Genomic DNA, 144,179 nt, shown 5'->3' on the forward strand with positions numbered 1-144,179 from the left:
AACCTTAAGTTCATCAGCCATACATATTGCTTTAATGAATTTTAGTATATATCTAACCAAATTCTAAGAAACGATAGAACAAATATATACTGCATATATTTTGTACTGCAATTTAAATGATAATTTTATGCATAATTTTATATTTGGTTTTATTTCAATAATGTGTATGTCATAAATTTAATGAGATTTTTTAATATATTATGGGCAGGCATAGTATATAATATTTATTTAAATATCACTAACCCGTATTTTCTATTTTCCGTGTAAATAATTATTAGTTATTATATGTTGTATCTATTTTATTAGAGCTCTTATAATTAATTTAATTATTGAAAAATTGTCTTATAATTAATTTGTATATACGTCGAATAGTTGTTATAGGTATTAATTACTAATTAGTATACTTCTTGAAAATGTCTTTGATTATTTTTCTGTTAAAAATATATGTACATAAATATACATTCCTCACTCCCGTCAAGATTCTAAAACAACATTATTTTACTGAAATGTTTTTATTTTATCAAGACCGGAACTCAAAGAGAAAATATTTATAACCACTGATTTTAACAGATTGATATATTTTTAATACAATGCTTTCATGTGCTAAAAATGTTGCTAATTAATATTTTCTTAGATGTCTTCTTTACAAGTACAAACACAAATTAAAAAAAAGTTTTTGCACATTATGTTTTTGCAATTATTTATTTTTAAACCTCATCTTTAAGAATTTCCATTCTAAATAGTTTCTCTGTTATATAATAGAATAATAATAATTATTATAATATAAGTATTAAACAAATTTAAATTATAATACTTGCGGAATTTTAAATAACATTTAATAATAAAATACTGTCATATTTAGTTTTTCTAATCAATAGTTTGCATTTAAAAAAGTAAATATTTATTATACAGATACCTGAATCCATAAAATGCTTAAACCAATTTTTGGCTTTTTTTCTTGTGTATATTTTATCAATAATTGAATCTCATACTTTTTTACACGATCATTTGCGTAAATAAAACTATGTGGGTAAATATTCACAGGAAATTCCAATTCAAAACGACAAAAACAAAATTATTTTGTTTGTATGATATTTCATCGTTTAAAATTAATTTCTATTTTTCACGCAACGAATGTTTAATACTACTGTAGGTACCTAGTATATATTATTTATATTTAAGTATTGAAATCAATAGACCAAATCATGATCAGCTATCAATGTAAGTGTGCATAAAAATTGAATTTATTAGGCATGTAAAAATAAATAATAATGTTACAATTTATTTATTCTGAACATTATAATATGAATAAAGAAAAATAAGGTTCAATTTATCAATTTAGGTAAATATAGTAATAAAAAATATATTTATATATCTCAATTATATTTTTGCATTAAAAGAGAATCCGGATGATATTATTTGTAACTTAAAAATGTGTACATACAGCCATAGATAATTAATTGGAATTAATATAAGTACAAAGCACTAAAGTTCATGAATAAATTTGCCAGATATTTATGGTTGTTAAGTTTTACTAAATACTCATCTGAAAATAGACTGTTTATAGTATATAAATCGTTTATTTATTTTAAATTATTTAATAAGCTTATATTTTATATAATATGATAAAACTAGTTTGCAATTATTAATTTATCATTCGTCAATATCATTAAATGTATTCAAAAATTGATATTATTTAGAACACTTAAATATTTATAAGTTATAACTCATTTTTTTTAGGCTTGTTTTTATCTTCATCTTCACTCAATTTCAAAAATATTTGTATGCAAAAATGAAACTTAAAAGACGAATTCTGGTCTCAAAAAGTTCTTAAATGTTTAAAATTATATGAAGTATTTTGTTATTGTATTTATTTTCAATTAAATACTTAATGAAAAATATAACATATAAACATGTTATTTTATCAATTTATATGAAACACATTTCAATTTTTTTTTAATAAAGATACCTATGCAAATGAAGTATTTAACATATTATGCACAGTGTATGCACATACCTAATATTCTTACCATTATTGTTTATAATTATTATTTTTGATACAAAATACGTATTTTTAATATTATTATTATTTAAATTATATCTTCTTAAATAAATATACTTTAAAAACTGAAATAACATATCTGAATATTAATATAATGTTTATTTGCAAACATATTTTTTTTATTTTTTTTTGCTCACTCGGCTGCTGTCGTCTATCAACATAATAATATATAGATTGATATTAAACGAATGATACAATAAATAATATGCACATCGATTTGCAATGTGTGGTGGGCGTGTACGTTCTGTGCGCTTTGCCTGCATAATATCTTTTGAACAAACTTAATATGGCCTTGAGACTTCTTTAAACTTTCATATTTGAGACCACCACAATCACTTGTACTTTATACCTGCTCCTACAGTTAGGTTAAGGAAATTATTTTTTTATTTGTGTGGTCAATATTTCAGTTAAAAGAGTTAAGTTAATTAGTTATTTTAGATAAAGGATTCGGGTATCTATTGTCCTACCTTATTAATAAGAGAGACATATTTATACCATATAAATATTTTTCTTCCTCTTTAATAAAATTACTGCGATGTCGTTACATAATAAATTAAGTATAATATATAAGAAAATTCTTTCAAAGGAAACATTAATTTTCACGAAAAATAGTAACGTTTTTACTTTTTTAGAAATATTTTAATATTTAAGTCATTAAAACACAATATTTTAGAAAAAAAACACATTACTAAAGTTTTTTACATTTTAATCTAAATTGTGCATTTTAATGATAAAATTCAATATATAAAAATTTTATTTAGAACGAGTATAGTCAATTCGTTATAACTTTATGAAAATTTAAAGTTTTCATATGCAGAATAGGTGTGAACCAATAATTTTCGAAGTATCCATGCAGTGGAGATCATATATTCGAGATTATTGATGATTATTGATAACGCGTGTGCATCAAGGCGTGAACCTATACGTCTTTTTTTCGATTACAGTTTTCAATCGATGGTATTGGTGTAATGTGTATACTTTATATTATATATCGAGGAGTCTCCAAACTTTAGAAAGTTTAAGTTCCCCTTCAAAAATATTAACTCATGATCCCCGATATATTTAGTGCATTAATTATTATTATTATAGGTCTGAACTGTATGTACCCATTTAGTTGATACGTTGATTGCATATAGCCGGTTAATTTTATTAAACCAACGTGTATAATACAATTTAAAATAATTTCTGATTGTGGACAAAAACTGCGGCATAACACTATACTTCCTGCCTGTGCATACGTATATATTAAATCACCGTATAAATCCAAACTCAAAATGTAAATAACATTTATGCAAAAAAAAAACATTATACTACGCCCCGTTCTCGGTATTGATATTTTATATATATTCTTTACAAACGTTATCGTATAAAAAATCAACCCTATGATGTGCTATATAACTCATAAACAAATATGGCGAAATCGTATATTTAATTATGGCATTGTTCACGTTGGATTAATTTGGTGATTAACTCGTCGCTACTACAAACTAATGCTAATACGTCATCGATGGTCGTCGAGTCCCATACATTTACTACGATATTATACTGGATATATGTTTGTATATTGTATATTATTATTATTATATATTTATATATATATTACATGTGTTTCAATAATCGCCGTATGCTGATTTGCATGCTTTACATATAGAGTGATCCGTTTAACTGGCTACATTCATTTTCCGAGTTAATGTTTTCAAGTGTTTATATTACAACAAATATCCGTAATTAATACATCACAGTTTATAGGACTCCCGGTTTAAATCAAAAAATAAATATTTTTTTTTTTTAAATAGTTACATTAAATTCTATTACGCGTATTTTATTTGAGTATTTATTTTTACGGACGTTCTAAATCATTTTTCACTCACGGTTGTAATAGTCTGAAAACGAGAATTTATATCCAACGTGAAATGCCGAAATCGCTTAAAATCCTGCAATACATGGTTTAGATCCTCTGGAGACCTAAATACTACGCGCTGTAGTTGTTTTTTGATTAAAAATTATTATTAATATATATATATTTTTTTTTATAAATAATTTTCTCGTGAACGGCAGCTACAAAATGTTTGTAAGAAACAAACGTATATTATATATGTATATAATAATATGTATCGTATATATGAAAGTAAGTCACTTGCCGATTTGGGTATTGTTATATAATATTATGTGTTACGACGGTTGTCGGTGTAATAATAATGTATACATCTTAATTATTATGTACGTACATCTGATACAATATTATTAATAAAGCTATAAATATGCAGTACTTTTTTCAGTTGATTTTTAAAGAAGCTCGAAACGTTTTTCTCGCGCGAGAAAAAGATCACTCGACGATTACCAAAACTATCGGCGAGACGACCCGTATATTACCCGCACGAACTCTCCAGTCCATACAGTTTAAAAGTCATATACATTAGGGTTTGATGATATGCAACGATAAAAAGTCATTCTGATCGTCCGGCGCGCACGACAATACCTATCGTTATTGTACTCGCGACACCGTTTTGTAAACGAGTTGTTTTCAACACACCACACAAACGTATACAATATAATATATTCTCTATTGTCACGCCTCCTATATATATACGTATATAATATTTATATACCGAATCGCTATTATAGCTGTATCGTATAGTATAATATGATTTTCCCGACAAAACCGTTTAATATGTCAAACAGGCAAAACGTACAGAACAAGCGCAGGTAGGCAGACGTATACCGTTTTGATTATACCTATACATAACAAGCTACACAGTTAATGTTAAATGTTGTGTGACACTTATATTTATCGACGATGAGAGTAAAAGTTTTGCGTACAAATAATATCATCACGTCGATTCGTGTACATATACATATTATGATGTGCCTATCGCTGACCCGCAACCTTATAACGATCGCGTTGGAGTGGTAAATAATGTACATAATATATTGGTAATGTCGAAAATAAAAATAAGTAAGTAGTCTAAATATATATAATATTTAGATTTTCATCTTTTTTTCGTCACATGTGATATTTAAATTATTATGTTTTAAAAACACAATCACAGCACTACAACCTCGAGTACCGTAACCGTGTTCGCGCGTGGCATCAAGGACTCGACATATATATATATATATATATTATATGCGCGTGTATAATAATGCGCTCCTCACCGCGGTCAACATTATAATCGTTATCGTGCGGTAAGTGCCCCGGTCTGCTGCGACGGAGCAACAACAACAACAACAACAACGACGACGACTACGACATAGGCGAGTATATATTATATATAGAGACCGGTGGACGTGTATCGCGGAATAAAACTCAATTATATAACATCGGCAGGGTCACGGAGACTGTTACGCGGGTCGCGGACTCCGCAGTAGTCTGGCGAAACGACCGTCGTCCCGGCTTGGTACCAATGGACGTTTCGTGTACGGTGCCCGCTGCCCCGGCGGACGTCCCGTCGCGATCGCCGCCACACGTATACACGACGGCCCGCTGTAGGACTTAACCGGGAGACCGTTTGGCCAGCTCGTAATGACACTGCAGCACCGCCAGTATATAATAATAGTAATGACAATATTTGGACGTGTCGTTGCAGGTCGCACAGCCCGACGCCGCCGTGTCATATACCACATAATATGTGTTGTTCTATAAGTATCAGCTGCAACTGTGGCTTCCCGTTGACATTCCTACTTTGGCTAATCGTTTTCGCTCTATTACTGCTGCGGTGGCCGCGGCAAAACGCGATTCCGCCCACAAACCTTTCCGTACGAGTCGTCGCGGCACTGCGAGGTGATAAATACGCCCGTGAATATAATGGTATGAGATATTGAATTCCAGACAAAGTCCGACATGACGTGAGCTCGACAAACATAGGTGTTTAAATTTGTGAAGAGGCGAGGCGGCTTGAATAAATTCGCACCCCGATATACGTCATATATCGTTGTTATTAGAGAACGGATTTGAATACAAATTCTATTTTTAGTGCATTTTTATGTTTTTATTTATATTTATTCGATAAAAATGTAATCAACATTCGTTCTAAAAGAATAAAATAAAATATTATTTATCTTATAATATGCCGTACATCTATTTTTGTTATATGTTATATGTTTTTACCGATCACATAAATGTGACACCAGACGAAATTATTATTGACATGTGTGTACATACATATATTATACACTTCATACATGCGAATAATACGAAATATTATAAATGAATAATTAATACCTATGAATAAGAATTTAAATAATCAAACAAATTATTTCAATGTTAAAAATAATTTTAAGAGCATTCTTTTAGTGCATTTTTAAAAAAAATCTGTTATGAGTGCATTAAATCGTATTTTTAAAGGCATTTTTCTTGGTTTTTAGAGCATTTAAATCCGTTTTCTAATTATTATATATGTATAGACGTAACGAGGATTTAAAAAAAAAATTACCTCGCACAGAACGGGTTAAGATCATTATAATTATTAATCACACTGTCTTTGATAAAATTAATTAAATATAACTTATATTATACGACTATAATATGTATATTGTATGACAAAAAATATAAAAAAAACACAATAATGTAAACAATGAGCTTTATAATAATACATCAATAAACTAACTCATCAATAGCAAAAACTCGTAAATGATTAAGATAGAAGAGAAAACGAGATAGATTGTAGAATTAGTATACTTATGCAGTTTAAATGTTTAAATTTTTATAATTTTTGTATTAATAATATAATCAATTTGTTTAGAATACAATTATAAAATGTATATATAACAATTAATAAGAACATTGATTTAACATTTCATTGACTCAATATGCAAAACATCAGTTTCCCGTTCATTTTCCTCTAATGGTTTGAAAAATTGAATAAAAAGAACACCGACAAAATAAAAAAGTTAAATATTCTCAATTATACTCAATTGAATGGTATTATAAAATTACTTCAGTATGAAACAAATCTGTACGTGTTAAAAAATATGTTAGCCAATAATTTTGTACAAAAAAAAATTAAACAAAAATATTATTTATTATTAGAGTAAGTTTTACTTACCAAATAAATCTATATACTTTTGTACATACATCAATTATGTTTGTGAGTAATTAAAAAAAATATAGTTAACTAAATAAATTTACAAAAACTAAAATACAATTTGAAGTTTTTTAAATAGTTAAATAAATTACTATGTTTTATAAGATAATATTTGTTTATTGTAAAATACATTATTTAATGTGATTCGACATTTTAAAGAATTGCATTAGCTATATTTTAATTATAAATAAAGACTATTTTTTATACACATATTATCATAGTATTTATTACATATTATACGAGTCACTTGAGATTAACTTTGTTCTTATTCATTAATTCAGTATAATATATAATTTCAGTCTTTTATTACTTAATATACAAATTTAATTTTAAATATTAATTAAATAAGATCTATCTTTAATGTTTTACTTTAATTTTATATGTTGGAATTAAAATAATTATCACAACGTATAATCAACTCTAAATTAAAACGTAAAACCCTATGCCGATTTTAATAACAAAAGATCCCCTTAAAAAAAGCATTTATTACAATTATTTTTTTTATGCATAAAAAAAATTTAAAGAACGTTTTGATCATTGATGGTAATAAATAAATGATCATCTCGGTCTGTTATAACATCCAAAATATACTTTTATGGAACTATAAAATGTTCTAATACACACAAAATTATTTCGTTTAAAATCTTCATATTAGTGAAAAGAATAAAATAATCATGGTAATTATTTTTTTCTTAAAGTATGAATTTAATGTGTGTGCAGAATTCAATACTTAGTTATTTCACTTAATAAAAAAATCTGTAGTAAAATCCAAGATCATAAAAAAAAATGTCAAGTATTGAGGTTCGGGGGCATGGAATCCCTTAATCCGGGCTTGTATATAATAATTAATTAATGATAAATTATTTGTTATGATTAATAGGCAAAATTTAACAAACAATTTTTCCAGCCAATTTCACACAACTCATTGTTAACACTTCCAGTTTGGTAGAATACTATATAATGATCTATTATGACAATGAATGAATTACACCTATAAGTATAGTGGTACATTATTTGAGTATTAAGACTGTTGGGTTTTGTGCAACATTGCTGAGTGGTGCGTAACAAACAGGGTGTTATTGTGCGGGTTTTCATTTCAATTCAAAACGGTTTTTCAATACAAATATACGGTATTTAGTATACGTATATATACTGTGTTATAAGCTGGCTATCAACTGGATAATCTGTAAGATTAAAATCGAGTTTGCTCTCAACAAACCTAATATTAATCCAGTAGGTATTAAACGCGTATACTGTATGTATAAATATATATTTATTCTATATACATACATACGGTTTACACGTGATGGTTGTATGTACACACAAAGCCGACAATATACCAAGCCAGCCATACACCGACTCTTTTGACCCGCGGTTTTGCCCTATCCATTTTAATCCCGCGTAACCCTAAACGCTACGCAAGGCGAACGTACGTATATATAAAATTTGTATTGCGTAATATGCGCGTAGAAAAATTGCTGACAAATTAATCGTATTTAAAAACAAAAAATAAATAATCAAAAAACATTTATCCATTGCTTTAAACACACGGCCACGCATATATATATTAAACATTATTTATAAATAACTATCATTGTAAATCGCTGTGGGTTCGTCGTTAATCCGTTGTGCCTACCTACGTATGCACGTCATGTTGTCATATTAATAATACTGTATATAATATTGTATATACTATAATATAATAAGTATTTAATATAAATATAGTAGGTGAATGTTAATTGGTAACTCATCAAGCACGCTCCTCTTCATCATTTTTTCTTTAATTGTGTATGTATTCGGATTCCAATTTATAGAATTTTTAGGTATACCTATAAAAAAAAAAAACAATATTTTCAAATACTTAGGTTTTCTTACAGAATATAATAACTAGTCTATATTTAAAGGTTGTATTAAATTTGTTTATAAAAGTGAGAACCTTCCTTTTTTACAATGAATTGTTAATCAAATGATTTTATTTAAAAATGTTAATATTAAAATTAAAATAAACCATTACGTTTCCGAGTTATTATGTAAAATAAACTTTATATACTAAAAACAATTGTGTATGAAGTATATATTCCTATACTATCATAAAGAATCAGATAAGAGCTTGTCGATTATTAAAAAAAAATATAACATAAATAATATTATAATATTGTACTGATTAACATAAATATAAACTTTTATATTTAACAGTAATTGTAATAATAAATAATTATAATAATTCAAAAACTACTTATATAAAAAATATGAAATAAGATAATAAAAAAAAAATCATCTGCTAAATAATTCAAAGTGAAATAGGGAAATTCCGATCCGAAAAACAAATGAAGTTTTTATCACCATAGGAATAAATAATTTTATACCATAATAAATCTAAGTTTACGATAATATATGGTACCTACCTATCTGACACGTAGGTACTAATAAAGAAATTTTAAATTCGAAGTTTGAATTATTGCATGATTTATGCATAATGATTAATATGACGAGCAGACGCGCCCAACGAATCATACTGTATATTTACTACAAAGTCGTTTTTTTATTTATTTATGTATAATAAACGGGTATTAACCCTTTAGCAATTAGAATAATTATAAGTACAGTTCAGCTTATCTTATAACAGAATTTGGATACAATAAAGAAGTAAAAATTATTATGGTAATATTTAACAGCTAAACAAAGAATAAATATATAGTACAGTAATACTCATTAATTAACAATAAATGGTTACACAAAAAGAAAAAATAAGAATAAAATAATAATAATAATATTTAAACAAGAGAATTTAAATTTAAAGCCAAATAAACATTTTGTCTGAATACAAAACGCGACATAGCAAAAAAATCAACATGATCCATTATACTGTTAGCCAAAGATAGAGCTCTGGGGAAAAACGAGGTGGAAGTATAATAATTTTTGGAAAGAGAAACATGAAAAAAATTAGATTTTCTTAATACGTGAGTTTATACATTAAAACCAATGTGAGATAATAATTCAGGAGAATAAATAAGACCATTTAATATGTCATATAAGAACATAATAACCGCAACATTTCTCCTCAAATCACAAGACGTGATCCCCATTCCCCAATTGGGAAATCTGCAATTTATATGATTCTCTTGTGATGGGTATATTTAATTTAAAGCATAATAGTTTTAGAAACTTATACTGAACATTTTCAATTAGACTGGTATATGAAAAATAGTGAAGTGACCAGACAATTGATCCAAACTCAAGATGAGACCTAACCAGGGAAAAATATAAAGTTTTTAAGGCATTGGTATTTTTAAAATTTATCGTGCTTCTATTAATAAAACCAAGCATCTTAAAAGCTTTTTTAATAAAGATGTTAATATGGATTGAAAAATCCATATTAAAATTAAAGATAATCCCTAAGTCTCTGATGGAAGAAACTCTTGTAACTATATAACTATCAATCAAATAATTATAGGTGATTATATTATTTATTCAAGAAAACGTTATCGCGCTACATTTATTTATATTTAATGGAAGGTGATTAACACGACTCCATTCAACAAATGTATCTATATTTGACTGCAATTTAATGCATCATTTGGTGATTTAATAACTGAAAATAGTTTAGCATCATCAGCGAATAAAAGAATATTAACTGAGCTATCAAAAATAGATGGTAATTCATTAATGAATAATATAAATAAGGAGGTCCTAAGTGCGACCCTTGTGGTACACCAGAGCTAACCAAAAAATCATTAGAAACGTAACTATTAATTTTCACCACCTGGGTACGAGAACACAGATAAGATTTTAACCAATTAAAAACTTGGATGAGTTGGATGTAGAGTTAGAAACGAGTTTTGGATGTAATGCGACGAGATTAGTTCTAACCAAAACATTTCCAGGACGTATTATATAAAATAGGTACCTCTATTTGTGTATAGCAAAAAAAAAGAGTGAGAAGATTCCGATGAAATCATCCTCGTTTCCCGTGTAATAATATGATGTGTCACACATAACGCTATTACTAAACCCCCACGTACGTCACGTGGGAAATGCGTGTTTTGACCGCACAATTTTCCCGTCATCGCCGGGACCTGAAGCAGATCCACAGCCACCCCACGGCATTATTACATGCACGTCGCCGATTGTTTGGAGACGTCAGAAACTCGACGCCTGTCTTCGGCTACGGCGCGCTGTGTACATATCACACGCCATCGAAGAAAATCTCCGGTAATGACGTGTCAAAAGGTACTGTTGTTGCTGTTGTTTTCCTTTCGGTTTTGACGGGTTTGTGACCGGAATAAAACGACCGCAGACCAGAGGATAGCGCCATGTCAATATTTCCAACAAGCCATACTTCCTCCCCCACCCCCTTCCACGAAATTATACGACGGGCGTTCCGGTTGAATAGCTAAACACCACGTCTGTTCGCCCCGCTGATTTTGGTCACACCGCACATAATAATTAATAATAACCCGCATGTAAAGCAGTAATCACGAATAGAGAGGAGATGAATAGAGGAGATGATCACATCCGTCGTGTTTCGCTCTATACATACTAATATTATAATAACATTATTGGCATGATATCGCAGTCGGCTAAATATTATTTCATGGATTTTTTGTTTGTATTTTTTTTTTAATTAATAATTGTAAATAATCATAATAATAATAGTATAAATTAATAACGTCAATACTATAGTAGTATAAAATCTATTATCATGTTAAATTATTTAATATTTTTACCTGATAAATTTAATTCCATTATAATATTTTGGTTTCACCGCACACGAGCCCCTAAATTGCCTATATAAAGCGCCGTCTTTAAAAATACCAAGCGTATAATGTTAAACATTTTTAATGAAAATTATTTTTGCTGTGAAACATACGTAATATTATTAGTTTAAACCTTAATTATAATATCGGTATTATACATTTCTTTAAAATAACGTGTAGTTTTGATCAATGCACAAGACGAAATCGTGAAATATTAATAATATAATGCACATTTTTTTAATTAAGAATCGACTTTTTAAAAATAATTTGAGAACGGTCGTTTGCAAATTTTACTCAGCTATTTGTAAAAATACGAAGCATAAATTCAACCCAATTTTATAAATAATAAATTTTATTGCTGTTATCTTAAATTAATATATTTTATTGTGTATACAATTTGATTTATATTCTAAAATAGTAGTTATATAACTATAATATTATTTATTTTTCAATAGTAATCCATTTCTTATGTACAATAGTGTTTCGCAAGATGTTAATAATTTATAAAAATTATAAATATGTCAAATATATCAAATTAAAAATTAGTAGATAAGTACAAAATAATATTATTATTATTTTATTAATTTATTTACTTTTTTTTTTTTTAAATGCCCTGAGGCTTTATTATTTAAACGACCCAAAGGTCTTTATAAATATGTTTAACAGTTATACATATTTTACATACTAGATATAAATAGATTAATTTATTTAAATATCATTATTTTTAGGATACAAATATTACATACCTAATGGTTATTAATACGTTAAGTTGGTTTAAATGTTATTTTTAATAGAAATCGATAATAATTCTGATGATATAATAATAATAATTTCAAGTAATTAATATTAATTAATATTATATTAATATAATATAATTAATCAATATTAAAAATTTAATAATAATATTAATAAATATTCGCTTAACAAAAATAGATACCAACTGTATATTTTAGGTTATATTTATTCAATTTATAATTTTCTACTACATAATATTTATCGCTTATACCTTATATTCGTGTATATATGTATATATATATTTATGAATATATTATGTACTTTGCACTAGTCTTTAATTTCCTTAAGACCTTGTAAATATAACCAGTGACATATTATCATGTAAACTTTAAAAAACTATTAGAACTCTCTCTCAATTCAAACTTTGGTAAACATTCTGTTATAATATTTTATAAGTCTCTCGTAGACTCTTACAAAACTAAAACTTGAAAAGTTTCTTAGTTAGAATAATGCTATAAGCCAACAGTTGAGTATAACTCATAATATTCTGGGCCCACAGCTACGGCTGTTTTTGTTCATATGTTGGAATTTTTGTTAAGTCGTTTGATGGACTTCATAAACAAAATGCATTTATACTTTAAACGCATATGGCTTGTATTATAGACAAGATTATTAGTGGATGAACAGGTCCTTTCAGAGAAGTCGTATTACCGTATCTAAGTATAGACTATATTTACCAACATATTACAGTGTATTTTCGTATTTACTTAATTTCACTTTTGAAATATATTTTATAATAATAATTTGAACATTCACGTAAAACGTGGGTCACTGATATTCACCAATATCGAAAGTATCTCGGCGTACTTATTGCTGCCACCATTTACTGTTTTCTTAATAAATATTTTTTCTTGTACGATTGTGAAAAATTACTCTACTATCATTTTCATTTTATTTCTAGTATGTTTTAGTTAAAGACTCAAAATAATAAAACAATTTAAATATCTGTTTCTTTAAAAATCATAAATAGCAAATGTATGTAAATATTTTATAGGTAATAGTTGAATTGTTAATTTCCATAACATATTAAAATAGTGGTGTATAATTTTCTGCGCATAAACTTGATTCGGATAGAAGAGTATTCGTATATTATTATAAATTATAATATAGTGGACAAGTGCGTACAAGTTCAAATTCTGAGATACCCTATACAGGATATACACATAATATAATGATATTAATAATTCCCGAGGGTTATACCGCAGATATTTAGCGCAAACCAGTAATATAGTAATGTCATATAGTTCCTAATTTTAAGATTTCACATATTCCTAATTTATTAACAACGTTACAGCGCATATAATACATAATATAGAGAAATGTAACGACGATATAGTCGTATAATTATATTTTCTTTTATAATAGTACATGCGTTACTGGTAAATTTCGCCCAATTCCGGAAAAACATTACAGCACTTAGTCCGGGCAATGAATAAACGACTGTGTATTACAGTTTTTGTTCTTTTAATCTAGATGATTTGAAATAAAGCAATATTTAGACATTATTTTTTACTACTATACGTTTATAATGTGGTCTGGTCGTATTAATGTGGTCCATTAATATATATAAATAAAAATTTATGTTATTATCCGCAATGGTGCACACCACGCCACGGGATATACAGCGGTGTCAACCACTAACCATCAGCGTATTATATTACTTTAACTCCATACACGGCTTTTTAAAACTGTGTCTTTAGAAACGAATTATTTATTCGGTATTTTAGAGATGAAGTCATTAAAATAATATTATGTTATATAAATTTGTATATGATATATCGTTTTTAATTTCTTTAATGTTTATTTTTAATATCAATTACTTTCTAAGTATAACAGTATCAAGCTATATACCTATAGATGTATTTGAGAAATACTATGGAGTGAATTCGTCATCATTATTTTATAGTCTGTGGTTTTAATATTCAAATTTTATTTTTACTTAGTTGTTTGACTAATTTTAATCGTAAATGGCATTTTTACTTGCAAAATAGCAATTATAATTGCAAATTTATAATATATACTTATATTTAAGTTTCATCTGAATTTTAATGTGATTGTACTATTTTTGTTTGCAGCAAAACCTTTAAAAAAAACTATCCGATAATGTACTTCAATCTGTATTGAATGATTTTTGTAATATTTTACCTACATGAATACATGTCATCCTACTATGAAAACTATAAGTACAAATTTATATGTACACGCTGCAATTATTAAGAAAATCTGAAGACCCAGGCCTATTCCTATGGCCTATATTATCTTGATGGTAAGTATATAAAAAGTTTGTGTTTATTATGGTTTATATTTTAATTATTGATAAAAACCTACATTATGTTCTAAGCTTAAGAATAATACTCGTATTTTTTATTTAATAAAATTATTATAATTTTATTTTTCGATTATTAGGTATTCAGAAAATATATATTTTAATAATGCTGATTCTATTTAATTCTATACTTATATATTAACTACAAAGAGATATTTCTAATACAATAATTGCTGATGAAATATTGAAATCATTTGAAATAAGTTTGAATTAACAAATAACAGATAAATTAATTCTCTATAAGACGTATGAATATTATCATTGATAAAATAATACAAATAACAAATACATGATAATACATTAAGTATTTAATTAATGGTATTTTTATTAATTATTATTATATTAATTAATATGATATATATTAATTAATTTAATATTTATATATATATCGATTTGGTTACAAAAAAAGAAGTATCTCCATATTATGTTCCACAAAAATATGCATTAAGTTCTAGGCTTCTAAGACTCCAATATATTTTACCCTAGCAGCGACCATACATAATAATATTGAAATATAATTTATATTTTCTAATATTTATGTATACGATAGCGTAATTGTTATAATTTATAATTCAGTTTAATAGATTATAGTACCTTTACTTACCTGTTATTTGTACCCATCGTGTATAGTAAAGCCACGCCATGGCTAAATGATTTTAAAAAACATTGCAAAATTTCTATCGATTCTTTATGGAAAATATAGGTACTTCCACTATGTCTATATTATATATTCACTCTTTATCTCGCTGTTTCCACCTATAATATCATAAACAAAAACATACATAATTTATAATATACGTGTTCTACGTGAATAAATAAATTGTTCTCGTCCATTCATGTATTTTCGCGTTGTTACCTATCATATAAACGTAAATATTTTTCTCTTATAATAATAATATACATATTGTATACAAGTACCCACCTAGATATAGTTAGGTAACAAACGAATAGTTAATCACCATATTAGAATTATTTATTAGTATTGTTTTTTCGCTAAACATTTTGATTATTTTAGGTATGCGAGAAATGAGAATAGAAATTAATATCAACAATTTGAGAAATAATTTTACTGGACTTTAATATAATATGCTATTGATACCCGTAAATTATGAAATTTCTGATTAATGATACGATCCTTATTAACTATAGTCATCGTCATATTAAATAAATTATACAAGATGGAAAAATATGATAGACTTTCAAATTATTATCTATTCAGTAATAATAATAATAATAATAACAATTTTTATTTACGGAATAAAATTACAATTACAATTTTAACAAAAACAGTGTATAGCACAATGTATATGTATAATATTTAATACAGATTTATATTTATAATAAGTAATTTCAAATTAAAACATAATAATATTTTAATATTAGCATATTATAAAACATATAATAATAGATAATGACAAACAATGAGTAAATTATAAGAATAAATAATAGTTAATACTAAAATAGTTTCAAACAGTTAAAATTAATTGTAAAGAAAATTCGTTGAGAGATACCTAAATTGAAAAAATCGAGATTTTTTTCTTCTATTACCTGAGAGATATTAATACATTGCATGACATTTATGATTTACCTCAATTCGTTTTTTTTATATATATATATGATATAATTTTGCACGAAACACGATACAACATATAACTTATTTATAGATAAAAATAACTAAAATAAGTGCGTGTATACTCATAATACGGATGTACAATATATCTATTTATGATTGTTATTATTATATTATTCTCGTGATATCATTATGACGGTGGATGACGTATAAAAGAAGCTGATGGATTAGAGAGTGACAGATAATCAAGGTTACACTGCATTTCGATAATAAATACGAATTTCTACCACCTCAAAGTCGGATGCAAAATTATAATATTAATTTGTTATAAAATATCAATTTAGCACGCCATGATGGTTAATATGGTGCTAAATTTGTAAAAAAAAAAAAACGTTATGACACATAATTGAAGGAGTCTGGGGTAGAGCTTTGGGATAAATCACTTAGGTGTATTATATGAAACCGCAATTTAGTATACTATACTGCTTAAGATTATATATCAGACACAGAAATAACAAAAATCACTCATCGTTGTAAAACTAGTAGGTAGGTAATTAAATTTATAACTAAGCTAAGAAACTAAAATACAAAATATCCTTAGAAATATTTCTATATAAGCTGACGAACCTCTCTTCTCGAAATCGTGTTTTGTATACAAATATATATAAATATACAATGGTTTATCGGACGTTGGTAAAAAAGTCCCAAATAAAATTATCGTTTTTAAAAATTGAGAAATTGAATTAGCCCCTCATCATGGCTTCGAATAAAAATAAACATAGTAAATTAATTAATTAATTCACACTTGAATTATGATAAGTGAAGTTCCAAATACTTTTTAAACGATGATATACTCTTTTTACAAGAAAAATAAAATTACTAGACTTGACTTTATTAAGCTTATATCATTTAAATAATTAATCATTTATAATATTACCTAATATTCCGTACAGTATTATTTATGTATATTATATACCTACTTGAGAACTTTGTTTGTAACACCAATAACTCCGCTTATATAGCTATGTACATAGAAAAAAAATATATCATTAAAAAGATATTGTAGAGTAGAAATAGTAGAATTAGTATAACCTAATAAAAAAAAAAGTTTACACACGTTAAAGTAAGTGAAATACGAAAATAGAAATATACCAATGGCACTATCTGTCCAATAAAATAAAACTAAAAGAATTTTACCAGCAAAGTCGTATAATATGAAACAGTCAGTGGCGCCAAACACTATGTTAATGTAGGACAAATGTCCTACATATAAAATTGTTGATGGGTGAGTGGTGGGTCCCCGTCACCACGAAGTCTAATGCAAATATTGATATATAAAATATATAATTTTATTGTATTAAAGAAATATTTATCAAACTTCAAATGTAAACTAATTATGTAGTGGTGGGTATTTGTTTTAAATGCATGTCTAACATATTTTTTTTTACTTCGGCGGCTCGGCGCCACTGGAAATAGTTATAACTAATTAATATAGCAAAAGAAAATAATAGTTAGTTATTGACTTATTGTTTATTATTCATATTTATATCAAAGACCATGAACAGATATTTGTAGCATATAATCACAAAAACTAAAATACAAAATACCTGTGTTTACCATAAAAATAAACCTTCATATGAATTAAAAAAGAAAAACACAAGAGCCAGTACATCAAACTAACTTGTGAGTGTGCTATGTACCCTATCAATTTAGCGATATGAAATGAAATATTTTAGAGCGTGTTAATTTTACAGTAAAAATTAGGTATGTTTATGGTCAAATTTCAATCATGGATAACACTAATTATTATTATTAATGTTTTACAAAATTATTTTTAATGTTAACAACATCATTCATTATAATTATTCATTTAGTTGTTATTTATATTATTCAGATTTACCTCATTAAATATTTTCGACGGCATTCAATTTACCACTTTATTTTTTTTAAGGGAGCGGGGTAACTTCGTTTACCTAAAAATAATAAAATCGATTTCAATTTGTCAAATCCAGATTTTCAATGAATTCAAATTATTAATTAACAGTTAAGTTTTTAACATATATCCATTACAGTGACCATAAACTACTCAATAATCAGGTAACCAAGCTGTACGTATACTCATAACTGAGCTATAAGCTAATATACAATCTAATATTTTGTTCAAATTTAAAATAGATTAAAACATTTGTATTGAAAATCCATTTCAAATATAGTAATATAGTAAAGTAGTATATCAGGTAATTATATATTAATATTAGTAAACATATTTTAACATTTTACAGAACATAATATAATATTTAATATTGTTCACCCTCGACTAATTCATGTATAAATAATGCATATTAATTAGCTACTACATCTTATTATTAATTATTATATTTTAATTTGAAATGGATTTTTAATACAAATATTATAATCTATTCCAAGTTTCAACTAAATACTATAGGTTGTTTTAGAATCTTCTAAGGATTTAATGATACGGATGGATGGTAGTGGTGGAAACACGCAATGTAGATAATATCTATAATATTATTTAAATATTTAATAATTATTATATAGTAGTAGTAATGCCAGTAATGGTCATTTTGAGTTTGTGGTTAATGGTTATCATCACAATCACTTAATTAAGCGTAGTACACTAGTACAACTAGTACAACTATTCAAGTTACAACTTACAATTGTTGTTTTGAATAGGTAGTAGCATTTATTAAATATTTAATCAATGGTAGTAGTCAGTGGGTAAGATAAGGTGCACTCAGCGCTTTTGAACTATGACTATCGTCTATCCATATCATAAATATCTTTGCACAAAACTACATGAGTACCTACACTATGAAATATTACAAAATTATAACAAAAAAAAGGCTCTGGTGGAGACGGATATATCTTTATTATCAAAATATTTATATTAAAAATAGGTTTGTTCCATAGGCGTGTTTACGCGTCTTGCCTGTCCTGCACAGGCATGACCTGCGAAATTTGATCTAGCTTACATTATAAATTGTGGTACATAATATACCTAACCTTATTTTTTTCTCAGTTTCTGATTTCATATAATATTTTTTTAATTTTCATCGTGTGGACTTGTAACGTTTATATTTATAAGACTATAAAAGTTGATAATTCTAGTGCAGTAACCCCATCCTCCTGGATATGCCACTGTTGTGCACGACCTGCGAATGAAGCCTAGACACGCCTATGGTTTGTTCTATAACACTTATAACACAATCATTTCATTATTATTATAACGTTAAAAAAACATTTTATCGTAAAGTAGTCAATGACAAGGTCAAAATTAAAATGGCATTCACGTTAACACATTGCTGACAAAGGTCTAAGAAACCAAGGTAGGTACCTAGTTTAGTATTAGCCATTAAAAACAGGAACTTGAAATAATTCAGGGATTTATCAATGAAATGTATTTGAAAAATAATTTAAGATTCTAGATTAAACTAAAAATTATATTTAGAGGTGAACTGCTCTAACCCCGGGCTTGCTCGAAATAGGGCCGCTGAACACGTCAATACGTTTAGTTATATTATTATTTTCTAGGTACAAACCGTTATATTCTCAAAATATTTGGGCTAATTTTAAGTAGCTTATTATAACATTAATCTATTCACACCGCTATATCACGATTTTGATTAAATATAAATATATATAATATTACATTATTACCTATATGGCTACATCGTGAACTATCTACTGAACTACGGCAAAAAACTGAAATGAAATCTATTCGTGAGCACCACTATTGATGAACACTGAAAACGTCTTATCAATGCTGTCGATATCATTTTGAAATGTTATCTTATTTTTGTTTCTGTGATAATATCACGGAATAGATGAAATTTAATATTATATGAATTGTCGTATACATTTTATACAAATAATGTTACATTACTCTAATTCTTAAATCATAAGAAACTGCAGCGACTATAGTGAGTACTGGTGATTGACTGCTAGCTTGACTGCGAGTACTAGCCAATACTTGAGTTTTACAACTCACTGACTAGAATAAGTCTTACTTTTAAAAAAAGACAAACTAATTGAACTGATTAATATAAAATTAAATCATGTCATCTCAAGATGAAAAAACAAAGAAACCATTCGATAAGAAAAAATGGAGAACAAAAAAATACAGCAATAAACAAAAGTGTAAGTATAATATCCAAACTATTAATTATTCAATAATATGTAGAATCATTTTTTTAAATTATATGCATGATACAAACAGAAGTTAGAAAATAAAATTATATATATAATATGTAATTTATTTATAATTAAATACAAAGACTAGAAAAAACAATTATTTTCAAAGTGTTGATCCACTAGATATTCTTATTTCTTATCTTCATGCCCAATTTTAACTTTTTGCACATAATTTGCTATTCTTTTAAAACTTTTATAAATAAATATTGGACATAATAAATTATGTCCAATGAATAACAAAAATTTAAATTTCTTTACTAGTGTTAAAAAAAATATTAAAATTTAGTTGTTTATTATCTAGGAAATTGTTGAAATAAGACAAAAACATCTATAAAAAGACCTATTAAATTATTCCTAAGTCTTCTCTGTATTTTGTTTATATTAATGTCATATATTTTTTATTTTTGTTCAGTTCAAGAATGGAATGAGCGTCGTAAAAAGGCTGTAATTCGTGATTACTACAAAGAATTAAACAAATCTGGTATTGAGAAACCTTTAAACACATCAAATGGAGAAGATATCAATCTTACTAATCAGCAAAAGAGGTAAAAACAAAAACTCAAATATTAAATTGTTAAAAATAAACTTACTTACCAGCCTTTCTTTTTAACTTTAGTATCTTAAGTCCCTTGATGATATGAAAGGTTTATTATTATTATTATTCTTTTTTGTTAGGATCCTGATTTGTATTTAATTGTTTACTATTTATGGACATTGTGTGCGATACATCTCTACATTTAATTGAATATAAATCTCAAGATTTAACTACTTATACTGGCTTCCAAAATATTATTTAATGTGTATAATGTTAAAATATTTATAAATGTGATATTTTGTTCTCAGGCCAAATCCATATAAAGAAGCACAAGAACGTTACAATCAAATCCAAGAGGAAAAGAAAGCAAGGCGTTTTGAAGCATCGAAAAAAAAAGAAGAAATTCGGCAAGCACTAGAAGAATATAAACAAAAGAAGAAGTTTAAAAATAAAAAACTTGGAAAAAAAACAAAAAAAGGTCAACCAGTTATGAAAGAAAGATTGGAACTATTATTAGAAAAAATACAAGCTAGCGTTAATACATAATTATTGTTTTCACTTTTAATTAATTATAATTTTAAATAAAAAATACTTTTATATTGTGAAATACTGTATTTTGTCAACTTTGAAATTGTTTAAACCAAATAAACTTTTAACATTTATGATTATTATACAATTTTAAAAATGAATTAATTCTATTTAAAATAAAGTACAAAAAGATAAATGATTTTTAACAATACAAATTCATCCATCAGGTTTTTAGATAAAATTATTCTTAATCTGTTCGGTGTTCAACTGTTATTATCATTTTGTTAAATGTTCATAAACATATGAATAATTTCCAATTTAACATTATATTAAAATACAAATACAAACAATAGTTTAAGATTTAAAAATATGCTCGAAAGTCGAGTTGTAAAAACTGGAAGCCCTTAAACAAGTTTAATATTTTCAGAATAGTCTGTCATAATCAAAAATCATAGAATTTTCTTACTTGTAAAATTGTGTTAAAATATTCATTAACTTTTAAAAAATACATTTTATTTTATAATTTTTGTATTTTTTAATATTATGGGGAATGCAACTATAATACAGTTGCGTTTCTGAGAAGGGCATGGGTGTATGGCCTCTCCTTGGGCTTTTTTATTGGTGATATTTTAATAACGATTATAGCCTAATTCCTCACAATATTTTGTGGTGTATAACAATCTTTAAGTAAACCTCCCTCGATATAAGCTCCAGCTACACTACTGCTATTAATATTGAATAATATTTTTTTAAAAAACAGTTCATACGTCAAGATTTAAGTCATCACTTTTCAAAACAATGATAAAAAAATAGGCATAGTATTTATTTTACCACTAATTCTGAAAACAAATTAATCCGCTCATTTTTAAATTACTTTCAAATTTTGTAAATTGGTTTGCGGAAACAGAATAATTAATTATATTATATTGTGATACATACTTAACATTCATTGATAGTTATATTTACACAATTGAAATATTACAAATATTAATTGTTACCTAAATTCCATGTTAAAAAGTAACCTCTGAAACTACCTAGTTTTAGTTAGTTAACAGCCAAATAACACACATCAGTTATCCTTACCAAGTCAACCATTTGTATGCCTGCAGTGTAGTAAAGCCCTTATGTACAAGTTTTAAATGTTAATGGAGTATGTAATTGTATTTTAATTGACATGTTTGTTGCTTTGTAATTTTTTAATGAGAATAAATCTTAATGCTAATCATCAAATTTCATATATTAAAAATAATATTTATAAATACAAAAAATGTATAAAATCCAATCATATCCAAGGATGTAAAATTTAGAAAATGTTTATTTTGAACACATTAAGTTAATTAATTTATACTAAGCTGTTAAATTGTTTACTTAATATAACAAAATTAAATAAGATAAAAACAAAGGTTAACCATACATTAACCATAACTTTATCTAAGAAAATATAACAAAATACAATGTCGAGACGAATCACCCAACGATAGGTATTCGGTATGCATGGGAGTGCAGACATTGGGAATATAATTCTGAAACAATTTATTTATCTGTACAATTAGATTGGTTAAAATTATTAGTATTAAATAACTGTATTTATGAAGACTACTACAACAATTAATATTATAGCAGACATATTAAAGTAATGAACAAAAATAATATTAACAAAAACACATTATAGACCCAAAAACAAGTTAAACTTTCCTTATCCTGACATTGATAATCAGTCTTTTTTGAATATATTATTAAAGCCCATTGTTCTTTCATCAAGATTGATAATTATGCTAATAATTAATAAAATTGAATCCTTGAAACAAAACAAAAAAAATTCCAACATTAATAAATTTTAACTTAACCATAAAATATTGTATATTAAATCAAATCATGTTCATAAATTGTCACTTATTTTTTTATTATTATTATTATTATATTTTCTGATCAATATAAACTTTAATAGATTTTAAAACATTTTATACAAACTGTTTACACATAAATTTATCAGAAGTTAATTCAAGCATGAAAAATATAAATTAATGTTATTGCTAACACAATAAACACCTTAGTTGTAAGGCAAAATTATTTCTAAACAATAAAATGAACTAATATGAATTTTAAACATCAAGTAAATACAAAAATAACAGTAGGTAATTTTATTTTATACAGTCTTTATTATGATAAATAAAATTATTTAACGTAAAGACGAATTATAATCAAAATATCATAAAAACAGTGTGGATTGTGATATCCCTAAAAAAAAAATACAGTATATGAAAAAATTAGCCTACAATAATTATGCGGTTTTTACTATGTGTAATGAGTTAACCTTCTGGTACATGGTGACATAACTCAAAGGTTTTACCGATTTGTATAAAATGTAGGTATTCTTTTTAAAATATAAAATACTTGCAATACACAAATTCTAACGCCTCTTAGGATAATGAAGGTTATCTCTTCTCCTACGGTCAGTCTTTTGAGACCGTTCCATCTCTGCAAGATGTTTACGCCGTTGGTCTTCTTTCTCTGCAATCTGTTCCATAGAAAGAGGAGACCAATAAAGAGTTGGAGTAGTTTTGGTCTTCCGAAAAAGTTCGTCTAAACTTTTTGTAGGAATACGTTCTGGTGTTTTGGATTTTGACTTCTTACGTTTATCATGTAGATCTTTTTCATCTTTCTTTAATTTTTTATCCTTTGTAGCATGAAGATCATCAGATATTTTTCTTTTAATAGGTTTATCATCTTTTTCACCATTCATATCTTCCAACTTACCTCTATCCCATTCGCGTAAAATAAAATGATTATCTACCTGTGTTCTAAGTTTTTCTACTTTTGACTCTTTTTGTTTATCTAATCGTTCTGGATGAGTTCCATTTAATGCTTTATTTAATTCTTCTTTATTGGTAAAAACGACTCTTAAAAATTTGGGATTTGTTGAAGGCCATTGGGAATCATTGAGTGCATATACAGTTTCAATGGCTTGATCTTCATTTTCATACTCAACAATACATTGAGATTTAATTGTATCTATCCAAAATCCATTAGAAACAATTTTTCCAGTTCTTTGTAACAAATCTCTTAGTTGACCAACTGTGAATGGCCTTACAAGGTTTGTAATACGAATTACGCTAGTAGTCGTTATACGTTTAACAGATGATTTTTTTTTCGGCTCTTCTTCGTATTTTTCTTCTGCTAATGACTTATCAGATTTATTATCATCATTATCAATAAAAGATTTTTCTTCTTCTTCTGGTGCTTCATAATCAACCGCTTCATGATCAATTAACATAGTATCATTGATTTCCATAGCTTCTTCAACTTCTTGTTCTTCGTCTGAATCTGTCCTTTGTATTTCTCCTTCCTCTGATCGATACTCACCATTATCAGCAATAGAATCCCCATTAGATTCTATTATAATACCCAAAGTAAATGGACTTATCGTTATAGGTGTTCTTGTTTTACAAGACCCCCATTTACGTTTAGGGTGAGAAGACAATGGTTTTGGCATTTCATTTAATTCTTTTTCAACATCAACCTGTTTTAAATTGGGTATATCTGATGATAGAACGTTATAAGATTCTTCATTTGGTTTGGTTTCTTCTTTATCTACTAGTTTAGATTTATTTTCATTAACTGGTATAGGTTCTATTTCATTGACTGATTCAGTTTCATTTACTTTGACTGAATTGAATTCTTCTTCATAGACTGGTTTAGATTCTTCATCAATTGGTTTAGGATCTTCATCGTCAACTAAATCTTGTGATTCAACAGTTAATTGTACAACATCTTCCATTTGTTCTGAATCATTAATATAATCAGATTTATTAATCTCTTCTTCTATTGTGTTATTAGCTATTTTATTTATCTCAACATTTGATACTGTTTCTAAGACTTCAGATGTATTTGGTTCATCCACAACACTTTCAATAGATTCTGGTTCAATATCCTGAATCTTTTCACTTAAAGCTATTGGAACATCAACAACTTCTGAAATATTTACAGAATTTTCTTCTAAAATAGGTTCTGAAATATTACATTCATCAATAGATGGACGGACTGTAGAGTCTGGAAAATCTTTAGATGAATTCGTAGGACTAATAGACTCTACCATAATGGCAGCTGGTTCTAAAACTTCTTCATGAATTTTGTTTTCTTCAACTATAGTTTCATTAGCTGCATCAATGAATTCTTCATTAGTAGATATATTTTCTACAATAGGTTCTTCATTGGGTGTAAACTCAGATGATACTTCAACACTGTCTATTTGGTCATTATCTATATTTTCTTGATTGCATGGCTCATTGGGAGGGATAACAACTTGCTCTGAAAATTAAAATAAAACGGTTTAGAATTACTATCTTTTTAAAAACTAGAAAATCTAAATTTAATGAAGTTGTTAGTTTATTAGTGGATAAATCTGTAAACATCAAGAACATCTTTAGCATTAATATAATATGGATAATATTTATGGATTAATTTAAAATTAATATTTCAAAGCAATTTCTTGAATTAACATTACTGTTAAATTGATAAAATATTAGGTACTTAAATTATATTAAATATAAAAAAAAGAACAATTAAAAATTAAATACTAGCATTAATTTTTGATGCAATATTAGTAAATACAATTTACACATAATTTAAGTATAAATTAATGATTTACTAGTATGACAAAAATTCTAAGTTTTTACTATTTATATCTATTGTTAACTATAGAACAAATTCAGATTCTTATAATAAAAATTAAAACACTACAAATATTTGTTCTATGCTGTTTTTATTGTACAGTAGATAAATTAAAAGTAAAAATGTTTATAACACCGTCACAATGTATTTAATAAATTTTCAATAATAAGTATTTATATTATTGAATATTGAATATACCTAAATACATTATTATATTTATCGAGATATTTATTTATACCTCCATTAATTAAAAAATTATGTAATTAAATATTAAATGGCATATTTAATATAAATAAACTCATAATTTAGTTTTATTATTTCAATATTATTAATATTAAACACCTAGGTATTATTCAATACATAAAATTATACTAACAAACACTGTAAAATATGAAAGCAGTATAATAAGATTTGTTAGTGCAATAAAAAACTAATGCACAAACTTAATTTTTCTAATATTATTTATCAATACTTGGTTAAACACATTAATTAACTTCTAAACAGTTTAAATTGTTGGTAATCATTACAATTGATGTTATATTAAATATTTAATTGTGATATGAAAAAACATTTATAGTTGACTAATCTACAAGAAAAATATAAACATTATTGTCTAATTAAAAAAAATAGCAGAATGATGTTATTTTAAATTATTAATTACAAACTACCTAGGTCTAAAACATACCTAATAATAAAAATTCCTAAATTAGGTTATTATAGTAAGTGTTAATGTAAATATCTTTAAACATTACCTTGTTCACTAGAATCAACTATGTTTTGTTCACTTTCTTCAACAGCCACAGTACTACCAAACTGTTCTAAATAATTTGTAACGCTACCATCCAATATAGACGGATTTGTTGAACTGCCGGCAGCTTCTTCTTTTTCTCTTCTTTCAGCTGAACATTTAGCTTCAGCAGCCTGTTCTCTTAATAAATCCTTAGGCGAACGCCTCAAACTTATCTTTAACTTCTGAATATCGCCATCTGATCCATTGGAACACTCAACTTTCCACATACCAGTGGTGTTCTCTTCATTGCAATCATTACTTTCTGGCTTTGGCAATTTTATAGTTAATGCAACCTTCCTTTCACCCTCATCAACTCTGCTAGTAGCTCGGGTTTTGCCAACTTTGGGGGGTGGCACATCTTCTGAAGATGTTTCAGACGTAGAAGAATGACGCCTAGTACGTCGCCTTGACGTACGTTCACGTTTCGGCTTGCGACCGGTTCTTTTGCTCATTTTACGATTTTATGACAATATTTTTTGAATGGTTCACTATCATATACCCACGAGCACAAGGGACATTATAAACATTCACAACATATATTTTCAAATAAAAAAAAAATCACTGACAGTACTTACTACAGCATAACGGTAATTTTATGTCCTTTATTTTATAGTGCAAAACTTACAAAAAGGTTTTTCCACACGTCGATCCATTTAAACGAAGACTTAACGTAATTTATGTTTTGGAAATTAAAAAACGAATCAATAAGCACCAAATTTTTGTTGTACTCGAAATGAAACGGCGGCCATTTTAATCGTTTATCAACACAAACACATTTCATCGACATCAACTTTCTCCATTTTTTTTTTTTTTTTTTTTTTTTTTTTAATTTGTACTTTAACTAAAAAAATGTTGTCAAAAATAATTAATCAAATAGAACATACTGATTTTATAAAAATCAAAATAAATCAAATACATCAAAATTAGAATTTATTTTATTTTTTTGGTAATAATTGAAAAAATATATCACAATAATTTGATGGTGTAAGCAGTTGGCAAACATGTCAAAATAACATTTGATAACTGTAATCTACTATTGTCTATTAATTCCATTGGTCAATTTATAACACGACTTGATTTTTTACTGTAAGGCATAAATCATAATACCGACAATACCGTAACCGTACCTATCAGAATACAGAATCATTCAATCGTCTCAATCAGATGTCTTGATTGTTTTTGGAATAAGGATAAAAAATAATCTATAAATTTATACTTAAATTAATTTCATTAATTCAGTGCTTCATAATATGCTTCAAGCCTTCAATATACAATAGTAACATGTTCATAATTAGTACTTGTAATACTAATTTCTATACAGTTTAAAAGTTAAAAATTTGAATTTGTAAATCGCCGTTCCTTTTAATTTATATTAAATTAAATTAGGTAACAATTTTTTTATTTTAAACAAGTATGTAAGCTAATAATTTATAAATAGGTTTTAAGCAAGACATATTTATATTTTTTTTAATCAATCATATGTACTTAAATTATCTTAATACATATGTTAATTGTTACACCCATGATAAAACAAATCTTTATAAAAATTAAAAAATAAACTGGGTACTTCACTAGTGTTCAAAGTTTTTAATATTATTATCATTTAATTAGTCTTATTCATCAAATCTTTTGTGACAGTATTTACTTCTGGAAATAAGGTTTATTTTTTAATTCTTTAATCCCTTATTTATAATATTATTAAATAGATTTTAGAACAGAAAAAATATATTTTAATTGAATAAATTATTATTTAGTAACCAATATATTTAAATAAATCTAATTGCATGCTACAAATTATACAATAATAACATAATAGCAAGAGTAAAAAACTACCTGTTATAAAATGTGAAATTAACAACAATTTAAGTATTCACTTATTTTTAATAGGTACTGTTTTATTTAGCTTAATGTATGCATGTTTTTATAATGAAAACAATTTCCTTCTATTATATTTATATAGTTCAATGTTTTCCACTTAATATGAATTATAAGTAATGTAATGTTCATTATAATTTACAATTAAGATTGACTTTCAATTTTTTGAATTATGTTTTATGTAAGGTTTTACATATTATAATTAGTAGTGTAAAATTTAAATAAGAGTTTATTTTCAATCTCTGAGAATCAATTTCCTTATTTTTAGAAGTATGCTGGTCCAACAAAATCTATCAGTGGGTATCAAATAAATTGTGACTTATTGAAATATTGCTAAAACCATGAAATTTGGAAAGCAAGTAGAAACGGTTTTACAAATGTTAAAGGAAAAAGCACAAAACAAAATTTCGAAATCAAATAGTTCACGAACTGAATTATATAACCGACTTGCAGTTTATCGTCCAGAATATGATAAAGTTGTTTCATGGTATGAACGGGTCACTGGTTTAAGTGAAGTTCGAGTAGCCCAAGATAGAGTGTTGGAGTCTCAAAAACAATTTATGAAAGCTCAAGATAGAAGAAGAGATGTATCAGTAGAACTAAGAACAATTCAAAACAAACTAAAAGACATACGGAATGAACTTATAAATACTTCTAGATCAGAAGATAGATACATTGAATTAGTAACACAGGAGCATGCATTATTAAAACAAGAAAATTCGATCATCGATCGGGTTAATTATTGTGAAAAAGATGAAAGAGATAGCTTCATATTGCTATCTACCACCTTGAAAGACAGTCATGACCGAGAAAGAATACAAGCAGAGAGAACTAAATATGTATCTATTGTTGGCTCAATTCTTGGTACTATTATTGGTATAATTGGAAGTACTGTAATCAATGCATGGAAAATGAATGAATTTAAAAGAATGGTGTTAGATGCCAAGTTGGATTCATCAAATTCCAATAAAAGTGATCAAATAAAACATTTATTATTACAAGTTCAAAAACAAAATAAAATGTTGAAAAAAGCACAGTTAAACTCAAATAAACTAATAAGTACCGTAGAGCCAGACTGGAAATATACTGACCGTGATGTTATTATTCTAACAACTATTAATTGTACTATAGTTGCTCTATCAGCATATTTAGTATCAAAATTGTTTTAATCCATAATATTTAAGTTTTGGTTTTTATTATTGTTATTAGTTTTTATTTTCTAATAAATAATGTCTCCGTTAAGTATTGAGTTTATTAAGTGTTACTTGAAGTATATTTCAAAATCAATGGTGTTACCAAATTTTTACTTGTAAATATTATTTATATGTGATAATAAAATAATCTGATAAGCATAAAAATTTTCAAAATGATTGAACATATGATTTAAATTTTGATTGTAGCATAGATTAAAATATATTTTAATAAGGATATTACTGTGTTATTTAATCTATAATTATAGATATTAGCACAAATAAGAGCTTGGTGGAACTTGATCACCCAAATTTTCTGCAAATTCTCCTCAATTATAAAGTTAGTAACTACCAACTTAGCATATTATATCATTTTTGGAAAATATGATTTATGTAGGTCTATTTGTGGTTAAGATTATGTTAGAACAGTGGTTGGCAACCCGCAACAGCTATAGTGTACGGGCCGCTTTAAATTCTAAAACAACATTTTTTTTATACATTCTGTTATTTTAAAATTTTAGTTTTAATATTTTTTTCATATTAAATAATCTAAGAATATAAAATTTTTATTTTGTCCAGCCCGTGAATGTGGCCCGAAAATCCAAAAAGGTTGCCAACCACTGTGTTAAAACAATATCTTCAAGAAACTATACTTACCTACAATACACTATTATTTTATTTTACAATTTAAATATAAAAAATTTAGGATACAAACAATAATCCAGATGAAAGAACTATATTATAACATTAAACCTGCAATAAGTTGCACATCATTTGCAAGTTTATAATAATGTAAGTCCTTTAATCCAGAAAAATGTGTTAGTTACAATTCTATATACATATAGATAAAATGTGTATATCTATAATAAAAACTAAACATTTTAATTTAATTTGTTACAAAAAATACTTTTTTACACTGTATTTAAACATAGTGCATTACCACCTGTTATATCAATAACAAATATTTTTTTTACGAAGAAATAAAAAAAATTATTCCAGATGTTAATATTGTATTATAATTGTATCATATTATCGTTTATCAGTTCCAAATCCCAATTAATCTAATGAGTAATGACTGTCTCCAAACATATTGAACATACTGTATATAATGAAAAAGAACATATTGTATATGATGAAAAAAAAAAGAATTAATTGAAAATGCTTTGTGTAATAAATTAAAAATAAAGAAAACCTTAAGTTAAAATCAGCTATTAATATTCACGAATCACGAGTCAATGCCATTTATAAAATTATGAAATACCTAATATTCATGTTTATAGATTAGATATTAAACTATTTATAGTTTTTGATAGCACAACTATTATAGTGGTACATATTACGTAATAAAAATCATAATATTGTTATTCTTTAAATCTAATTAAAAAAAAATAAATATTTTTTCAAGACAATTCAGAGTAGAAAGTAATACAAGAATGTTTTATAAAAAAAAAGTGCCTAACGTTACCTCTTCACCCAATAAAAGCTTATATCCCTCAAAGAAGTGATTTATCTCCTTTACACGACTCTTAAACGTCTACATCTCGGACATTCCATCAACCAACAACACTATTCTTACAACTTACGCCGATGATACGACAATCCTAGCTTCGAACTCTGATGCTAATATAGCCACTGATTATTTGTAATCACACATCGACATCACACTTAGATAAATATTATAATTACCTTCTATCTGGGCTAACAACTGAAGGATACAAATTAATGAGGCAAAATCGGTATCTACAAGTAAATTTCACATTAACTACGACGTAACGAACTAACGAATGTCCTCTTCTTATACTAAACGGCACACCTGCGCATAACTTTAACATGACATGGTCACACCAGTACCCCACATAAAATTAAAACGCAAACAAGTAAACATTCGGCTGCATTTACTTCGCCCCATCCTGAAGTCAAAAATCAGTCTAGCAACTAAAAAGTGTAATCAAACATTCAGACCAGTTTGGTTGTACGGGATACAAATATGGGGACCCGCCAAACTATCTAATATTAGACCATTATAGTCATTCCAATCAATAGCTCTAAGAATTATCACAAATGCTCCCTGGTACACAACAAATCAAGATCTTGAGTAAATCTTCATAAAGATCTCCAACTACCAACTGTGAGAAAACTTGCAATAAATCATTAAAACAATTTCATAGCAAACTAAAAAACCACCCTTATCCATTAATTCATAAAATGTCTTGAGTCCTCTACAACTATCTTAACAACATCACCCGTCGTCTAAACAAGGATTCTGGATTGGCCACATGACCTATTAGATCTAAATAACATAATAAATATTAAATAATATTGTAGGTGTGGCCAGTGGGTCTCTTCCTATTCAAACTTTCATGTCATTATTATTCTTTTTATTTATCAAAATTTGTAAAATGCCACCACAGATTGTAACTTTCTTTAAATCAATAAAAAAAAACGTAACCTAATGTTGTACCACCAACATAATTATGTATCTTTGCAGTATCCTGAATTCCTGAAAAGTCGCCCCCACACAAAATTTCACGATTTCTTGGAAAATGTATTCTACTTCAAATTCTTATTACACTTCAATAAAAAAAATTGTCATCATTATGCAAATTCTTAGTACATATCCAGTATCTATCGGCTCCTATTCTTAATTTTTTAGATTCCGTTCGCGATGCATGCATTAAAATTACAAAGATGTGTAACCACTCTTATTCGTATCTGTGTATATAATAACTGATAAGTATAGTCCATAAAATTCTTAGATTTAAAAATGTAAAGGTGGTTTAGGATAGAAAATTAAATCTAATTGTACTTTGTAGATGTCAAAATTAAATTTTAGATATTTTGAATATTTGTATCATGTGTATAGAAAATAATAATATAAAATATTGATGAAAAATTTTATGCCCTATGGACTATGAATGTGATTTTTTGTTTTGAACTTTTGGAGTTAAAAAAAAAATCAATTTATTTTGTTAGATACTAGTTTTACGTAAAAATTGCGTAGACGTATTACGTATAACATAATATTACATAAGATTTTTCTATGAAAAATTAGTATATACTTTAAATTTCCACTAAATTTCTATATTATCATTTTCTAGATATGGTATAATATTCAAATATTTTGACTTTTTTTTTAGTTATTTATAGACATTTTAAATTTATTAACATAGAAATCAATTAAATAATATTTAATATTATACAATAATCAAACAAACTCATTCAATTCGTCGAAATATAATATGATTTATTTACAGATACAACCAAACATACACGCACTAATATAGGAAATGGTATCTGTGATGAGCTGTCATTTTGACTTTTGCAAAAAACGCTTGCTGATACCGCCGATTGAAGTAATAGTGAAATAAGTTTACTAATACAAAGTAGTATTAAGTATTATGTACGAAGAATTTACGATTTGTTGTTTCATGTTTGTGTTATTTGTTATTAGGTGCGACTCGATAAATGATATGATGACGACAATATCGTAAATAAACTAATACATATTATATAAAATATAAATATGCAATATATTCGCCATTCCCGATTTAATTATACAGAGTAAATACATTTTCAGACTTATGAGGCGTGCAAATAGGAAGCAGGGTGTTACCTAGGTATAGTAATAAAAAATTAAAACATAAAATATACCTACATAATTATACTTTTTTAACTTGTGAAATTTAATTTTAAGATAAATAAAACATACACGACATATTAACAATATGTATTTATTTAATTAATTTTTTTTATTTTTACAGTAGGTATATTATACGATATTTTCCACTATAATACTATATAGACTTAATTAAATAATACTTAAAGTTTGAATATAATAATCTAAACTTTAATCTACAATATACGAGTATTTAACTTCTTTCGTTGAATACGGTAATACATGCGGATATGTACATTTTTGCACTTTGAAATAGAATAGGCAATAGCTGTTACAGAAAAGTTGGATTTTTTCCCATAAAAAACATTATTAAGAACAATTCATTTAAAGAATTTAGTTGTATAATATAAATACTGCATCATTCGGCGTTTTGTTAAATTTATTAAAGTTTCTTATTAGATTTAATGGTAAAAAGTTTCTTGGTCCAATTTATTTATTTTTTTTTTAGAAGGTTGATAAATACAAAATTATGATTCATTTTTTTATTTTGCATAATCGCTATAATCAGAAAAATCAAGCCCATTAATTAATTAATTTATTTTTTTAAATTTTATTTTAAAGAGAATTTATAATCTTTTACTATCAGCAAATTTGATATTTACAAAAATAAGATTAAAAACATGGGTAAGTATAAATGAAGAAACCCATTAGTAACATCACTTTTACCAATTTAATAAGTCTCTATAATCTACCATTTATGGATTTATGATTTAATCTGCGTAGTGGTTTTTTTAAGTTATTTTATTATAAATATTATCTACTACATAAAAATTACTAATGTATTCAACAATTTAAAAAATAATCTTGCGAGTAATATACGTAACTGTAAGAAGTTTCAAATCCCTACGATTATTTTTTTTTTTTTTAATTACTCTAAATAATAAATTAATAAGTAAATATAATTCGTTAAAGGAAATATAACGTTATTTTTCGTTTATAGGTAACTATCCAATTTTGTCAAAATTAAAACTTTGCACTTGAACATTACTAACTTATTAAAAATCCATGCTGATATTATAACTTTTAATACGTTTAAGTTTACCAATGGCATATTTGAGTTGTGATCTTTTGGGGGGGTGAAATTAATTTTTCTTCTATACAAACTAAAAATAATTTAAATTTGATTAACTAAATAGGCATACAGTTCTTATTATGTTAAGTATGATTCATTACGATTTACGATCTTTATCAAACGGAAAATTTTTTAAATAAACTATTAATTAATGTATTATATAGGAAAAATACGAACGATGGGGGAAATGCCCCCTTCGCCTCCCCCCTTAAATACGCCCTTGACTTGAACTAGAAAAAAATAAAATTATTGTTTGCGGTGGTTTCTTAGAGACATCAGACATCCAATTTGTATAGAATTAGTACACACCATGTACATGTAGGACAAGGTTATAGGTTTATCGTTTATGTATACTTATTCAAATATTTTGTTTATCGTTTAAGAGTGAAATGTATGCATAAAAAAGTATACCTAAATTGAAAGGCTGAGTGCAACAAACAATTGTTGGTAATTAATAATCATAGGTACCTACCTAGCCTATTAGAAATTTTAGTTGGTTGCGCGGTATGTCTAAGAAAACAAATACATTCAGCATTATTATTTGATTTTGTGTTTTACGACATTCTTAAAAAAAACAAAATTGTTTTTGCTGAAAGCATAGTGATAGAATGTGTGGTAATGGCAATTTAGTTACCGCGGTATAGAAACATCTGCAAAAGCAGCGCTGCTGCACAACCCTGTAGAAGAAAATCAATAAATTAGACAGCCCTACTCGAAATTCGCATATCGCCGCCGTCTCTTCTATACTTACTATTTAGTTTTATTCTGCATTAGTACGTCAACGCTATACCACTATTATTATACCTACCCACGTTAATTCAGCGACAGTTCGTATTTTTACTATTTATTTAAATAATATAGGTAATTTATTAAATATCTTATATTTTCTTTTAAACCGATCTAGGTTTAATGTTTTTAAATATTTAGTTGATTTATTTATTTTTATTGAATATCCATACTTATTTGAAATTTATCATATTTTATAGATTTTTCATAAAACCATCCGAAATGGAATTTAAATTTGATATAAAAGATTTAGCTGAAGGAGGAATTGTGAAAATTGATCATTCTTTAACACCATTTGGCTTCGAAGACGATGAAAAGTATGATTAAAAATCATGCATTTAAAACTATGTTACCAGCATATTTGCATATTATACTACTATATTTTATCTCTAAATTATTTGAATAAATAATAATTATAATTTTTACAGCTTACAAAAAAAAGTTGCAATGATTATTGACGAAATGGGTAAGGCATCTGCCAGAGCACAGGATTTAAAAATGCCTATAACAACAGCAGAAAAATTATCAAAATCTGATCATATAATTTATTTATTGTCAGAACAAACGAATGAAGAGTATGTATTTTATTCTTATAATAGGTATCTATAGTATCTTGTACTTATAATATTATATACTTAGATGTAAGAAAATATTTATTGCCTAACACTACTATATTACCTACAATATACACTAATCAGTAATCATTAATATAACATTTATAGAACATTTGTTATTGTTGGAATTTTGAAAATGGGATGGAAAAAATTATATCTTTTTGACAAAAAAGGTTCTCGCTCTGAAGCCATGGTGTATTGTTTACTTGACTTTTACATTCATGAAACTAGACAACGTCAAGGATTTGGAAATAAGCTATTTGAACACATGTTAAAGGTAATACGATTTAAATATTTTCTTTACTCATTTAAACATAATATTGTAACAGCTCTTATATTTTAGGATAACGAGTTAGAAGCAAAACAATTAGCTATAGATAAACCTTCGAAAAAAATGTTGCAATTCATGCAAAAACATTATTCACTTAAAAAGTTAGTAGATCAAGGAAATAATTTCGTAATATTTGAAGAATTTTTTGATACTCCAGGTACTGTATAGTTGATAATATCATGGCTATCCATATCAAATGTTTTTAACTATTTTTCTATTATTATTTTAGGATTAACACAACTAAAAGATAAATATGATAGGTAAGGAATTTTTTATTAAAAAAAAAAAAAAAATAGATACCTATTTATGATATCATTACCTATTCTATTATTATAGTTATTAGATAATGATTTAATTATAAAGTGTATTTATTATTATAATTTAAAGTACCTAATATAAAAATTAACAATTATTGTGTTTGATTTTTTATGTTACAGTACAAATGGATATAGAAACAAACCTACATATGGACGGCATGCTGCAAATAAACACAATGACTCCATGTCTGATGTATGGATAATTATTTATTTAAATACTTTATATTACTATAAATTAATAACAATATTACAAATTTGAATAGGGTTCTAAATATAAAATAAATGCATACTAAATTTAAATATATATTGAAAAAATATGTTTAATTATAATTTTATGAAGACTATTAAAAAAGAGGATGAATGATATATTATTTTTAGCAGAACCAGAGACATGTACAATAAAAAAAATTGAATGAAATTTTTGAAAATTATAATTTTAAATATTATAACAATCCACCAATTATTTAAAATAATTTAAAAATTCAGTGAATGTTTGGACGAGATCTGTAATATAAAAAAACATTCCCTAGTAAACGCCAACAAGCAGATTGGATAATTCATTTGATTACTAGGTTTTTAAGGTACCTATTCAGTAGTTGTGCAACTGTTTAGGTTATGATAAAATGAGAAGGAGTTTTAAAATTAATTTTGAAATTAAACTATTCAAACAAAAGTGTATTTAAGTATATTAAATATTAAGCATGGGCGCTGCAAGGGGGGTGCACTTTAAAAAAAAAATAATAAAAAAAATTGAATGGTATTGAAAATATTTAATTTTGCATAATTATCTATATTATGACTATTATAATACTTATTTTTCATATTTTTTTAATCGTAGCCTCTAGCCTGTATTACTTTGTAGCTGTTGAAAAAAATAAAATATCTTTTTATCATCATATAATTTGAAAAAATATTTATACATATTTAACTTAATTAATTTAAGCATTATTTATAAAGCAGCGTATACTATGCACAATGCACCCCTCTGACAAAATTACTGGCGGCGCCTATGATATTAAGTATAGTTTATTATTTATATTAGTATGGTTTTAACTAAAAAAATGTTAATATTTATTTAATGTTAGATATTACATGGGGCTGGTAGTGCAACTAGATTGAATGACAAATACGTTGCTAATGCTGATATGTAAGTAGCTAATATAAGTACCTGGTTTTTATTTATATCCAATTCATCTAATTTTTCATTTACAATTACATTTTGATAATTATTTAATTGTTACACTTTTTTACATATTAAACAGCATCAATAATAAATTCAAGGATAACAAACCAAATCTTGTCACAGTTCTTCCTTCAGAAAAAGATGTAAACGACACAATTAATGGGAAAAAAGGTGCTCCGCCAAAATTGGATCTCAAATTTTATCATTCACATTTGTGGTAAAAAGCTTTTATAAATATCAGATATTATATCAATAATTGCATTTTTAACAGTCTTATTAGACTTATTATCTTTAAAATAAGGAGCTTTTTAAACTTTTTATACAATTACTTATTTCATTTAAATGTAAATTAATTAATAAAAAAAAAATACAATATATAATAGGTACACATCATACTCTAATTAACAGTATTGATAGATAATTAAAATGTAGGTATCACATCTACATGCAAGTACCTACCCAATTAACTTACCATTTTCATTTTATGTTATGTATATTTCTACAATTAGTTTAATGTCTTAATTATACAATTATAATTTTTAGTTTTTTCCTTAAAAATATTATATAGTTCTCTATTAACTAAGATGATTTAGTTTTATTATATAGATGTTAGATATATATATATCTGTGATTTAATTTTCATTAATTTGTTTTCATGTTACCTATTGTTGTCCGAGATATGTTAAATTATATTTATTTTAATTTTAACACTTGTAAAGTAGGATGCCTCATATACTTATGTTTTATGTAATATATTGTATCTTATAATATTGATGATGAAATATTTAATTATTAATTAGTTATATTAATAATAATTATATATATTCAAATATATAGTTTATACCTACCAGGTGGCTAGATGTCTCATGGTTTTTAATTTAAAAATTATAAATTTTTTGTATGAATATCAAAAATCAAAGTTATATCGAGTTTGTTAGGTACCCATCAAGTAACTTTCATGTAACCCATCATGTAAGATGTAACCTATCAAGTTACAGTATTATAATATAAGAGTTATACATTTTTGTAAGTATTATGTTTTATAAAATATATAAAAATAGATTAGTAGCCAGTAGGTATATAATAATTCATAATTTCTTCCTAATTTTCAAACTTTAAATAAAAACAATTTTGCAATACCTATTTAAAAATTATAAACAATATTTATTTTTATTTAATTTGTAATTTATTAATAAAATTGAATTTGTTTTAATAATTACATATTTTTAAACAATCAAAATAATTATATATATATGTATGATTGGTGGTTATTATTATTAAGCCAACCCACCTGGATACATGTACTAAATAGGTATTTAAAATTTATTTTATAAATTATCATAGGCTATAATCAAACGTGTATAAATAAAGATAGGTAAGCAAGATTGTAAGACAATTAGTTATATATATATATATTAGCAGCTTATTAAATCATTGGTCACTGGTCGCTATAATAGTCAGTCTATTAAATAAAAGTTAATTTTAATTTTATAGCTAAAATTACAAAAATAATTTACATATCTAAAATAAAAATAAATTATTTATATATCTTAAAGTATACCTTTCTTTTATTTATAAATTTTATAGAATGAAGGTATAACCATACAGACACTTATTAAAATCACAAATATGTGAAATATGACCAAAAATATACAATATATATGTATAGCTATGCAGCAGATTTTAGATTTAAAAATTATTATAAATTTACCTATACACAGAATGATTTACATACCATCATTATCTTTTCTATTAAAAATGCATTTTTTAAATTTTTTGTCTTATTATTGTAAAAAATACTATAAAACCATATTTTTAAATATTTAGATTTTTGCGATTTAAAAAGTTCTATGTAAGTGCTTTTTCTACCTTAAATTTTTAAACTGTTAATTTTTTGAATAATGATGATGTAGGTATCTACTATCTAGATAAAAATCCAAATTATGAATGTCCGTGTTATTATTAATCTTTATAAGTTGGTGCTAAGGATAATAGTCTTCAATAATGGTTTCACTTAAGATATGTGTAATATTTATAATTTATGGTAAACAAGTATGAACATTTAATATTATGGTTCATTCTTGTAGGTTTGTTTCAAAATTAAAACAAAATAGTATTTGAATAAATTTATGTTAATAGGTAAAAATAAGATAAAGCATGCTCTCTCGACTCTCAGTGAATCACCCTGTACGTTAAATAATATTATATATAATATTATAATGATTAAATATTTAAATTATGTTAGTTCCGACTATTTTAAGCAATATAAATAGGAACTAAAAATATATCATTACTGTTTAGACAAATTTGAAAATAATACGTGTATAAAAACAAGCATTAACCTATTTATATTAGGTATTTTACCTAATGATAACTTGAATTATAGTTTTCGTGCCTTTTTTTTTGATATAGAATAACAAAATAAAAGAAACAATATCGATTTAACGTCATGACTAATAATTTGTATAATAAATAAGTGTCTTACTCCCTGGTACCGTGTAAGTGAGGTGCTGGGCGTGCCCCACAGGTCCTACGGAATATTTTATATAGAATGCCTATTCAACAAATTATTTCCGTAGCTTATATCTATATAATGAATGAAATTAATGTATTATAAATAGTAATAATGTTTATTTAAGTTTTTTCAACATGTACCAATAAATCAATAAAAAAAATAAATATATATTACATAATCGAATATTTCGAATAATATTGTACCTTTAAACCAATTCAGTACCTAACTCCTTAAAAATGATTTAACCTATCTTATTTATTTTGTTGACATCGTAATGTTGCAGTCGAATTTTATTATTTTATTTTATACTTGCCTCTCGGCTGTCATCGCACTTTACGGTCAGCAACCTGCACCTGAACTGTTAATTGACTATCAACTATCGTACATCAACAAAGGTATACATATTTTAACTTAAGTGATAATTTAAGTAGTTTTAATTTGTTTAATATAATACATAGCCACATAGGAAATAAACAAATATAACATGTACTCATGACTGATGAGTATGAATTTTAAAATATTAGATTCTGATGAGCGTTGGTTTTAAAAACCAAATTGTAGTGTTATTGTAAATATTACATTATATTAAACTTTCGGGTTTTTCTCATAAGCTTGAGATTTTGAACTATTGGATAAAAAAAATATATTATGTGCTCTGTGTTAATATATTGATATGCACATACTTGTAAGTATATTTTTGGATTTAAAAATGGTTCAAATTATTGTAAGTATTTAAAAGGAAAATAATTTTTGAAACAATTCTAGTTTCTATAACTCGACCAGTTCATAATACTCGGTAATCGTTAATATTTGAAAAAAAAATGGTCCGAAATCTATATTATATTGAACTAAATATCATAACCCCACGAACTAATATAGAAAGAAGGATTATATTTTTTTTTCAATGTAATAACGTTTTTAGGCTACTGTATTTTTTTTTAAAGTTACACAGTGCCAAAATTACATGACTAGGTTATGCTAAGCAATATGCTTGTTATTAGGAGAAAAAGACTTTCACGTTTAAAATAAGGAGGGAATAAAAAAAATTTAATAAGGGTCCCCAATTTGAGTTTTTATATGGTCCTAAAAATTCTAGCGCCGGTCTTTCTTACTCTACTCTTACACAATTATACTTATTTTATAGTTAATAAAACAACTGAATGACATCAACCCTGCAGTGCAACATATATTAAATTCATGTGTGCTAAATCTGTAAGTACAGTCTTACTAACATATTTTAGGTTACTGGATAGTACGAGTACCTAACCTTTCATCTAAATTATACGAAATTAAATTATCCAACTTTTACTATAAAATTACATCCATAGTAATTGTATTAAATATTTAAATTTAATAAAATGAATTATTTGTCGTTAAAATTGGCGTACAATGGTCAGACTACTGGAGTTAAAAATAATCACAAGGAGTTTTACTTAGGCAACTAAATATACATTACAATATTTACAGTGATTTTGTAAGATCCATTTTGTTATGATTTATTAAATGGTTTTGATGTGGGCTCTAAATTATTGATGCATATTCTAAAAAACATCGGATAAGGAAGAAATATAAGATAGGAAAGTATATGGAATTTTAAAATTCCGAAAAATATCTTGAGTTAATCAAAGATGCCTAAATACGTTTTAAATGCCCGATAAGCATAAAATAATTTTATAAGTAATATACATTTACTTCTTAAATAATAAAAGTTTAGCATAGGTACCTACAACTTTTGATTTCCTATTATTAGTTATAACCTAATTAAAGGCTTGATGTACTTTTTTTGTTTAACGCAATTAATTTCTCACACAGTTGTAATTTGAAACTTAATTTGACATGACATTGTGTATACTTATATTGCTTTGTAGTTTGTGTCGATAAAATAACTATAAAACTTAGTATAATAATTATTTATACGATTTTGCAATGGCTATTTTAGTATTTTTGTTAAATACAGACTAGATAAATCGATAGTTGCTATAGCATATTGTTCATTATTATGAAGTTTATATACTCAGTAGTTTAGAGTTGAACAACCAATTTAATAGCTTTATAACGATCCGTTTTTTTATTTTTTTGTAACTAAAGACACTATTTCTATAAGAAAATTAAAGATTTATCATACGTTTTTATTGCTAAAACTATAAAATAATGTCGACTGTAATTCTACAAATATTTTTTAAGAGCAAATGAAGCTTAAAATGTAAAAAAAATTGGATTTTTATACCATACGTAAAATAACAGTTTTCTTATTTTATTATATTTTCAAAACGAATAACAATAGACAGAACCAGAATAAAGGGCTATAGCCACCCCGGATAAAATCGTACTGTACACTCCTTATAAATAAGGATCTATTAAGACAACATGAATTTCATGTATAAAAATCATACTATTTAATTATATGAAAGATGCCGCCCTAGAGCAAAAGTTATTTTTACATCTATGTCAATCCGGCCCTGACCGTAATCTTCTACTATCTTACATTCTTACCCTAACCCCTTTTCCAATTTTATTTTAGTTTCTAAAGTAATTATAATTCTTAAATAAACATGTTGTTACTTTTTATATGATTGAGAAATTTTCGAAATCAAAATTCCGTACGAGAATAATTACCGAGTTATTAATTATTATAAATAATATTATGTACTAATTTATTTTTTAAACAATGGTGGTAAAAATGATTACAGTGTTGACAACGAAAACTTAAAATTGGCGATACCGTCACGAGCTGCCGTTTATCGTGTTTAAATTATTCTTTATCACGTAAGCATGTATAACGGTAAACCGTAAAGGGAACGCTCGATACTCTGTAGAATTGTAGACCTGTACTGACTATAATATACTCTCTTTAGTGTGGTTTTACTGTATCGTCCGTGAAATCCACAGGTAACGGTTCCACTTCCTCTTTTTGTTTGTTCACCTCTCGCTGGTAACGCATTTTATTTCCGTCCATTATAAAACGTTTGCGACTCAACAGTCAACAATAATTCATCTCATTATATAATCCACTTACGTAGTACGTACACGGGAAATTCGATTCTATTTTATACTTGCTCTAAACTATCGTAAGCGACGTTCGTCAATCCAATTATTTTATTTCAACAGTATATTATCTAAAGACTAAAAAAATCAACGTCATGGAATTTCAATTCGATTTGAGCAATATCGCCCGGGATCAGATCATCAAAATCGACAATACACTATTGCCAGTCGGCTACCAAAAAGAGGACCCAGAGTTAGTATATCAATGTATTATAGTACAATATCAATTATTATTATAATATCTACTACGCGTGTTACGCGTTGTATTCAACATAACATAATCTTATTATCCTAGTTAAAGATCACATACTGATTTTGTCAATATTCCTTAAGACATTGTATCAGAGTATTAACAACTGTTAGTCCTCTGACTACTCTGGTTCGAGTGATCTTAATTATTGTAATATTTTACATACAAATTGATAATTCTTATGTGTAATAACACTCCCAAATCGACCAATAGCCTTTATTGAAATATAAAGCATGCCACTAGATACTTGGATTTTTGCATGCATAGTTTCAATAATATTCCTTTGTCATATTATATTTATTGATGTGTCTTTCTAATTGGATCTTAAATAATATTATTTTAACAGTCATGATAATGTTTTTCATTATTATACTTAAACAGGATTTTCTTTGATACCCACCATTACTTGTACTTATTGTAAATCTATCAGGCTTAAAATGTTGTTTTACTATATATAGTCAATCACATATGAAGCTTTCTAAATATATTTTTATTTATAATTTTTCTTATAGTATAATCTTTAATAATTGTTTTTATGAAATATAATTAATCAATTCATTGTATATATTATATGTTTACCTATTATATATTTTAATAAACTATAAAAATAAGGAAACAATTATTATTAAATATATGTAGGTATACATGAAAAATAATATTTTTGAACTATTGATTATGATTAGTAACTATTAGATAATCAATTAATATTAAATGCATAGTAATGCACATAAGTAACTATTTGTCATGTCAAAATAAATATGTATGATTTATTTTGTAATGCTCAATGCTCAGTATGTATTATTATTATCAATTATCATTAAAATTTATCAGATAAATTAAATATGAATAAAATAATAATGATAGTATATTAATAGTCCTTATTAAATTTAAGGGTTATTCCAATTTTGATTGCAACTTGATAATATGGTGATTAGCTATTTATTATTTATAAATACTCTAAGAAATGAAGTTGAATTTAATAATATATTAAATAAAATATAAATCATTTTTATAGATTGCAAATGATTATTTCTAATGTTTTGGATAAAATGGGGCAAGCTTCAGGAATTGCTCAAGAGTTAAAATCTCCAATTACTTCAGCTGAAAAACTCATGCGTTCAGATCATATTCTATATTTAATGACAGAACAAACTTCACCAGGGTAATTAACTAATATCAATGAAAATTAATAACTATTGGACTTTTTAATATATTTGAATTAATTTTATTACAGACATTTTGTTGTCGTTGGTTTGTTGAAAATGGGATGGAAAAAGTTGTATTTGTTTAATAAAAAAGGTTCAAGGACTGAAGCAATGGTCTACTGTTTACTTGATTTTTATATTCATGAAACCAGACAACGTCATGGATATGGAATAAAACTTATGGATTACATGTTAAAAGTATTAAAAATTCAAAAATATTTTCCATTTATTCCGATTTACTTATGTTTTTATACTGCATTAGGATAATCAAATTCAAGCAAGCCAATTAGCTGTTGATCAACCTACAAATAAACTTTTACAATTCTTATGGAAATATTTTAACTTATCTAAATTAGTTAATCAAGGAAACAATTTTGTAATTTTTGAAGAATTCTTCGAAAATAATGGTACTTATAATATTTTTATATTTCTATAAGTGAATTAATTTTTATTTGTTTTTATTTATTTAGACTCGGCTGATAAGGAGACTGGTAGTGATCGGTAAGTTTATAGTTTTTTTTATTACAAATGTATGTATTATGTATACATTAATATTTTTGTTATAGATCAAGTGGATATAAAAGTCAACCAACATTTGGACGTCATGGTGCAGCTAGGCAACAAGATTGCATGGCAAATGTATAAAACTTAATTCTTAATTTATTAAACTTCTTTTTCATTTGTTAATTATTATACTATATTATAGATTCTATATGGAGCAAAACCAACAGAAACTCAAAATGGAAATTCAAATGAAAATGCTAATAGGTAGAAAAATATAAAAATAATTAACTATTATAAATATTGTATAAATTAATATTGTTTTTATTATATCTAGAGTGGAATATCAACAGCGAGAAAATAAACAGCATAAAGAAGAACATCATATTGAAGTGCAACATCAGGTTGTAGATGAAGGTGATGGACATACATCAAACCACACTCATCCAAAATTAGATCTCAAGAATTTTCATACTCAATTATGGTAATCACTTATACTTCGCCTTTTCTAATAGGTGGTAGCTTATTATTTGTTACATATTTATTACTGTATTCTATTAACTCTTGTTAATTTATACTAATCCTAAATATGACTGCAATTATAAAGTAGAATTTAAAAAAAGAAAAAAATTTTAAAAAAATATTGCACTAATGGTCATTCACTACAAAATACTAATTTAATAAGCATAACATTTAATACAGCCAACTTTAAAAAATAATGTTTGGTATACAAATAATAACACAATATTTTTATTTTATTCCTCAAATTTTTAGTTGGTTGTGAGGTTGGTTGTTAGTCAATAAGGCTAATGCGTAATTAATTTATATTTTTATAATTTTTTTTAACCATTTTATTATTAACTTTAGTAACACATATTCTTTATGTAATATTAACACTTTAAAATTGTTGAGTGAATTTTTTGTTGTGAAAAACTAATTGAAGATTTGTATACTTTTATGTTGACTATCTATGTCGTTACTCAATGTAAGGTCATTGTATTGAAAATGTATTTCATTTTAAAAGGCTGAAAATGTATTTTCTATAGAATAATAGTGTAATGTTTTTGTATGTTGAATAATGAATTAAAACTGACAGAATTTATTTTAAAAATAAACTATTAATCATAATTCTGATACTATTAATATTGTTATAAGATTTCCTCTTTGCAATAATACAATTATAGAAATGTATTGTATTTTCTATAGTAATGTTCCTAGATAATGTTTTTTTTTTTTTTTTTGCAACAATCATATCAACTAATTTGTTTATATTGATGTTCTAATAAATAGTTACTAAATTATTTTTAAGACCTTGACCTTATTAATTTCTCATGTATTAAATAAAATATAATTTATTATTTATGTATATAAATAATACATTAAAATATATAATTTCTATTTAATATATTATATTTTTTCTAATAAAAACTGTTGTTAATTGTATGATGTATTTTTACATAAATCATAGGAGAAGTTGGTATAAAGAATTATGAAAGTCATTTATCATAAAAACTGTGTTGGACTTTTACATTTTTATTTTCTAATACGATTAAATTATTTTTTTTAAATTGTTAGTTTTTTGTAAGTAAGAAGAAGTAAACTTTAATTTTTGTTTCTTATTTGTGCTACATAATTAATTTGTGTCAATGATTGTTTTTTAGTAATAAGTTTCTGCTAACTTGAAATGTAATTATTAGATTGCATTTTACCGGAAAACATGGTATCAAAAAATAATTGAAAAATGTCACTAACAGATATATACACATAGTCTATTCAAAATGTGATCATTACCTGGTGGCCGAGTTGTGCTTGGTGTTGCTTTACTACACAACATGCGTACAGATAATTGACTTGGGGAAGTTGACTAACAGATATTGTCTGACCACCACCCGACGAAAATTGGTCGCTACTTCATTCTTATTTTGAATGTAGTATTGGTTACTATAATTGCTTTTCATATCATATTTCTTTTTTTTAGCAATAATAAATTGTTAAGTTTAATAAATAAATGGGGTAAATAATAGAAGAATAACTCATTTTGTATATTTTGTATTCAATTTTTAATTTTTGAAATTAAAATTGCTATTGAATAATAGAATAGGATATAAATATAAATACAACTAATTGTTAATTTCTATTTAAAAGAAGAGTTATAATATGAAATATAAATGTAAAATAATTTTATTACAAATTAACTTTCTCAATAAAGTGGATACACTATATACCCACAGTTTAACTGTTTAACATATATACTATCTAACTATAGCAATGGTGTGATTAGAAACTAGTTTGGCTGATATTAATTATTAAATTATGTGCCTAAGTCTTAAAATTATTATTTTGTTAACTAAACACAATACAGTCTATATAAGTAACATTTTTTAAATAATGTATATATATTATATATTCATTAATAGTTTCAAATTGTAATTAGAAAATCTTTATGAATTTATATAATATCTATAAATTCTTTAGATTGTGGTTATAAGTACTTCATTTTGGGGGTTATTAATTTATATCGGGAAATGTTATTGATCGACTATACTTTTATCAGGTTTATTTTTGCTAAGAATAATATAATTTATAAGCTAATTGTCTGTAATATTTTGACATTTGAATATGACATATTGGAAATTAAAACAGTTATTAAATAAATAACTGGAGATATTGATAATTGGTAATACAAAATAAAATTAGCGAGACAAAAACCGAGGATCTATAACCATATAATTTCCATAATTACACCACAGTTGTATTATTTGTATAGTTATAATTTAATTTTCAGTTTTCATAATAACATCATTATTCTTTGGCATCAATAGCAATATATATAAAAATGAGTAATTACTTTACTTAGTGACATAATACAAAGAAATGAAGAAATTATTGATTTATTTATCAGAAATGATTCATATTTAATTAATGAGTAAATAATGATTTGTACTTAGCTCGTTTGATTAAAAACAAAAACAAAGTATAAAGATATAAACACATAGGAATGTAGGCATAATAAGATGCAGTCGTTTAGTTACAATAAAAAATCCCAATTTTTTTGAAATTTTTAAATCATGTATTCTCAATACTATTTCCCATTACATAAATATATAGATTTATCAATAATTTGCTAATAAATGGAGTTCATACAATTAATTATTACTTACATATATACATATTTTACAATTATATAATAAACATGCATATTTAGCTTTTGTTTTTGTGTAAAGGTATGTTTTAATGGGCTTATATATTTGTATTTAAATGTTTCTTTTTGTAAAAGAATTAAGAATACATCTAGTTAAATCAATTAATAAACCATCAAAAGATTATTTTTTAAATAAGAATAATAATTAGTAGAATACAGAATTTTAATTGATTTTATTTGATGATGCATTTTTACTTTTGTCATATAAATTATAATGTAGTCATTTTTTTTATAAATGTTATTTTAACAAGTATATTTTTTTACAGATAGAATTCTTCATGAATGTACATTCATTGTAATAATTCAGAAATATTGAAACAATCACGATCATATAAATATAAATATAATTTATTATTACATTAATTAACATGGGTATGCATTTTAATAAATATTCAACAGCTTCTCAGTCTATTAAAAATGTACAATATATTACTTGATTTTACATATTATATTATATTATTCATAAATGTTTGGTAAAAATTTATACGTGATACTCTCCGCCTTCTAATTTATCATCTGACACATATGAAACCACATACTCGGCTGTACTTTGGTCAATCCAAATTAAAGATACTATTAATGATATAAAATATCCTAATATACTGCCAGCAATGACATCTAATAAATGATGGCGTCTTAAAAGTATTCGACTAAAAGCCACAGCTACTGCCCAAACACATAAAAACAATACTATAAATTCATTTAACGGATACAATTTAAAAAAATAAAACAATATGAAAAATGCTCTTGACACATGTCCTGACGGAAAAGAGTAGACATCGGGGCCAATTGTGACCCATTGATCATTCTTGTTGCCTACAGGTCGACGGCGACGAACAAATGCTTTTATAATGGCAACCGCAATAATATCAATAAATAATCCTAAATGTATAAAAAAAATATATATAATTTTTCTATTTTCCATGTAATTCATATATTATTTAAAAACTTAAATGTAAAAAGTATATATGTTCAAAATACAGGAATTTTTAAATAAATAATTATATTGAAATTAGTATTTTAAAATAAATATAAGTTAACAATTAATCTCCAAGTGTGTCTGTCTGATTAATACGTTACTGTAGTTATCAATAATACAATTTATTATTAAAATTGATAATCTATAGGTAAACAAAAAATATAATTAACTAACGTTAGAAAATGAGATTGATATGAAATGGATTAAAATATTAAATAGATGGAATGTTTAAAATGTAATATAAATTTATACAAACTAGTATTAAAAAAATATTGAAATATGAATTTTTAAAATAATCTGTAAAATTACAAAAAAATTAAGATAAATAATTTACTAGATGCTCTCAGTTTTTCTTACTTCCTTTAAAAGATTATTAGGATTATAAAAAATATATGTAAACAAATCATTTTAAAAATGGGTATATGTCTAAAAGATGATTTTACAACAAGAATACATTAAAGGTATTCAGGTGATATACACTCTGCATACAGAAAGATTTTTAACAACCTTTATTTTTCATTCTTCTATTTCCAGAGCATATAAAAATAATGGTCTTTAATCCATATTTATCTCATACTATACGTTAATTATTAACATATGCATAATGTTTTAAATGTTTTAATAGATAAATAAGAAATTTTGTTAAATGTAGAGCGCATACAATAAGAATACCCATTTAAGACCTAGTTTAAAATGTTGAATTAACTTACCAATAAGAAAGTTGACTTGCATTTGAAACAAAGGTCTTGACCAAACAAACCAAATGAAAGTCAACCAACAGGCGAGCCATATAATTCCATGACATGAATACTTAAATTTAACATAATAGTAAATATTAATAGTTATGATTCAATCGAAAAATATTTTTCAAACTATATAAGTACTTACCTCTAATCCTTTGTAATAAGTGGTAAAAGTACGAACAGGCAAAAACTTGGAAACTGTATTACAGACGACTGATGTAAGTTTTGAGTCGATGTCCAAAATACCTTTCATCGGCGCCGGTACATTCCGTTTTTGAGGCATTTTAATTTTTTTATACACAGAATTCAGCAAAGTTATGAAGAATTTAATACCGGATATTTAACTAATAACAAATAATATAACCGATCATTTATAATAATAATAATAACTGATAGCAGTGATGGCTTTTCGTATACTAACTGTATAGTGTATAGGGATCATAGAGTAATCTATTCTGTGGTAATAATACTTGTAATGAATTTTACATTTTATTTGAACACAACATTATCACTCTTATCAGTTATCATAAAACTAATTTCAATTGGATCTTGTAGGTACATGAGTCATGAATTACTAAGATATTCCTCAGTATTAGTACCTGCTGTAGTACAAATTATTCTGTCGCACGATTTGGTAAATGTTGATAAAAAATATGTGTTTATAAAATATAAATATGAATAATATTATATTATTGTCAAATATAAAGTGTTGCCCGGCGTATAGTATAGGCAAAATAAGTACATTACTGCCGTGTTCAATGTCATCGATAATATTCATACTTTAAGCTCATCGTAATAAATTCGTTCACCGAGTTGATGTGTACAATCATTTTTTATACATTTTATGGTCGGCACAAAGGAAAATGTGTCATGCCTCTCTGCAAACACCCAAATCCTCAGCACCAGTTGTATACTTGTATGTATGAGGTAACCACATTTTCTCGACGAAAGGAATATAGATATGGCTTGCATAGTTACATTAATTCTGTATTGGGAATTTGGCCAATTATTGGGACTTATATAGTTTTAAAATTCCTCCAGAATTTTAACCCCAATTGACACTGACGTTTATTTACATCTCAAAAAATGATATCACTAAAATATACTACATAAAATGTCTCAGTGTTATTCATTACATTTGATTTTTTTTTTCATCGTCAAGCCATCTTTTCTTTTTTTTGTAAATACGTGTATTTTACATAGAAATGTGTAGAATTGTAAAGTTATATATTTAATGTTTTAATGAATAAAAAATTTGAAGTTTAAAGTTGGTAATACCATTTCATGTTTTTTATGATGTAGATTTTGTAGTTGCAGCCGCTGCAAATAGTATGTGAATCTGTATTTAATGAGAGACCCGAGGAACCCCTTTGACAATTATATTATACTCGTAAGACCTAACATAAAATTCTAAATATTGTGTTTATAAAATTATGTAATATGATGTATAATAATATAAACAATTTTGGTCCCCCACTCGAAAAAAATACGCGTATACGCCACTGGCTGCAAGTGGGTACCTGACATTCCTATGGTCCATTTAAATAAGCATGTCAAACATTACCAAAATTTCTGGATCCAATGACAGTACTGTAAATGAAGATACAGAAGTGACTTGGTCTCAGTACCGTGATAATGCTGTGCCTGAAAAGATAATAGTGTCTGATTCTAGTGTTAACCTTTTCTTTGTATGAAATGATAAACGAGAATTTTTATTCCATTGCAAGGGGATTTGCAATAAATTCATCATTTAAAATAAATGTTTAAAAAGAACTTGATGTATACCTAAGTTTAAAAAACTTAATAAATGTGTAAGAATTGATATAACAGAAATTCATTTAAGTCCTTATAACTAATTTTAGTAGGTATTAAAATTCATTTTAAAAAAAAATTTTGAATTTGATAGATAAATGAATTGGTAGATAAATGAAAATCGTCGAAATTCGCACGATTTCACAGTATTTAAAATTCATAAGTAAAATTTTAAAGTTTAAAAAGTCATTTAATTTATTCACTCTTCAGTAGGTACCTATAATACTCGTTAACATTTAAACATATCGCATTTAAATAAAATAATTATGTTCAAATAATTAAATATAATAATTTATATAGATTATAGGTATTTAAATATGTAATATATATATATTATATATATTATATAATAAATCTGTGTGTATACGAGTATGTTTATAAATATGATATATACATTTAATAACAATAATAACAAATATAATAAAATTTAAACAAACAAAATACTATATAGCAAAAAATTAAATTAATAATAGGTAGCAATGGTAGCATAAATTATATTTCATATTATAATGAAATATTAGAAACTAGGAATTATAATGTGGTCGTCTATATTGTCCCTATTTCGTAATCCCTAGTACACAGATACAAAACACTAATATTCTTATGTAATTTATATATTAAATCCTATTTAATATCTCATATATCTATCCTGATAAGTAGATTTAATTTCTTTATCATATTTGAATTATGATTAACTATATAATATATTAATATAAATTATGTTTATAATGCCAATTACATGAGATTATTATGGAAATGTAACTGTGGAGGACCTCCAATTGGTGACCGTAAAGGAATATCATCACTCTTTCTGTGTACCATTTGTCGACCGGACCAAGCTCGAGTTGGGCTTGGTGAGTTGCGGCAAGTTCTCGGTAATGTTTCAATTGATCGAATTGGACTTTGTATGTTTAGAACGCTTCTCGGCAATGCTTCAACCGACAGACTTAGTGCTCCAACACCACTAGTTCGACCTTGCATTCTCATCATTTTTCGTTTCTGTATAGAATATTAGATGATATAAACATTATTTATAGACATACACATATATATTTTCATTTTACTAAATTAAACCATCCGTCAAGTATAACAATTTACACTAACTTGAACTATAGCCCTCCACGTTTGTCCATAATTACGGGCTAACTGCAATCTGTTCTGTTTACGTACATGATGTTTTTTGTAGCCTATCTCTATAACGATTAAAACCATTCCAACCACTATACCCACAGCGACGAGTATAAACACACCAGCCATATTTTTCAATCCTAAAGTATTGGGTGTTTTTTCTTGATCTTCACATTGTTCTACTCTCCCTTGAAATATCCATTTATCGTCCAAGCTTTCCATGAAACCACCTGATTAAAAAATATCGAGGTTTAAACTGTATCTACTTTATAGCTATGTAGAGTGTATATATTATATATAATACATAGACATACTCTCGTGGAAGTCTAAAATCGATAATGTAACTGCTTCAGACCAAGGTGAACCTTTTTGTAGACCAACTCCATACCCAGAGCGTCCAAATAATTCGCCAGCCGTGACTAATTGACAATCTTGTGCAGCTTCGAATTCCAAACGACTGCTGTCCCATATAAATGCCATAAGCTTACTGAAAATCATTTTAAATTTCAATAAACATTGATGATAATTATTTATATTATGATCGTACTCGTTCTTCACGTCTCGAATTGCATCTTCAGCAGTTTCGTAGTTGTTGGCTTCCATTGTCCTATACATGTTTGACAATTCCACTTGACGTCTAAAATACATATCTACTGCGGATCCCTTTACTGTTGCACAAGTTAAATTTTCCATTGTACTGCGGAGCTATTATAGAACAAATCAATAGCTATGTATAAGTAGTTGATAACTATTTCTATTAGACTATTATTATTATTAAATAAGCTTCCTACCCTAGCATCATTAATTCCAGATAGTTTAGTCTTGGGTCTTTCGAGCACGAGAAAAGCGGCCAAGTTGGCAGTGTATGATGCAACGATAATCATGGCGAATCCAGCCCATACCATTCCTAGTACTCTAGCTGAGAAACTCCTTGGTGTTCCTTCGCCAATACCGCTGTTTAACAACACTCCCCACGCGAACCATGTAGCACTTGATAAATTAAGTGCATCCTCTTCTGTACCGTCGGCATTAATTAACTTGAATCTAGCAAAAGGAGAAAACCTGTCGAGTAGATATAAGACAAGCGCGACCACATGAACAGAACCCATAACAAGCACCCAAAGCGTGTGGCTGAATGGTTGCAAAAACGATACAAGTGTCGAAGACCTTGATGGCTAAAACATAAAAAATGAAAAATCATGTTTTTGAAAGTAGTAACTGAGTTACGCCAAAAACATTGTGGTACATTTTAATTGTTGAGGTATTTTTCTTTTAAAAGATATACAAGGATTTTTTAATTTGAATATTTTATCAAAATATTAAAAAATAAAAATAAATATAGTACCTAATTAGTGAGTTTTTTATTATACCCAATATCTAAGATAAATAATTTACCTTCTTCTCTAAAATAGTAATTCCTTGGTATTTAAATGGTTTACTGAACTCTATAAATTCTGCTCTTTCTGGATTAATGGTAAGAGGAGCTAATATCATATCAGCTCTTTCATAAACTATTTCACCAATCAAACCATTCCATTCTTTTTTTCCACTAGCTAAAGTTATTTATCACAGTTATATTATAATATGTATAATCTAACATTGTACGTTTTTATATTTAATGAAAGTATTGACCTGAGTTGTTTCTTATTTCATAGTTTCCAAATTGTCCATCTGGTGATAATGATAAACTGTACGTAAAATTTATCGTTTGAGAAAGCTCCACAAGCAAATCAATACAATATCCTTTACAACAGTATACTATTGGTTCTAGAATTAAAATAAACAAATACAAATTATTATCCAATTTTTATTAATTTTTTAAAATAAAATAATTTACCTTTAGATGAAGTATTATACAACGGACACATTATTTCATCTGTCTTACAACTATTTCCATCATCCTTCTTTAATGGTCTTACATACACAAATGGTTTTTCTTCTATTGTTAATACTTTTAAATGTGTAGGGATCATAAAACCTTCAGGTTTCTTTTTTAAACGTCCTGGCCATATAATGTTAGATTCGTTAAGCCGTAGTTTCATCTTATTAAGCTCCTAAAATCAATTATATATTTAGAATCATCGATATTATTATTTTATCATTAGGTAAATTATTATTATTTATTAATTTACATTATTAAAATAATATTTCCCAATAGCATCTTTATTGGCCACTTCTTTGACATTGACTATATCATATTCAGCATATATTCGATCGCCGTTATTATCGAAAGCTACTTTACCCGTGTGTCCATCTTTATACACTTGTTTTTTTACATATCTAAAGAAATTTTTAATAATTAAATTTCATGCTAAATAAACTGATTTTTATAGTTAGAAAAAATTACTCGAAAAGAGTCTTGCCCGTATCCCAAATAGCACCAGAGTTATCACAATCAGCCGGCGGTGGTGTTATAGTTTTTGTACGGTTCATATCTGTAATCGCTGAAGCCAATATATATCTATAGTAGACCAAATCAAAACAAGAATATTGAATTTGTATTTTTTAATACATATAAAAAAAACTCCATTTTACTAGAATAAATGTATAATATGCGTACATGCTATCGTATATATGAGCTAATTCGTTAGAGGCGTTAACTAATTTCAATCCGATTGTTCCTTCCGGTACATTATTGGCATCTAAAGCTTGCTCTGTTACTATCCATACATATCCAGCCTCGGTCATGTTTCGATTGGCCGCATCTCTAAAAATGATTTCTGCATCTATTTTGCTTGCGTACATTAAATACACCCTGGCTTGTGCGTTCTTCATTTCATTTAATTGATTATTGAAATGAAACAGGCCCGGTTCAAATTCGATAACCGCCTCTACCTAGTGCATTCAAAAAGAAAACTCAAAACACTTAGCCACTTAGATGCTATTACTGCATAAAATACTGTTATATTTTTTATATATTGCTCAATTTGATATATAATAAGTGATCCAATATTATTTGTATGCTACAGCTGTTACGTTTATCGTGGGGTGTGGGGGAGGGCTTAGACTTTTAGACTATACATATAGACACCACATAGTTAGGTGTCGTTTATGACCAGCGTGGATTACAGTAAGACGATTTGAAAGTTGCTGCGGCATATCGGCATAATATCGTAATATTCAGGCGATAATGTTTTTTTAAACTTCTGACACGAAAATATCAAAGTTATACTTTATTAAATTGACACGGTTATGTTACTAAATTACATATTATTAGTATAATATATTTTTTAACCGGTTTATTATTATTTATTATAGTAACAACCTGGACTTTCTTTTCGATGTCTTCTCCTTGATTTTGCGAAGTAGTTTGGAACCTGCCGACAAACGCTCTACCGTCGGTATCAGAGCTGTGGATAAATATTACCTACAGCACATATGATGTCAAAATTATTAAAACTTAAACTGAATAACACTAAATAACAATGTTTACAGTATTTATCTAAGATATAAATTCAAACTACGCACAATGTCGTGTAACAACACATATTTATATTATATGATATTGTATACCTTTAAATAATTGAAATATTTGAGTAATTCCACCCATACTTCGGCTTGGTGTGAATAAGGTGGAACAGTACGAAGGAATGATACGTGAATATTCTGTAACAAATTAAAAAAGTTTCAGATTTACACAACAATAGTCAACAATGCAAATCAAGTTGACGCAATTAATAGTATAAATGTATAATAATTATTGTGGTTACTTTATCCGAAAAAGCAGAATCTCTAGACGAAATTCCAATCACGGGTATATGATAGAAGCCACTGGTGTATGATACAGCAGCTGGAGACAGATCTCCGATTTGTGGATGAGAAACAATAACAGCATACACCCTTCGCACGATAAGTTGCTTACAAACGTTGAGAGCGGTTTTGATTGGATTTGGATCCATTTTTATGGAATGAGCGTAGAAAGTATTACCAGGTTTCATAAATGGTGTATTGAAGTTGAGATGCTATAAGAACAACAATGAAATGTTACATGAATATACATATCTATTACTTATAAGCGTTCAAAAAATTATCACACACTTACACTTATTGTTATATTTTTTTTTGAATGAGATTTTAACAAATATATTATATTATATCTCGACAATTACTGGGGACATATCATTTATAATAAAACACACACTTATTATATGCATATAGTTTTCGTATAAATGATAATTTTTATTGTATACATGGCATAAATAGCACAATAGGTACAATAGGCACAAGTGATGACTTATATTTTATAAGACCTATCTTTAAACAAAAGTATCGTTTGCCTAATTCCATTTGAATTTGAAAGTATTATATTTAAACAAAAATATAATGGTAAATAGCTTAATAAAAGCTCATTATGTTTTTACATTTATATTTTGACAATAAAATATGAATAAAGATAAGTTAGTGGCTTAGTGCCTAGTTAAATTACTTATAGAAGTGTTAATATTTCGCATAAACCTAAATATTTTTTAAGTATCTATATTCTATATATCTAGGTACTAAAATGAGCTTAAATTGAACTGCATAAAATATAAAATAACACTAAATTTTAGTTTTAAAAAATAATAACCAATAGGTATAAACTACATATTATAATAATTATAGGTAAAAGGTAATATATAGATATTATAATTATTATAAATCTTTATTTTTTTAAACTTAATATTATAAATACTAAAATACTTACATAAGATATATGTAAATTAATATTGATTATAATATTATACATAGGTATTAGGACATTAGGTATAGTTTAATGTCGTTGAAATATTTTATTTAGGTCGACATTTGACAAAAAAATTATCTGTCTCATCTAAATATTTTTCTCGTCATAAGTTTTTCAATAACATTATTTATATTTATAAACCACTTTTATTTTGTTCACTAAAAACAAATGTGCCTAAATATTTTTAATATTTTTAAACTACATTTAAAACAATTTATGAAGAACCTTGAATTTCATTTTTACCAAGTAAACATTTTTTATCTACAATTTTTAAATAAAAAAACCAAAAATAAACAAATTATTTTTAAAACTAAAACATGTATACAAAATTCCAATACAAACTATAAACATTTGGTGAAAGTCTAAAGTATAAATGGTTATTTGTTTTGTATTACAACAAAAGAAAAAACTGATTTTGGATAAATATTCACATTTTTTCCTCCCCCCCCCTCAATTGTTTAAAAAAGTACTAGGACATTTTTATTTTTGATCCCCTAAAGTACCAATTATAAATTCACTTTCTATCGGAAAAAAATATATTGAAATTGATATTAAGGAATTTGCGAATTATATTTTTCTGCTGTAAAAAGTGTCTTCAAATACAAGAAAAACACAGCATAAATACATTCATTGTTTAGAATTTAAAAAGAACGTAAAAATATTATAATGATTACTTTTTGAGATTTATATACATATACCACGCATGCAAATTAGTAAAATATAAATATTAAACTGATAAAGACGTATTGACAGCAAATTCGTGACTTAAGAATCACTAATAGTTATATTATTTATACTAAAATTATTCATAACGCATATCAAGTATAAATTGTACATTACTTCAATTGTTTGTTTGAAATAATCTTCACTTGCATTGCTACTTAAAACTCCACCAATGTGAAATTCATATGGATTATTATCGGTATTTTCTTTTTCTAAATTTTCGCTTTTACAATCAAATATAAAAAATAAAAATAACAGAAAAACACTGAAAACTGGTTTCATCATGCTAAATTGAACTTTAAATATCTTATACATTTTTTTTAAAAATCGATAAGCAATTTTTTGCGTACGCCCAAAATATTAAGTTTAGTTTTTAATTATTGTTTGATACATTTATTGTTATTTTTGTTAGAATTATATATGTATATTTAAACAAATTATCATGCTAATTATTAAAAAAATAATACGATTACATCGTAATTTACATCTTATGATAGGTATGTATTGTAAATGTGTAACTGTGTAAAGGAAAAAACTAAAAGTTACAAGTCTATAATGGACCACAGAGCATGCTTGAGAAAGACTGTAACTATAGCAACAGCATATTATCCTGTCGGGATATATTGATCAGATTACGGTATAGCCATACCTACAAAACTTAATAACCAAAATGTAGAAATAAAATTTGATTCGAATCTCTTCAAAATTATAACAATTTTGTACATTTATTTGATATTAAATAAGTACATTTATGTTATTTATAATTTATAATACACACGATTAAAACCGCCCAGCCATCCATAATTTAGAAGGAGGTCAACTGCTAACAAACAACGATAATTTAAAAAAGATAATTTTGCGTAATGCTATTATTTATGGGTTAGTTGTTTTTTAATTTTGAGACGACTATCGGGGGGAATAAAAAATGATTTGTGAATTTGTGATCCGGGTGATTTTATACTACTTACACCATTTTTATTACTCGCGTTAATGCGTTATATACCTAGGTACCCCTGTATTATATACACATACAGACCGCCGCGCTACTAATACTGCACTATATACAATATACACTAAATTATTATTATACTACGTATTAACTATTAAGTATTAAAGTATGTATTAATGTATTATGTATTAATATAATATTACGGTAACCAGTAGGCTAAAGGTATTAGAACATTTTTGATTAAAGCCTTTACAGAGAGGCGCATACTAATTGGGTCTCTTAAACGGTATATTTTGCAGATAACAAATTCAACAGGTAACTTGAGTCTCAGACCCGGATTCAGAGGGGGGGCTATGGGTGCTCCATAGAGTAATTTATGGGGTGCTCGGTCACCCCCTGTCATCTGAGCTGCCAACAGTGCCAACGAATAAAGTTACCTATATCATTTATTTTTCAAAATAAAAATAATAAATCGATGCTTTCCGCTACCTATCGTCGTTTCATACGACGATAACAACTATTGTTAGTTGTTTATCGATAATTATTATTATATATAAAGTGAAATATAATTATATAATTATTTTACCATGTAGGGTTCCAAAAATGATTCTGAATCGACTGAATCTCACAGTAAACGTTTTTGGATTACCTATTTAATATCGAATACGTAGGCCACAGTCATGAAACGATTATGTATTTACAATATTTAATACTATTTTTTTACGCGAAGATACAGATATCGAACAAATTTTATATCGACGATTGTCTCAATTGAGGAGGTTAGAGATGAGGTTACTTTGTGGAAACAATTCTGGAAATCATCCCAATTAAATAAACCGAAAACTGCTACTCGTAGAAGTTAATATTTAATAAATAGGTACAGATGTTTGAAAAACGTTAGCACTAATAAATTAAATAAAAGTAAAAAGGTGTAACATTTTTTTTTCGAGCACCCTCTGTTAAAATGTTTAGAATCCGCGCCTGTTGCGTCTCGTTTTGGGAACAGTCGTGACTGAGTTGCGTCCATAAATATTATGTCTATGTTAAGTCATTAAGTTTCTTAACTATGCATAATTATTAATTGTTTTAATATGCTTTTTTTACATAATCTATTAATAATTACTAATTAGTACAATTGTATGTGAAGTGATAATTTAATGTATAGATACGAGTACAGTGGCAGATTAACCTTCTTGGCGCCCTAAGGCACGCTCTGGGTTTACCGCTCCCCTTTTTTAGAATAAAAATAAAATAACTTAACACATTTGCCACCCTCTACAAGTTGCCGTCCAAGTGGTTAATCCACCACTGAATGTATAATATAATCAAATGTGCCTAGTGGAATCATATGCAATTAATATATTCTGTTTTATAATAGATTGTAATAATTAATTTATGTTATAATTATGCTTTATTTATGCTGGGATGCAACCATTCAACTATAGGCTGTCTAAAAAGTTATTCATGGGCGCAAATAGACTATGACTCTTTTTTAATGAGTCGCAAATCACCTACTAATAATATTTTGGATGCAAGTAGTATGCATCGATCAGAGACTACTCTGAATGATTTTTAGAACTTAAAATATAGCCCATGTTGTGATTACAGGAGCCAATTTTATTATTAAATTGACCAATACTCATTTTATTTATCCGGTCTACATAAATACCATTTAAAAATCAATGATTAAGTACTATAATTATTTATTAGTTAGGATGTTAGTTATAGTAAATACCCATCACTTCATCAGCTAGGTATAGAAATAGCTGAATATTTATTAAAATATTTTAAATTAGTTTGCATTTTTCATAAACGTTTAAACTTAAAAATTTCAAAATTTGAGTATATTTTAACGAAAAATAACGATTTTACTATTTTAGTGATTTAGCAGGTAAATTATAAATGTTAAAATTTAAAAAAAATGAATTGTTATTATTTGAAACTTTTTTCCATTACGTATAAGTATTATTATTTTGTACAATAAAATATTGAAAATATTTAGACTAATTTTAAACAATATTCAAACTATGAACCATCATAGTGTGGTTATATTGTAGTATTGACTATTTACTTACCTATTACCTTAAGTTGATAATGATTAATAATAGTCAATGATATCGATATTAAATACCTACTAGGTAACCAGTTAGCTTGCTGTAAGCTGTACTAAGTGCCATATTTTTGTAACAAATTAGTTTAACCTACCTTTTTACTAATAAAAAAATATAAATTAATATTCATTGAAATAGAGGTTCACTGACCTTAGAATAAAAAATAAAAAAATAAAAATTACCTAAATATCAAGAACTTTGACCAATATTACAATGTGGATAAAAAATGTTTTATTTCGACTGGAAATTAGGTAAAACAATATATTCAAAAATGTTACTAGATTTTGAAATAAATGTTATTCAATAAAGAATCATGCTGTACACTGTATAATATGTACATACATAATAATAATGATAATGAATACTAATACCATCAACAGAATCATGTTATGTTTTATACTAGAACTTATAACTGAAAAAGTATTAAATATTAACCATTTCAGATATACACATTGACACTGATACATAATAGGTATTACTAACATTATCCATAATATTTTATTTAACTCTAGTAACATTTGACTGGCATACAGCTGAGGTTAATTATGGCCTAATTTAAGATACAGAAATGTATTATAGCCACTTATAAATGAACCTAATTTAGTTTATTATTGATCTCAAAATAATTATTAGTTAGGTTCAAAAATAAAAATTATATAAGTGAGCTATCTAAATAACTGTCATCAATCACTCAAACCTGACTTTAATCGGGGTCCTAACTCCTAAACAGTGATGCATCATAATCATAATTCTTATATTCGACATATTTTATAGTAATAAAAATAATAGGAATCTCACATTTCTAAAGATTTTAAATGAGTATAAGATATATAAAAGTATAGAACTATAGAATATAGTATAAAATATATTGCTATTAAAAGTGAAGATTACTAAAAAGTCAATAATTCATAATTAAATTACACATAACAAAAAAAACATACATACATACATAATATATGTATATATTAAGTAAAAAAAAAAACATTTAAGTGATTGAAAATCATAAATATGTTATGTGTACAATAAAATAACCATTGTAGTAAATTGGTTAATTATGATGTATTGAAGCAATTAGGTATTCAATTATTGATATAGATATCTTCAACTGTCTTAATGCATCTATTTCCAGTAAAAAATTCATTAACTCCATTGGCTACTGTGTTTTCATCTAAACAATTTAATTTTAAAATCAAATATTAATATTGTATACAAGAAACGTGCATATGTAATAAAATAAATAATATTTTTCAAAATGAATATCATAAATATATACCATTTGTCAGTGGTGGCTTGAGTTTTCATAACTCAAGGAGCAAGTTTCAAAACAACCACCCACCCACCAACTAAATTTACTAGGACCAATGTAATATTTTTAGGTTCTTCTTTAGTTACATTTTTCATTAACTGTTAAAATTTATAATATAGTCATATAGATGCAAAATACACTTATTTTTTACTTGAATGTTCAATCTTCTGTTATGAATTATGAATAAACCTATTAAACTTAAAACATTTTTTTTTTATTTTCAGCGCAGAAACAGTCGCTCTTAGTATCTTATAACAAGCCACTCCAGCATTTGTTCACTAATTTAGGGATCATCCAATTTCTATACCAGATAAATTTATAAAGAATCAGAACTTTTTTTTGCAAGCTAGTATACAGGGGGTATTATAAATGTATAGGAATATGCATGGTACAATTTAATATTTTTTTAAACAGCATTTTTTTGAAACTATTTTTGGTGAGACTATTTTTCAAGTAATTTTGACTAAACACCAAAAAGCTCTAAAATCAAAATTATCTGAATAAGAAGTATTTAAAATTAAATATTAGAAAATATTTTTTTTCCAATCTATTAAAATGTATAAACTCATACATACATATACATGTTTATTTTTAATATTTTTAGGAATTTTTTTTAGTAAAATATTCTTGTAGTTTGTACTAAATTATAAATAATATCTTACTTAATTGTTACAATTACTTTAACTATAAAATAATAATTGAAACTAAAAATGTTATTAACTGTTAAATTTTCAACAAAATTGTCATTCAATAAGTTTAAAAAAATGTATTTATAATGAAAATTAAATCACTATAAACCAATTTTAAAATACATAGCAGATTAAGTCAAAATGACTAAAAAAAATAGGTTTATACAAATATGGTATCAAAAATAGCTTTTACTAATTAAAAAATATAAATTGTACTAAACAAGTGAAAATGTCCTAATATGCCTATTAATGTTTATTTAAATACCCACTAAATTTTTAAAAACATTCGAATTCAGTCCAACATCATCCAACTTAGAAACCAACATTTTCCTAAATTGCTATACATAAGGGCTCGTGGTATATTTATAGATATAATGTACACGTCTTGGAAGCAGTGCCGAACTTAAGGGTCTCAGGGCCTCAAGGCAGCTACTAAAGAAGAAACCTTTTCAAAATATGTTAATAAAAAGTCTTTTAAATTTTCTTTTAAAGATGTATAAAATAGGTTCCGATGCACATCACTTTTTAACAATATAGTATTATAATGTAACATTATATTAATTTTCAAATTACTACCTACCTCATAATTGTATATACATATAAGCCTATTTCTATCTAAGCCTTAAAATAATAAATAAATAATATTCTATACATAAAATATTTTTCCATGTTGATCCATTTTATGTGACTTATTTTTTTGAACTTGGCCGAGTGCCTAGGCCTTGAAAGTTAAGGGCCTCTAAGCAGCTGTCTAGTTTGCCTAAGCGAAAGTTCGGAACTGCTTGGAAGTGTAGTATAACATTTTAGTGACCATATACCAACATTTTTTATAATTTTATAAGACTATAATTCACTTATCAGTTATTCGATTTAAATTACACAAATTGTAATAACAAAATATTTAAAAGATATAATTATGTTAGTATAATTTTATTGTAAAAACTAAATTGAATTTATTTTAGTTGTTTTTATGGTATGCCATTATGCCATGTTGATTATGCTATACTGCCACATAACACAAACATGATTAATTCTTCCCACATTTTTAAGCTTAAAAGTTATTTATAAATAATGTTTCATAAATTATAATTTTTTGTTTTTACTATGTTTATTTATACAATCACATTCAATATAGTTAGTGGCATTAATTAAGTAGATACTTTATTTTTATCAAATCTTATAGTTTCATTAATATTTAATAACTAGATAAAACAAACTATCACTTAAGACAAAATTACCTGGGTCATATGCTCGATCCATAAGATTCTTAGAGATTAATTTAGCAAGATTTTTAAATAAATGTCTGTTGATACGGTGTGCTTTGTAATAAGGTGTCATAAATTCGACAACCATTTTTACAATCCTTTTATGTGCTATAATACGTTCTTCTTCTTCAGATAATGGATCACATTCATAAGAATGACTACTTCCAAACAAGTATTTAAATTTTTGGTTCAGTCTTATTTGTAGACTTTGAGGCAATTTATTCATACTGTTTCGTAATTGATATGATTTGGCTACTCGTTTACTTTTAAATTTGTCCGAAAGAATTTCATTTATTTTATCAGGTCGTATAATATCAGGACTTATATTAATTGGTTTAGTTAAGTCGGTTAAATTCTCTGTGGAATTATTATTTTCAATTGCTAACCCTAAGGCAATTAAACGTTCTTCTAATTTTGAAGACTGTTGTTCATATTCAGGAGAATCTTGAAGATCTCTTAATAATGCATTTATACTTAATAAATCATTTGATGTAGAATTTTCTTGTTCATCTTTCCTTTGTAAATTTTCAAATTCAGAAGATTCATACTTGTAATTTACTTCCATATGAGCATCAGAAGAGGAATTTGAAGAACAAGATGATTTTAATAAAGAATTTAAATTATTAAAGATATTTGATTCAGAGATCTTAGATTTCAAATTATAGGAACTAGAAGGTAAAATAGGTTCTTTTACCAGATCTGTATTAATTTTATTAACAGGGATCTGAACAGGTAAATTATTGTCTGGATCTGTCCATATTTCAGTCTGTGTTGATGTAACTTTATTACATTTTTGTTCAGTATTAACACCTACATCAATACCCACTGATTTGTTTGTTACATTCTCAGCTCCAAATAATTTTTCTGGATCTGTCCATATTTCAGTCTGTGTTGATGTAACTTTATTACATTTTTGTTCAGTATTAACACTTACATCAATACCCACTGATTTGTTTGTTACATTCTCAGCTCCAAATAATTTTTCACATAATGGCATTTGATTGTTTGAATCAATAATATGTTTAAGTAAATCATATAGCATTCCATTTTTTGTGTCAGTCTTCACTTTATTAATCTAAATATATAAAAAACATTAACTATTAATTATTATGTTAGTATAACTATCTATCTATTAATATTAAATTAAATATAAATACTCTTTTTAATTATCTACTTTTTTTTCCCCCTTGTAAATCACTACATGAGGGCCGAACTGTTTTCACATTGCTTAGCCCCCTGCAGCATCGATTATTGAATAAAAAAATAACCATACAATTTAAACAATTTGGTGAACCCTCCAGGGTCCTGAGGGTCCGAGAACTACCTTCCTCCGCGAAGCTGGTATGTATATGTAGAACACAGGCCCGAGAGGACGAACAGGTATTTACAACTTAAATGGGGATAAACGGGACATGCCCCACATTATTCCCTTATAATTATCTACCTATCGAGCAACATATGTACTACCTAATGATAATAATGTATTATTTATTTACCACAATTGGTACAATCTAATTTACCAAATAGTAAGTTTATTAAGTTAACATTGACATAATTAGGTATAATACCTAATTAATATTTTATTATACAGTAAAACCTATTTATAGTTTATAATGAAACTCATTATAAAGAAAAACTCTACATAACGTAAATATTACATTATAATGATTGGTTTGATTTATAACCTATTATATAATTCTTATACCCTCTCTATTACGAAATCTCTCTATAACGTAAGAAATCTCTTGGTCCCTTCAAATTCGTTATAGAGTTTTCACTGTAATTCAATAATTTGAGTAAAGATAATAAATATTCGTAGGTATAAACACAAACAACATAAGCAATATGTTTAAAATTAATAAATAGCATTACAGAAATAAAAACATACCAAATTAGTCATGCCTTCTCGATAAATACTAGCAATCATACATCGTCTTAGAGCTTGCTTTTCCAATTCAGCCAAACATTTATCAACAGATTGTTGAATCTGATTAAGAGGATTTTTTTTGTAACTATTAGTAACATTTAAATTATTGAGCAATGTTTGATGGAGACGTTTCAAGTATTGATTTCTAACCAATTCACACAATACGTCCAAGTCTTCTAAATCATCATCTACATCCCATGGACTTTCAGGTAAGTCAATGTTCCAAAATGAAACTTTAGATGATATATTCTCAATTGAATTAAGTACATTAGACTCAAAATTGAATGCCATTTTACCTAAAAAAAAATATATGTATACTATTATCCCTTTATTATAATATTTATATAGCTAATGCAGTAATATTTAAAGCAATACATTAAGATTTAACTGATTTAAGATGAAAGATCTATAACTACTTCAATTTTTATAAAAACTACCTGAAAATGTGCTATCAATTTATCCAACATCCAAAAACCATTTATAAAGGAATATTAAATGCACAAATTAATTTTGATTTTAAATGATCTGTTATTTTGTCCATGATTTTGTCTATGAAATGTTTCCAATTTAATTATTGATACTTATTATAAGATCTATATATATAATAGTTATTGCCAACAGTTTTTCAATACTTGTTATTCTATACTATTTTGGCAAGTAGGTAAAAAAATCATTTATACTAATTAGATTTTAATACCTATTATGCTATTACAAATAGTTGGTAATTAATAGTTAATAAAACAAAATTTAGAAACATAAATGACAATATAATATAAATATTACATTTTAGTTTTTAGTGTTTTAAGTGTTTTTACATGATTATAAATTATAATCAGTAGAATTCAGTATTTGGTGCGACCGCGACTGTCGTGAGTTCTGAGTAGTGAGATATTAGTTATCAAATACCGAAATCAAATTCAACATTTTTAATTGTTTACAAACGGACATTGGGAAATATGAAATACACTCGTTCCGTATCCACTAGATCGCATTAACGGCCTATGCAAAGGCGCGAATGTCGTACGCTAAAATGACTTGTCGAAATTTAAATAAAGTAGCAAAGGGCGTTTTAGCGAATGTTTTCAATTATGAATATAATATATATTGCTTATATGTTCGGTGATGCATAGAAGTTGTTAAACTGTGAAAGTGTGAAAGGTGTGTTTTGAAACCAAATTGAAATTTTGGAATTATACCTATGAAATCTATAGATAATTTAAGTTTTTCCTCTTTAGATGATAAATCTTTTAAAAATTTTAGATAGACATTTAATAGGCTGATTGGTTTATAGCTGTCCGCCTGTCCGGGTTTTTTTTATAAGAATTCTAGGTAATCGGTTTTTTTCAGTAATGCGGTGACTAAGATGAAGTAAACACTAAACAAGTAATGCATGCGTTAAAAAGAGAATTCACAAACATGATTGTTTTATTTGGTAATTTTTTAGACAATTTGTAATACAACCATGACCAGAAGATTTTATACTAAGTATTCTTTTAAAACAATTATTTAATTTTTTTATGAGACGAAATTTATTGAATTTTGTACAAAGTATCTATAGTTACTAGTTTGGTGATTTAAAAATTAGATTAACCCTAAAATGATTAAGGTTATTTACAAATTGATTAAGAGAAAACGTGTTCCATAAAATTTCCGAAAAAAAACTGCATAGAAATTTACCACTAATAGAAAAATTAATTAATTTTTTCATGATTATACAATTTTTATTATTGTTATAATCATAACAACAATTATATAATAATATTTATTGTTAAAAATAAATGTATTAATATTAAAATTTCGGAAATCAAATAGTTGAATTTATTTGAACAACAGTTGTGGGAGTTACTCCTCCCATTATCCTTATTTTTTTATTGCTATACCTTCACTTAGTTCACTTCATCTTCTTTATTTAATAGATGAAATTAAATATTCAATTTTAATGACTACAATTTTTGGTTAGGTATTAATGATTCTGATCTTATGAATACTCAAATAGTTAGATTTATCATCTTTAGATTATTATTACTATTTTTGTTACTATATTTGTTTTTTTTAAAGTATAAAATAAACATTTTAAATACAGAATAGCCAATAGGTACCTATAGTTGAATTAAAAATGACAGAAGACAGAACCAGAAGCCACCGAATATACGTGTACGTCATATTAATATAATAAAACAACCACACACACACAACACAACCCAATGTATCGAATTACCGTGACCTGCTCTTAATAAGTTTTTTAGTTTAAAGGAATGGACTCAAAGGGCAATTACATCACTACTTGTGTTTTATGTAGAAAGTCAATAAAATCGTCTAAAACTAAGTCTTATAATTTTAAAACACACTGGAATTTACGATATCGAGTTGGGTTATAGTTATACAATATGTATATATTATGTTTTGTTTATATATCATATTATGTCACTCGGTAATTTCGATATCCGATTCAGATTCCAGCGATAATATTATAAGCACAGAACAATTTATAAGTCATTATATTATCCATATGTCCGATCGACATTTTATCATTTTTCCAGTGTTACTGTGTTAGTGACCAGTCACCAGTGTGCCGCACGCCGCGTGCTGTCGCAGCGGAGTATCAAATTATTTTAAGAGTTTCAACTTTTTATGTCCTTTATCTTTATGATGTTTTTTCTCTTACATTTATTTAAATAATCAATTTGATTTGGTAATAGTTTTTTTTATTTTCACTTGGATCCAAATTTTGTTCAACATTTAATTTTTAATCCTCTTTCATCTACTTTTATTACAGCTGATTTTTGGTGTTCTTCAGGTATTTCAACATTATTTACAGACTAATATAACTATATAGTAATTTTACATCTTTACATGGTAACCTTTCAACTCGAGCGGTACAAACTGCAATATATGTTTTTCTTGCGTGTAATTACAGAATATAACAATCCTATAATATTTGTAACCAATTGACTAATTGAATTTGTTCATTAATATTTATTGTTTTATCGTGACTGAAATTAAAAATTTATCCTTACACCTCGACTACACATATAACTATATAACTATAAAAACTAATAAACTTAGAAAACAGACAATATAGAGTACAAGATGTTTAATAGGTATATAATCTTGTATGTTTTATTATACTTTTACATTTAATGTAGATTGCATTCATTGATATACCTAATTAAGTATATCTAGCTATCCTAACCTAACACTTAATTTAACCTTTTTTTTACTGCTAGAAATTTTACCAGTGGAGAATATTGGAATTGTTCATAGTAATATAGTCAAAAAAGAGGATTTTTCAGTTTTGAAGACATCAATTATGCTGCTTTATTCGATGAAGACAGGTAATACTTAAAAAAATGGACATGTAATAGTAGAGAAAAATAATCATATTAATTTTATTTTCACTTAGATTTGCTGAATTCTATAGATTTTTTAATGAGGGTTTGAAATCATCAAAGCTGGTTTCCCAATTATGAAAAAAATTTACTTACGTTAAAATACAGATCTACCTTCCAATGCATTAGATGAACGACTATTCAATTTTGGAAAGGATGTATTAAGAAACAAAATATCATGAATGACTGATGATAATTTTGAACATAAATTGTTATTAAAGTATAATAATAATAGTATAATACAATGATTTGATAGGTATTAAGATTAGTAGTTAATTAATAATTATGTAAATATTTTTTTGATCTCATACAAGGACTTGATTGAGTACCAAAAGACTGGTTATATTTTACTTTTTTGTTTTATTAATTTAAAGAAATATTGTTTAGTTTATTTGTTATATCTATACATAATTAAAAAATGTTTAGTAAATTACAATTCTATTTAATTTCCAATCTCATTACAGTATCAAACCCCTTTCAGTGACCGAATGTAAAATCCGTACTAACTACCAATTTTCAATAAAACGTTTATTTGTTTAGTTTTGTTACAAAAATACATGAGATACATTAAATAAACTTGTCTACCGAATATACAAGAAAATAATGGTAGGTATTAACAAATAATGTCCAAGTACTCAAGTAACATCTAAATAAATCAAGAAAATTAAAAAAAAAAAAAAAATGTAGTGAAAAAGTAGTACGCTTCATAAGTGTTAGAAATAGCGCACTACATTTAAAGAGTAGCTTTAGCTATAACGAGCTATTTTTTTTTGAGGGGAGTAGCAATAGCGTTAGCATGCTACAAAAAAACAGTAGCGTCCCGACCACTGTGTATACTTAATATTTTAATAGAACATTTTTAACTAGATATTACCAACATTAGATGGTGGAATTTTATTAATTTTAACATTCCTAAATTAATTAGTTTTGGGCTATGTAAATATTTAATGACTTAAATGGGATCTAATGTGATTTTTATAAGCAGAATAAAATCAAATAAAATATATTACTTGTAATTTGTCAGCAAAAAATGTCTTGGTATTCTATACTCTATTCGCTGTAAGTTAACCCACTTGCACGCATTCATACTGAGCCACCGGGTTTGTTAAGATAATCAAATCGCTATGTAAACACCAGGTACGGTGATTATCACCACTAGCACTCCGAAGACTTGGCAGCCTGCGTGGCTGCAACCAGTTTTTGTTGAGCAAGTGGGTCAACTTACGGCGAATAGAGTATAGATATATTCACATTTTACCTGCAAAATACTTAGATATTAGCATTGACTATAAATACTATAATAATTTATGATCATTGATATTAGGTACTGAAGTTATATAAATATGATATAATTTATTTTTATTTTACACATATTTACTTAGTTTTAACTGTCATATTAAATGTTAAAAAATCTGAGTATAATATAATAATATGATAGTAATAATAATAAATATAAAAATATAATATAACATTATTATAACTAGGTATTTATAAGCAGATACATACATGAATCATCAAAATAAATATAAAATTGATAATTGTATTTTATATTCAAGCTTAACCTTACAGAAAATTTTCTTAGTGTTTTTTGAATGAGATCTGTTCTTGTATTATCAAAAATCTTTAAGAAATCACAATGGTCAATGAATAATAAATAGTCAACTATTAATGATATTGTTATTTTATAATTTAATGAGAAAAGAAAATTAATTCCATAACAATATTGTTAAATAAATAATAATTTGAAAAAAGTAAATAATTTAAATATAAAAATGATAGTAAACACATATTATATAATATTTACAAACACCAACTATATATTTTATTTCAAAATTAATAAATAAATTGACAAGTTACAAGTATTTACATATTATTAAATGATACATACAAGTATAAAAAAATGATTAAAAATGTGCTTAATTTATTATAAAAAATTATATAATCAAAATGATCAAAACAATAAAATTATTTTAGAGAATCCAATTGTATTTTAAAACAATAGGTATTATTAAAAGGCAGTGTATATGTTTATTTTAAAGTACTTGATATTTACTGAGTATTTGCATTTAATAGTTGATTGTTGACTTATAATTAATGTAATTTATAATGAAGAAATTGTTAACTAATTTAAAAAAATTAAAGTTGTTCATATACTTCATCTAGTGTAATTAACATAAAAAAAAGATTAAAGAAAACGGTATACATGTTTAATTTAAATTTAATGAATAATCATTTTATTTAGATGTAATTAGATAGTATGACATTAAATATAATAATAAATAAAATTAAACACTTTTACAATATAATAAAATTAAAAAACAATTTTTTAAATGAGTTAACAAAAATTAAATATTTTATTATTTAATGATATACAATGTTTGTAATGTATTAAATTATACAACAAGTCAAAATTAAATAAGTAAACAAAGAGTGAGAAGGCATAGATGTAAAAATATTTCACATATTATTCATCTTGTTTTTATTTAATTATTAAATTTACTATTTCAAGCTGTAAAATATTCAATAATAAGTTTATTATTTTTGTTAATTGTAATGAAAAGGTAAGGAATAATCACACAACCATATTTGAAATAAGTTCAGAGTTCTGTTTGTTGACCATACATATTAAACAAGAATACTTCTTTTTGACCCTAAGTAAAAAAAAAAAAAGAGAAAATAATTTACACATTGAAATAATAATTAAAAATTTAATCCATTATTTATAGACCATGCACTTCTAGCAGTTCTAGTTTATTGCTTTAGCCATACGTGTCATGTGTGTTTGCTCCTGTTCAATATAGAGAGCTATTTAAAGACTGTTGAATGGCAAAACTACTGCAGAGAATTTAAATGAATTATTTTTTCATTTTGCAGAATTTTTTAAACTGATTAGCCAATTTTCATATAAGCATTGATTTCACAAACTCACAGTATTACCAGTTTGTAGGATATGATACTTAAGCACAAAACCAAATGAACCAAGATATTTATTACTTCTTTGAATTAATAGTTTTGAGATAGAGCCATATAAAAATAGATTATAGATCTAGGAATTATAAACAATTTTCAATAGTGGGGAGAAATGAGACAATCCAGTAAAAGTGATATTTAAATCCTCTATGGATGATTTCAAAGTTAAATAACCCACATTCAGAAAATTAATAGTCTGATATTCCTGATTATATTTACCTAGATGATTTAAAAGGTAATTTTTAATTCTCTTCAATTAATTTAAGTTATTTATGTTTTATAAACAATAAAATAAATAATTTTAAATATTATAAAAATGTCAGATTAATTACAATTGATTTAAACAAATAACTGTATTTTTTAAAGATATTTCGTACCTTATTTACAATTATTTTTGATGAAAAAAAATCGAAGACATGATTCTTGTTAAATATTATTTTTTTACTGTTAATCATATGGGCACCTGTGAAGAGTCAGACACACGTTTAGCATCTGAAAAAAATACATTACAATTGATAATAGTAAATCTAGATTACGACAATTCTATTTAATAGTAGATATACTCACTATTACATCTATAATCCATTAATCTTTCAAGTTTTACCTTTACAGGTAAAAGTTTATACTTCATTTCTTGTTGAAGAACCCAATTGTCATGATTGTGATTATTATTTACAGTAGGACAATCTTTTTTAGTATCATTTATTGGTTTACTGTAGATCTCTTTTGATGTTGTAACATTATCATTGTTACTTTTATATAAATATTCTGCCATAACTTCATTAAACGTGTTTCCATTCTGGATTCCATTCCTACCAAACTTAACATTTTCTTGATGATTATCTACATTGTTTTGTTTTTTGGCAAGTTCGAGCTGTTGTATAACATATTTATGTCCAATACTCAGTTGAGCGTCTTCTTCAGAGAATCCAATAAAGTCTGAACTAGATTTACTATCTTTCAACTTGATAAGCTCAGCATAAACAATATCTCGATGTTTACATGGATGAGTTTCTACACTGTTAAAACCTTTGAATCCATCAATAATCACATCATGATTATTAATCTTTACTTGTAAGGTATTGATCACATTTTTTAATAGTTTATAGTTTTTACACGGAATAGTTTCTGCTTCAGAAAATCCTTTGAAAGAGTAATGTGATTTGTCATCATCCAATACTTTTACACTATTATTTTCTATTTTCTCATGTAATATTTGTTTGGATAAGGTATTTGCTGAATCATTAATTTTTATGTCCGTATCATTGTTAGATTTTTGTTCTAATTTTTCACACATTATATTTATTGATACATTATCAATAACAGGTACACTAACTTCATTACTTTCAATATCAACAGAACAAACTTTCTCAAACAAATGGCCAACAGGGCTTGATACACTTTTTACAGTATTTTGTAATTGTGATGTTTTTAAATTCTTTGATTTTAATCGAGAATTGTCTTTAATATTATCATTATTACTAGATGGTAGAATTTTCTTTTGATCAACATTTTCTATTTTAGGCATTTTTAAGGTTTTAGAAATGGGAGAAGAATTTTCTGTTATAATTTTACCATGAGAACTTTCATAAGAAATTGAACTCATTGATAATAAAACATTTGCTGCATCTTGTTCGTCATTTGTTATATCAGAACTTTGAAAATCATTCCATTCAGGTTTTTCTGATTTATTTTTTTCAACATTTTTATTATTGATGGGTAATTTTTTTTTTGCCGGTTGAGAAACTTTAAGCCTTTTAGAATCATTATGGTTGCTTTTATGAATTGAGCAAGTAGAATACTTTGTCAAAGATTTATTTTTAGAATTATTAATGTCAATACTACTAGAAATCTTTGATGAAGATTTGTCTTTAGATTTATCAGTAATGGTAGAGCTACCAGTATTTTTTGATAAAGACTTGTTTTTAAATTTATCAACAGTTTTAATAGAATTCTTTGACAAAGATTTATCTTTAGACTTATCAACAACGTCAGTACTAGTATTATCTTTTCTACTATTATTATGATTACTGGATGATGACTTAGTTTTGTCAGATAAAGAACTTTTATTTTTGTGTAAAGTACTTTTTTGTTTTGAAGATCCTCCTGCATTACTTTCATCATCACTTTGATTATTGTTCAATAATTTAGGCTCTTTACAAAGACTAGACAATTTTTTTTTATCTTCAAGAGAACGTTTAGTTCTTTTTGTATCTGTTTGGTTACTTTTATGACTAGAACTATTAGAATTAGAATTTGTTGACAAAAATGATTTATCCTTAGACTTATCAACCATGTCTTTAGCTTTATTAACAATATCTTTAGGCTTACTAATATCTTTAGATTTGTCAATAACATCTTTAGCCTTATTAATAATATCCTTAGATTTCTCAACAATATCTTTAGGCTTACTAATATCTTTAGATTTGTCAATAACATCTTTAGCCTTACTAATATCTTTAAATTTATCAAAAATATCTTTAGGTTTACTAATATCTTTAAATTTGTCAACAATATCTTTAAATTTACTAACACCTTTAGATTTATTAGCTACCTTTTTAGATTTATTTACAACTTCTTTACAACTATTATCTTTTTTATTACTTTTATGATTAGTAGAGGACTTAGACTTGTAAGATGCAGAAGTTTTATCTATAAGTTGACTACTTTTTTGTTTTAAAGATCTTCCAGTATCATTTTCATCATCAGTTCGATTACTATTCAATAATTTGGGCTCTTTACAAAGACTAGAAGATTTTTCTTTTTTGTATGATCTTAAGTCTTTTCTATCATCTTTTTGTGTTTTATCACAAGGTATATTATCAGCACCTGGGATAAAATCTAAATAAAGTTATGAATTTTATTATAACTACTAGTACATAAGTAAAAATGAACTTGCCTATTTTGGGATGGAAAACAGTACTATTTTCAATGTTAGATACATTTATTGAATCCATACTAGATTCTTTAAAACCTAAAAACAATAAATGTGATTAATATAGTTGTACTATTTCTTTAATTTATAATACAATTTAAATTTTAACATAATAATTTATTATTGTAATAAATAATGATTGAAAACAATATTTAATTTATAATTTTTGGGTATGTAATTATCCAAACTAAAATACAGTAGAACTCCAATTATCCAAACGCCTATCAACCGGGCGAGAAAAGGTTAAGTATTGTATAAAATAAATAATGTGCCAAGTCAGTTATTTATTTTTTTTCTTTTAAAATATGTTTTTCTATTTATTGTTTATTATATTATTATATATTCTTTTTCAGTTAAATAATATAATTAAATTATTTGTTTATTTTAACTAATTTAAAATTATTTTACATACATATTAATAATAAATACATACATACAATATATTCATACAATTATATAACTTTTATATGTCATATGTTAATCGTCTGGATAATTAGAGTTTTACTATACTTAAATTATATTTCTTAAATTTTAATGTTAAAAAATTAAAATAATAAAAAATAAAAACAATATATTATTATGTTTATTATGAATTATGATTAATAATAACTTTTAAGAGGATATTACATTTTACCCACATATATTGTCTCCGTCTTATAGAAAATTTATGTTTAATAGGACTTATTTTATGTTATTAGCTTTAATATTAAAATGAATTGATGACTGATGTATTATAACAATTAAAATTAAGAATATTATTTATGTTCGTATGTTAGCTTTCTTAAAATTTTAATTTATAATTAAGATATATAAATATCTACACAAATATAATAATTTAAAAATTAAAATATCGTAAAAACCCAGTAAACAAACACCGACTATATTCTTACTTTTAAGTTTTATACAAAAAATAGATCAATTCATTATAATAAAGCAAATAACATAAAATTAGCCCGATGAAAGAAAATTCACTATGTTGTACATTTGGCGCCAAATACATAATATGTCAAGTGGATCAATGGATTCATTTCTTTTTATTAGAGGTAAAATTTGGGTGGGTAGGCTGTAAATCGTTAAGTTAGTAATTACTATAAACTATATTTTTTACACTTGGTATGGACAAGATAATTTAACCCAATTCAGCAAACTCCAATCAAAATTATATACATTATAGAAATCGTAAATATAAATATAATTGTTAGAACAAATTTATATTTTGTATAAAATGAACTTCAAACGCTTACAAAAAAAATATTGTGATCTTGCATTTTTAATATTTTTTTATTGCTTTATAAGAACATATTATGATTGTAGACCCTGATAATAATGATATATTAAAGTTACAATCTTCTTTTATTTACAAACAAGTTTTATTATAAATAATAATAAAAAAATTATTAACTTGTTTACGGCCATATGTCTGTGACATGAGCCTTTGCTTAGATTAGTATCACGTACAGAGCCAGATTAACATAGGTGCAAAAAGAACTTTTGCTCCAGGGCGGCGCATATAACTTTTGTAATACAAATATTAAATATTGAGCACATGTTTTTTTTCAATGTTAAATCGAGTAATATTATATTTTAAAATATTCAATTAAAAGCTATAGCACTGAATAATGTACCCACAAAATTACATTGCATTAAATGATAAATTTGGATTTTTATTAAATATTGAAAACGAGTGATTAGATAACATTCGAAAAAAAAAGTAGCAACCTAGTTGAATTTTATAATATAGATTTAGAAAGTGAATTGAGAGAAGAATTAATACAATTTAAAAGTATAATGGCAAATATTTCAGCTGAAAATAAGAAATCATTTATTGTATTGCATAAAACTTTAACACGTTGACTGCCACATGGCCGCCGGCGGTCATTCAATTGGTATTTGTTTTACGCCAAGAATATTTTTCAATGTATTCTTAATTTGTATACCCAAATATTTAAAAAAAAACAGAAAAATAGAAAAAAAAACGTATTAAATCAAAAAAAAATTGTAATAATTCCTGCTACGCCACGGTCCTTATTTTAGTGCATTATTGTAGCGCCATAGAAAAGTTAATAATATAAAACCAAATGCATTTATGGTCGCCGGCGGTCATATGGCGTGGTAGTAATGATGAACTATGGGCGCCGGCGGTCACAAATGCATAAAATTTGAGAATTACCACCGATGATGACCGCCGATGGTTTGATGACCGCCGGCGGCCATGTGGCAATCAACGTGTTAATAACATCATCATTAGAAACATAATTTCCTAACATAGAAATTATTTAAGTGGGAGGAACTTGTAAATAAAATTGCTACAGTCTAATCGGGGAAAAAAGATATTTGTTAAACATGGGTATTGGGTTTTTTTCTTTATATTATATTGTAATAAATTTACTTTAATTATTATAATGAGTGTATATGAATTAAAGATTTTAATAATTTGGCATTTTAAGCTTGTAATAGTTACTTACGTAATAATATAAGGTACCAATTGTATTTTTATTCAATTGTTTAACAGATTCATATAAATATATAATATTACATGAAATACATATTATGTTGTTTTAACAACTTCTTGATAAGAAATACATATCAAATATATATTGCTGCAAGATGGCTCTGGTCACATATATTGTAATGTATGACAATTTCATAAAATAAAATATAATATTTGTTATATGTATTTAACCCTTTATGGTGTGTATACAAATTTATTTATTGTTAGAGTACAATACTTTAAAAAGTAGCTATGGCTAATCAAGATATAAAACTTTTATTATTAAGGTAAGTGGTATAGGGTGGGTATATTGAATAGATAATTTTATTTTTCTCTATTTAAGTTGATAAGGTTTGGTGTCTCTGATAAATACAATACATAGTATGGGTATGCCATCCTCTTGAAATTTTTAACATAATAAATTATAACCAGGTCTTTAACACATTCAGTAATTTTCAAGTTGTTACAAAATAAGTTAAAAAAAAGAAATATTATAATTTATAACACGTCATCATCAAGTTGTCATTACAACGTAACAATCATAATACTATTTTCGTATATGAGCATGTATAAAGTATTGTCCAAACAGTAAATACTAAATAGGTACCATAACTTGGTCTAGGTATGTCGTAGTTATTTAATACTTATTAAAATTATTTTTATTCTATAGGGATACAATTAAAATTATTAAAAGTACTAAGACATTAATTAATGATTGAGTGTAGAGAAGATGTGTATAATTTAATCATACTGTATTATTTGTATGTATATTGTATATATTTTGTCATGGCTAAATTTATGATCATGCCTGAAAGACAATATGTGCAGGCTAATGTTCTTTGAATGACATGTCTACATACTAAGCCATAAATTATAAAATATAATGATAGACATACTGTTAAGTTCAATTGGAGGAGCATCATTTTTAATTCCCAAGTATTCATCAACAGCAACTGATATTTTAGGTTCAAAAATACTTAGTGTACGAGGCGCAAGTATTTGAATAAGTATTCTATCAGCTCCTTCTTCAATATCTTGAATCTCATGTCTAAAAGTACATATTTATTTATAATAGACATATTGTTTCTTTGATAGAAATTTAAATTAATGAAGATCAAGTAAATATAATACCATATAAATATACAAAATTAATCTGGCATTTAGACTGATTACCAAATATAGTTGTGCTCTTTAAGGTTATGGTTGTTACATGGAAGCTTACTAAAAAACTCTAATAATTAATTTTTGTGAACAATAGTGATATGCTGATTTATTTAAATAATTAATCACTTAGACAATATGCTAATTTGAAATGTTTTTAAATAATTATTTTGTAAGTATAGTTGTTGAACACAGCAAGGCAATTTTTTTTGAAAAAAAAGTAGGCGGTGGGGTATATGCTTGTTAACTTTATGTGATTTCAAAATTCCTCACACAGTTACACGCTACTGCTTATTATGCAAAGCAAATATTTAACAAATGAAGAACTGATTAGACTATTTTAATGATTTTATTTATTGTAACTTTAATTATCACAATTTAAAAAGAAAACAAAGAATGTTTTTTTTTCATTTTCAACATTTCAAGACTATTAATCAATTATAAAACAAGTGAAAAATATCAATTTAAAATTATAAATACATACCCATCAAGTAAATGTTTTCGAAGTTGTTCTCGAACAGTGGTTTTATTTAATTCGGGAGTATATTTTAGTTTGCTCAAAAATTTGTTGACATTTGATTCTATTCGCTGTTTCCAGTTTTGGTAAGTTGGCTGTATGAACAAAGAACAGATAATTATCAATGCCATACAATAATTTTATAATATAAAAATTAGTTATTAAACCATATAAGTAGGTATACAAAGTAGGACAATTATATATTTAATAAACCATTTCACATATTTCACAAACAAAATCCAATAAAATATTTAACTTTATTAGAATACAATGTATTAAATTGGTTTTTGTGATTCTAATATCAATAATATAAGTATATTTTATCTTAATTAATAATTATAGTACTATTTTATAATTTAAAAATAATTAGCAAAACAATTTTTACAATATTAATTAGTTATAGTAGTTAATATAGTAAGGTAATAAATTCTAAATTTAAAAGCGAACATTATAAAACATTTTAACTGTTAAAATATTATACCTTGGCATCAATATCAGTAACACAATGTCTACGGATTTCATCGAATGTGCCATTAGACTTCAATGTTTCAAGTAGCATAAACACAATATCATCGAAACCTAACATATCGTTTTTCCGCTCCATCGTTGAATCATAGGTATTTGAACGTTATTTTATTATTGTTCAATTAACACTATAATCATTGAACAAATTAACGTAAAAAAACAAAAATTAAATTAAATGTTAATCATGAATTCATGAATTATTTAAATTAGTTACTACATTGTTAACATAAATTGGTTTAAGATCCATAGATTACTATATTTTTACAGGTCTCCAGCACGTAGCAATAAGCCAATAACATAAGAATAAGAGTCAAAAACCGTTTAACGTCACTATATAAATATAGTAACCATGATATTATTATAACGATTGTTATTAACTATCGCCAGCACTATCAAATGCACATGGTCACTGGTCAGCATAAGATGGAACCACAGATATAAATACGTAAATATATTTACGTTTTATATTATATCTGTAGATGGAACCAAAACCAATGAAATACGAGTATTTTTTGCGGCAAATTTTGTATTATAACTAGGTACCTTAGATATAGTTATATCATGATAGTAATATTATAGTAACTAACAACTATTAACTAGTGAAAAAAGAATTGAACATACTATTCAGTTAATACAGTTAATACAGATATTATTTTTCTTCTTTTTCTCTTATTATATAAAACGTAAATATCGACATCCGCGAGGGCGCTATATGATCTGGCATTGAGAATGCGCTGCGCGCGACCAATTGAAAACTTTCGTCACGGCGGAGCCACTCTGATAGATAAGCAACTTTACCAAATAATCGGTTTCCAATTAGTATTAGTAAGTGTTTCTTGTTTATTCTTAGACTTTATACTAAAAGGTGAAATGACTACGACTATTCCAAATAAGTCTGGAAAAATGTACGACCAAAACGTGTCTGGTCTGGTGCAGGTATGTCACGTGATCTACCGGTTGTCTAATCGCCGTCCGATCATGGCGAGTGCAGATAGTATTAATAGATGTTTGGGAACAAATGCAATTTAGTTCCCATATGATTTTTTCGACTTTTTTCTTCCCAAAATATACGTTTTAAAGCACTGAATACAAAAGTCTAATTCAAAAATTCTCGCAAATCATTATTTTGGAAGTTATATCTTTTCAAAGTTTACGATTTTACGCATTTACGCATGCATGAGTGAAACGCTGTATACTTTGCTTTCCTACGTTTTCGTATTGGATTGTCATTTGTCGCCTCTTGGCTCTTATAAATTATGTTATTTTATCTTGTTATAATATTATTATCTAAAGTAGTTTTGATGAAAAATTTAGATTATACTTAGATTATTATATTTTACGACTTTCAAAAAGCAATAAAACTGATAAATAATGTTTTATTTTCGTGAATAAATCCTTCATAATAATAAAACAAATTAACACAATATCACAACTCGATATCATAATATCCCAGTGACATAGCCAGGGCCTGAGGGGGCTGTAGCCACCCCCCAAATATCAAGAAAATTTAAAAATTATTTTAATTTTTAATGGTCTATGAAAATAATCGCTACAAAAATCTTAAATTGTACTTTACAAAAGTTGATCAGCACTCCCCGAAAAAAAATCCTGGCTACGCCACTGCAATATCCCTAAGCAGTGACTACGCGTGTATCAACACTCGTCGCTACGCTCCTCGGCGCCGTCGCTCTGCTCCGCTAATCGAAAATATCCCTCAACTTGTTATGCAAAACCACCTCATATAAGTCACAGGGTAAAAACTAAATATGTATTAATAACCATTAATATTAATACGAAAACGTAGGAAAGCAAAGTATACAGCGTTTCGTGCATGCAGGCTAAACTACAGGGTAAACTTTGGAAAGAAAGAATTTCCAAAATAATGATTTGCGAGAATTTTTGAGGAAGACTTTTGTATTCAGTGCTCTAAAACACACATTTTGGGAAGAAAAAAATCGAGTGGGAACTAAACTGCATTTATACCGATGTTTGTTATGACCATAGAGCATAGACCCTAAATCGAACTATCTAAGGGTGCAAGCGGTCAGTTGTATAATGAATGTATCACATTATCACATATTCATAAATATTTTTAAATATCCATGTTACAGACCTTTTACAGATAAAACTGGGCCTTTTGTAATTGTCTTTAAAATTACCTTTTATTATGTCCTCATATTTTTCTTAAAATTATGTCAACTCATCTTCGTAAATACTTAGGTCAGTGTCATCAACCTTTTCATGAAAACTGGAGTGTTTGTCGAGTTGGACGACACTGGTTTTGCTTTTTTATTTGTAGAGTCGGTTCTGTGTTATTTTTTGTTCAAAATCTGGGGGGTAATGAATTTCATCAGTGACAAAACGTACAAAGTTTTTTGTGGTAACTATTGTTCCGAAGAATCTTCAATGATTCTTTTTTTTAACGTGACCTTAATTATTTAGGGAAAGACCGTAGGGGTCATCAACTAATTTTAATGAAATTACCATACTGGCTGCGGTCCCTAACAGTTTTAATAATTTACACACGTTAATAAATACATTTTTTCTTTTAATTAGTATTTACTATTTATAATTTATATTAATTTATTTATGCATTTGTTCAATACAGATTAATTTAATTTTTTTGTCGTAATATAAATTCTATTTGAGACACTTATATAATTTTTATTTATTTATAATATAACAATTTTAAAATTTACTCCACGGATAAGGGTCCGTAAAAAAAGTGTTCGCGGTTCGCCAGTTGGTGACCCCTGATTTAGGGCGATCAATTTATGGTCTCGTTGTTTGTAAATGTTTAAATGATGTACCTATGTGTTTGTGCCTGGATTGTATTTTTATGATTTATCCTCCGGCGGTACTGATCTCTCGTGAGCCGGAGTATAGTAAAATTATATTGTTAAGCCGTAGTACTCCACCACTACCACTCAGTCACCGGTCGTTGCACACTCACACAGTCACACGTATACACATTAATTATTATTTTTATATTTTAATATTGTCATTTGTGAATTATATAATCTTAAAATTACGACGACGCTATCGGCCGCCGCCGTTTCACTGGTGTGCGAAATTTAACACAACCGCCCGTTTTGTTGTTCTTCACCCGTCGTCTAGAAAAAGTTCGTTCAAAATAAGTTTGTTTTATTCTTTATAAACCGCCGATCTGCCGTTTTTTACTATTTTTTTGCGATATATATATATTATGAGCGCTAATCACCGTTATTGTATTAACTGTGTGCGCGAATCGCCGCGGCATTATTTAATTATACTTATATTAATATATATATATTCCTATTGTCAATTAATAAATTATTATTATCTTACTTGCGCGAATCGCCGTTTTGTTTAAATTGTCATTATTTTTTATATTCTATTATTATATTTATACAACGTGGGCGTGAATCGTCATATTTGTTATATACATTAGTATAGGTATATACTAAATAACTACTTGAATATTATAGTAGTTACAAGTTTACAACTTGTAAAATTGAGTCAAACAAAATTCATCTCTTCATTACTAAACACAATAACTTTAATTTATATTTATGAAATGTAAGTAAAAAATAATCATTCATTTACAAAGGTATGTAATATTAAATAGTAATAAAGAAATTGTCATTTTTGTACATCATTGTTCATATAGTTGTTGAAGGTCTGTGATTAAAAATTTTCTTACATAGGGTACATAAAAAAATATTTGACATTATTCTTAAAACATTAATATATATTAATATAATAATATATTATATTATGCTATATGATACAAAAATATTTATATTTTATTTAAATAACCTCATTGATTGCTGGAAAAACCTTAGCCCATGTAAAAAAAATATTTGCCCCACTCTGGCCCACTGGAAAAAATTCTAATGCCGTGCTTGGTTATCGATTCTCAGAAGCTAGTACAAACTACAGTAATTTATTTTTAAACTCCCATTATATGATAATGTTTTCATAATATTTATTAGTGTTAATATAGGGAACACAATTTTTATTTTTTTCAATATTATACTACAATATACATTATAGTCATTAATCTGTCCATCGAGAGAACGCGCAACCCCCCGCGTCACCATGCGTTCATGCTATCAAAAATGGTATGGCTGGATTTCATTGGGGAATGCGCAGAAAAACTGATTTTAGTCGGTCTGTGGTGGGTTCTCTCACCGGACAAAGTATAAATAAAAATTTGAAATTTGATATTAAACTTATAAATTAGTAATTAATGATAATTATAGAAAGGGGCGATCGCCCCATCTCCACTATCTACGAGCCGCCACTGCCTATGCTAGAATTTTCTAGTAGCGCCTCAAATCTATCAAATGTCTACATATAGTATATTTTATCATGGTATAGAGTCTATACTAACGAATAGGTACAACTTATAAACAATATTTTCAAAATTTTCATTTTTCATTCGCGTATGAGTCATCTGATGGTGGAATAAACATTTTCCGTTTATGTTAAATTGTACTACAAGGAATTCTACACTAGGAACCGTTTTAAATTTTTTCAAAAAATTATTATTTAAAATTTTTTTTTATTATTATTTGTGTATTTGATCTACGATCTTTTTAAAAAAATCTAAATACTACGTTTTCGAAAAATGAAAATTGTACAAAGTATGTAGCTCGTTACGAAGATAAATTTAATACCTAACGTCTTTCGTCCTGTCTCTAGCGGTTTTTCCAGAAAACAGCTCATTTACAAAATATTTTTCAATTAACGATATTAAAATACATAAATTTGGTAATATAATGGGAATTTTTATATTGCAGTGTTGGTACATCTGCATTTTTGGTCGGCTCCAATCACGGACTATCTTAATCCTTAGCTCCAATTTATGCGTTTAGTCCATGATAGTCTATGGAGTAAAATTACTCTATGGTCCATGATAATAAATCTGGCTGTTATCTCAGGGTCCATCTGCACATCCGTTGTGAGTCTATGGTATCTCTGCAGTATATCGTAACGTTGTATTTCTTAGTTTCTTACTTTCTTAGTCTTTACTCTTACTTCTCAGCAAGTGCTAAAGAAATATGTTAAATTTAATATTTGCTCTCAGCAATGATCGTTGTATTAGTGGTTATTATTAATGGTTAATCTTCTCTGTGAACTATGGTCTACTGTATCCAACTTTCCACGTTATGTAGTAAATCGTGCTGTAAATATTATGTTATTTTATGTTGTGTTTTGCAGCCTAAACGTCAAAATGCCCATAATAAAAATCTTTAATTACTGGATTGATTGATTAGATTATTTTATTGTACTGCTTAATTTGTAGGTAATATTCTCTGAGGTAAGTCTTGTTTATTTATTTACATTAATGTTATAAGGTATTGTATTTGGTTCCTGTGTGAACCATTAGTAAATTATATACTTTACTCTAAATTATTTATGAATGTTTGCAGTATAATGGAGTATGTCTAAAAATATTTGAAATAATGTATTGACATATATAAATATATCAGTATAGATGTTCAATTAATTTATAGAATATTAATTCATTAGTAGAATATGTATTTACCTATTATATGTTTGTTTAATTAAGTACGGAAGGATTAGACTATTACTTTTAAGTGTAGCTATTAAAATATAATAGGATATTTACTTTTTAGAATACCTACTATTCGTTTAAGCAAACATTATTTCAATAATTTATCATACAGTGACACAGTGTGGTACTGTTAACAATTATTAAAATATAAAGCATGGACTACTAGAAGTAGTCCGTCATATAAAGATATTTATTTTATTGATAAATGATTAGGACATAAGTTATATTGTATTTATTTAATAATTTTTAGACAAATAAATTTCACATACCTTATTCCACATTTTCATTAACTTCATGATTTATGTTATTATTAAATATAATATTAACTATTACATTTTAGTAATTATTCATTAGTTATTACATTTTGAAAAATATTTGACACATAATATTGTAAATAATTTTGTTAGGTTATACGAGAAAATAAAAACAATAATGTATTTGGCATTTCATCCTTTATATAGGTTTTTTAATTTAAAAATGTTTGGCCTTTACATTTTATCAATTTATTCTTTTAATAATAGTTTGAATATAATAATAATTGTTTTTAATATTTCTTTATGTTTATATGTATAAAAAAAATTATAATTACGAGTTTGAAGTAATTAAATTTTAACTTAGATTATAATTTTTAGGTGATAAAGCTCATATTGGTGTTTAAGGAGATTATTTGCATTAAGGAAATTCATTAATTTATAGTAGATAGGTAGAATGGTTTTATTTAAGATACAGAAATAGGGTGGTGGGAAAGTGATAAAAACAAAAAATTACCATAAAGCGAACAAAAGTTTTAAAAATTTAGATGTTAAAAAGTACTCGTAGTTGAACTTGATACATTGATAAAGAGTTAATGCAGTTATGAAAGTTAGTGAAATTAGAAACGTGTGCTTAGAACATGAGATATAAATCACCATCCTCATAATTTATACAATATTATATGGTTCTTATATTCTATTAATCAATTAATATTTTCCGTCAGAAATTTGGTTTTTAAATGTAGAATGTAAAGTTACAACTTTAATTTTTTATTATTAGAGTTTTATGCCTTATAACCATTTGGTCTTTTTCAATTAATTTTATAATATTACACATTTTAAAAGGCAATTCATTTTTATTTTCCAATTTTATCTAGAAGTTATCTTTGGTATTTTTTTTAAAAAAAACCTCTAGATTAAGTGAAAAAAATAAAAAACTTTTCTAGTTTGTTCATTAAAATTTCACCTCTAGTGACTACTGAGTTTTGATTGTGAACAGCAGTATTTTTACTAGCTTATTGTTTTCAACTTAATAGATATAATTTATTAATTGGAGTTATAGAAGTTACCAGAGTTACTGTGCAGATATGTTGAATTAGAGGAAGAAATATATTGTCGGATGTATATAAAATATTTTTAGTTGATATGAATATAATACCATTAATATCCGATAATATCTTAGTAACATTCAGTTGAAATTTAACTGTTAAATCAGTTTGTCTATATCAGAATGTTTTCAGATTACTTGAGAGTTAATTGACTATTCCTAAAAAATTTGCATCTACAAAAAAGATTTTATGTCATATTTTATTGTGTAACCTTTTAGTAGTGTATTTTTTGTCATTTGCAGAAAACTCAAGTAATTTTCTTAAATTAAAATTAATTTCAGATATGAATCCCCAAACACTTAAAAGACCAACAGAAGATGTTTATAGTAGTGGTACGTACATTGTACAATCTGAAAAAGAGTGTAATTTCCCAGGAATAAGTTTATATTAGAGTTATTTAGTTTAAGTATAATATAATTTGTTTCAATTTACTTATAGATGATGAGTATGACATGGGTGATACATGGGTTAACAAAAAAAAGGCAAGATATTTGTATACATACAAATTAAAATCACCCGATGATTTATTTGAAAATATAAATGATTCAGATCAATCTGAAAGTATTGATAGTACCCAATCCAAAGCTACAAGTAATAATTTTTAGTTGACTCCTAAAGTCCTAAATTTAACTTTAATATTTGACGTGAAGTGTTACAATTGTGTGATTTAAGATAAATTATATCATCTATTTAAGTTTTAGTAAATAATTTTAGATATTAAAAAAAAAATTATTATTTTAATTAACTAACCTATAGCCCGGATTAAGGGAAGGGAATTTGATAATAGAATAAAAATAGAATCAAAAATATTTATGGTTGGGTTTTTAAACAATGAATTGTTATGGTTTATGGGTGTAATAAAACAGGAGTTTAAATTATTTGTTGAAATACTTAATTTTACTAATGATTGTTTAAAGTATTTAATGTTACTATAATTTGTAAATCTTAAGGCTATGGAAATATTTATTTACTACTAAGTTTACAACTTTTAAGATTAAAAATAAATTAATAAACAAATAGCAGGACTATCTTTTAAATACTATTGATTACTGATAGTTTCATCATTTAAAATATTTAAATAATTTTAGATTTTATAAAGTAATAATAATTTCACAAACTTCCACTTCAATATTTTTTTTACACATAGATTTTTAATAGTAATCATTGATTTAAAGAAATAAACCTTCTATGATAAATAGTCTTAATCCGGGCTTTAATCTATTAACATTAATAATATATTATGATAATTAATAATAAAATAAGATAGGTATTAGGTTTAATGCTCAAAATATTTAAATTCATATTGATTTTCTTTTCATCTATGCACATTTATATGTGTACATATATTTATGTATGTGTGTTATATACATTATTTATGAGAATATTATATTGGCAATACATGGATTATTTTTAATTGTTTGTAATTTGTATTATTATTATTTTAAGTATTATTTTTTATTATTTATACAATTTTTATTAATATACTATTATCTACTCAATGTTTGTGAATGCAAAAATAATATTATGCTCAATTTTTTTAAATTTTATTTTAGTATTGAACAATAATTTCTAAATAAAGAACTAATTATAAATGTTTATAATTTATAATTAATTTCGATAAGTATAGATTTGATATGATGAAGAATGAAACTTGGTTGTATTTTCTGGATCAAATAAGAATTAACACGTATTAATTCACTACAGCTCATCAAAATAGACAATTCATGCACCACGTCAATTTTTAACTTAACTTAATGTATTTTGTTTTTAAGTTTAAATTAACTCAACCATTTTTTAGTTGAAGCACCAGATATTCTTGATTTTTCATCTTCAAGTTGTCCCAGTGACTGTGATTGTGATAAGCAAGATTCTAGTCAAAGTGATTGTGACTATAAAAGTTCTAGTCAATCAGAAAGTGAAGTAGTAAGTATTAGTTCTTATTGTAATAGTTACAACTATTTTTATTCTTAAAATTTGCCTATAATATTAAATAGCAACAATGAGATATAATCAAAAATAATTTATATTTATCATACTATACATCTCTAATAGTGCAATTTAACATTATGTTATTCTATCACTGTATACAATATTATCTTGTAATCAGAGAACACGGATCCATAGATATATGTCACAGAAAGTGGCAAGTTAGTCTGGACGCCTAATAGTTTTGAGTATACATAACTCATAAGTAGGTAATGAATTTAAATTCTTTAAAATACAAGAAAAATTCCTTTTAAAAAATACATTTTAACAGAATTTTTTTTTAAATGATCATTTAAGATATTTCAAAAAAAAAAAAAGATGCAAATGCATTGAAATCTGAGCCTTATTCATAAGTATAAATATTACAGGATTCTTTAAAATTTAATTTATTTCATTAACAATTTTTTTTTTACTAAATATTATTAGTTTGAACGGTTTTTCTAAAAAGATTATTTATTTTTATGTCAACTAAAATATTTTTAAATGTACCTTATAACTAATTATTTTAATAACTTTGTTAATTTTTAGGTTTCAAATAACGATATCTTTCTGAACATAGACAATGGTTATATTCCTGATACAGATGTAAAAGTATTTATTCCAGAAACAGATTTTAAATTCCCATTAATTTTTGAAAAATGCTGTATATGCCAAAAACCAAATTCTAACCATTATTTTCAATATTGTAATCAGTGTTTTAAGGTAAGTTATATAAAGAAATTTAAAATTTATATTTTTTTTTTTTAATATACAGTCCTACAGTACAATAAGAATATGTGATACAAGATTATTTATATGTTAATTGGAGGATAAACCACTCAGTTAAAATAACACAGTTATAACACTACCTTTTGTTTTGTTTTTCTGTAGTTGTTGTGGGGGATTTCCAGGAATTGTAAGAGTGGCTAGGTTTGATATAAGATGGGTTAGAATGAGAAGAAAATATAATTAATACTTGAAGATAAATAAACTTAAAACATTATGAATTATAGGTTCTAGGAAAAAACTCATAGTCAAAATATTCAATGAACAAAAAATTGCATGCTAAAAATGGGGAATTGGTAACTGCTCCACTATACCTAGGGTTACCATAATGTTATTACTTATTAGACCAAATCTAGGCATCAGTTCTGTTTCAGAGGAGGGGGGGAAGTAAATTGAAGACCTATTATTTAGATCTATGAATAAAGTGTCTACATAAGAGTTATTAGGTTAAATATGTTATAAAATGTGTTATTTTAACAATTTTTTTTTGTAATAATAATGGGTACCTAGTTGCTTATTGTGTCACTCCGGGAAAAAATATGAACAAAAATAGAAATTACACATCATACATTTATACTGAGTGAACACGAAAATCTATCACTTGACATAATTTTTTGTATCATGTTTGTTTCAACCATATTAAACGGTTAACTTTGTAAAATCCAGACAGATGTTTGAAATCCGGACGTATGGTAACCCTAACTATACTTCATCATTGAGAAAGCCATTGTAATTAGAATTGAAATTAATGATAAATCATTGTACATGTAAAATTTTTTTGAGCAAATACAGTTGGTTAGTCTATATTTTATGATATATTTTTATTGCTATTAATTTATTTATTTTATTGTAAGTAATATAGTAGGTTGAATTAATTTTTGCAAAAAATTTTTCTTTGTATATGTACTGCCAAATAATTGAAAAACAATTTTTGATTAAGTATAAATTGTATAAAAATAAAAATTTATTTATTTTCATTACACTTATTGAACTATGCTTGTACAATGTAAATATAAAAATTCACTGAATTATTAATATTTTAGTGATAGTCCAACAATTAATCATTACTAGATGTTTTAAAAATGTGCCAGAATATCAAGGATCTACCGTATGTGTATAAATGTTTCAAGTATATGAATAATAATTTTAAATTATAACAAAATAACTGAAATTGTTATTCTTCATTTAAATATCTAATTTTATTTAAATTTAAAAAATTGTGCTTTATATTTTTGGCATCATTACCTAAAACGTTATGTTAAATTTGCAAGTTTTGTAACTAGGTGAAATTTTGTTTTATCAATATTTATAGAATAAAAAACTAAATTTAAATTTTTTTTTTTCATTGAACGAAATAGAATATAATATACATAATTATTTTAACAAAAATATATATAACATTTTTTTAATTATCTATCTCCTTTAAGCTAGGCTTTATGATAAATGTCTATAAAGATACTAAAAAAATTCAATATATAAGTACCAACTAGATCCACTTTGTTACCAGAAATCATCCTCAAATTTTAATAACTCTGTATGACCATCATTTATCCCATAATGAAATGCTATCAAAAAATATATTTATCACTCATTAAATTTCAGGTTTTAGGTCTAACATTAAGTTCAAATAAATAGCTAATTTATTGGGTATTATTTAGTATTGGGGTCTTATCGTATTAATATTAATTTAGGAGACAAAAATTAAAATAACATTTTAATTTCAAACAAAATATTTAATTAAATTTTCAACTTTTATAATTTTTTTAGCATCGAATGCAATTATTTGAGAGTACACCAAATCCTAAACCAAAGAGCATCAAACGTTTGTACAATATGGCCAACGGCACAGTAGAAAATTATTTACCTAGAGATTGTCAAGAGTCATCTTCAACCTCAAATTCTCAAGAGTCATTAAATTCTTTGGGTATATCTGGCTTACGTTTATCTCAAGACAATACGTCTAATACATTTGAAAACACCACAAACACTTGTAATATTTGTTTTTTGAAACCCAAAAACGGTATTTTCAACCATGGTAAGACAGCACATGTATATTGTTGTTATACATGTGCCAAACATATATGGAGTAAATCAGGTAAATGTCCCATTTGCAATTTAAAAATTAGATATGTTACAAAAGCCGTCCATGCTTAATGTTATTTTAATTTAATTGTATTACCCATGTATTTTTTATAAATATATTAATGTGCTTACATAATTTAATGTATTTTATACTTTTAATAACTACTATATTATATACTTAAAAACTATTTTTTTGAATATATTATAATTTATAAAATTGAAGTATTATTTCCAAATATTTATTCATTAGTGATATAATTTTTTTAATAAGTTTAATCTTAATGTTTTGTTAACCAAAATATAAAGATTTACAAGTTTATTTTATATAACAAGGTTACTATTTAACAAATATTAATCTAGATTGGATGCAATGACCAAAAAATGATAGGCAAGTAGAAGTACCACTTTTCTGTAAATTAGGTGTCAAATGAGTCACTATTATGGATATGTTAAATTTAAATTCATTGATTTATCTTTGCATATGAAAAATGACTTATCAGTTAAAATGGTCAGTTGTGTCATAAACATAGTTTCTATGGCAGTGGCTTTATATAATTTTAAATATGATAATAATTTTACAAATTGCAGTTAGGATGTAAAAATATTTTTATATTTAACTAATATTATTGAATAAATGAAATTTTGATATTAATTCAGTAGGTATGATAAATTAGTATTATATAATAGATATATTTACTGATTTAATCTTAAGAGTCAGCACATAGGTAACAAAATGCATATTGTATGCCTATATTGTTTATTGTTATGTATGGGAACTGGGATGATAATATTATATTTTATGCATAGGGTATTTAATTATAAGAAGTTACTAATAAATAAGTAATATAAGTTGTAATACAACATGGGTACAGGGTCCGCAAAAAAACCTCTCGCATTTAGAGATAGCGCTTTGTGAGTTGTGGTGGTGGTACAACAGTGGAGAAGGTATCAATGAATAATGGTATACGTGCTATTTTTAGTATATGTAATGGCAAGGAACAAAAAAAAAAAGAAATAAAAACTAACAAAAAATAAATAAAATAAAACGTGATTAAAAACAAAAAAAAATTAATTAAAATTTTTTAATGTGATCACCCTAAAATTAAGTTCTTTTGAGATACTTAAATGCACAGTGTACGATCATCATCCCGCATCCCTGCAAGCACTTAACGAACCAATCACCAGGCATTAGCAGCCATTACACTAGAAATGACATGAAGAGTTATGGTCTTATGGACAACTATTGGGAAAGGCTTCGTGAATGTATTAACAATAGAAAACACCACTTAACCGACATAATGTTTAAACTAAATAATTCAAAATGGCATATTTATTAGTAAAAAATAAAAGAATTTTTTCTAATTCTTTGTTTGTTTATTTGCAACTGCTTCTTGAAATATTGGAGGTTTTTTTCCGGACCCTGTATAATAATATAATAATAACCTGTTATATTTATGTTAACTGATATTGTAAAATAATATAATACAAAGGCTGGTTTTATTTTTATGTGTGGGTAGATGGGTAGCTTTAATATTTACCAATTTGCTCTTATGGATAAAATGTTTATAATGCGACTGAAAATGGTAACTATATAGTGATTATGCAGTTATGAATTATATTAATAAAATATAACTCAACATTTTAATAGTTATATTTCATTACCAATATAAATTTATATTATCATCAATGACAATGACATTGTCTATTGTCTATTGATATTAGTTAATGCACATTAACTGCTGCATATAAACATGGTATATTACATTATACAGGGGCGTAGCCAGGATTTTCTCATGGGGGGGGGTTGCCAAAATTTGTTGGTAAACTTACCTATATTTATATAAATTCCTAAAAGCTTAGCATTACTCCATGTGGCAGACATTTTCTTACAAGAATATTTTTAGGGGTTTTCTAAAACTCATGGGGGGGTTGTAACCTGATAACCCCCCCTTGGCTACGCCCCTGACATTATATGTATCAACAATCAATTGTTTGTATAATATATGAAAATGCTTATGTTCATTATGAATTTTGATAAAATGTATTGAAATTAAAAACTGGACTATTAATTATGTATCAACAATTGTGTTAATATGCCTATAATTAAATTTTAAAATCTTAACGTATATTACTTTAATGTATAATCACTAAAATACTCTAATATACCTACCCTACTCTACCAATAGAAAATCTATTAGGTAGATATATGTTCAGAGCTGTAGCAATGTTCATTTGTGCTCCTGGCCATTTAACATATTTCCGCCTTTGTAAAAATTATTTACCCCCCTCCCTCGCCCACGTACTTACACATATAAAAGATTTATACATTCGTTATTTTATTTTATTTTTATTAGCTATTATAATAATTATTATATTTAATAAGAAAAAAAACACTGCCAAACTTATTATAGCCTTAATAATAATTTAAAAAATAATTATATTTTTATATATTTCAAAATTTCACTTTTCGTGCTTTTTTAGTACCTAATAAATTCATCTATAATATTTTCAAAATAAATTTTTGAAGCCAATTCACGTTCAATCGATATAATACTCATATTTGTAATTTTTTCCTGTGACATTGTAAACCTTAGATAGTTCTTAATAATTTTCAGTTTACTAAAACTTCTTTCTCAAGTGTTTCCTTTCATGGACTGATACAAAAAGACTAGAGTCAGGCTCTGTATATGTTGAAAAAATCAGTTTAAAAAACATCTTGAATCAAAATCGAGTGTTTGAAATGTTTCAAACCGAATATAACCACTCAGTAATTTTTTTTTTCAATAATTTATAATTATTTAATTATTAATTTATCATTGCGTTCAATATTAAAATAATAAAATTTGTAATAACAAATAATAATTATGTTACATTATAAAAGTTGTGCTGAGCGGGTGTGCGAAACGAGACCAATGCTCGCAACACCCAGCACTAGAGAGCCTTGATAATAATATAGGCTCTCTACCCAGCACTATGCATTATAATTTATTATGTATACCTAAGTATTCAAATATGCCATATTGCCATGAATTTGTATCCATATGGCCATATATATAATTTAATTCTGTCAGTGCTTTTCGCAATGTTTGTGTACAGACGGAATACTATAGCCGCTATAGGAATATAGGCTATAGCAACAAATAACAATATATTATGTACTATGTAGGTATTTTAAATATTCATAACGTGTAAATTTAATGTACCCAATCAACAATCAGTTTTTTAATTCTACCTGAATAGAAATATTAATTGGTCGAAATCAAGTGAAACATAAAATAATACTTAAAATCTACATAATATGATATAGGCTGTAATTCAATACATGCTAATATAGTAATATGTATAATATATTAATGTATAGGTATAGCCGGTATAGATATCTACAAAAAATAAAATATGTACCTAAATTTGTTTGATTAATTGCTTAATATTTATTTTCATTTAAACAACTGTGTTCTATTATATTATTCGTGCAGACCTGCAATGTCCCATTCCTATTAGATTATCGCCGTGAAAAGAAAAACAATAATGACCCTGGGAAACACGCCCTTTCTACAGCCCGAGCCAAGCTGCTAAGCACGTGCAACTAGTCCGCGAATATTCACTCCTCAGCCAGTCCCGACCTACGTTTATGTATTGTTGTAATCAAGGATTGCGTAGCTTTTCGCAGTAGCTCATTTAATCCTTTACGCATTCGTGTAGATAATCATATTTGATAATAAGATATAATACTATTACTGTGTTAATTGTACGTGCAAATAATTTAAGGCGCTTGCAGGATGTATATAAAACTGCTAACATATATTATATTCGTACAATAATTAGTGACAATCGTAGGCGAATGAATTTTAATTAAATTTTTTTTAACACATTAATTAATTACGAGCAATACGTTATTATATAATTATACAAAGTTAAATACAGGTATCTACTACCAAACAGTATTGGATACCAAAAATGTGTAGGTACCCAAGTACAAATCGAGTAACTATAGAGATCACAGAAATGATGTAATTGTAACACATTATGGTTTGATTTTGTTGCGTGTTTTATTGAACTCGACACTTGTATTTCGGTTAGTCAAATTATAGAGTAGCGTCACAAAATAGTCAGGGTGGTGTGCTAGCTTGCAATTAGGTACAAAAGTACCTACCTATATTGCTGTAGGTATATGCGTTTATTTCCATATATTATATATTATTATATTTATAGTTTTCAGTAATAAAAAAAAAAATGCAAAATAAATGTAGCATTTGCGCGTAACTATGGATTTGAAATGTTTGAATGTGGAAGAAAATAGAAATATGTCATTAAAAAACAAAAAACATGACAAAATTCTTTTCATCCCCTATACCTATGTACAAAGTAAAAAGCTTAAAGCTGGATTATTGATCTACTGAAATAAATTGCTTCGCGCTATCTTTCAAACGGTTATTCTTCCAAGGCATCGATTTGTGGTGTAAATGCCATAGGTAAGACAGTCAATAAATTGACCGTTAGCTGCACGCAACAAAGTAATGGGCAGACGAAAGACGAACACAAAAGTTGTAGTATTTAGCCATATATATAGTGCCAGATCACAATTCGCCATATGATGACGTACCTCCTATTTACGTATAAAGAGAAGTGTCAATGAGGTTAAAGTTTATAATATAGTTGTTACTTATTAATAAATAAGAATTGAAATTATAAACTTCCCAGAACCCATTTGTCGAAAAAAATCGGAAAAAAAACAAAAAGAAATTGGGGAAACAGAAATTTGTATATGTTTTTTTTTGTTTTAAAGATACTCGAATTTTTCATCACAAATATTTATAAACGTGTTTTAAATTTTCAATTACTTGAATTTTTTTCTAAAAATGTATATAATATTTTCAATTTTAATAGTTAACGCTTGATCATTTAATACAAGGTTAGTAGGTTACACGTAAGTTGTTACAACAGAAACATATTAGTGTCATAAATATAAATGTACAATTTTATAGAAATTTCATATTTAAATTTCGACGAAATGGGATATTTAAATGAAAAATAATGATTTTAGTTGCCCTGGCTCCCCCGATTTTTTTCTTAATAAAATATAGTATATACCTATACTTATTTATTATTCATATTATATTAAATACTTAAATAATATTATGGTAATTTGTTTTTAGTTGATCACTGTTTTAACGATTACCTATAGGCAATTAAATTTAAAATAATACTAATTATTCATTTTAGTAATTACCTATATTAAAATAATATTAAAGCGTATACCTTCTTTATATTTATATAATAGGTAGATATAATTGGTAGTACATAAAATCTGCAGTGCTTGTCTTGAGGTAGGTGGGAGAACTGAGTACTTCAACTTATATATTTTTTTTAATTTCAACCTTCTTTCTAGGGTGAACCCCCCATGGTTATGTGAGTTATATTAAAATTCTAGGGAGGTACTTTTTTAATAGTAGCTGGAGTACTTACCTCTTCTACTTTTCTTCCAAGTCATTAGTCAAGCACTGCATAAAATATAAAAATGTGTAATGTTCTAATGTTTAATTTGTATATTCGTCAAAATTACGATAGAAAATTGAAAATGTACTGTTTCTAATCATTAATTGAATCTATACTGCGAGTGGTACCTTACTGTCCTTAGTCCTTACTAGAGTTTAGTATGTTCCATTGCTAAATATACTGTAGAGTGTAGTTAGTTGTTGCTGTTTGTATATTTCAGGGACTAAAATTGTTTGCATTAGTAAATTTTGAGTCTTAAGTATGCAGTACAAAGTTAAAATGTGTCTACCTATAGTAGGTAATTAGAATTATGAAATTAATATTAATATTCTTGATTTTAAAATTTGATATTGTTACAAATTATTTTTTACAGTTTTTACACTATAATGTTACTATAATGTATAATCAACGACTGCAAACTAATGATAATATAATATGCAATACCAGCATTATATCGTTTTTGAAATTAAATAATGTTTTTCGTTTTATTTATAGTCATGAGAGTAAACTGGAAATTTATTAGGGGGCAAATATATAGATACATATCAATATATTATTGATTATTATTATATTACTTATTCCTAATTTATATTTTATTCTAGGGGGCAATGCCCCCTGCAGTTTACGCCTATCTTAATAGTTATCTAATTATCCAATGTTCACAGTTTCGAATGATGACAGTAATACAGTTGGTAGGTATATTCGAAACTTTTTATACAGAATAATTTATTCTATATTAAAAAGTCCAATATTTTTTTCCTATAGATACTGACTCATTAAAAATATTTAATTTATAATTATAATACAGTTACACAAATGTTATGTTATTTCTATACATATATTAGATTCGATGTATTTTTATTGACATTTTGAAGTGATATAAAAAATGACCTAAATAATCTATCAATACAGCCAAAGTTTGGGCAAGTTAATAAAAATTATCAACTTGATCTTGTCAAGATAAATAAATGTTATAAACGTTAGGTAAGTTATAAGTTAATAAACGATTTACAATAAAATTATACTTTAAAAGTTACTTTTAATATGGCGAAAATATTAACTTTATTTTATTTGTAAAAAGCTATATTTACAATGTATAGTAGGTATGTATACAGAAAAGCACAATAAGTAAATTGGATAATATAATAATAATAATAATAATAATGTAAATGTTAACTTATAAATTACTTAAACTGCTTAAAGCGTTAAAGCCCATTTTTTAACGCAGTAATGTAAGAATTTAGATTTCGTTGAAAAAAATTAATCAAATTATAGATACATTTCAATTGACAAAAACTTAAAAAATACGTTTATTATTTAATGCAGTCTCATTAAAACTGCGCAGTAGGTACGAAAATTGAGATATTTTATCCTTTGACATATTTAATCAATGTAATTGGGTTATTGGGTACCTAAAAAGTTTGGTTAAAATCTACACTCAACTTTATTGTCAATACTCAATAGGTAGGTATGTAACCACTAACCATACTACTATAGTAAATAATAATAGTACTGTATTACTGTACTGAATATTGACTAAGTAGTAAGTGACAATATAGTATAAATATACAGTAGTAATGTAGTGGGTTAGTGATATCTAAAACTAATTACTAATTATTATTTATTAGTAATTTACTCATATTATAATTATTTAGAACAATGTGCATGTATATGAAACACTTCAAATTTAAAATAATGAATAATAATAATCGTTCAATGATTTCATCGAATCACTAATAGAAATTGGAAAGTTTAAAATGTTTAATAAATAAATAAACATATTGTTTATCACAACTCATAGCTCATACTGATAACTGACAAAATGACGTAAAACTAAAAACCTTCATCACAGAGCTATACCATCGCACCGAATCCTTTTTCTAAATTTCAATCGATTACCGCGTACTGTTGTGCTTGTGCTGCTCGTGCGTACCGTTCGTCTGTACTACGTTACTACTGTGTGTATGTTGACTTGACAGTCTAGTTTCTGGCGCACTGCTGGTCGGGCGTTAGTTGTTGTTTTGCAATTGATTTCTTTTCATTTTCGATATTTCAAAAATTTTTACCATCAGTGCCGTAGCTATAATTGCATTTATACATATGTGTGTTCATACCGTATTTTACATCAAGAGCAATAATTACCGTTTTTATTAAGCAATATTTAAACGACTAAGTCATAAACATTTACATATTAGTTTTGTGTTATTGTAAAAAAAAATACTATTAAAATGTTTAACGGAATCACTAGTCAGATGAGTAGCTGGATTGGTAAAAAGCAAGAAGATGTAGAAGAAACTGTACCATCACCAAAGACTGAACAGCCTGAGGAGTATATTGAAAAAAAAGAAGATTTAAGGTTGGTAATTCAAAATTTAAATATTAGGATTTTTGTGTAGTCGATTTTTGTTTAACTGATAATTTTATGTATTTAGTCCAACAAAACCGCCTAGTAAACTAGAGCTGTTGGGTAATGTGAAAAATCAAATGTCCAGTTGGTTAGGAAGTGGTATATCTGGTTTGCGTAAAAGTGACAGCGAAGTTGTCCCAGACCCCCCAGCAGAACTTTTACAAGAAGCTACAAAAGAGAGTTTTAAAGAAAAAGATGATGATAACTCCAGGTGAATTAAAAATACATTGTTTCTTTAAGGAAGATATTTATTTTAATCTGTTATGTGTTAGTGCTACTGGGGATCCAGATACTCCTATTTCAGAAGGAGAGGATGATTTGGGCAATACTCAAGGAGGAAATGGTTAGTTTTTCATAACTGATAATATTAATCAAGTAGTTTTATTTAGATGCTATTATATATAGTTATACAAGTAATAAGTATATTATAGTATTGTTTTATTTGTTTAGACATTTTTGTCAAGTGTAAAATAATTATTATCTTATATTTTAACACATACTTTTTATACAACTATTTTAATATTTATTATATACTTTTAAGTTACTTAAATAATATTTTTTTTAACTTAAACAGTTTTTCTTATTCTTTTGTAATTATTATACCATTTTTGGTTTTTCTATTTTTAGTATCAACTAAAGCTCTTCAGGGAGCAAAATCGATAGGGAGCTTCTTATATAGTGCTGTAAATAAAGCAGGAAAAACGGTCAGTGAAGCAGGAGCTAAAATCAAGAAAACTGTTGGAGAAAACGTGAGTACTATGATACTTAATAATAAATAGGTTTTCACTGAATGTATACATAAAATTTACAAATTTTACCATTATAAATTTGGTAAAAACCAATAAATTATGATAAAAACAAAGAAAAATCTGTATTCATTATTAAGCATATACCATTTATATTTTACAATAGAGATCACTTTTAATTATCCATACAAAGTTATTAAAAAAAATAAATATTTGTTTGAAACATTTATAACTATAATCTTAAATTTATAATTTTGAAATTTTACTTGAGATCTATTTAAAAGATTATTTATTTATCATATTTGTTATTATACAATTTAAATTAAATTGTTAAAAGTTAAACAATTCTATTTTGTTTGTATTTTATTAAGACATAAAAAAAAAACTTGATTGTCATTATATTATGTACACACACACTTTAATTTTATTTGCTTTTTTTAAATTCCTTATAAACAAAAAGATATAAGATAATAATAAACATTATTCTTTTAAACTTAAAATAAAAAGTGTCTAAATAGTAATTTTAAATTTAATTTATGAAATAAATTAGTTAACTCTTATTAGAACATGAATACATTATATTTAAAAATGTATCATTTGCTCATTTATACCACCCTCTTGTAACATATAAATATAACGGAAGTGCTTAAAGGGAGGGATGCTGTTTAATAGCAGTAGCAGTTTATTGATCCATCCTATCCCCTTGCATTTCCCAGCCCTACTCATTGTACGGCTTTAAGCAACTACTCCCAACCTTGACCTAATACAAAAATAATATATAATAAATATAAAAATATTAATATAATATTAAAATATAAAAATATAAAATGTTAATATTAATTTAATTTAATTGATTAATGTGTAAATAATAGTAATCAGTATGAAAATAATATTAGTTAGTATTGATTATATTGTTTAAATTAAGTTATATATATTTTTGAGTTACAAAATATTGTTACATCATTTTAAAATGTGTCATGATTAAAAATAAAAACAAATATTTATAATTGTTTATTAGTTATTACTCATTATTCAATATTATAATTTATTCAAATTTTATTGGTTTTTTATTAAAACAGTTATGCACTTTTTCCTAAATAGGTATATAATTATAATGTTAAATTAGTAATTACCTGATGTTTTGATGAACATTATTTATGTTTATTATTTATATAGGGTTAAACAATACTTACAAACTATTTTTATTACCTCAAGAACCTAATTCATATGCATATGTTCTTAACAAACAAATATATTATATATTTAATCTATGAACATACTATCCTCAAAATAGGATAAATTTTAGGAACTCGATTTAATAATGTTTTTCTTTTATTAAAAATAAATACACCAAATCAATTCAAAGAAATCTTTAAAAATAAAATTTTAAATTAATACTTTAAATTTATAACATTTTAAAAATTATTTTGTTCAGCGTAATACATTTAAGTATATAACCATCATAACCAACTACTCTTTATATATACACAAAGTATTTTAGATTGGTAAAATATCCAGTGTGTAAGTCTTCTAGTATATGCATATATAAAAAAAAATAATTATCAACTATGTATATTAAATAATAGTAAAAATAGCATTTTGTTTACATGTTGACAATTTGTAGAGTGGTGTAAACAGAAATGTGAATTGTGCCGAATCAGATGCTATCTAATTGTAAAGTTGTTAAATAGTTTAAAGAATCATATGTACCAATACATGGGTTTTACCTATTAATGTTTGATATTTTGATATGATTAAGTATTTTATTTAAATTAGAACGCATACTCTTTACAGCACATATTGAAATTGCATTATGAATATTATACTTTGCTTTGATTGTTATACATAAATAATTTATTTTAGTAATGATTTTATAATTATATAGGGTATACTTGGGGAATTAAACAAAGAACAAGAGTCATTTTTAAAGGATAAAAAAGATAGTGATGTTGCTGCTGTTCCACCTTGGATTGGTCATCCCAACGAAGAAGCTGTCAAAGCTGAATGTCTTGCATTATCTACAGTTAGTATAAAATATAATATTTTAATTAAAAGTATTTCCATCTTGGGAAATCTATATCATATACTATAACTACTTAACTGTTGATTGTCTTTTCTTCTCAAAACCAAGATCCTCACTATTTTCCATCCTCTTGTCCCTTGGATACACATCACCAAATTATTATTTCTTTAATACTTCATACCGTCAGTAATTTCATTATCTAATATTTTTATTTTTATCTTTACTATATAAAGCTATCTATGCTATGTATATATATATATATATATATATATATTACTGTGAATGTCTGCAATTGGTGAGTGCTGACAATCACTTAGTGAATGTTGACATAGGTTACGTATTCACACATAATAATATTATAGTATAGACAGACAACAATATAAAATAGAAATGATATGTTTAGTTATAAATATTAAAAATTACTTTTATTAATCATGATTATTATTATTGAACAATATTATACCTGTATTATTAATTTAAATTATGATTATTTTGCCATACAAAAATTATTATTTTAAAAAAAACGGCTAAAATTGTTCTACTTATTGCAACATGACAAACTGTCATGACATTTTGAACTGCTTAAAATGCCAAAATTTCTACAACCACACTTTTTTGTGGTGCACTTTGTTTTGCAATTACGTTGTGTATAGGTAGGTACTAGAATATTAGATAAAATCAGATAAAATAATATCGGCATTACCAACATTCACCAATATTGTTATATAAATATCAACATTCGTTAGTAAATGTTTACAAACAGTATAAATTTAATCAATATGCCAACATTCACCAATGACTTTGATGTATGACGACATTAATCGATGACTGTCAGTACTCACCATTTGTGATTTTGGTTTTTCATATTTTGTTAATAGATTAATAGTAAATATTTAACTTGATATACTCATATTTAAAGAAGTCAAATACTTAAATATCAATCCAATCTTATCTCAATAATAATCTAAATCTATATTAAACGATTTTAAAAAATAACAGCACTTAATATCTCAAATATGTTTTTTCCTCTCAAGATTTTTATTACAAGCATTTATTGTACATATATTTTTATAATTATTTGTATACTATAGATTTCATTTTTATTGTATTTATAGGATAAGCGTAATTTTGTACGCAGCCCTCCAATTGGTGTAGATTTCAGTTTCAATTATGAAACTTCGTATCCTGTTGCTTTGGCTATTTTAGCCGAAGACCCAAACTTAGAGAAAATGCGATTTGATCTTGTTCCCAAAATGTAAGTACTGATCCTCATAATATGATTATAATTTATAATTTATAAATAAGTATTATAAGTATTAAGTATCTTATGTCAACAATTATTTTATTTAGAATAAATGAAGAAAGTTTCTGGCAAAACTATTTCTACAGAGTCAATTTAATTTGCAATGCAAGCAATTTGGAATCACTAGAAACAACAGATTACAAAACAGCATCAACAAATATCAATTCTGATTTGACAGGTAATTAAATGAGGATAAATAGTATACTACATATTAAATATTATATGTAGAAAATAGGTATAAACATTAAAAATATCCTTAACATTATTAAATAGTTACTTTAAAATCTTAATATTTGAAATCATATTTATTATTCGATTTTAATCTATATATTAGACAAATTATCATTGAAAATTAAACATAAGATCATTGTTTTTTTTTCATAAAAATATGATGTTTTTGTTATTGCATGATGTTATCTTTGTACTAAATGTACTTGTTTTTATGCCATTTACTTCAAATTTTAGTGATATACTGCACATTTTATTATTTAAATTAGTATACACTTTATTTTGCTTCTTTTAAAAATTATTATTGTAACAATAGACACCATGAAAAAAGACACTTATGTGAAAGAATCAGAGTTTATATCCGACACATTTGCAGAACATGATACAAATGAAATAAATGAAATAAGGAAGAGTTTGAAAGAAAGTTTGGGCGTTGAGTCTTCAGAAAATGGTAAGTCAAAGGAAAAAGTCTATATCCAAAAAACTATAAACTATTTTATTAAACTTGATTTAAAATGTATTCTAATATAGGCACATACTAATTGTGATTATTTTATTATTCTGCATAATATACACAAAATCTTGGTACATCCTACTTGTACCTGTATTAAAGTAATTATTATTTTTAAATTGAAATGTTAGTAATGGACTGAAATACCCATGCAATTTATACTTCTCTAAAAAGTCTATTAAGTATTTAAAAAATATTTGAAAGAAATTACTACCTTTTTTTTGATATAGACTGTTTTACTTTTTAAATTTTTATAGGAAAAAAAACAATATGAGAAATTAATTTAGATGTACTTTTGAAAATAGTTTTATATTATCATAAATGTAAATAATATTAATTATTGTATGAAATATGAATGCACATAGTAAAATATTCTCATTAATTATGAAAACTTAAATTAACAAACACATTATGCATGGTCATAGGATTCAAAATTTATAAATAACAAGAATTATAAACATTTTAATTTTAATTTTTAAATATAATTATTTTTTCTTAATATTGAAAAAATAGTTATAAGTTTTGACTTTTGATTAAACTTTAAAACATACATATAGGTTTTTTTTTTTATTTATTTGTTGAATTATGCATATGTGTGATTTGTTATTTATATTATTTTTGTTTATAATTTGGTATTGCACTATATTTTATCATGTATCCTTGTTTTTTTTATGATAACTATTAATTTTATTTGACATCCAATTTAATTAGTTAAAATTTTATTTTCCATCTGAATTGCATGGCGACTTCATATAATTTATATATTATTATTTTATATTGAATTCCTCAAAGTTCTTATTTTATTAATTGGTACATGCAATTGGTAAGTAAAATTATTTTACTACTGAATGATTTAAAGACAATATTTGTAATGTCCCCTACTTAATTATTGTTCTAGGAATTAGGATTAATATTCAGTATATGCTTATTTTCTAACATACATGATATTCATTCAAGTATGTGTGTAGACTGAATGTATTTCTAAACAAATATGTGTGTGTGTGTGTGTATTGTGTTAACAGCTTGAAACGATGTCAACAAATTGCAACCACAAGACGACTTTCTTTAAGCGCTTCGCTTCCATTCCCCCCAAAAGCGTATTTTCTCTTCTATTCGCTTTTCCTATATCCTTAATGTGCAATAATAATTTATACCTATATAAGATCTATAAATATTTTTCCTTTCCTTGTGTGTTTATTAAAAATTTTCGGACCCGGTTTGTAGAAGAACATTGGGAAAATGAGTTGGAGGCTGAACTACAAGAGTACGAGATTGTCAAGAACAATGATGATGGCCAAACAGACAATACAAAAACTGGATTCGGTGAAATATATGACCTCAAATAATTGTTTATTACATAGCTGTTAGGTCTCAAAAATATTGTTAAATATTGATTTTTTAAGGCTGGTGTTCTAAAGTAGAATTTAGACTAATTAAGTAATGATTGACTGTTTTAAATTTTATTATTTACAACATTAATTATATTATATAATATACCATACCTAACCAAAAATTAAATACCATTTATGGTTAACTTAATAAAAATTACTTTCATGTTGTTAAATTAGTGATAATTTATTATTATTATTATTATTATATATTATTAAATTATTATTATTACAATACAATTTATTAAACATGATTATTATAATACCTTATAAAACAATTTGTTTTTATTATTTATTTCCATAGCATAATACATCTAAGATATATAATATATTACAGACTTTAAAAAAAAAATCATAAGAATACATAAGAAAAATAAATTAATAAACATGTACCATACCATATAAAAATCTGTTAATATAAAGTTAAGGATAATTATTAATTTCAATGTACTAATTACTTAATACATTTGTATGTAATATGGAACCTTAATACTAGACTATATAATACATAGGTATGTCTAGAACAAGGTAGAATTAGTAGTTATTTAATAATCAAAATTTATTTGAAGCTTGTATATTTAAATTGTAGATAACTACAATACCTAATCTGTTAATATGAGGTTAAGGTTAGTGGTGGATTAACCACTAGGCTCAAGCCTATAGTGGCAATTTGTAGTGGGCTGCAAATTTATTATGTTATTTCATTTTTATTCTCCAAAAAAAAGGGGGCAGTAAACATTGAACGAGCTTCAGGGTGCCGAGAAGGTAAATCTGTCACTGGTTAAAGTATTATGTTGATATTTATATCAATGATTTCATTATTAAATTTTTGAGAATAAACTTGAAGTAAAAAAAATGAATTTTAAGTGTTATTTTGAAAGCATAAAAATTAAACTTACAATCTGATACTGATGCAGAACAGAGTGTATTTAATCATTTCATGGCCAAATAATTTTGGGTCAAACATATGCAAGCGACTCCTACCCATTCTATGGGTATGATTATGAGGGGTAAACCAAGAACCTCTAAATCAGAAAATGTTGCTTCATACAGTGTATATATATTATTAGCAAAATGATTTTTAAAACTTCCTCCCCTTAATTAATAATTTTGAAATATTTTTTGTAGCTTATAATTAATGTGCTATCAGGCGAAATATACACGAAGTTCTTCTGAAAATTAAATTACATTACACGTCAAAATTTAATATTAAATCATTATTTTTATATTTAATATTATCAAATATATTATGTTATGAGCAAAACTTAGAAATGAAATAAATTTTTCAAGATGAATATATTAATTTTAAATTATAAGATTTGGTTAACAAAAAATAAAATTTAATTAGATATACTTTAGAACCTTAGACCTTTATCAACCTTAGAAACTTGTAGTTGATAAAATATAAACTTTCAAAAAGTTTTATACCCTATATTTTATTACTAATATAATATTATTAATGATAGAATAAAACTACCATAACAAGTTTTATTATATTATTAGCATTATAAAATTATAAATTGTGAAAATATCTAATTAAAATTGTCCTAACTAATAAAAACCAATAATGATTTGATTCAAAAAGGATACGTCCAAAATAATACATATGTCTGAAAATATTTAATTAAGGAAAATAATTTTGTAATCGTTAAAGATATTTGTAACTATACCCTGTCTCAAAAGAAAATAATTATTTTTCGCACATACTGACTAAAACCGCTCTTGCAGTTGCGAAACCAAATTATACACCCACCTTTCTAGCTGACGTTTTCCAAAACCCATGCATGAACATTTACAAATAATATTCTTAATTAGTAACATTATTATACTTAATTAAGGGACAGCCCAATAGTTGGCGGGAGATGTGCGGAAATGGACAACAATTGGTTGGCCAACTGATTATTCTCTTTTGAGGTAGGGTATAATAATTCACAGGTTGTTTTGTTTAAAGAACAATTACTAAACATAAGCATGGTCCTTTAAACATCATAATTGGTCCATACAATTTTATTGAATATTGTATTATTCAATTTGTCATGGAGCCTGGCAGTATAAGTACACTGAATTAAAATTTTAAACTAATTTTTTTCAATAGTACAAATCACTATGATACATTAATTCATCACAAATCTTGCTCAGTAAATATTTAATATTATATTTTTTATAAAAAATGTTCACTAAATTTTTTTTAAAGGTCTTGGAGTCTTTATTACAACCCTCTGGAGATAAAAAATGTTTTATCTTATATTCTTTTTACATTGTTTATAAATTACAGATATAATATTAAAGATAATTTTAATTTAAACCTGAATATATTATTTTAATAATAACACTACGTTTTATAAAAAAGGATACAAAAAGTCCACTGAAAAATCCTCCTGTTAATAGACTATGTCTGTTGAGGAAATATTTTTGCCACAAGTTTCCTGCTTTGAACAATAACAAACCCTAAAAAAAAAAAAAAAAATTAGTCAATTAAATCTTATGTGTGTGGTTTTTCCCTTTCTTCAAACGTCCCAATATTAAATTTAAATTGAGTATAATATACATAAAAATATTCATTTTTCTCTTATAATAAAATTTAGTATTAGGCCATCCACATTTAATTTATATGCATTATGACTTTTAATGAAGTGAGGAACTAGTTTTAATAATATATATTAATATATTTTATATAACAAATACATTTTCAAATTTGAGAAACTTATCTTTTCAGTAACAGTTAGACAGTCAATAGGTTTTTTAAAACTAAATATAACATATTGTCACATATTATATAAAGTTTTAAGGTTTAAGATTATTTAATCAACTTAGTTTCAGATCACATGTTTTAAAAGTAAAATAGTTGTAAAAATTTAATTTCATTGTATAAATGTATAATAAGACTTATTATTATATTCAAATATAACTCATAACTTGATTGAAATGCAATTAGTATATTGTTATAATCTTTTAATTATTTCATTTTAATAAGAAATTGGAAAGATCAAAATAAAGAAATAAAATAATTTGCTAGGTTCTGAAAGAGATTAAATTCAATAGTTTGAAGAGTAACATCTAAAATTTGGTTTAAAATTGTATTCATGGTTCTAAATATAATTATTGTGTGAATTAAATTATTAATAATTATTAAAGCGGACAAAAATATCATAGAACCAATAAAATGTTATTTTTTATTCAATTGAATAGAATATTTCTAACTAGTAACTTATATCAAAAATAATTATTTATAAAAGTGAGTTACCCATAACGCTAAAACGGAAAATATGTAGAATACAAATCCAGATAGTCCAGTTAAACCGAGAATGCCAGCAGTACACCCAGATAAGGCAGACATTGAAGTACGACAGTATTCAACAACTGATGAATTATTACGAAGGGCTGGTTCACTGTAGGATACCAATTCTACAAATATTGTGAATTATATTATATTAATCAACAATTAATTCAGATTTTTATTTATTCGTAAGAAATATTATTTAGTATTTGAAAATTACCTTTAAATTTTGTTTCTTTGGTTTCTTTGTTTTCTGTCATTTTGAAATAAATTACGTAGACGGGCAGTAGTAAAAATTAAATGTATATGTTAAATCAATTGAATAGAACTAAATGAAAATTTATAGTTTGCTAATTTTTTACTTATTTAATAATTAATATTTAATAATTTTAATAGTAAATAGTAATAGTATCTTTAATCGTGATTCGTGATTATCAGGGCATCGGGCTGTCGGAGCCCGTGATAACAGCCAGATTTATTATCATTAGACATCCGTTAAGCTTAAATAATAAGTGCATCTTCTTTGGAAAACGACATTTAGAATTTTGAGGTTATTAAATGCCGATGTCAACGTGTTTTTTTTTTTTTTTTATCTAGTATAAAATTGAATAACATATACATCGCGTTAAAGCCACCTATTTTAATAGGTAACTGTTCTAAATTCCTATTTAGTATTTATTCTTGAATTCTTTTCTGTTTCAAGTTCTATAGTTCTTAGTTAAGTCTTATATACTTGTTTCTATACAGTTAATGATTTCATAAAGGTATGAAAACTTCGTCATTGTTTTTATTAGTTGTACATTCTTTTAACTTCATTTATTGTGAAAGTTTATTACAATATTGAGTACTTTCTTATAATACAGAACCAAACACATTCTTGAATAATAATAAAGAATTTTTTTTAGATTTTAAATTTATTTCGAAATGCCGCGAAACAAAGCTGTTGAAGAGACGGATAAACAAATCCGAATAGCTATTGTGAATAATGATAAATGTAAACCCAAAAGATGTCGTCAAGAATGCAAAAAATCTTGTCCTGTCGTGAGGATGGGCAAATTATGTATAGAAGTAGCACCTAATGATAAAATAGCTTCAATATCAGAAGAATTATGTATTGGTTGTGGTATTTGTGTCAAAAAATGTCCATTTGAGGCAATAACTATCATTAATTTGCCCAGTAATTTGGAAAAGGATACTACTCATAGGTATTCAAAAAATTCATTTAAATTGCATAGATTACCTACACCAAGACAAGGTGAAGTGTTAGGTTTGGTTGGAACTAATGGTATCGGGAAGTCTACTGCATTAAAAATACTTGCAGGCAAACAAAAACCAAATCTTGGACGTTTTTCAGTGAGTTGATTTAAATTTAATATGGAATCCTGTCAATATTTTTTTTCAGATATTTAACTTAAGTTTTACTATCTTTAAAATATTCATAGGATCCACCCGATTGGTCTGAAATATTAAATCATTTTAGAGGATCAGAACTACAAAATTATTTTACTAAAATTTTAGAAGATGATTTAAAAGCTATGATAAAACCTCAATATGTTGATCAAATTCCAAAAGCTGTTAAAGGTACTGTTCAACAGTTGTTGGATAAGAAAAACGAACGAAATAATATTGAAGAAATATGCGATTTCCTTGGTATGTTAGTACTTATAGAACAATTATTTCTTAACTAGCATTATTTATTTATGTATAAAAGACTAATCTTAATTAAATATTACTGTATATTATACATTATTTATTATTTATTTAGAGTTGGATAAAATTCGAGATAGATCCATTGATCAACTTTCTGGTGGAGAATTGCAACGTTTTGCGTGTGCAATGGTTTGTATTCAAAATGGAGATATATTTATGTTTGACGAGCCTTCTAGTTATCTAGATGTGAAACAGCGTTTAAAAGCTGCCTTAACTATACGATCTTTAATTGCTCCTGATAAGTAAGTGATTTTTTGAAAATTATCTTTAAATTACAATTAAATCTTATAAAAATAATTTTTTAGATACATTATTGTAGTAGAGCATGATTTATCAGTGTTGGATTATTTATCTGATTATATTTGTGTCCTTTATGGAGTACCTGGAGCCTATGGAGTTGTTACTATGCCTTTTTCAGTACGAGAAGGTAATAAATATTTTTTTATTGGTTTAGTATTTCATTTTTATATGTTTAAAACTAATATATTTTAGGCATAAACATATTTTTGGATGGATTTGTTCCAACTGAAAATCTTCGTTTCCGAGATGAAAGTCTTATTTTTAAAGTCTCAGAAAGTGCTACTGAAGAAGAAGTTAAACGCATGACTCATTATGAATATCCAGAGATGTCTAAAACTTTGGGCAATTTTTATTTGAAAGTTGAAACAGGTCAATTTACAGATTCTGAAATTTTAGTTTTGTTGGGTGAAAATGGTACTGGAAAAACAACATTCATTAAACTTTTAGCGGGTATTATGCCTGCTGATGGAGCTAAAGGTATTATACATTTTTATTTGCATTTCATTTACAAGTTAAATTATTTTTATACTAGAAATAATTGGTAAACATAATGTTTCAGCTGAATTACCAAGGTTGAATGTGAGCTATAAACCTCAAAAAATCAGTCCTAAAAGTCAGTGTTTGGTGCGGGTACTTTTACATGAAAAGATTAGAGATGCTTATATACATCCACAGTTTGTAACAGAAGTCATGAAACCGTTAAAAATTGATGATATCATGGATCAAGAAGTTCAAAATTTGTCTGGTGGAGAATTACAGAGAGTTGCTATTGCACTATGTTTAGGAAAACCTGCGGATATATATTTAATAGATGAACCATCTGCGTATTTGGATTCAGAACAACGTTTAGTTGCTGCTAAAGTTATTAAACGATTTATTTTGCATGCTAAAAAGACAGGATTTGTGGTAGAGCACGATTTTATTATGGCAACATATTTGGCGGATCGAGTTATTGTATTAGAAGGCCAACCGTCAGTAACATCCACAGCAGATACTCCTCAAGGATTATTAGCTGGAATGAATAGATTTTTGGAACTGCTTGGAATTACTTTTAGAAGGGATCCTAATAACTTCAGACCTCGAATTAATAAAACAAACTCTGTAAAGGTAAGTGAGAAAATATTTTAATTAGAAATTATAAAAAAGTATTTTTTCAATAGAAAAATATGATGTTAGTTACTTTTTACTTGGTAAAAAAAATATAACTATATTAAAAAATTTTAATTTGCATAGACAATATTAAACATGCATATATTTTTAGGAGAATTTAAAAATATATGTTTAAAATTGTTGTTTTTAAACTAATTGTATATAACGGATTTCTATTCTTGTCATCTGCTATTAATTATATAAATATTCAAATAATATATTGTATATAGAAAAATATGCAATTTCTACAATTTCCAAACCCTAATCAATAACATGAATCAGTGTTTTATACACTACAATATTACATTAAGATTGAAAATTGTATATAACTATACTAATAATATAACTGAACAATGGTCAAATATTAAAATGATTTACCTATATCATTATTTCTATAGTAATCAAATTATTTTATTTATTTTCTAGGATGTGGAACAAAAAAGAGCTGGTCAATATTTCTTCTTGGAAGATTAAGAAACAATATTGTTCACTTGTTTCGTAAAATCTTTATCTCAAACATCAAATAGATAACATTTTTATAAGTATAATTGAATCAATTAAAGATATATATATTTTTTATAATATTATGTAAAATAAATTGATTTATTACCTTCTTTTGTATACTTATTTGATAATTATCTTAAAACAGTTAAGAGGATATCATACCATTCATACCCAGATATGTTGTCTTTGTCTTACGAAAGTAAAACATAGCAAATTTGCGTTCAATAGAATCAATTTATGCTGTTAGCGTTAATATTATGGTCAAATTACCTATTATCAAACATAAAGGTAATACTATTATCTAGGGTATCTCATAGGCTTTTATTGATATTTTAATTTTAAAATGTTATGAGCATTTTAAAGTTTTAATATTTTATTAATAAAACCTATGAAATGCTCTTGAACTAATATTAACTTTATGTTTGATAATAGGTATTTCCTCAAATATTAATGTTGACGGCAAAAAAATAATTCTGCTGAACACATATTTAGTATGTTATACATTTCTAAGACCACGACAATACATGACAGGTATTATGTCCTCTTAAAGACTTAAAACAACCTATAATAAAAATATATGAGTATAATTTTAACTATAATAATATCTTGAACAATTGAGTGTAGTTTTAAATAGAGACGATCAATCATATTGTATTGAGTTTAATATTTATTAATTTCAAGATACAATTAAAATATCTGTTATAGTACTGATTTAATTCAATATCCAAATTGTAAAATAAATATTTAACAATTAAATCTCCTTCCCTCCTTCCACCCTAAAAATTATTTTTAGTTTTCTTTTAATTTAAATTAAATAACGTTAAATAAATAAACAACTAAATGCAAGAAAAATATTTTATTTCTAATTGTTACAAAATATTAATGCTTTTTATCATGATTCGTATAACATTCTAATATTTTTATTTTTTATAAATATTTTGATCTTTGTGTACTAATGTAGGTATGTAAGAGTAAAACGCACCACATGTACGTCATATCACACCACAATTTAAATGTATAGATAAATAATGTGTACACACTTACAGTGTTTATCTGATGAATTCTATATGGCGTGTTTATTAAGTACATTTATTACGTTGAAAAAGTTCCTATTCTATTTGTTATCTTTGTTTTTATACATTTTAATAATCAATAATGTAATTAATATATTTAATATCATTCTTTTTTTCTTGAAAATTTATTGGTCGTACACCTCTATTATCTATAGTTTAGATTTTATACCTATCAAATATTGTAATATATTAATTTAATGAACTGAATAACTGATGAGAAATTATTAGTATGGAAGTCAACATTCTTATACCAACACATTATAATTATTAGTTAAGTACTAAATAAGTATTTTAATTAGTATCATCGATTCAATTTACAAACAATTGGTTTTTTCTTTATAATATGGAAATGGTAAATTTAAATTAATCTAGAATATTATTTGGAAACCAGCTTGTAGAAACTTAAAAGTTAAAATTTTTATAAAACTTGGTTTTACCCGTAGCGAATGTTAACAAATAATGATGATACACTTTATGCAAACATTTGCTAAAATGTAGTTTAATTAATTTCTTATCAAGTATTGGAACATTCTACATGTGAAATTGGTAACCAGGCAATATAAGACTTTCTAGAAGAGAAATTCGATTTATAGTAAGTAGTTCCCATACAATAAGTAAATTTGCAGACGAAAAATACTATAATTTACATGGACTCTGGACCTTATTTTACTAATATTTTTCAATATATACATTAGGTAAACTATAAATCATAAACTAAAAATTTCCAAGAAAAAAATAGGTATGTCCATATTGGAATTAATTAAATGGTTAATACAACAAAACTGTAGACGTTATGAAATACTTTTATAATTTTAATTACTATTGTTAATATTATCCCATAATTTAATTTTTATAATTTGTCTATCATATTTTTTTTTTATACCTACCTATTTCATACGGACTGTGAAGTCCAATATCAATCATATCATATTATAAATATTAAATATAAAATAAATCATTTAGGTAACTGCTAACTTAACATTATTACTTTTAATTACATATAAACTATTTACAAATGGATCAATTTTATACTTATTAGCTAATTTCAACATACAATTTATGGGTGAGTTTAAGTTGATAAAAGTAAAAATGTTTAATACAAATTAGTACCATTTTTTACATTACAATTATTTATCTAAAAATTAACTATTGATAATAGTTCAGAACTATGATACAGGTTCCTTATTTAGTATCTTAAATAAACTAATTTATTACGACGTATCTATATTTCTAGAGTCCAAATTTAAATAATTAAGTAAATGTACATACATTGAGTGTGGAACTCTATAAATATTAAAATTAAAAGATACAAATCGTAAAAATTGATTTTGTATGGTTTCTATATTGTGATTTAAATTTAGTTGATGAGGTGAACCGTGAATGACGAAATTAATATAAAAATGAAAATATTTAATGAAATATAAATGCTGTCTAATAAAGTGCCATGGATTTGCCGTCCCTGCTGTAGATACTATATACATTAATTAACATTTGTTATGGAGTACCTAGATGGCTAGATTACTGCATATAATTTGTAAAAATATGTAAAATTGTAGAATATATGATATCAGTACAGGCACGTATACAGGAAGGTTTGAGGGTTTAAACCTCTTCCAAAATGCTTTCAAAAAATACTCATTTTTCGTTATGGCTAATGTAAAATACAATTTTGAATTTGTTTTATTAATTATGTTGTGTAGTATCTGACTAATGACATTCATATCGAGTTACACATACATATGTATGTAGGAAAATACATATTAAATGAATGAAAAAAATTAGGTAGCTCAATGTGGCGCAAAATTTAGCATAAAAAAAAAATCTAAATTTGTTAAGAAAAAAATTCGCTAGTGATTTTTTAGAAAAAACAAAAACAAAAATAGATAATACAATAATTACAATGTGTTATAAGCCAAAACAAAATTAGTTAAGAAAAAAGTTGCCTAAGTGGTTTGTTTGAGAAATAACAAAAAACAAAACGTGTATAAATAAAAAAAAAAGTTTCCAAAGTAGCTTTTTGAAAAACTAAAAAAAAAAACAACTAAATAAACTGAATAAACGTGAATGGGGAAGGGGGATACGAGATGGCGTAGTTGGTGCAAGATATCGCAAGTTGTAGGATACTGGGCACCTTTGCAACATTTTCACGACCGGTCAGGTCCTGCGGGCAGACGATGAGTGTCAAGCTAGCGTTAGGTCGGGCACGTGATGCGTCGACCATTAAATTATGAAAGGTGAAACTCTAAGCTTTAGCCACGTGAGCAACGGTTTACGACGATGGAGCTAGTGCGCGATGACATCGTGGATGACGATTTTAGCGACCGAAACACGGAACGAGCGAATAATGTCAATAATGTTGGCTGTTGGGACTACGGAATCGGCGGTGACCGGTGACGAGACTAGGCCGGCGGGATTGCGCAGGACGAAAAAGAGAGTAAGCGGACAGCGCCACAACACGCCTTTTAATCTTTTTTATTTTATTTTTTTATTATAATATTATACTTCATTCAATTTAACTCTATGGAAACATTTCGCTAGAAGACGCTACTCTCAAAGACGCCTCGAAAAGGCTTCCATGTACCTAATCCAGTAATACATGTCCACCGTTCGTAGATACTGAACTACGATGGCCATGGCGGGTAAGGTTTGAATACGCGGAAGCGCTAAGAAGCAAAAATTTTTAACTCAAATGCGTTTATATAATATAAGTATACGGGAATAACGACTAAAAATCAAAATAATGGAGTACTCACATTAAGTGTTTTGACATATATAATATATTATATTCGTATATGTATGAGTAGTGAATACCTAAAATACAATTTTTTTCTTCACGCACGGTCTGTCATAATGTCATATAATATGTAAATTACATGCAGGTGTTGTACATCATACTGTCGTATACTCGTATAGGTATTCGTCTAACCCGAGCGGAGTATAATATTCGTTTTTACTGCACCTACACACTCGTCCGCTAAATAGTTTTTATCTACCTTTTCGGAATACACGCGTAGGCATTTTAAACCCATATCATTGGCACGTCTTGTAGGTAATTTATGAATAAATTTAAGTTTAATGATCTGTATAAAATACATACATTTATACAATATTCATCAAATTCGAACGATTCAAATAAATGTATTAATTTAACTTTTACTAATTACTAATTAGTCTAACTAGTCTAAGATATTAGTAGGTATGTTATATTGCGATATGATAATATATTATTTACTTAACTGTCCTAACCTGATACCAATTAACCGGTGAGATATTTTGATTAAGGCATGACCAATAGATTCATATTGTTGCCGTGTATGGTTTGAATCTAACCAGGATCTTATTTGTCCATACACCGTCTATGACGAGAGCCGGAAGTTGGCCACTCCTGCTATACTTCAATACTTGGTAACTATTTTTGACATTACAGAGGTACATTATACGAGTATGCATAATAGATACTTATTTGATAATTTAATATCTTGTTTTAATATTTAATAGTATAATCTCAATTCTCAATAATAATAATTATTATTTATCAATTTTGAATTATATTTGAAAAAATAAATATGTTTATTAAAACTCCTTTTAAGATATGCATAGGCAATAGAACATTCAGTATTGCATTTACTTTTCATATTAGAATTAATAAGTGGCAAATGCATAGGTGGAAATAAAAATACCATACAATGTACCTACTTGGAAAATAATATAATATATGCTTACATTTTTTAATAGAATTTTATGTATTAAAATATATACTAAATTAAGCAATATCTATTTGAATTATTACTTAATATTATTATTACTTACTAGAAATTTAAGCCCATTTAACAAGAAACTGATAAATGCTCAATGATTTTTTCAATAATGGGAAAAACCAAGATAGGTCATCTTTACAAACACCAATTGAGCACCTCACCAGTCACCTCTTCCGAAGTGAACACTTGTGGGTAACTTCAATCACACCCATAAGCATTATTATAATATAATATTCCTAGATCACCACCAAATATTTCAAAGGAAAACCAAATTTTTGTTAACACAAAAAATATATATCTAAATGAGGTTATGTTAAATGTATTAGTTATTATCATTGTTCTATTAACATATTATATTATTATAATTTATAATATAATTACACGTTCATTGAAATATTTTAAACTAATTATCAGTGCTTATAATGGGCATAGATACGTGGGGGGATATGGGGGATGGATCCCCAATGACCATTTTTTTTATAAATATACTTTATACTTTATGTTATCAATTTTTTTTACGAAAATTACTTGGTTTTATGAGTATATATATCCCCTCCCACCAATGAAAATTCATGTCTATACGCCACTGGTGCTTATATAAAACACGTATTTTTTGTTTTAGAGCTATATTATAATTAACTATTATAATATGTGAAAATTCAAAAAAATAATAAGAAAAATTTTCAGAAGTGTGTACTGTGTTTATTTCCTTTGGCCACATTTGAAAAGATGTATAATAATTAATAGATCAATAATCTGAAGTAATTTATAATAGTAGCGTCGAAAAAGAGTAAACGAAAAAACATTGGAAGTTAAAACAACACGAATAATCCATCCAAGATTTAAAAAATAAAATTTAAGTTTTACTTATAATAATTAAAAACAATGTCTAAGCGTAAACACAAATTACATTTTTATGAACATTTGAAATTTACATTTTTATTTAAGTTAAGGTGATTAGATATTTTTGTATTTAAAAGAAAAATAATGACTATAATTATTGTATTATTATTCAAAAAATATTATTTTATAAATGTATAACAAAATTTAATCTTCAAAATGCTTATAAAAAAAATGTGCGCTAATATATTTTTTAGTTACAATATGAAATAATTACGAGGAACTTTGTGGGTATTAGTTGTTATGCTTTAGTATAATACAAATTACACTTTTCACGATTTTCATCAAAATTAAACTTTCAATGCTTCTAAAAATAAATTTTAATTGTGTATTTTAAATATTTTTATATAGCTATAACAACAACTTATACGATATCTTGTATTAATTTATTAAGCCTTTTTGGAACAAAAAAATTATATAAACATTTATTAAATTAAAAAAAAAACTGAAATTGAAAATGTTTATAAAAAATTCAAAAAGAGTCAAAATATTATGAAAATTTTATTAGACATGGCAATAATCATGTAAAAATGTATTAACTATATAAACTAAATATCAAGAATCGTTTGAGGATAAATTATTATTTTACAAGTAAATATACAATGTCGTAAAAATTTGAACATCAAACACTCATAAAAAATAATGCAACTCTTCGGTAAACTATTTTTTTTATAGGAAAAAAACATATGATGCAGAATCTTGACTAATATTTTTAAATTTTAAATACAAAATCTGCCCCCAAATTTGAAACTGTAGCTCCTTTTCTACTATACTTATACATAAAAAAAAAACCACAATATATGACAACATCGTTGTAATATCAATACATTCATCGTATCGCTCAAAATATAAAATAATTTCATGTCACATTGACATTGTCTGTGTTTTGTTTCTTTGATATCTTGTTTAATTCATGTAAGTTAATCAATTCGGTTACCTACCGAATTATAATTTATCATTAATATTTAATAAGTTTGGTCAGTTAAGAATGTTTATAGTCTTATAGACGTCAAAAAGTATCAGTAATATGAAAACGGAAAGGAAGCAGGTAACCTAACTTACTCCATAAGAATGTCATACCATCATGGTTGATACTTGGTACAAGACGTTTCATTTTCTGGGAAGAAACAGTTAAGCACAGTATGACAGATTCAGATAGATTATCATTTATGACGTTTGTACGTGTTGTAAGTACGCATTGCCGGGGATACCTTCCACGAATATAATATCACTACCGGATACCTATACGGACTATACAATATTATACATTATGTATATTACGTGGTAAAGAACACAGCTGGTCCTTATTTATTTTATGATCTTGCTGCCATCCAGGCTTTTTTAAGTCAGTTATATTTTTTTTTAATAAGTACTAGTCTACATTTTTTTCGGTCAGCTTATACTTTACATAATAGTTTTAATAGAAATATTTATTCATATATATTATCTACTTATAAATATATTTATATATAATCGATATTAACTTTATATTACTAATTCACTATTGATATATCAGTATATTACGTGTACTATAGTTAAATATAATACGCGTGTACAACACAATAAAATGTTGGTTTGGGCACCCATTTTTTAAATGTTTGTTTTCTAATTTGTGCTGAAAACGATATAACTGACAGCTTATATTAAGTACTAATAACGATGATATTTTATTATATATTTATATTACTATAAGTAATTTATGTTAGTAATTTAATAAGTATTTTGATAGAGACTCAAATGTTTACCATAATTTTAAAAAAGGGAAGACAGTAGATAATTCAATAATCGCTCTATAACGTAGTTGGTGGGTGTAATTTAACTCCGTTATTGTGTAAATCACTATAATCAGTGTAATCGTAATGTATATGTTACATTTGAATTAAATGATAAAATTATTGCATACGAAAAACGATTTTGAGTGAAGACTGTCAACCTATTTATTTTATTTTATAATATATTTATATTGTTAATAAAGTAATTTATTTTACTAATATTTATTATATTAATAATACAGTAAGCTTTATTATGATATAAATAGACTTAAAATTAATAATCTAAATATTTTGAAAATTGTAGACTGGTATCTCCTCTTCGGTAAAAGCTTCTGGTCGTGCCCAGGACTAAATCACTTTAACAGTCTATAAACAAATAAGTGTAAGATAAAGAGCTTGTTTTGTTTGAATATCCAAGGTGGTTGAATTTCATTACTTCATAAAAATTATTGAGAATTTACACTAAACTTTATTTTTAATTTCCTTTTAAAACTTATGATGTACATATTTTGTATTAAATTATCAAACATCAAGTGATAAAATTAAAAATTCGAATTTTATTTAATAGTTCTACAAAATAATTTTCAAATAGCTATTCGTAATTTTATGAATTTTGTAAAAATTTGAACATTGAATAGATATTTTAAAAAAAACAAAAAAAAACGTTAATTATGTTAGCGCAAATTATTATTGATATCTTTTATTTGCTACAAGAAAGTAAAAATTACTAAAAACCTTGTAATAAAATGTTTAGGTTTTTAATTATAAACAATAATTGTATCATACGCAATCTATAAAAAAAAAAACCGAAAAAAGGTCGAAAATTTTAAATAACTATAAATAGTACAAAAAAGTCGAAATAATTTAAAAATTATGTTATATCTATGTGAATGCCAGTATGCATATTTGGTGAAAATTTCAATCTATTAAAGTTATTTATTTTTGGATTACAACAAAAACAATAAAATTAATTTTGTCGTAAACTTTTTTTTGGTTCATTAAGTTGTTCGTTAAGTAAAGCATTGAGAATTTTCTAGTTCCAGATTTCCAACAAGATCTAATAACTAGAAACCTCCTTTGAAGTTGAAGATCACAAAATTTTTTCTTTTATTAAAAAACACGATTTCAGATATTTTGTTGTAATTCAAAAAATTTTAATTATAAATGTAGACTTAAAACTTTTATCCATTACGTAAATAACTTTACTTTGTATCGTTTTTTACACATACAATTAATGTTTTCAAAATATTTAAACTAATTTCAATTTTAAAATTAATTTTATCACGAACTTATTCATATTTATCATACACCATTTATAATGGTACACTGCAATAAATCTGTAATAGTACTAAGTTATAAATTAATAACAAATGTATATTATATTTATAATTACGTATTTTGTTTTCGTTAAAAATTCTACCCTATTATTTAAATAGAAAAATAAATTATTATTTGTAGTAATATGAATATATTATAAAATATTCTTAGAAATAGATTCTGACACACTTTCATGTACATTGATTTATAGTTGAATTTAAATTTAACTCATCATCCATTTCAGTGACTTATTCCATGAAGAAGTATACTTAAAAATTAAAGCCTACAACTATATAGTACTACAGAGCGATTTCTCCGATTGTTTGTATTTTTGGTATCTATTATTGTTGTATCATACTATTCATTATTATTACTTCTTAATATAAGCATCTGGTAATAACCATTCAAATTAGATAAATGTAAATATATTATGCACTATGTTCTCATGAAATTTATTGTGTTCAGATTTATGAGTCACATATTTTATGTATATAATAGGTAGGTCATAGGTACCTAATTACTACCTATTCCTTAAAACTTAAAATTATTGATTTTTAAATAAATATGAATAATGACAAGTAGAGTTTACTCATTATTAACAATAATATCGATTGGTCGTTCTCGTTATGTACTTATAATAGTAATATCTTTATAAAATAATACAATACATACGAAAAATAAATGTTTATTAATTAAACTATATTATAATAAGTGAAAAATAGATAAGTATTAAAAATTAAAAATAAGTAAAGTACATTGATTTTTATTTTGTATACATAAACATTTTTATTTTTTTCAGTTTTACAATTAATTAATATAGTGTATGTTTTTTATTACTACATTTGCTATTTTCGAAAGATTTTTGCATTTCAATATAAATAAATACTTAAAAGCCCAGAGTTACTTAGACTGAATATTAAAGCATATTGCATATTAGTTATTGTATATACGTTATACAATATTTTTCAAAGAAGTGTTTATTATTTTTGAACTATACGTGCACTTTTATCCATTTTTTTAGGTTTAAAAAAGGTTTTAGGTTTTAGTGTTTTAAAATATCGTGAGAAATATTTAACATTATTTTAATTCTAAGTTCAATTAATTTGATTTATTGCAATATTTATATACCTAATATATAATTAATACACAAATAAAAATATCTAACTTTTTTATAATTGTTATTTATTATCTTCAATTGTTTGAAAACAACAAAAAAATAATTGTAGTTAATAAGTATATTAAGTATTTATCAAATATTTATATGCATTGTAAACGTAATTGGACGTACTCCAAAAAAATGAGGGCTATGTCTCTGATTCATCCTCCCCTCGTGTTAATTTCAAATATATTCTATGTAAATCGTATAATTATTTTGCAAAAAAAAAATAATAATTAAAATGTCCGTAGTAAAAAATATTGAATTTAAAAATCCACCGACGCATTTTTTTTTTATATATACGGTACCTACTAAGTAATTTGATTTGTCAACCAGGACAACGTAAATGAAAATTGTGACGCACAAGGCAGTACAACACGTTATTCTAGAGGTCAGTTCATTATAATTTACTAACACGAATCAATTGCGTGACAACCAATGCACCTGCAATTTATACATTCGACCATTTCCAATTACATGTCACCATTCACAACATCATTGTTACAATATTATTAACATGCACATTTCACATGCATAGTTCTAAGCTGTAATTAGTGCGCTAACATAACTAGGTAACTATTGGATACAGGATAGGTGGATATTCTATTCTATAAAAATTTAAAAAAAAAAATAACAATTATCTAATAGAGGTAAATTTTATAAGCAGGTATAGGTATTAGGTATTATGTATATGTTAGATATATCAAAGGGTTTTATACATATTTTGTATATTACAATAAATAAATATATAAAATTACTTTTAAAATTAGGTATACTGTTGTCTGCTACTGTATACATCTAGTGTAGGAACATTCAGTTTTTTTTTTCGAAACATGCGTAGTATATCTAAGCGTTTTAAAAATATTTGTGAACAACATAATTATTATGCGAAAATTATTAGTTTTGTAGTGATGTAAATACAGTTCTTTTGTATAATTTTTCCTAAATATTAAAAATGCAAAAAAAACATTTGTTTTTATCCTGTATAGTATCTGAATTGGTTTTACATAAAAACTCGGTGAACATTTTTGATTTAAGTTTTAAAAACTGTCAACCTTTTCTGACGAGGACGCTACAATAAAATACCAGCTTTATTCGCGTAAGGGCAGTATCAGTGTGATTTATTGGATTTTGTCTGTAATTTATATATTATTTAGAATGTAATGTATATATTAATAAATTATATAACGATTAATTCTTTTGACTATATTATATTAAGCTCTCAGACTCTCGTTTCGATTTTTTGTCACGGGGCGGAAGATGGGAGATTCAATTATTCAATTAAAATAGATTTTCTCAGAATAATGCGTTAACTTCACTATTACGGCTCCTGCTGCTGCCACTAACGCCGCCGTCGGACAACGACCGTGGTTAAAATACAATTGCGCTGTGCGAACCGCAGCCGCTATTCCTGGTACCGCCGCCACACCGTAGTCGCCGCAGTCAAACCCAGCCGACCTCCTCTTGTATATTTCATTATCCTTTCGCAGTTTCGCAATACGCTGTTTGATAATAATAATTCGATGCACCATAAAATAGTTGTCCTAATATAAAAATCATTTTCAACCTTGGAAATATTATAGTGGAAGCATAGGTGATATTATATTATTGTCTAAAAATAGGTAGCGTGAATATAATAAAATACATTTAAATTTTTTAGGATAAAATTATTATTGTACAATTATAATATTTATGTAATATTTATTTCGTTAGTTAATAATGCTTAACATAAAATCCTACACTGTAATACCTACGATTTGTTTTATTACTCCCATGGGCCACGGGTCACCCGAGTGACCTCTATTACTTTTCGATATTTTTGAATAATAAAACTAATGTTTTGATTATCAATAATACCGCATTTTTTTCTGTTTTTATACTATATATAATAAACTATTTATTTTTTATTATTTTTATTGTATTGTATTGTATTGTATTTAATTATATTACATAAAACCTATAGGATAACTTCTCAAATATAAGATGTCAATAAAAACTAGTCAGATTATATTATGTAGCTAATCGTTATATAATAAGGCTAACTTTAACGTATGTGTATGCGAGGCTTAAATAACGAGTAACGACTAGCGCAACAGAAAGAAAGCTGAGGGCTTTTGAAATGAAGCCTGGAGAAAAAATTGTGGACCTATAGGTAAATATATACAATATATATATATAATATATATATTTGATGTTCACACGGAAGAATTGTGAAAGAGATATAACAAAGAATTATATAGGATATGTTGGAAATGGGTATGATAATTAACTTAGAGAATACAATGGCTTTTACGCATTATGCGCTGAAAAGAAACGACCCTATTAGAGCGGCCTTTGAATGGGTACCTCAAAGGAAATGGCCATGGAGAAGACCCAAAAACATATGGCTGAGTGAAGTAGAGGAAGACTTGGGAAGGCTGGGTATTGAAAACTGGAATAAGGATATAACACACGATAAAGACATTTGGCATGATATGTGATTTGTGTTGGTGGCAAAAACTCTAGGAGAGTAGTTTCACCAAAGAAGAACAATACATTTAAATTTAACAATATAATTTTATAATAAGTATCAAATCATAATTTTTAATAAAATCTAATAGTTATTATTTGAAAAAAAATCAGTGAACTTACTCTACTCTTTAGTAAATGTCGTCAGTGTCGATGAGTGTATCTCGTTATTGTGTATAGCTGTGTTAAATATGAATAAATTAATCAAGATATCAATATAAGATATATCAATCATATTATCAAATAACGATGAGGAGACGTTTCGACTACCCTGAACTTGCTACGGTCTATCAGCCTATATATTTCTAAGGATATTTTATTATATATTCAATATTCATATTACTATTCCTAGTTAGTAATAATTATTGTTTCTATTATGGTAAAAAAATAGGATGAACCAATTTTGTCAAATTTAAATCACATATATTATATAATATCACTGGCTGTTTTAACTTATAACTGACTAGATCGTCTAGAACGATTTATAGTATAAATAGAATATGATTAATCCAATTACTTGTAATGTTATAAGCATAATAGTGATAAAACTTAAATCCCTTTAAAATGCTTTTTAAATTACAATAAAATAACTAAAATTGATAATTTTTGTTTAAATATGCAATTTTTCAGATTGTTAGGATTAAAAAAAACTTGCGAGGAATATCGGATAACCTTAACTATTAAAATTGAAAATGTTGTATACATTTACTGCAAAATAATTTATTATAATTGTTGATTTTGATAAATGTAATCAAAATTTAAACTTATAAAAAAAATGTACCTATAATATATATTATATTTATTTATTTTTAAAATTGTATTAAAGCAAACTCATGTGGGCTATTAAATTTATTTTTAAAGTTTGACTGTCTAAAATGTTTATCAACACTAAAAAAAATTCAAAAATAACAAATGCCTTTAAAAGCTAATATTAGTCTATTTTCTATACGTATTTTAAAATGTTTATGTTTTTAGAAAATTATAATTTAAAAATAGTAGATTATTTAAAGTTTCTACGACTAATATATTATTTTGAATAATAATAAATCTCGAAAAGAAATCATTATTTTACGTTTGTGTATATAATTTTAATTGATAACAACAACAAAAGGAAATCAATTTTTTCAAAAGTTAGTTTTGCTTAAAAATGTGAAAAGAAAGAAAGGCTTCAATATCTAAGGTTATTATGAGCCTTTGTACACGCTACATTTTGTAAACAATTTAATTTAAAGGATACAATTTTTTACATTTATATTTATATACATATTGATATTGGGGTTGCCAGAGCTGGCGTTAGGGGGTGGCAAAGCGAGACATTTGTCCAGAGGTTCGCTCATTCAAGGGCCTCACGCCTTTAATTACACATTTACACCTATGTCCTGTAGGCTATCCTATGGTTATTGGTCAAATAAGTTTTAATGATCTCGCAAAATGTAACGCCGGCCTTGGGGGTTGTCTTCTAGTCTAGCTTCTTTTAATAGTTGTCTGGTATTGGCAGAGAGTTTTGAATATTTTGAAGATCTGAGCAGTCTTAAATGATGTGTCGAATAGTTAAGTTTTCTTGGCATTGTACTTTTAAGGCATTGACATGCCTTTTCTCTGGTAAAAAGTCTTTGGGTAGGTAACTATAATAATGTGTTGAATTTTTAATGTTACATAACGAAAACAACCTAACGGTAGGCTCCTACTGATATTATGTTTTTTGTATTATATGGACTTGTAAGTCTCATAAATTATATACTATAATCTTCAGTATCTACTAGTTTGAATTGGAAATTATATTGTTTGGGGACAAACGTATATGCATTTTAATATTTGTAATATTGTATAATTATATTGTATTATTATAATATTGTTAAGTTTTCTGTATCAATAATGGTTATTACCATTATTCATTTCCTGTACTATGCTTTTGAAAACTAAAGAAGCATAGACGCATAGTATTTATAAAAATTGTGAAAACTAATGTTATCATACTCATACATGTTGAATTGCCAACGAAAATAATAATATAATGTCATCTTATTCATTATTTGTGTAACACACCATTGTTTTCTGAAAAAAAAAATTAAATGAAATACGGTTTTTTTATAATACGTAATCGTTTTTAGTGAACACAAAAATTACAATTAAAATGTATATTATTCGTATTTTTATAAGCTAGAAAATTACAACAATTAATGTTGTGCATTAAAAAATGCCTTTATTGTGTTCTCGTTATAAAAAATACCTACTTTTTATTTATGTAAAAGTAGTATTTTCTCTTTTTCTTTATTCTTGTTATATCGTTAATATCTAATTGTATAAAGTTATGTTATTATGTTACTTATTGTTTATAACTTACAATATTTATTAGTTTATTTTAATTAAGACATTGTCGATTGTCCGTAATAATTAGATACATAATAAGTATATTTAATAAATTACAGATGTAAACAATTATATGAATCAAATAAATTCAATCAATAAATTTTGATTTATTCGTTCATATAAATATTATATTTATAAAGATTTTTTTTTCAATTTAAAACAGGATATAGTTTGTTAGTTTATTTGTTTAATAATAACGGGTTGCTTACAAATCGCATAATATTCTCTAATCAATTTAAAAAAAAAACAAAACAGTAATGAATCAAATGTGTATAGAAAAAACGCTTATTTACATAACACTACACTAACTACAAAGAAAAATAATACAATAAAAATCATTGATACACTTACTAATCTCAATTATTATGATATCAATATTATCGCCCTTTAATTCATAAAATAAAATTTATCATTTTAGATTCGACGAAATATTGGTTTAACATTGTGTTTTTTTTTTTTGTAAATGCAACTGACGTTATCTTTATAGGAGCAGTAAAAAAAAAGTACTTTAATCTTTAGCTTAAGGTAGTTTTTGGTCGCAAAAATTGAACCTTCAATTAATGCTTTTGTGGCAGAAGAGGTGAAAAAATTAAACAATTTTCAAAGAGATAAATTAGAAAAAATCACGGAAAATGGAAATATTTATACAATCGTTTCATAAAAAAAAAAAATCGATTTTGTATTGTTATTTAAAAATAAATAACCATTAAAATTTAAAAATTTAAATTTTCACTGAATATTTAAATTATAATTTTCTGTACGTAACATAATTATTTTCAAAATATTTAGATTGTTTTAATCTACAATTACTTATACAACGAACCCATTCCTTCAACGGTACGTCAGTATATATTGGCGTAAAAGTTATAAATTAATACAAAATACAAATAATAACAAATAATATAGTACATTACAATAATGATTATCAATTAATATATAGTATAATATTATGCGATATTCATATTTTTATAAAAAAAATAGTTCTACCTATACCGTTTTTATTAGAAAGATAAAATAATAATGAATAAATTATAATATATCCTTTTATTATGTAACTGTTTATCTATCATAGTTTTAACTAGAGGCTTTAAAAAAAAATAAAAATAAATAATATATCCTTAGAAATAAAGTTGACACACCATTTTTGCTTAGAATCGTTTTTTGTAAGCAATAATTTATGATAGAATTCAAATTATTTAAAATATTTATTACAGTATGTTTAAAAAAAATGATCTTTGTTATGATCTTTTGAAAATTTAAAAATGTGAATTTTTCAACACTGCTTTATGTGGACTTGATTTTTATAATTTTTGAACTACAAGTATCAACATTATTAATTATTATTGGGTCTATTTTAACAATTAACATTAATTATGGACATTTAATTTAATTTATTATTTCTTTACATTATGTATAGTTCAATTTATTAATGCAATACTGCAGACTTGCAGCAATTATTTAAAGCAAGTTGTGCAAGAAATTTTTTGATTTTTAATGAGTTGTACAACAGCTTTCACATAATCGAGGTACTTCAAAATTTTATTTATTGCAGAAACTTCAGATTTGCATAAATTATAATGGTAGGTTAAATTAAGAGCATGCCATACCCGCATGTGTTGTCTCTGTCTTACTAACGTACATCATAAACAAATTTACGATCAGCAAAACATATTTTGTGATGTTAGCTTTAATATTAGAGTAAATTTACCTATGACCAAATTTAAAGGAAAGAATATTATCTAGACAATTATATATGCTTTTATTTATATTATCATTTTAAAGCTAGTTTGTAAAATATTACAACTTTAAAGTGTTCATAACTCACTCTAAAATGGTAATATCAATAAAATCATATATAATTTACACATAATTTACATTTTGTAAATTTACGCTAATACGGAATACGCGGCAGCGTTCGAAATGCGGCGGAATATGCCGTGTATAGCTCCGGCCTTAGCTTAAAGCTAAGATCATAAAATGTGTTTTGCTGAACGCAAATTTGTTACAATAATTGTTACGTTAGTAAGACAGAGACAACACTTGCGGGTATGGCATCCGGAACGACGAAAAAGAAATTATTTCATGTATAAATAGTAAATACAATTTTTATCACTCGCAACATCAATGATACTCGTAAAATAAATAAATGTACGTTATCGGCCTTGAAATCTGTTTATAAGGAGTTCACTGAACGTGATTTTGAGCCAAATTGTCCAACTAGAGCCCGCGCTTTTATATGTAAATGAAGGCTTGACGGGTGTACACGAATAACAACGAATGACGTGAAGGATTAAATAGGATTCATTAGCGTTAATAAATGTTATTCATGAGGCATTCGCGTACACCTCGGATGCGGGACTTTAGTTCGCAGAACCGCAAAGTAACGATTTGGTTAACACAGTCCATTCACCTTATAACTATAATTCGTTTAGACCATTTGTATCGGAGTATAACTTTAGAACATAGAGGCACGTGCAGAGTTTAAAATCAACCATACCAAATTGATACGTAATATCAATTGCATTTAGCGTAATATCATAATATGTATATTATAAAATCAGCTTTGACCCAACAATAACTTGCAAGTTCCGATCCGATAATATTTTTTGAATCGTCTAAAATGTATAACATTTAGTTGTGAAATAAATTTTAATAAATGATTCTAATTTCACTGTGCTAATTATTTTTTAACTAAGTAAAAGATCCATAATAGATAATTTGTTTAACATAGATGTTTCATATAATATCTTAGTGAGACTTAACAGATATAGTCATATTATTATTTATGTTTTACAACATTTAGACTTAATTTTTAAATAGGTAAAAAAAGTAATTACTATTTATAGAATAAGCTACCTGATGCGTTTTTCGACATTCGCCTAAGTGGAGGACGATACTCAGAATATAATAATTAATTGCTATAGATAGCAGTGATAATAACAATTTAAATGGGGTTAAAACGACCACGATGTTTGGATAGGTACTATAAAATGATGATATGATATCGTAGAAAGATAATAATTGTAATAATTAATCATAATATTTATTCATATATGTATAAAAGTATAAGATACGTATTATTATTTGAAAGTATTTATCTGACTACCTATATATTATATTTTTAACTGGAATATCTTATATGCTATTAATAATTATCATGTATAAATATTAAATATTTATTTTACATACAACATACATTACTCGTCTACTTTGATTTCAAAGATGAATAAATTAATGTCATGGTAACATAATTTAATTTTTTTTATTTAAAAAAAATTTCATCATAGGTATTTAAATTCCTAAAAAAATAGTTATAAAACGTGACACTTTAAGTAGGCATCCTGGAAATTGGTTTAAATTAAATAAACGCTACACCTATTGATATTTTTGGAGGGCCATATAAGGAATTCAGAGAATTAGTCGATGAAATATCATAGGTATTGCTTATTACAGAATGCTATGGTGATAATACACATTATATTATAATACAACATAGATCACACATTCACACATATTTTAATACCTATATAGGCTTTAGTGTTTAGGCAATAGCCAATAGTCTACGGAAATAAAATTACCATTAATCCAATATTCCAAGTACTCTGAATGTCATCTAATATAAACCATATTATAACGTCATATTCATACGAAGAATGTAAAACAATAATTATAGAACGAGGTTAGAAAGAAAAACAATTGTACACATTATATAACTACTTAAGGTTAAGACAATACAATACAATTAGTCATATTCTAAAAATTAAAAAAAAAATAATAATATGCAATTACCGTTAATAAAATTATTACCATTAAAAATTTAGACAGAAAGACACAACACGTATATTAACCCTTTGAGTGCCATAGACGCATATATGCGTCCACCATACAACAACCGTCAAGTGCCATGGACGCATATATTATGCGTCTTCACTTGTTAAAATCATTTACTGCTGTTATCAATACTTAAATGTATACCAATAGATTGCAAATTCAAAGACGATTCCAAAGACGTTTAGTAAAAAAATATCGGATAAATAGCAATGAAGTTATAAGTGAATAAATTATATTTTCTTTTCAGTGATAACCAAAATGTGTTGTTTATCAATTTTTTTTTTTTTAACACCGCTAATTATCATTCGTTAAAATGTTAGAAACCACTGAACGCTTAATTCTAAAAGTACAATTACTTTGAAAATTTAAGTCCAAAATTTTTTTTTTTTTTTTTAGTCATTATATTATTCAATAAATAAAAATAATAAAATATAAAAAAATTAAAATAAAAATGCAAAAATAACTTGGTCTGGCAGGTGTCACAGGTCAAAATTAATTTGGCACTCAAAGGGTTAATAATAGCATTATAATGTGAAATAATCATTAAAACTAATATATAATTTATTTATTTGTTTTTATTTTTTTGTAAATGAAATTAGAAAAAAGCAAATAAAAGTTTGCAACTAGTTTTAATAAAATGATTTTACTGATTTTAGAAATTCAACAGCTCTAGCCTTGTATAGGCTGAGGGATGAAAAAATAATAATATAAGCATATTCGTTTAAAACGGTAAAAATTGTAATTGTTGTTTTTTTTTTTTTTTGTAATGTTTTAATTTATAAAATTTATTTTTTTAATTTTAACAATGCTTTGTTTCAAGTGTAATATAAATTAATAACATTCTTACAATATCTTTACCGTGAACCACAAACAAAATGTATATTCCATTGAAAAATTACGATACAATTTTTTGTTTTTTTTTTTCTTAAACGTTTATGTATAAAATGTTTTAAACAAAACCACTTGTTTAAAACACACTCCTACTGTAGCAATGGAATAAAATCAAGAAAAAATTATTATGTCAGTTCAAGATTAAAGTCTAATACTATAATAGTCATAGTCTAATCTAAGCTTAACTGATTATGTACTGATGAAGTTTATATCGAATATATACCGTAATAATTATCAGATAGATAGATATATCTCTTATCCTCAGAGAGAAATTGAGAAATTGGATTTACTTTATACCTACATAATTTCAAACTCGACTAAAATGTTCTTTATACAATGTTCTTGTGGGTTTTTGATATAATTCGGCTATGATATATAGACTAATACTGGTTGATTTTGGTTAATATATTGCGTAGTATAGTAATTCAGACCCTTTAGATAACTATATAATAGTGTGTTCAACGATAAATGTAACACAAAATATTTCAAATACATTGCTCTGAATTTTATTCGGTTTTTTTTTTAATTGTATAAAGGACTTTATATTACACTTATTTTTAAAAAATTTTGTTTTGCTACGCTTTCCCTAAAATTTTTCAAAAAGAAGTGTAATATAAATATCTTTATGTAAAAAAAACCAAATAAAATTCGGGGTCATGTATTTGAAATATTTTTTGTTACCTTTATAATTGAATACAATGTGCTAATATGTATTAATTATTATAATAATTATACAGAGAAAAACTTTTATTTAAAAAAATATAAATTTGACTGTCTGTCTAACGGGTCGTTTATGATGACACCATTAATACAGTATACTTTTTAGACAATGTATAATTAGTATTAATGCAATTTGAGGAGTTTTAAGATAAATAAATAGATATTTGAATTTAATAACAATTAACAAGGTATATAATACATAATATGACATAATAATACAAATAAAATAACTAATAATAAACATATAAATATAACTAGGGATAAATTAATATTTAAGTTAATGCAAGGAGTATACCTTATTTAATATAAGCGTCTGAGAAAACAAAATAATTATGAAAACAGAACAATTTAAACATGAAAAAAATTACAATGCTTAATGACTAAAATAATAATGTTATAAATTAATATATCTATCAATTCAAATACACATACCTATACAAATATTACAAAATACATTTCAACAAAGTTCAAAACAATTTAAAGTTTGAAATTAAAGAGTAGGTAAGTGAACCGTTCTGCTATATATTAGGTGTTGAGTCACTATTATGATGGGCGTGTTTAATTTGAATTCAATGATAAATCGTTTTATATGAAAAACGATTTTTAGTAAAAACGATCTGTCAGCTTATAATATCACTATAGGTATAAGAATATTTTGTAATATGTTTTTTTTTTATATATATTTTTTAAAGCTATTTATTTTAATTTTAGTATTACGGTAGATAGTTGACATATCGTTTTTTCTTGAATAATGTAACATTTAATTATATTATAATAATATACATTTATACCATTATGTTATTAAAATATATATATAATTCGAAATTTAATCTTATTTTTTGGTAAATACTATAAAACAACAAAAATAGATTCATAATATAAATAGACATTATCTTAAAATAAATCAAAAACGTCATTGCGCAAAGTAAAATCCATAATAATATAATGAACGTAAAAGTTTTAAGTTTCCGCGAATAATGTTATTTTTTTTTTAATTTTTAGTCCTACAATCTAAATAGATTAAATACATATTCAGGGTTGCACGAATAATCACTAAATATTTAATGAATCAATAGTGAGCTAATGGTCCCATGACTTGTTACCCCGTGATTGTTCCATTATATTTAATTGAACAAATTTAATCGATTTTTCATACAATCCGGCATTAGACTAAAACTTTTAGTCCAATATGTTTTGATAATATATTTATTTTTTAAAACTTTCTAGTAAGATATTTACTGGACTATTTAAATCAAACAAACAAGTAATTTAGACTAAAATGTATTGGTAAAACTAAAAAGTAATTTGGACCAAAATAACATAAAAAAAAGGTACCTTTATTTATAGACATCAGATTTTCTTTTAATCAATTTTAATAATTTCACAAAAATTATATTATGCAATACTATAGAGATGCGGAAACCGATTTATCTAAAATGCAAGATATATAATGTAACAAATGTTATCTTTGAAACTTCGTTATTTTTAAGTGCAACGAACAAGTCACTGGATCGTTCAATACTTTATAAATGTCGATATAATATTTATAGAAACGTATGAAAAACTCAACATGGCATTTTATAGTAAAAAGTAATCTTATTCTAGATAAATATTAAATATATAGATTATTTAATTGGGTGTGAAACCAATATATTTATTTTACATATCTAAGTAGTAAAAAAAAATAAAAAATAATAATTGTTAATCCTTATTTAAACAAAAAAATATTTTAAATCTTAATAAATGTGACTCTTGATGCAGCATTAATTTAAAAAAATATGGATTAGACGAAAATGATAGATGGGAACAAAACAAATACCTCGAGACACTTCATAAAGTATGCTAAATTAAATGAATTATATTAATTATAATGCATACACTAAATAAATGTATATATATTTTTAAATTACTTCTAACTGAGTCCTAAGTGCTGAAATAACTATTAATTAACTTAAATATTATAATGCTTAATTTATTACATACTATTATTCTATAATAGTAGACTTTAGTTACTTATATAGTTATATTAATATTATATATTTATATACATTTAAACTGGTAATATGTGTATAAATGTATAATATAAACTATACGTATTATGTATTATTTAATGTGTAAATTTTATTTAAATGTAGCTTAAATTTTTAAACGTAGGTAGTAGTATTAGTGGTAATGTATTTTATTTTATTTTTGCATCCTTGCAGTTATTCGCATAGGCAATTAAAATAATGTGTTTATTTTAATATAATATAATTAATAAAAATATGAGGAATAAAATAAACTTTATGAGTAATATTAGTTATAATAATAATAAAAAATGATGATACAATGCTGACTTTTAAATAAAATAAATGGTGTTATATTTATATTATAATATAATATATGCCATTTTAAAAACATTAACCGAACACAAATATTAGGCAATCGTTTATTTGACGGATTTTTATCTTCAACGCATTTATTTATCATTTTGTAACTTTGAACCGTCTACAACGATTTTCTAAGAAATAGGTAATTATATTTCTGATAATTGCAATGTATATCATACAAAACTGTACATTAGTATAATAGAATAGTTCATCAATATTCAAATATCAAAGACGTGGTTTCATTCAAATTCGACAAAATTTGGAAAATAAAATTAATATTTTAAGTATCAAGTTTCAAATTTCTATGTGCTTTCCAGGGCAACAAGTATTGCGGAGAAAATAAAAAAACTGCATATACTTTATACTTTTCATAATTGTACTTGATGTTTTGTGATTTGTATTCAGACATTCAGTTATATTTTTTAATATGTTTGTACAGAAAAAATATAATGGTAGGATATATTAGGCCAAGAAATAAACAATTAAATTATATAAATATAGTGAAATTTCCCCTAACCGACACCTTTAATTTTTTTGGGAACATAGATATTTTCATTACTTTTTAATGAGTAAGCCTTCGAATAGCGGACACCTATTTTAATCTTAATTTAAAAGTAACGATAAAACGACAACAGAAAAACCAGCTTTTACTAGTAGGTATAACAGTTATTGTTACACTATAACTCGTTCAAAACTCAACTTTTTCACATCAAATTAAATTCTATTTATTTATTTAAGTATTCCCTCTTTTAATATTCTTTTATATTTATTTAAATATGTATTATTAAAATATTTAAATTATTAAATTATTAAAACATCAAATAATATTATTATAATTTAATTTAACCTATCGCGTTTTTTTTCCTTTTATGCTTTTACCTTTTATGAATTTAAAAAATGTACGGACGAAATTGTAGTGATCAAGAGTGTCAGTTATTAAGAGATTTTTCTGTATATATATTGTTACAATTGCAATTATATAATTAAATGATAACGTATTTTGCTTCTCAACTTTATTCATACACTGTACAGAACTTAAGCAACTACATGGGTCACGACTCATGACGCTATATGCATATATAAATATATAATATACACATAACATCAAAATTATTAACATAATATAGACACAAATATCTGATAGTGGAATTAAATTTGAATATTATGGTCATTTATGATTGACTAATCCGCGGTAGCTTTAAAGAAGTTGATCGGGTCATCCAGGTCATCTATTATTCGAGGGGAATATAAATTCAAAAAGGTTGGTAGAGATGTTGAGTGTTTTTCTTTACTGACGGTTTGATATGCATTATGTATTCTGTTAGTCGCTATACTGCCTATACTCTATAGAACATGGATGTTAATATTTTATTGGTAGTCTTGCACCGTACGATGCTATTAACCACTGTTTTCTTTTGGCTTCTGTTTTAAATTATTGTCAATCATCACGTTTAAATGCTCGATTGATATTTGATTTCATATCAGATAAAAGTTTAAATTTATTACTAAGTAACTCACTGGAAAGTTGAAACTATTAATGTCTACTTTTTATATACATACTGATAAATTATACAAGAACTTATTTACCAACTTTATTTATAGTTATTACTTATTATTGTCTATAATGGCTTAAGTAAAATTATATATCTAAGCCATAAATACAAAATTGAGCATTATTTTAAACTCAACATAAACAAATTTCAAAATTTTCTAATGACAATATTCGTAGTTTATATAAACATATCATTATATCGTATATAGGTTTCATTATAAATTACTTAGAAAGTATTACAACTATTTAACACATATAAAATATTACATAATAATATTGGCTATCAATTATTTAATTGTTATGTCCGTGATTTATAATGCACATGTAATTGATACATCCAATTTAAAAAAAATTAATATGATTGATATTAAAAATTAGATAGAGTTTAATATATAAATAAAAAATAAAAGAAGTAAAATTTAATAATTTTAACTTATTTAATAATATTCAAAAAAATTAGAAAAAATAATTTTGAAATGTATTTGAATTTTAAATAAATAAAAATTGTCACACAAAATGCAACAAAAGTTATAATTGACCAGAACATCTAAAATATTGTAGTGGATTAAACAAAACTTGATGAATAATTGTAAAAAAAGTTCTGTGGAAAGCTCATAGATTCAATAAACCAAATTTCTTACATTTTTTAAATATTTTTTTTAGTTTTTGATTTGAAGGATTTCCAAATCTTCTTCTGTGTACTTTACTTATTTTCTTATTTTTTTTTTTTTTTTACTATCAAATTTAAGTTGGCTGATAAAATATGGAATTTATGATGAATCAATAATGATAGATATATATAATAATATTAATATAACTTGTTTATAAGATACGCTATAAAATAAATGAATGAAATAAGGTTTTTACACTTAAATGAACCTTTTGTATTGTATTAAATATATTTTTATCTAAAAACTCCAAACTTACAACAACAAAAAAGACAAATTATGGGAAATTAATCCATGTATTTTGTTATATTCTGAATTCAAATATACTATATTATAGTCAGAGAACCGAAGTTTCCGAAAGAGTTATTTGACGACCAAATTGCATATCAATAATATTATTATTTGATGACAAAACTCTATATGCCAAACTGAGTTGGTGTTTCAATGCTAAAGTATAAGGAGAGTTCTTACGAGATGTAATTGATTTAGCAGTTTCCTTAAGCTGTTTATGTTTTGATTCAAAACGCATAGACCAAAGTGATGATAATGGTCCACATTGCTTCATAATAAAAGGATAGTGTATCATATGATGAAATTTGGGTTTAAGATGGGTGTTAAATAATTTAATATATAACTCGTGGTGCTCTTTTATTAAAATTGTACAAAGTTTAATGTCTTCTACTTGAAGGCATTTTTCAAAGAGAATATCTATGATTTGTTTTAAAGTAACATATAAACACCAATATTCTGAATGTAAGGGAACTAGTTCACCAATAATTAATCCAACTTATTATTTACCTATAATACCTATATTTGTACAGTGTATGTGAACAGAGAATAATATTATGGTTTTGCATTAGATATTATAATTGTGTTTTTTTTATCCGTTAACATAATTATTACTTTATTTTGATGCATATTACTTGTATTCGATATTATTATCACTAGGTGAGTTGCGCCTCGGTAAAAATGGTCATATCTTATTTGCATCCTACAGGAGTATCTTTTTAAACAACCTATAGTTGCATCCCATATTTTAATAGCATTAATTATATATTTCAGACTATTATATCACAGATCAGAATAGTTATATAATTATTCTATGATATACATTTAATTATAATACATTACATTATCACATATTTAAATAAATATAAATTAAATACAGGCTATGTAAATAAAGTATAAACATACAAAGTAAAATGTATTAAAAAAAATGATACATAATATGTATTTTCAAAAATTTTTAGTAAATAATATAATATATTATATAATTTTAAAATAGTCAAAATAAATCAACTATATAATTATGACAGTAAACTATTATAATTATACGTCTATTGTGTTAAAATTTAAAATTAAATGAATTTTTAACAATATAAAATAAAAATAGTAAATTAAAAAAATGTTCAAAAATATATTTTATAAGCTTAAAAAAAATGTTAAAAATCACGATATAGCAGAAAATTATGAATCACTTAATTAAGTTAATGGAAATTTGAATGAAATGTTTTTGAAGTATATTAAGGTGAACTTTGTTTATTTTCTGAATTTTTAATTTCTTTATTTAAATAGATAATTAATTTGACCTAGATGAATTCCAACATAATAATATAATATATATATAGAGGTATCACTGTCTGTACCATAATTCATAGTTTTATATTATTTTATTGGCATTATATTAAATAAATCTAATCTAATTTCATAAATTTACTACTTATATGTTATTTGTTTTATATACCTCAGTATTTCAGTAATTATTTATCATGCTTCGTTTAGATGTGTTAATTGTTTTAGTTGTGTAAATTTAACCATAATATTAACTTGATTAGACAATATTAATTTTATTACCTATTGGTTATATTTTATTTTAGACTCATAAATTACGCATGAAAATAGATACTATAAGTAACCACCTTAAAAACAAATAGATAATTTAATCATGCTCTTAAAGTATGATTTTCCTTAAAACTTGTTCAAATATTATATTGTTGTTGTTAGTTAGTATTTTAATGGATAAATATCATTTATAAATTTAATAAACATTACAAACAGTAAAATCGTCATAAAATGGTGACATATTCAACTTGCTGGTCTACAAAAAAGTAAAATAAAAATTTAATATTGCATGTATATACTTTATTTTCTATTCATTATCATAACGCTATGTGCTCATGATGTATTGATACAATTTTAAAAAGTAAAATCTTTGCGCTAAAATGCTTGCTTACTGAAATTTAATAAAATATATGTACTTAATAATACTATAATTTACAAACAAAAAAAGCATTGGGAAAGGAATTTTCCCTGTATGTGAATTTCTAGACATCCTAAAACCACTTTTTACTTACTTCCCGACTTAGTTTTCCGGTGATGTGATTTTCAGGCGTCTTGTAAACACTGGAATCAAGTTACACCAGCTACCGTCTCGCATATAAACTAATAAAGTAATAATATAATATTTTATTATGCAGTGTTGGACCAGTGTACATCAGGCTTAAACCTGAAGCATTATCATTTCGGAGAAAGTACAAATACTTAAAGTTTATTCATAATTTTAATTCCAATAAGGCAATAACCATTATAGAAAATATAAATATTAGTACAATTATTGTCATCTATAGATATCGTGGATTTCAGCATTGTATGCTATTATATATACATTATATATAGTATTACGATTTACGAGAAAGCAAATTCCTATAATAAACATTCATCTATTATTGAGTTATTGTCGTTTACGTTATTACTAATAATTTATTAGGTATCATATTCTGTTAATATCGTATGGACAAGCCTGGACAAGAATCCGTTGTCGTACGCACTATACTTTGTTCGGCAAGTTAAGAAATATATTCGGGTCAAGGTTTGTCTGTGTGTATATTTAACTAATATCATTCTTTGGAAATGTAATAAAATAAACTATATTTATGAATGATAGTCTATCATTGATAGATCATACAACATTCGTGTTGGTACCGAAATTAAGAGTCACTCGTGTATACGTAGAAAAAAACAATTTGAATACGAATCTAAAGACGAAGCTTCAGAACCCCAAAACCCAGAATTATATTTCAAACAGCATGTACTTAATAACATACTAGACGTCTAGACCAAGCAATATGTTCAATTTCTGAACGTTTTGAAAAAATTAAAGAATTTAATGATACTTGGGGATTTTTGTACAACATAAAAGAAAATAAAAGCCACGAAGATCTATTAAAATCGTGTAAGGATCTACATTTAAAACTTAACGATCAGAATAAAGATAAGACAGAGTGCGATTTGAATGGTATAGATTTGTGTAATGAAATTGAGATTGTAAGAACATTAAACTCTAAGAAAGATAGTCCATTGGAAATCTTAACATTTATAACAAATTACAAGATACTTTACCAAACTTATGGGTCGCTTTCAGAATTATGATGACAATTCCTGTAACTACTCCAAGCTGCGAAAGAAGTTTCAGCAAATTAAAGTTAATAAAAACGTACTTGAGATCAACAATGACAGAAGAACGTCTCAACAATTCGGCATTAATTAGTATCGAAAATAATATAGTTTCTAAATTAGATCTAAACGAAGCAATACAAAATTTTGCTGATTTAAAATCTAGAAAAAAATGTATATTTAAAAAAAATGTATTATTATTTATATTTATTATACGATTAACGAAATAATTTTAATACATAATCATTATTCATTATAAATAACAATAAATTGTATCCAAATAAGTTTTGCAATCCTTTACTTATCCATAAATATAAGAATTTCAAACAAAATATGTAGGTAATTATAAAAAGTATTAAATGTATTATAGAGAATTTGTTTAAGGGCGCCTTTCAAAAAATTGCCTGGGGCGTCAAAATACTTTGGGCCGGCCCTGGGTACCTATCTCATGGGCTGTCACTGGGAATTTGATATTCATATAAAAATACGTAATTTTTGTCGAAAAATAAATGTAAAAAACATATATGGTTGTCGGTCGTTTATGCAAGAAATATGTAAATCATTTTAATTTTTACAAAATAACTAAATTATTAATTAAGCTTAAATTATTTATAAAAACTAAAAAAGAAATAACTAAGTAATTAATTAAGTTATTTTTTAACTAATTATGTTAAAAGTTATTAAAAAAAAAGTAATTTTAATAAAAAAAAAATACAATATTATAATAATTTTAAGCCAATGTTGTAGCTCATACGCATCACACCGTTACCCTACGATTGAAAATTTGAAATCCACATTTGTCGGGCGCGTATGATTCAATAAATAATAATTAATAATACATATTACATAATGAAACTCAAGCTTATGATATGCGTTAAACGCGTGACGCAACTTACTATAAATTATATTATACTGTTATTCAAAAATATTATTATTTCGGTTATAGATTTTGTTTAAAATAAAACTATCAATAAACATAAGGTGTTTTTATTATAAGACACTAATATTAAGAAATAGTCAGAAATTAAATTTGCAGTGTGCAAATAAACCACCGCATCTTTTTGTTGCCATCAATAGTACAACACCCTCCTCATAGTACTACAATATTATATATTGCGAATAAAAAGCAATAAGCTAGGTTGTTCCAATAATTCTAGTTGGCCAGACAAAAGGTGTCAAGCGTTTTCATAAATATAATATTGTAATATTCAACATTCTTATAATACCTATATTAAATAGACAACTCGTGTAGGTTAAGTGCTCTCATTAAGTGTTGTTATTTAATAATTAATTAGATATTATTAATTAATAATAATAATAAGACATGTACTTACCTATATGTATATTGTACACAAGTATACCTCGTAGTGTTAATCTATTATTAGATAAACATAATTGTATAGACAATATAATATCAATAATGATAATACCCTACATAAAAATAATAATTTGTTATAAAACATTTAACATATTATTTATAAGAATTTTATTCCAAACATTATATTATTGTTCGCTTACATTTTGGAACAATTATTATACTTCAATTATTTCAAAGATTACGTAACACTTTTAAAGTGGTTAAATATAATTTTTTAAATAGTGTTATAT

The 144,179-nt window shown here is 25.6% G+C and overlaps 13 protein-coding genes and 1 long non-coding RNA gene across 25 annotated transcripts; 8 read left to right on the forward strand and 6 right to left on the reverse strand.

Annotated features, from left to right (window-relative positions):
- Nucleotides 1-20,423: 20,423 nt before the first annotated feature.
- On the forward strand, nt 20,424-22,068 carry LOC132918343 (thyroid transcription factor 1-associated protein 26). The gene is made up of 3 exons (XM_060979534.1): nt 20,424-20,752; nt 21,219-21,351; nt 21,650-22,068. Exons 1-3 carry the CDS (start codon nt 20,671-20,673, stop codon nt 21,885-21,887), a joined length of 453 nt encoding a protein of 150 aa, XP_060835517.1. The 5' UTR covers nt 20,424-20,670; the 3' UTR covers nt 21,888-22,068.
- Nucleotides 22,069-23,751: 1,683 nt separating this feature from the next.
- LOC132918317 (apoptotic chromatin condensation inducer in the nucleus) lies at nt 23,752-28,134 on the reverse strand. The gene is made up of 2 exons (XM_060979497.1): nt 27,293-28,134; nt 23,752-26,177 (listed from the first exon to the last, which is right to left on the reverse strand). Exons 1-2 carry the CDS (start codon nt 27,780-27,782, stop codon nt 24,280-24,282), a joined length of 2,388 nt encoding a protein of 795 aa, XP_060835480.1. The 5' UTR covers nt 27,783-28,134; the 3' UTR covers nt 23,752-24,279.
- A 270-nt stretch (nt 28,135-28,404) lies between these two features.
- Nucleotides 28,405-30,447, forward strand: LOC132918324 (mitochondrial potassium channel-like). 3 transcript variants are annotated; one of them, XM_060979515.1, is made up of 2 exons: nt 28,405-28,741; nt 29,474-30,447. In XM_060979515.1, the coding sequence occupies exon 2, from the start codon at nt 29,547-29,549 to the stop codon at nt 30,372-30,374; it is 828 nt and encodes a 275-aa protein (XP_060835498.1). In that variant the 5' UTR covers nt 28,405-28,741; nt 29,474-29,546; the 3' UTR covers nt 30,375-30,447. The 3 variants fall into 3 exon arrangements, with proteins under 3 accessions (XP_060835498.1, XP_060835492.1, XP_060835507.1); XM_060979509.1 differs by having other exon boundaries at nt 28,405-28,716; XM_060979524.1 differs by lacking the exon at nt 28,405-28,741 and adding an exon at nt 28,880-28,988.
- Nucleotides 30,448-35,843: 5,396 nt separating this feature from the next.
- LOC132917620 (alpha-tubulin N-acetyltransferase 1-like) lies at nt 35,844-39,144 on the forward strand. 2 transcript variants are annotated; one of them, XM_060978447.1, is made up of 9 exons: nt 35,844-35,970; nt 36,130-36,246; nt 36,358-36,504; nt 36,652-36,820; nt 36,887-37,031; nt 37,104-37,134; nt 37,312-37,384; nt 38,277-38,338; nt 38,454-39,144. In XM_060978447.1, exons 2-9 carry the CDS (start codon nt 36,152-36,154, stop codon nt 38,593-38,595), a joined length of 864 nt encoding a protein of 287 aa, XP_060834430.1. In that variant the 5' UTR covers nt 35,844-35,970; nt 36,130-36,151; the 3' UTR covers nt 38,596-39,144. The 2 variants fall into 2 exon arrangements, with proteins under 2 accessions (XP_060834430.1, XP_060834429.1); XM_060978446.1 differs by having other exon boundaries at nt 35,850-36,004.
- Nucleotides 39,145-43,707: 4,563 nt separating this feature from the next.
- Nucleotides 43,708-49,455, forward strand: LOC132932021 (alpha-tubulin N-acetyltransferase-like). Of its 3 annotated transcripts, none has more exons than XM_060998188.1 (9): nt 43,708-44,127; nt 45,200-45,346; nt 45,419-45,587; nt 45,652-45,796; nt 45,860-45,890; nt 45,956-46,028; nt 46,096-46,157; nt 46,228-46,374; nt 49,359-49,455. In XM_060998188.1, coding segments are annotated over exons 1-9 (873 nt in total). In that variant the 5' UTR covers nt 43,708-44,029; the 3' UTR covers nt 49,360-49,455. The 3 variants fall into 3 exon arrangements, with proteins under 3 accessions (XP_060854171.1, XP_060854172.1, XP_060854169.1); XM_060998189.1 differs by lacking the exon at nt 49,359-49,455 and adding an exon at nt 47,588-47,603; XM_060998186.1 differs by lacking the exon at nt 49,359-49,455 and having other exon boundaries at nt 43,709-44,127; nt 46,228-47,018.
- Nucleotides 49,425-51,430, reverse strand: LOC132932022 (polyisoprenoid diphosphate/phosphate phosphohydrolase PLPP6). Of its 2 annotated transcripts, XM_060998191.1 has the most exons (4): nt 51,236-51,430; nt 50,960-51,158; nt 50,782-50,881; nt 49,425-49,974 (listed from the first exon to the last, which is right to left on the reverse strand). In XM_060998191.1, the coding sequence occupies exons 2-4, from the start codon at nt 51,095-51,097 to the stop codon at nt 49,574-49,576; spliced, it is 639 nt and encodes a 212-aa protein (XP_060854174.1). In that variant the 5' UTR covers nt 51,098-51,158; nt 51,236-51,430; the 3' UTR covers nt 49,425-49,573. The 2 variants fall into 2 exon arrangements, with proteins under 2 accessions (XP_060854174.1, XP_060854173.1); XM_060998190.1 differs by having other exon boundaries at nt 50,960-51,430.
- Nucleotides 51,431-53,000: 1,570 nt separating this feature from the next.
- LOC132932035 (glutamate [NMDA] receptor subunit 1) lies at nt 53,001-59,747 on the reverse strand. The gene is made up of 15 exons (XM_060998220.1): nt 59,318-59,747; nt 57,465-57,716; nt 57,268-57,360; nt 57,020-57,121; nt 56,315-56,589; nt 56,102-56,215; nt 55,887-56,034; nt 55,592-55,808; nt 55,387-55,521; nt 55,150-55,307; nt 54,546-54,929; nt 54,302-54,459; nt 54,069-54,241; nt 53,731-53,984; nt 53,001-53,625 (listed from the first exon to the last, which is right to left on the reverse strand). Exons 1-15 carry the CDS (start codon nt 59,513-59,515, stop codon nt 53,362-53,364), a joined length of 2,925 nt encoding a protein of 974 aa, XP_060854203.1. The 5' UTR covers nt 59,516-59,747; the 3' UTR covers nt 53,001-53,361.
- Nucleotides 59,748-63,105: 3,358 nt separating this feature from the next.
- LOC132918040 (uncharacterized) lies at nt 63,106-68,315 on the reverse strand. Its single transcript, XM_060979094.1, has 4 exons — nt 67,885-68,315; nt 67,409-67,743; nt 65,494-66,595; nt 63,106-63,428 (listed from the first exon to the last, which is right to left on the reverse strand). Exons 2-4 carry the CDS (start codon nt 67,736-67,738, stop codon nt 63,340-63,342), a joined length of 1,521 nt encoding a protein of 506 aa, XP_060835077.1. The 5' UTR covers nt 67,739-67,743; nt 67,885-68,315; the 3' UTR covers nt 63,106-63,339.
- A 1,699-nt stretch (nt 68,316-70,014) lies between these two features.
- LOC132932271 (uncharacterized) lies at nt 70,015-72,214 on the forward strand. The gene is made up of 3 exons (XR_009662840.1): nt 70,015-70,244; nt 70,675-70,782; nt 70,851-72,214. It is a non-coding gene; the product is annotated as an uncharacterized LOC132932271 (long non-coding RNA).
- A 673-nt stretch (nt 72,215-72,887) lies between these two features.
- Nucleotides 72,888-81,807, reverse strand: LOC132917890 (biorientation of chromosomes in cell division protein 1-like 1). 3 transcript variants are annotated; one of them, XM_060978872.1, is made up of 8 exons: nt 81,653-81,807; nt 81,392-81,563; nt 80,878-81,005; nt 80,129-80,280; nt 76,706-76,780; nt 74,374-76,635; nt 74,184-74,298; nt 72,892-73,487 (listed from the first exon to the last, which is right to left on the reverse strand). In XM_060978872.1, the coding sequence occupies exons 2-7, from the start codon at nt 81,512-81,514 to the stop codon at nt 74,258-74,260; spliced, it is 2,781 nt and encodes a 926-aa protein (XP_060834855.1). In that variant the 5' UTR covers nt 81,515-81,563; nt 81,653-81,807; the 3' UTR covers nt 72,892-73,487; nt 74,184-74,257. The 3 variants fall into 3 exon arrangements, with proteins under 3 accessions (XP_060834856.1, XP_060834855.1, XP_060834854.1); XM_060978871.1 differs by having other exon boundaries at nt 72,893-73,487; nt 81,392-81,807; XM_060978873.1 differs by lacking the exons at nt 80,129-80,280; nt 80,878-81,005; nt 81,392-81,563; nt 81,653-81,807 and adding an exon at nt 79,207-79,470 and having other exon boundaries at nt 72,888-73,487.
- Nucleotides 81,808-86,365: 4,558 nt separating this feature from the next.
- LOC132932306 (E3 ubiquitin-protein ligase Mdm2-like) lies at nt 86,366-93,413 on the forward strand. The gene is made up of 6 exons (XM_060998618.1): nt 86,366-86,740; nt 88,640-88,690; nt 88,797-88,949; nt 90,157-90,281; nt 90,873-91,046; nt 92,877-93,413. The coding sequence occupies exons 2-6, from the start codon at nt 88,642-88,644 to the stop codon at nt 93,261-93,263; spliced, it is 888 nt and encodes a 295-aa protein (XP_060854601.1). The 5' UTR covers nt 86,366-86,740; nt 88,640-88,641; the 3' UTR covers nt 93,264-93,413.
- Nucleotides 93,414-100,613: 7,200 nt separating this feature from the next.
- On the forward strand, nt 100,614-107,571 carry LOC132917668 (synapse-associated protein of 47 kDa-like). Of its 3 annotated transcripts, none has more exons than XM_060978518.1 (9): nt 100,614-101,043; nt 101,120-101,305; nt 101,367-101,437; nt 101,722-101,843; nt 103,726-103,863; nt 104,979-105,118; nt 105,214-105,344; nt 105,711-105,845; nt 107,130-107,571. In XM_060978518.1, the coding sequence occupies exons 1-9, from the start codon at nt 100,916-100,918 to the stop codon at nt 107,249-107,251; spliced, it is 1,173 nt and encodes a 390-aa protein (XP_060834501.1). In that variant the 5' UTR covers nt 100,614-100,915; the 3' UTR covers nt 107,252-107,571. The 3 variants fall into 3 exon arrangements, with proteins under 3 accessions (XP_060834501.1, XP_060834517.1, XP_060834510.1); XM_060978527.1 differs by having other exon boundaries at nt 100,617-101,043; nt 106,928-107,275; XM_060978534.1 differs by lacking the exon at nt 105,711-105,845 and having other exon boundaries at nt 100,615-101,043.
- On the reverse strand, nt 107,548-111,002 carry LOC132917689 (ER membrane protein complex subunit 6). 2 transcript variants are annotated; one of them, XM_060978556.1, is made up of 5 exons: nt 110,791-111,001; nt 110,538-110,698; nt 109,649-109,741; nt 108,884-108,903; nt 107,548-107,702 (listed from the first exon to the last, which is right to left on the reverse strand). In XM_060978556.1, the coding sequence occupies exons 1-5, from the start codon at nt 110,828-110,830 to the stop codon at nt 107,672-107,674; spliced, it is 345 nt and encodes a 114-aa protein (XP_060834539.1). In that variant the 5' UTR covers nt 110,831-111,001; the 3' UTR covers nt 107,548-107,671. The 2 variants fall into 2 exon arrangements, with proteins under 2 accessions (XP_060834539.1, XP_060834529.1); XM_060978546.1 differs by lacking the exon at nt 108,884-108,903 and having other exon boundaries at nt 110,791-111,002.
- A 168-nt stretch (nt 111,003-111,170) lies between these two features.
- On the forward strand, nt 111,171-114,343 carry LOC132917661 (protein Pixie). Its single transcript, XM_060978506.1, has 8 exons — nt 111,171-111,334; nt 111,476-111,923; nt 112,013-112,220; nt 112,336-112,522; nt 112,586-112,707; nt 112,773-113,057; nt 113,140-113,687; nt 114,156-114,343. Exons 2-8 carry the CDS (start codon nt 111,495-111,497, stop codon nt 114,201-114,203), a joined length of 1,827 nt encoding a protein of 608 aa, XP_060834489.1. The 5' UTR covers nt 111,171-111,334; nt 111,476-111,494; the 3' UTR covers nt 114,204-114,343.
- The last annotated feature ends 29,836 nt before the right edge of the window (nt 114,344-144,179 follow it).

The sequence above is a fragment of the Rhopalosiphum padi genome, chromosome 1 (assembly GCF_020882245.1).
Source record: "Rhopalosiphum padi isolate XX-2018 chromosome 1, ASM2088224v1, whole genome shotgun sequence".
NCBI classification, from domain to species: domain Eukaryota; kingdom Metazoa; phylum Arthropoda; class Insecta; order Hemiptera; family Aphididae; genus Rhopalosiphum; species Rhopalosiphum padi.

Bases quoted from the DNA above. Each gene is read 5' to 3' on its own strand.
- LOC132918324 (XM_060979515.1), top strand. From the start codon at position 29,547: ATGAAATTTGGAAAGCAAGTAGAAACGGTTTTACAAATGTTAAAGGAA.
- LOC132918040 (XM_060979094.1), bottom strand. From the start codon at position 67,738: ATGGCATTCAATTTTGAGTCTAATGTACTTAATTCAATTGAGAATATA. The intron at 66,596-67,408 runs GTATGTTTTTAT...TTATATATTTAG, and splicing joins GAGAAGGCATGACTAATTTG to ATTAATAAAGTGAAGACTGA. The intron at 63,429-65,493 runs GTAATTTTGTCT...TAAATTGTTTAG, and splicing joins GGATCGAGCATATGACCCAG to ATGAAAACACAGTAGCCAAT.
- LOC132917689 (XM_060978546.1), bottom strand. From the start codon at position 110,830: ATGACAGAAAACAAAGAAACCAAAGAAACAAAATTTAAAG. The intron at 109,742-110,537 runs GTAACTCACTTT...TTTTTTTTTTAG, and splicing joins TTTCCGTTTTAGCGTTATGG to GGTTTGTTATTGTTCAAAGC. The intron at 107,703-109,648 runs GTATCCTTTTTT...TTATATTAACAG, and splicing joins GATTTTTCAGTGGACTTTTT to ATTTTTATATGGTATGGTAC.
- LOC132932021 (XM_060998186.1), top strand. From the start codon at position 44,030: ATGGAATTTCAATTCGATTTGAGCAATATCGCCCGGGATCAGATCATC. The intron at 45,588-45,651 runs GTATTAAAAATT...ATACTGCATTAG, and splicing joins TTATGGATTACATGTTAAAA to GATAATCAAATTCAAGCAAG. The intron at 45,797-45,859 runs GTACTTATAATA...TTATTTATTTAG, and splicing joins AGAATTCTTCGAAAATAATG to ACTCGGCTGATAAGGAGACT.
- LOC132918317 (XM_060979497.1), bottom strand. From the start codon at position 27,782: ATGAGCAAAAGAACCGGTCGCAAGCCGAAACGTGAACGTACGTCAAGG. The intron at 26,178-27,292 runs GTAATGTTTAAA...TTTAATTTTCAG, and splicing joins AGTTGATTCTAGTGAACAAG to AGCAAGTTGTTATCCCTCCC.
- LOC132917620 (XM_060978447.1), top strand. From the start codon at position 36,152: ATGGAATTTAAATTTGATATAAAAGATTTAGCTGAAGGAGGAATTGTG. The intron at 36,505-36,651 runs GTATGTATTTTA...TAACATTTATAG, and splicing joins TCAGAACAAACGAATGAAGA to AACATTTGTTATTGTTGGAA. The intron at 36,821-36,886 runs GTAATACGATTT...CTTATATTTTAG, and splicing joins TATTTGAACACATGTTAAAG to GATAACGAGTTAGAAGCAAA.
- LOC132918343 (XM_060979534.1), top strand. From the start codon at position 20,671: ATGTCATCTCAAGATGAAAAAACAAAGAAACCATTCGATAAGAAAAAA. The intron at 20,753-21,218 runs GTAAGTATAATA...ATTTTTGTTCAG, and splicing joins ATACAGCAATAAACAAAAGT to TTCAAGAATGGAATGAGCGT. The intron at 21,352-21,649 runs GTAAAAACAAAA...TTTTGTTCTCAG, and splicing joins CTTACTAATCAGCAAAAGAG to GCCAAATCCATATAAAGAAG.
- LOC132932306 (XM_060998618.1), top strand. From the start codon at position 88,642: ATGAATCCCCAAACACTTAAAAGACCAACAGAAGATGTTTATAGTAGT. The intron at 88,691-88,796 runs GTACGTACATTG...ATTTACTTATAG, and splicing joins AGAAGATGTTTATAGTAGTG to ATGATGAGTATGACATGGGT. The intron at 88,950-90,156 runs GTAATAATTTTT...ACCATTTTTTAG, and splicing joins TACCCAATCCAAAGCTACAA to TTGAAGCACCAGATATTCTT.
- LOC132932035 (XM_060998220.1), bottom strand. From the start codon at position 59,515: ATGTATAAGATATTTAAAGTTCAATTTAGCATGATGAAACCAGTTTTC. The intron at 57,717-59,317 runs GTAATGTACAAT...TTGTTCTTATAG, and splicing joins ATTTCAAACAAACAATTGAA to CATCTCAACTTCAATACACC. The intron at 53,626-53,730 runs GTTAGTGTAAAT...TATTCTATACAG, and splicing joins CGTGGAGGGCTATAGTTCAA to AAACGAAAAATGATGAGAAT.
- LOC132932022 (XM_060998191.1), bottom strand. From the start codon at position 51,097: ATGCCTCAAAAACGGAATGTACCGGCGCCGATGAAAGGTATTTTGGAC. The intron at 50,882-50,959 runs GTAAGTACTTAT...GTTAAATTTAAG, and splicing joins CTTATTACAAAGGATTAGAG to TATTCATGTCATGGAATTAT. The intron at 49,975-50,781 runs GTAAGTTAATTC...TTATACATTTAG, and splicing joins GCAAGTCAACTTTCTTATTG to GATTATTTATTGATATTATT.
- LOC132917668 (XM_060978518.1), top strand. From the start codon at position 100,916: ATGTTTAACGGAATCACTAGTCAGATGAGTAGCTGGATTGGTAAAAAG. The intron at 101,044-101,119 runs GTTGGTAATTCA...TTATGTATTTAG, and splicing joins GAAAAAAAAGAAGATTTAAG to TCCAACAAAACCGCCTAGTA. The intron at 105,846-107,129 runs GTAAGTCAAAGG...CCCGGTTTGTAG, and splicing joins CGTTGAGTCTTCAGAAAATG to AAGAACATTGGGAAAATGAG.
- LOC132917661 (XM_060978506.1), top strand. From the start codon at position 111,495: ATGCCGCGAAACAAAGCTGTTGAAGAGACGGATAAACAAATCCGAATA. The intron at 112,523-112,585 runs GTAAGTGATTTT...ATAATTTTTTAG, and splicing joins TCTTTAATTGCTCCTGATAA to ATACATTATTGTAGTAGAGC. The intron at 113,058-113,139 runs GTATTATACATT...ATAATGTTTCAG, and splicing joins GCCTGCTGATGGAGCTAAAG to CTGAATTACCAAGGTTGAAT.
- LOC132917890 (XM_060978872.1), bottom strand. From the start codon at position 81,514: ATGGAGCGGAAAAACGATATGTTAGGTTTCGATGATATTGTGTTTATG. The intron at 80,281-80,877 runs GTATGTATTTAT...ATGTACTTTTAG, and splicing joins CGAAAACATTTACTTGATGG to ACATGAGATTCAAGATATTG. The intron at 76,781-80,128 runs GTATGTCTATCA...TATTGTTTTTAG, and splicing joins TCCTCCAATTGAACTTAACA to GTTTTAAAGAATCTAGTATG.